Below are 144,179 nucleotides of genomic sequence, written 5' to 3'. Positions count from 1 at the left end.
TGACTATTTTTTGCTAATGATTTTGGGTAAGACATAAGATTTTTTGAAATAGGGACTTTTTGGTGTTTGTGATCTAAATAAGAGTCGGTTTGGTTGATACGGTAAAAAAATTTATTTATATATGTATATTGCTATTGTTGTGTTAGAATTTATTAATGAAGAAAGGTTATTTTTCAAGAGTCTGAAGTTTAAATAAGTTTCCTTCAATTTTCTTTATCATAGTGGTCAGAATAATGTTAGGGTCACTGAAAGTGGTCCTTCAACAATATATATTCTACATGTTCTATTCTTAGGACTCTAAGATGACATTTTTGTTTCATTTTGGATGATAAAATGGTCAATGTAACCAGAAATATTAACGTCCCTGGTTTAACTTTTGGTTACAGAACTACTAAAGATGATAAAATGTTCATGTATTTTGTATAACTGTCACCAGAGGCAGATAATAAATAAGATGTATGGATTTACTATGATTATTAGTGATAATTGTTATTCTATTCTGTACATATTTGTTATTAAACAGGCAGTTAATTGTTAAATGTTTTAAAATGTTGCTTTTAATATTCCTGTTCATTTTATAAATCATTTGCACCTTCATTTTTAAAATATATCACCGATGATTTTTGTTTATACAGAGTCAGAACAAGAGAAATTTCTGCAGTTTTAATGAACATGTCATTTGTGTGATGAAGATGTTTCAACCTAATATATAAATCAGTATATTTAACAATTAATGGTATCTTAATACATTTAAATGCCTTTTTTGTAAATGTGCCAAATCTTATGTAAATCAACATTCATTAACTCACTTTATAATTAAATTTCAGATCATGTTGTTTCAAGACCTGAATGGGAATTTCCAATTTGGGGAAGCAAATCATGGTTCTGCAAACCATTATCACAGACCTATGCCGTCTTTTTACGAGGGAAGGCACACTAACAATGTCCCTGACATTAACCTTGAATGTGATGAAACAATAGATAACTGGGATGAATTTGAATCTAGCATCTATAGCAAGGACAGAAATCAGAAGTTTCATGGGTATAATGAAAGGAGCAGTGAAGGTGACATCATTGATGAAAGCTTTGAGTTTTACAACGACTTTCCTCCACCTAACTCTCCTACTAAAGGGTTACAGGTTGAGCAGCCAGTGTTGCAGTTACATAGTCAGTATGTCAGCAGTCTGTTGCAAGCCTGGAGAGATTCTCAAACAACAAAAGAATCAAATAGAAGCAGTGACGGCTTTAGTTTACCATCTGATGATCCTGAAAGTTCCCAAGAAAGCTATGAATGTCAAGAAGAACACAGCCTTGGGTTTGACTATGAGATGGTGAGTGAAAATGAAGCAAATCAAGAAGCTCTAAATAGTAATTCAAATTTACAAGACAGGAATAGTAGTGATTTGAGTTCTTCAATTCAACTGGCACAGCAACCAGTATCACACAGCTCATCAAGGTCAAATTCACCGACTGTGATGGAAATGTTAACACATTTCAGACGAAATATCATAAACTTTCGCTCAATCTCTCCAGTGATCGTGCGTTCACCTTCACCAATTAGCTCACGCTCCTCATCACCAAGATTTGTACGTTCTCCATCTCCTCTGGAATTCCTAGAACACAGCCTTTCTAGCTTGCCACTGGATGATTCCACTGAGCTTGTGTTCTATGAAGATAGATATATAGTTAGAAGTTACAGCCCTGTATCTTCTAGCCAAAGAGATCATCAGGTACCAGATGTAAATATGGACTTCCAACAGACTGTATCAGATTCTGAAGAATTTCCATCTTTCCGTACTTACACCCGCAGAATACAGAACTCTTGTCTAGACCAAGTTGTACCAGATTACATAGAAGAGTAGATATAATTTTAATTGGATACTGGACATGTCAAATTGAAAAAAAGATATAATTCTATATGATAAAATTGTGCATCATATCTTTTTAATTAGAGATTCACATGGTGACAGTCACTGTAACACTCAGTGAAATTATAATCAAATTTAATAAAATAAAATTGAAAAGATTTTAAAATTAAACCAAATCAAATAACATTTATGATAAAATATTAAGGGTTATTTCTGCATAACAATTATCGTCTGCAGGGAAGTTACCTCTAACATATTTTCCTCTCGATGGATCATTCAGGAATGCTAATGTTTTACAGTTTCATTAGAATAGATTGGAAGTTATATATAGAAATGAAACTGATGAAATACACTTAAGATAGAATCTTGTTTCTTTTACATTATAGTTGTTATTTGTTTTTCTACAATCATGTTATTTGTTAACTCATACAAAATGTTATTGTTCAAGATTAGATTTTTTTTTAAAAATCATTATAAAACCCTTATTGGTGAGACTAGATGCCACTGTTTTGCTTGTCATTGTTACATGAAGATGTACAACAAAAAATATTTTTACAATATGTACAGTTGTTATTTGTCAAATTGATTTTGAAAATTCCTTCAAAATTTTTCTCTTATTTAATACATTCTACAAAATATAATGTTGATTTTCAGATGAAGTAGAAATCATTTAATGGTGATGATATTTAAACATTATCTAATGAATAGTATACATGTATTACAAAATCATCAATAAGATACATTAATTTAACTACATATACCCACTTAATTTAAAAAGAAACAAAAAAATAATGTTGTATCATGATCACCACCCTGAATTAATCGGGAAAAAAAGTGAATTTCAAGGCTTACTAGTTTACATTGATAAATTGTTATTGTTTTTTTTATATTTTACACTGTTTTCTCGTTAATCTGTTACATTTTCATCAACTCAGGTACATGCTTGTTATATGTTAATTTTGACAATTTTGCATTTTTTTTCTTGTTATTTCTACATCATGATTAGATTTTAACTTACATAGATTGTTCTGTTTTAGATTTGTTTCTTGGAACATTATTTGATGTTTTAATTGACTTGTGTGAAGTTTATACTCTGTATAGTTATGTAATTTAGAGTGTTTTTAATATATCATGTATGAATGTTAGTTTTCAGCTGCATACACTAATACTTGTATCAAGGCAGTTCCTGTGAAGAAAAAATATGAAACATAAGTTAACAAAAGTTTCTGTCAAAAAGTAGAAATAAGTGTTGACAAGTTTAATTTCACTCATCATGTCACAGAAACTAAACTTTCATTATTTTCCAAGACCACCTTTATTAGATACTTCTCAATTCTGGTTGACAAAAACTGCCTTGATACCAGTACATATATCAATAATTTGTGACCAAGACATTTCAGGCTTCACAATTTTTACTTTGTTTGATAAATTTCACAAAATTATGAAAACCAAATGATAAATATGCTTTGGCACCTTTTGCAGTGAGATAAGAACCTTCATACCTTCATTGTTTTGGCTATTGTTAAACCAAGTTAAGACTCATTTTGCATTTTTTCCCTTGCATGTTGATTAAAAGGTCTATGCATACATAGATTTTACTTTACTTGCAAAGATAATAATTCATATTACATAAACTTTAATAATTTAAAGCAGCATGCCTCCAGATTCATAGTAATTTTCATGATTTTTTTTTAAAAATGTATTGATATGAGTAAAATATTGTCAAGTGAACAAAGAAAGTAGTTTACACATTGCAAACAGCACTTAAAATTTTTGAAAATTACCAAAAATACTTCAAAGTATGCATTTAACATGTTCTAGAAAAACATGTTGATTAATACTGTAAGATCAGTCATTAATTGTATATACATGTAAACATGTAAATTATTAAAAGAAATTGTGAATATTTTTACTTTTCTTAAAATGATAGAACATTTTTTCTCAAGGTTTTCTTGAAATATCTGGAGGTACATGTATGCAGCTTTAATAAAGTTTTCATAGCTATAAGAAATGTAAAAAACAAACAAGAAAAAGCATTGCTTTCTGAATTGCAAATTAAGTAATAACTAATAATGCAATTACATGTAACATTTTGTGTCAAAAAGAAAAATCATTACCATTTTAACTATAAATTGCAATATACATTTCTCTGTTACGTTGTTAAATTTAGTCATCAAAATAAATATACTTTTTCCAAACTTTGTTCTTCATGTATTTCCTTTAATTAATTAGAAAAAATGACATTTGTTAAACATAAAAGTGATCAGACGTACATGAGCTGATCTTAGATTTTAAATCATTGTAAGAACACCACATTCTGATCTAGCACCAAGATAATATTTGTTTTGATGGACTTTTAAAAAGCTATTGTGCAGAGTGCATGATTGACCATTAAAATGCCTAGAACACTGCCAAAATATGAGTGAATATGTAACCAACAGGACCTGTGATAATGGCACAGTAAAATACAACTGATTTTCTGAAATTAGGAACATATATTATCCAAAGAATGCAACTGCAGTGTCTGATATGTGGGTTTACACATTTTTAAACTCAGAAAAATCATTTACCATAGTTTCATGGGTTCAAGCTAAAACAAAATTGCCAGTTTTAACTTTTTGCCTATAATCAGGCTTAGTGAAACATGGTTTCTGCAGATTGTCTCATATAAATATTTGACCAAGTACTCGGTATAGATAGTTCTTGATTTGTACAATATTTACACCTGATCGACTATTCTTTGTGCTTTATAATGAAACCATTCTACATATTGTAGTTCTAATTCAATTCAACCCCATACTCACCTGAAGACGAGAGAAAATGTTTTATGTGACTATATCAAAATAGATAAATATAGACTGGTCTTGTGTAAAACTTAAACAAGAACTTTTCTGACTTCCTAAAAGGGTATAACTAAGTCCCAGTCCATGTTAGAATTTATGAGTTTTAATCATAAGACAAAAGAGCTCTCAGCAGGATTCATGCTTAATTATTCTCAATGCTTAGAGATAAGTAAAGAGCCTGGAAAATGTTGAATTTTTTAAGTTCAAAAAAGGGTCATATATAATTCTGTCAAAATCCTTTTAAAAGTTATTGGTCTTTTACAGTGACCTCCATTGTGATTTAAAATTAGTGTCTGAAGTTTAAACCCATTCCCTTCAGTAGTTTTGGACCATCTTGCATCCAAACACTTACCCAAAGTGTGATGCAGATGCATGGGCAAGTAAAATACGTAGCACTCCCTAATCTTCTAATAATAGTAGTCAGGTAGATGAGCTTACAAGTATCATATATATATATATTTTCATGTTGGAAATCAACCTTGTATCAGGAATTTCTATGTTCAATAGTAAAATCCATGGTAGTCATTGATCTTATTAAGCCATAGTTTTGATCCCAGACGCTTATGAAGTTTCCAAGTGAATATCTTCCCTTGCTTTGGGTATTCATCTTGCATGTAAAACTTTTTTACGAGTTTTCAGTCACACCAGGTAATATGGTATCTTTCTAGGTGAAGAAGATCCAAGGTGTCCCTCTGCATTATTTCAGGCATGAGCGGGCACATGAATAGTACTGACTTTGCATAAGCTGGCTTGATAGCTTCATCACATGAAAGAATCTATTCATTGGTGGGATTTTACCCTACCATGGCAAAGTGGTTCATTCTGCAATCTCCATGCAAAATATGTTAATAAAGGATTTTAAAGTTAACAGTGCTATAATTAAGTCAAACTCATATAATGGTCTCAAAGACGTGTGAAGTTTCATAATTCTTTGGTAATTGATCGAAAAAGAATCTGCACTAGTGTTATGCTGCTGCCAATGCACACAGGAGTATAATCTGCCCACTGAATATTTAAGCTAATAAAATTGCTTGCATGAAGACAGGGAAATAATAATTTTCTCCCCAAAAGAAATCAAAACGTAATTTATGATGAAATAAATGGCCTGATAAAAGGTTCATCCAAGTTTGGTGGTTCATGAAATCTAACCAGGATAAGCAATGCTAGTAGCTCAATTTTTTATTTTAAAAAATCTCTTAAAATTTGAATGGATGGTTCTGAATTAACAAGAGGGCCATAATGGCCCTGAGGTCGCTCACCTGTATATAGGCCCCCCCAACCCCACCCCCCCCCCAAACGTTGCAGGGCCAATTTAACCAAAGGTCTTTTATTTGCACAAACTTAGTAGACACCCATAAGAAGATGTTTCATGCTAAACATCTAAGCTCTAGCTCATTGGGCTATTTAAAAGAAGATTTTTTTTAAGTTTTTACTATACACATATAGTTAAAAACAATGACACCCCTGGGGCCGGGCCAGTTATGACCCCAAGGTTTTTATTTGAACAAACTTTGTAGACACTTACTAGAATATGTTTCATGCTTAATATCTAAACTCTAGCTATTTGGGTTTTTTCAAAGAAGGTTTTAAGTTTTTGCTATACACATATAAGGAAAATCAATGACCCCCGGGGCGGGGCCAATTTTGACCCCAGGTCTTTTATTTGAACAAACTTTGTAGACACTCACTAAAAGATGTTTCATGATTAATATCTTAACTCTAGCTAATTGGGTTTTTTCAAAAAAGATTTTTTAAGTTTTTGCTATACACATATAAGGAAAATCAATGACCCCCGAGGCGGGGCCAATTTTGACCCCAGGGCTTTTATTTGAACAAACTTGGTAGACACCTATTAGAACATGTTTGATGCTAAATATCTTAACCATAGCTCTTTGAGTTCTTTAAAAGAAGATTTTTTACTATATGCATATATAGGGAAAATCAATGACCCCCCGGGGCGGGGTCAATTTTGACCCCAGGGCTTTTATTTGAACAAACTTGGTAGACACTCACTAGAAGATGTTTCATGCCAAATATCTAAGCTCTAGCTCTTATGTTTTTTTAAAAGAAGATATTTAAAGTTTTTTCTTTCGGTTGCCATGGCAACCAGAGTTCTGCATGGAATTAAATTCTTTGAACAATTTTTAAAGGTGACCACCAAAGGAACATTCCTTTGAAGTTTGGATGAAATTGGCCTTGTGGTTTATGAGGAGATGTCATTTAAAGTAAAAGTTTACGGACGACGGCCGGACGCCGGACGAAAAGCGATCACAAAAGCTCACCCTGTCACTTTGTGACAGGTGAGCTAAAAACTGGGCAAATTCATTGTACAAAGTCAGCAATAAATCTATGTATTGTGCATTAAGCCTAACTCAGTAACTTTTGTATTTTGAAATTGACAATAAACTTGTATGATTTGGCAAACATTTATTTCATATCTTAAGGGTAACATATTTCTTTAACATCACATATATCAATAACTTTTCAAAATTGCCTGCTAGTGAAAAGTCTCAATTATAAAAAGTACTCCTTTATTCCTGTATGAACAGTCAAAATTTTAATATCAAAAATAATCTAAAAATATAAAAGCATTACAGCATGAAACAAAATGATGTAATGCCATCAATAGTATATAGGTACACTGTTGAAACGTTGTAACTTCAGCCATTAGTTCTGTGTCAATTTGATTGGGAGAGGATTTTGTCAATCAAGCTTCCATTTATACGGTCCATAATAAATTCTAGAGATATTATATCAAAGATACAAATTTTAAATCAGTAAACATTATAAAGCACAGTCTTTGCTTTATACTGCAGTGTTAGGGCAGAACTATAATTCAAATATTCCAAAAAAACACTTCTCATACTTATCATAAATATAAGTTTGATTTATGAAAATAAAGATTGATGCCGTACAGCTTGAAAATGAGCAACAAAAAGTTTTTTGGTAGCCTACTGCATTCGTAATTAAATGGGGGTGAAAAACATGGTTCAATTTTTATGACCTGATATCCTAGGAAGTATTTCTATTATGTCTACAAAATTAAATATTCATATAATGCTTGTACAATCATATTTCTTATTGATACTGGAATTTCCCACATACCTAGTCTGAATAAAGTAAAGTTTTATGATTAAAAAAGTTTTTCAGTAAGATAAAGACAATATAATCAATAATTCACTGATTATTATACTTGTACTTGTTTCATCAAAACTTTAATCAAATACCAGCAGCAAAGAAATACCTATAGTAGCAACTAACAAATACAAAGTCCTTCTATCATAGCCATCCTTGTTTTATCCCTCACAAGTGACAGTCACATTTGTACAAATCAATTCCCTTAATCAGTGATACGATTTGTCTCCAACATGACACCACAATCTGACCACCTAACCTGGGAGGATCTTATATGAATATGAATAGATTTTAATGTTTTATTTTAAAACATATTCAAAATTCATACTACATGTATATTGACATGTACTAAAAGTTGACATGTAGTTTAAAAACACACATACAATTTAATACAAACAAAAACTCTGATTATTTGTTACAAGTTGATTCATGTCCATGTATATGTATTCCACATCGAAACAAATCTAATTTGTTTAGCATTTTTTATAATCATTTAATGTAAATAAATAACTTACAAAATTATAGACACAATTTTTCAACAAAATTCCACAATGGTTTGTAAACAAGTACAGAGTTGAATCTGTGGTATCAAGAAAAATAATAAAACACTAGAATATTTTTCTGTTTTTTTCTTTGAAAGACAATCTTTCAACATGTCTGTTCCTGCCCTGTTTTAAGCCACTTAAAGACCAACAGAGTTTCTCATGAAATTTTAGTTTTTCTATCACAGATTTTGTAACTCATTTCACTGTTTTTTCTTGTACTATGTTGATCACTAACTCTTATTTACAGCAATCTCTTACAGTAGCTTTTATGTAGACATTACCTACACTATATGTCAGCTGCTTTTGACGTCAGCTGTTTACGAGATCCTTTCTTTGCTGAAAAGCACTCATGACGATGATTAAAACATTTTCCCAATTAGCCCTAGTTGTTCTATCAGCTCTCATCTTTTATAAACTTGTAGGTTCTGGCTGATGGTGCAGTTAAAACTTTTTTCGATAATCGAACTGCCCCAGTTGTTGGGTCTCTGCCAAAATATTTTACAGAAATTTTCTGACCAACCTCAAGTCCAAGAGCACTAGGGTGAGAAACCTGAAGTTGTACATTAACATAAATATTTCAATATGAACTGACTTTCTTTACAATAAAATATCATAAATCCCCACTCCCTACCATACCCCAAAACATGTTAGTATATAAATCTTATAATTTACTTCACATAACACTAACATATTTGACTGCAATGCATTGTCTTTTAAATATCTATGATTATCAGACTGTTTTCAGGATCTAAATCATAAATATTTAAATATATTATAATCAATAAGGAAAATATGGGGTAGTTTAATTACATATCATTTGGGCTATGCACATATATGATTTTTTTCTCAAGAAAACCACCCTTTCTTAAACAACTTATTTCCTTTTTTAAAATTTTTAAACATTGGAATTTGTTTAAAAATGTTTTGGGAGGTTTAAATTTTTCAATTTTCTTTTAATTTGTAACAATTAATTCCAGTTGCAAATTATGTGTAAAACTTCTGATTAAGATTTTTTTTCAGTTGCAATATGAAGTTAAAGTTACATCCTTTTTTCATCTAAAAATAATAATTTTCTGTTATTTCTACAAAATTTGTACACAATTTTACCAGTACAAATGACAACTGACATTTTGCAAGGTTATAATTTCCTATTTATAAACAATATTTCAACAATTTCATTTTTGAGGTTATTTATTATTATTTAATGCATCTCTAAATAAAGGATTAAGAAGTGGCTTGACTTTCTAACTTTGCAAGCTACTTAGTATTTTTGGACAGAAACTTGAGTAGAACCAATGTCAGGTAAAATAAATGACCACATTGTGCAAGGTGGCCACAAGATTGTGGTACAAAGTCCATGCCCTTCATTATCTCGTGAAATAATTCTTCTGTGTGAACAAAGCTGTATACAGAATGAAAGACAAAAGTAATGCCATGTTCAATGCATTAAGTTGTCCCTCCTTTAAAGTGACATTATGCTCTTTTTTTTCTGTTCATTTACCAGTAATTGATAATGACAAAGTTTAGGAACAAATAAATAAAACTACCTAAAATATAAAAAAGACTGCCCAACTCCTTTTATAAATTGGAAACCATTGATAAATTCCGAAGGCTATTCATAGATATTTCAATGAATTAATTATTAATTTTGCATATCAAAATAAAAACTTGAAAACGATAATGGCAAATTGTAAAGTTATTTTCACGTTTATTTTTACACTCAAAATTTACACTTGGATGAGCATAGTATCACTTTAATCTGGACTGATAAAACTATAATTACCCGTCTATGATCTAACTGTGAATTATGTAATAATACTGGCTCCATTGCAGGATGTAATTGTACCATAACACCAAAGTCTCTGAAATCATAATAATGTTCAAAACCTTATTTCCACTAAATCAAGTCAAAAATTTATATTTCAATTCTAGGTAATGAAAAGTTTCATGAACTGAAAATGTACATTAAACAGGAGCCCCGCATGTCAAGTTAACAATCATCTTTTATATCAACACGTATAAATAATCAAGTTTTACAACTATTAAAGTTAACAAGAGCACCGCATGCAGTGTAAACACTCGTCTGTAAAGGGCATCCACTATCAATAACCAAATTAATAAATATTATAACTTTTAAAGGGGGCAAAACATCTAAAAGTATTACATTCAGGATAATGCCCCTTTTCATACAACTGTACCTTGTCATGATTTATAAGTATTACAAATTTCCAGTTAATAGCTTTGATAGTTTTGAAATAATTAAATATGACAAAAATGCTAAGTAAAAAAGTGGCATAATGCCAAAAATATAGCTTTCAGAATAATTCCCCTTGTCTTACAAGTGCCTCTTGTCAAGACTTGCAGGTATGACATGTTTTAAGTTGATACCTTTTCAAATGTTTTTACACCAGGACTACATCAACAAAGTTAACACGGCAATCATTAAAGCAAAAAATTTTCTTCGAAACTGACAAGCTAATAGTTATGACCAATACCATGTGGGTTAATTCTTTTGTCTGCTACAGGTGTCAAAAACAATTTTTATCATAAATATAAAGTCAAACAGACATATCTGATGCTAAACATTAATTTTCTTAAATTTTTTTATCATTTATTGCTATAAACATTTGTACAATGTTAATAAAAAAAAAATAAACATTTGTACAATGTTAATAAAAAAAATAAATTGTTTAATGTTTATAAAAGCTATTGTCATTGTCACATTAATTTTCTTAATACCTTTGACTGATAACTGACCTTTTTTAAATATAAAATCCATAAAATAGATTATTAAAAGAGTTAATAATTGTAATAATCATCAAGTTAAACATCCTTACTTTATCTCTGTAATTAATGCCTCATAAACAGCAGAAAATTCAAGTTCTGGTGCTTTCTGAAATTGAAAAAAACATACATTTTATTACTAATAATATAAAAGAAGCCTTGAATAAAGAAACTTTTCCTTTATATAGATTTGCTAATTTCTTCAATTTCCTTCAAAAAAAAATATAAATGAATTTTCATGCAATATTGTTGTTAATGAATATAAAGAACAAATTATATATGACAATGTTGCAACTGTATGAATATAAAACACAAATGAGGATGTTATCACTCATTTAACATAAAGAACAAATTTGGGCAATGTTGCAACTCCATGAACATGAAAACAAATCAGGACATTGATCCATCAACATTAAAGAGCCAGTTCAGACTGCACAGACATACAAGATAGCCTGGCTCTTTAATGTTGGCAAAGGCTAGTAACTCCCAGTTCCAGCAGGCACTCTTCACAAATTCAGTCAGTATATATTTTAAAATTGTTCCCTAAAAATAATGTATAGTTTTGTCCAGATTGTATGATGTACAAGTCTATTTAAAGTTTTTAGCAGGATGGTGATGTCCATTTAAAATATTAAGCATTGTAAGGGTTAAACCAGAGAATGATGTACATTATGAAGGAAATACTAAACAGACCTTGCTTTCAAGTATGTCATCAATCATTAGCATAGCCTCATCCATAGCATCTTTATTGGGTGCAAATATTTCATAGGTATTATCATCTACATTTTGGATTAATACACCTGAAAACAGAATTGAAATACTGTGTGATTAATTGAAACATACTAAAAAAAGTTTAAATATGCTTAAAATAAATTGTTTGTTTAACACACCACTTTAACGCATTACTGCACGAGCATTTTGTGAAAAATGGCTGTTTTCATTGAAAAGCCTCCTGTTACAAGTTGAAATTGCTATAAAACAAAAAATAAAAAATGCTTCAATACCGATCAAACTTTGCACAAATGTTGACTGGACCATAGCATTTCCTGTTACCATGGCAATGAGGGGACATCTCAAAATTGCCAAAAATCACTATTTTGCATTGATTTTTTTCCATCAAAACTGATTTCAAAGTGCTGCAACTTCTCGATGGATTGAGATAGAGTCAAAGGCTTTTCAGCATTGGTTACAATTTACCTCAAGACCGACCTTAGAGGCCAATTTTAGCCTCTCAAAAGTCCAAAATCTTCACAAACTACACCAAACACCTAGACATTCAGGTGGACGGCCACTCGAAAAGCAGTTTACCCCTCATAAAACTTTCATTGTGCGGAGGATATTAAAAACAATTTGTCTTACCTGTTTCTGACTGCAACCTCTTGAAATTAATTCCACCTACACCAGCAAATGAACGAGCCTGCGTTGGTGTAACAGTTAATTTTTCTGGAAATAAATTAAGTGTTTGTGAAAACACAAAAGCACAAAATTATCTTTTAAAATAAGAATAAAACTTGTAAAAGTGTCTTACATTTTCTATTTATACTCTAATTGAAATTTAAGATTTCATTTGAGGAAGGCTACCTGAAAAATTGGCTGAAATGCATGTAACAGCTTAGAGTGTCCTGATAAAACTGAATTATACACAAATCATCAAACGGCTATTTATTTCATATACATGTACTGTATACCTTTATACCCTAATAAAGTTTTTTGGAAACCAATAAAGGCTCAAATTTTTCTTTTCTGAACCAGAATACAAACAGGGCAATATTACCTTTCTACATGATAGCAGTATATATGCCTTTACTATGCTAACAGTTTAGATCCAGGCCAGCTTGTAATTTAATGCAATATGACCAGATCCTTAATAAACAACTGCTCAAGGGGAGTGGTGGCCTAGTGGTTAAGGTTGCCTCTCAACACAGGGATCGTGGGTTCGAGCCCTAATCAGGTCATGACCATGTTTCTTCATATGATACCAGTACTTGTTGGTTCCAGGAAGCGGACTCGAAAGTGATTAATATAAGTTGTAAGAATTTGTTTCGCAATCAAGCTTAAATAAATATGTTTAAACCAACAACTGCCCAGTTCTAGCATTAATGATTAATTAATCCAGGTCAGCTTGTTATTCAGTGCAGTATGATTAGATCCTACATTAACAACTGCCCTGTGGGTGAATTTAGGTTTGTTTTCCCTCAACAAATAAATGCCAAGCGTAACATTATGATTAAAGATTTATAGAAAGATTATATCTTACATAAATGACTGCCGAGTTCTAGAAAATTTAAACTAACCATGGTAAATTACAAGTTAAGAGCCCAAATAAAAGTAATGGTTTTCATTATTACCAGACTAAGTCCATAATAAAAGTAATGGTCTTTATTATTACCATCTTACCTATAACTGGTCTACATTTTTTCATGGTGTTTCTTGGGGCTTCAAGCTTGGACTGTTTTTTCATTATACTAATAATATGAGATATCTTTTCTGCAAAATAAAAAAATATAATTTTAACATTTTATTCTGTTATATGTAGGTCAATGTAACATGAATACCCAATATAAAGCTACTCCCCTAAGGCTTTTGTTCCAAACATAAAATATGTATTTTTTGTTTCAAATCATGAAATGTGAATTATGTATGTTAAGTTTTAAAAGAAATTATTTTACATTATGGTGGCTGCTGTTTTGAAACTATTCTGAATTATTTAACTAAAATATATATTTTTTCTTGGTTTATATAAACCATTTTTATTCTCTGTATATAATCCAAGCTTTTTGTTCACACCATTCAAAATTCTTTAGCTAGTTTTGTCTATGATTTTCTGCCATCTTGATTTTTCAGAATTGCTCATGGGAAATAGAGCAGCACCCACCAGTTATCATATCTTCACTATCTCATCTTCCAGAAAGAGATTTCTGAAGAGCACCAAGCTCCACTCTTTCTCAGTGCTTGATTGTAAACTGTATATTTTCTAAATAAGGTGATTATTTGAAATAAAGATCACATAGACCTTAACCTTTTTAATACAAAAATAGGTGCAGCAGACAGAACTCGTGAAGATGCATCAACAAATCATGTTACAAGTTTTTAGTCAATGCATTTCAATTTAAAGGCCAGTTTAATGTTTTGTTATTACAAATCCTTGTGACCTTAACCTTTGACCTTTTAGCTTGGAAATGGGTGTGACCAATAGAGCACATCAAGGTTCATATACATTAAATGTTTCAACTAACAAGGTCAAAAATAGGATAAAGTTTAATAATGTAAAATGTTTAAAATAACTTTTGAAACATTGTCAGTGTTTTTTTTCACCAAAATATTCGGCAAAATTCTCCCCATTCCCCCCTCAAAAAAGTATGTTTTTTTCCCCCCTCAAAGCTGAAATTTCCCCCTATAATATGGCAGCCCAAGTTTGCCTGCAATGAATATAACTAACTGCCGAAAAATGCTTTATTTTATGCCTGTAAGACTTACTGTTAAGCAAGGTTTTTCATATAGGTAAGGGGAGCTACTCCTGGTATCCCAACAAGTTTATCATGTGACACATCAATATTTTAGATCCATATAAAAATCCCCCTCCTATTGCATTTTCCCCCTCCAATGGGCACCGACCCCCTTCCCCCAAAAGTGAAAAAAAACACTGATTGTTTTATTTTAAACATTTTATGCCTTAACTAATATCATTTACAATGCCGACATGTTGGTAAGGACAATAGCTCTGAAAATCGAGCTAAAAACGTCATAAACTTTTTGAATGCTCAGGTAATGTTTCCACTGGACTACATTGCAGTCATCAGTATCTGACATAACCAAACAAGAGGGCCATGATGGCCCAAAGTCGCTCACCTGTATATAGGCCCCCGGAGCGGGGCCAGTTTAAACCCCAGGGCTTTTATTTGAACAAACTTGGTTGACACTCATTAGAAAATGTTTCATTCTAAACATCTAAGGTCTAGCTTATTGGGTTTTCTAAAAGAAGATTTTTTATGTCTATATATATATAAATATAAGATATATATATACAATAAAGATACATATATATATATATATATATATATATATATATATATATATATATATATATATATATGTATGTATATATATTATTTGTATATATCTAAAAAAAAAAGTCGAGGCTAATGAATGACCCCCGGGGCGGGGCCAATTTTGACCCCAGGGCTCTTATTTGAACGAACATGGTAAACATCCATTAGAACATGTTTCATGCTAAATATCTTAGCTCTAGCTCTTTGGTTCTTTCAAAGAAATTTTTTTAAGTTTTTACTATATGCATATAGGGAAAATCAATGACCCCCTGGGGCGGGGCCAATTTTGACCCCAGGGCTTTTATTTGAACAAACTTGGTAGACACCCATTAGAAGATGTTTTATGCTAAATATCTTAGCTCTAGCTCTTTGGGTTCTTTAAAAGAAGATTTTTTAAGTTTTTACTATATACATATAGGGAAAATCAATGACCCCCAGGGCGGGGCCGACTTTTATTCTAGGAAAAAAATTTGAACAACTTTGGTTTTGGATCTATAAATGATACCATAGACCAAATATCAAAGCTCTAGGCCATTTACTTTCAGACCATAAGATTTTTCAAGTTTTCACTATATGTATATAATGAAAATCAATGACCCCCAAGGGCGGGGCCAATTTTGACCCTAGGGCCATTATTTGAACAATCTTGGTAGAGGTCTACCACACAATGTTTCATGCCAAATATCTTACCTGTAGCCTTTGCCAATTCAGAGAAGAAGATTTTTTTATGTTTTACTATATACATATTTAGAAACCTATGACCCCCCGGGGCGGGGCCAATTTTGACACTAGGGACAAAATTTGTACAACTTTGGTACTGGACCTTCAGATGATACCATAGACCAAATATCAAAGCTCTAGGCCATTTACTTTCAGACCAGAAGATTTTTCAAGTTTTCACTATATGTATGTAATGAAAATCAATGAACCCTTGGGGCGGGACCAATTTTGACCCTAGGGCCATTATTTCAACAATCTTGATAGAGGTCTACTACACAATGTTTCATGCCAAATATCTAATCTGTAGCCTTTGCCAAATCAGAGAAGAAGATTTTTTTAGATTTACTATATACATATAAGGAAAAACCTATGACCCCCCGGGGCAGGGCCAATTTTTGACACTAGGGACAAATTTTGAACAACTTTGGTAGAGGACCCATAGATGATACCATATACCAAAAATCAAAGCTCTAGGCCATTTACTTTCAGACCAGAAGATTTTTCAAGTTTTCACTATATGTATGTAATGAAAATCAATGAACCCTTGGGGCGGGACCAATTTTGACCCTAGGGCCATTATTTCAACAATCTTGATAGAGGTCTACTACACAATGTTTCATGCCAAATATCTAATCTGTAGCCTTTGCCAAATCAGAGAAGAAGATTTTTTTAGATTTACCTATAGACATATAAGGAAAAACCTATGACCCCCCGGGGCGGGGCCAATTTTACAGTAGGGACAAAATTTGAACAACTTTGGTAGAGGACCCATAGATGATACCATAGACCAAAAATCAAAGCTCTGGCCCATGTACTTTCAGACAAAGAAGATTTTTTTTAATTTTGTGTTTTTTTGAAATCCTTTTCTGGCCCTGTGACCTACATATGCAACAGACCGGAACCATTTGAACAACTTTGAAAGGGGACCACCCAAGGATCATTTCTGCAAAGTTTGGTTGATGTGCAGTCATTGGTTTCTGAGGAGATGTTGTTTATGTGAAAAGTTGACGACGCACGACGACGGACACAGGGCGATCACAATAGCTCACCCTGAGCATTGCTCAGGTGAGCTAAAAACAGTAACTGTTGTGATAGGAAGCTTGTTAACCCTTAATCTACCCATTAAATTTTGTTTGATTTTACACTAGGGATGTCATTTGGAGCAGAAATCGCCATCTGGATATCCAGATCCTATCAGAGTGTTTTGATCATTGTTTTATTCTTAGCTGATATGACATACCTATTTTTTGCCACCATTTTCAAAGTAAAATGACATAAATTAACATCCTTTCTTAATTAAGTGTTTCTTATAAACATTTTCTCATTATTGATTACACCATTATACAAAAATATAATTATTTTAAAGTGTAAAGTAAACATAAAAAATGTTGAAATAAAAAATTAATCAGGACACTAAATTGTGATTTGAATGTTCAGAGATGAAATCCCTACTTTACATCTAACAAGGAGAGATCAAAATCTCAATAACATTTAATTTATTCTGGACAAGAAATTCTTACTTTTAGCAAGGTCCACTGCTTCACATACGGTATCAAGAGGAATCCCAGAGTTTTTAAGATCCATTTGTATGGCAGTCAAGCCTGATACTGTTCCTCCTATTTTCATATCCATCTCTCCATAAAAATCTTCAAAACCCTAAAAAGTAAAAGAATTTATTCATGATACAAGACTATGGGGTCACCGGTGTAATGAATTGATCAACTCATGATATGATACAAGCTCATGATACAGTATGTACCTCAGTATGTATCTGCAGATAGACAGACAGTGTGAATCATTTAATCTATTCTTTTTATCACAACACTTCCGTACAATAAATACTGAATGTTGCAGATAAATGGCACCTGAACAATGAAAATCACCTTTCAAAAGTAGTTCTGATATAAACTTATTGATACTTTATAATTTTATCTTAACTCTTAGCCTCCATGTGATAACAGATTCTACCATTGCTACTAGTATAGATCAAGATCAGGTAGTCTGATCAGGCTGTCTTTGCTCTGTTACCTATTTAATCAGTCATTACAGTTTTTGATACTTTTCCTGAAAGTGATGAATGGTTTTGCCAAGATTCAATATAATGGAAAATTGGGTGAAAGAATGATAAAAACTTGATAGCCACTCTGCCATATTACATGTCAATTATCTATTCTCAACACATAATGACATAAGACAAAGATATTTTAAATGTTTTCTCATTGTGTTAGTTTTTACAAAATGTAATATGAACAAGAGAAAATCTGGAAGGAAAACATTTAAACCATATCACCAAACAACAGTATAATTTATTTAAAAGTCGGAATGTTGATCCATTATAATAATCCCATGTGATAAAAGTACCGTGCGGGTTCAAGTAAAATGAAGAATAAAATTTCTACCAAACAGATTATGCTAAAACAGACGCCCTTTAAGAGTATGGGCCATAACTCTGACATACATGTATAGGATAGTATTTGGTCACTTCAAAATCAAAACTGGTTCAAGTTGTACAGTTAAACTTATTTCTTTAAAACTGAATCTAAAACAAGAGCTGTTGGTATGACTACATGCTCAACTATGTTCAGTGCTTGATAATAAAACAAGAGCCTGGATAAAGTAAAATTTTGTAAATTCAAAAAAACATAATTCTGTCAAAGTCAGGTTAAAATTATGGGCCTTGGATAGTGACCTATGAGTATGAGACCTCTTAAGTATGAGTGTGAAAATTCAACCCATACCCTGTAGTAGTTTTAGAGATACATGTACCAACTTGCATACAAAAACTTAACCAAATGTGACACAAATGCTCTCCCTATTCTTCAAATAGTCAAGCTAAAAAACCTGTTATCATGCAGACAAGATATATTGTTTACAGACAATGGACATCACAAAAGATCACCATGACAACAAAGCTAATATTTATTTTGTGAAAACATGAACATACAGAAATGTCTGCAAGAAGATGGTATTCTTTCGGGTCTGATTCTTCATTTGTTACCAGTCCTATGGCAATACCTGCTGCTGGTTCCTTTATATTGACCCCAGCATCCATCAGAGCTAAACTTCCTCCACATATAGATGCCATTGAGGATGATCCTGAAAATGGGTACCAGAAAATTATTACTTTATTATAGATCAAACAAAGAGTCACGAATATCCATATCATCACTCTGATATAGGATTTTATGTAGAACCACCTATAATCTTTGAAAGGTGAACTAAGTTTAAGAAAGTCCTACAAGGAGTATAGAATTTATAGAGTAAACACAAAACTGTCTGACAATGTTAAACTATTGTTTAAAGAAAAAAACAAAACAAAACCAAAACCTTTTAGTTTTTTTTATTGAAAAAAAATTAACAGTTCTAATGAAACAGCTGTCTTTTTACTTTAAAACCCTTTTCTTAAGTTTTAGTACCACCTGACGCAGTCATTTTCAAACAGTGCTTCTGATCAGAAGGAATAACAAAATTAGGAAAATTAGGAGTGTCACATTTGTCTGTTTAAACAGAATCTGTCAGTTTTTAGCCAAAAAACTGGTTAGAAAGTTCAATTACAGGTAACCAAGGTTAGTATTAAACTAATTGCAAAAGAAGTTAAAAAAATATTTTATATATTACCTTTGTTTTACTATGACAAGTTATGACATTCTGTTTTTAATTTAGTCATACAGACCTTTGTTTGTTTGTTTTGGGTTTAACGTCACATCGACACAGTATAGGTCATATCGCGACGTTCCAGCTTTACTGGTGGAGGAAGACCTCAGGTGCCCTTCCGTGCATTATTTCAGGCACGAACGGGCACCTGAGTAGAACCAACGACGTTCAGTAAGCTAGCTGAATAGCTTCCTCACATGAAAGAATCCAAAGGCCCTGTCGGGATTCGAACCCACAGCGGTGAGGGGCAAGTGGTTTGAAGTCAACGACCTTAACCACTCGGCCATGCACGCCCCTTCATACAGACCTGTGTTTTTCCTTTATAGCATGTTATCATATTGTATACCTGAGTGGAAAATAATTACTCTAATTGGATATCTTTTGTAATTTTTGTCAAGTACAAGGAAATACAAACTAAATGTCATATCTTGTCATAAAGTAACAAAGTGTTTGTTAAAATCTAGGAGTTCTTTTAGTACAGTCGGTTAAACGTTTAGCACAGTTGCTTTTTAAACACTAAAATAGGAATACTGTTCCTAATTTTTCCATATATGTATTAAAAGCAGACAAAGGGCAAACCTATAGGCTCTTAGGCCTGTGATACATGCATATAAAATCACAAAAACATATAAACAAAAATAGTAAAATACCATTTGATTCTAAGACTTCACAAGTAAGTCTTATACAGAATGGGAATTCTTCGGGAATTATTGCACGTAAGCCCTTCTCTGCCAATGCACCTAAAATATAAAAAATAACACACACTGCAAGTTTTTATAATATTAACAAGAACCTGTGTTTGATAAACACATATGTAAACACTTATGTCCTGGCCAAGATTCTTTTCAGTATCTAATTTGCCAAAAACAGTTTATAAATACCCATTTACTCGGTTACAAAAGGGGAGATAACTAAATACAAAATGATTAACATAATTACATTATACAAACCTAACAGAATCATTACCTTTGATCTTTCAGAAAAATTGTCAATTGGCAAGTTATTGCTATTTGATGAAGTTGAAAAATATTAAACATGAGAATAAAGGTTAATCAAGAATATGTAACGCGTAACACCTTGACATTGAACCCAGTGACCCTAAACTTCAACCAAAAAGAGAGAACTACCCAAGGTATCTACATACTAAATGTGAAAAACATGGATCAATAAATAAAGGCTGTATGAGCAAAAGTGTAAAAAATCTATTTTGAGAACTGGTGACCTTGACTTTGATCCCAAACTCAAACTAATGTTCCTACTAAACACCACCTAAGATATGTTCCTAACAAATATCAAAGTCAAGAAATCAGTCAATAAATAACTACGGCACGAAATACCCAAATACACCCAAATATAGCAATATTTATTTTTGTTTGTATAAAATATAGATTATAATGAGAAATAAATAAATATTTATAAAATAATATGACTTAGCCTGCTATAACTTTTATTCATTCCGTTGAAATGGACAGTTAAGATGTTTTAAGGAAATAAAGTTGTGACATTTGCTTATCTACAATATAGGTTCTTTATGAATGTACTTGCAATTTTAAATCAAGATACGGATATGGTATATGTTGTCTACACTAACATTTTTAAGGTGTACTTTTGTTGAATTTTTATATCATATACAAGTGTCCATGTTATTTAAAAAAAATTTAGCTTTAATGGAGTACATATACAGTATTTTGGTTGAAAACACAATATAACAAGAGCCACCGCCGGGCGGGGGCAACGCTCGACTTTTTACTTTTTCTAAACGCAAACATACAAAGGTTTGAACATATATTAACGTTTCCTTTTTATAAATTTAGTTGGTCTGTCTTGTCACATTAGTTTTCTTTATATATTTTGTATATATATGAATAGAAACATTAAGCATATTTCTAAAAATAGCAACAGTACGCAATTTCTTAAAATAGCAACATGACGCAATTTCTAAAAATAGAAAAAATGACGCAATTTCTAAAAATACAAAAAAATGACATAATTTCTAAAAATAAAAAAGTGACACAATTTCTAAAAATAGCAACAATGATGCAATTTCTAAAAATAGAAAAATTGACACAATTTCTAAAAATAGAAAAAAGACGCAATTTCTAAAAATAGCAACAATGACGCAATTTCTAAAAATAGAAAAAATGACGCAAATTCTAAAAATAGCAACAATGACGCAATTTCTAAAAATAGAAAAAAATGACGCAATTTCTAAAAATAGCAACATATTCTAAAAATAGCAACAATGACGCAATTTCTAAAAATAGAAAAAATGACGCAATTTCTAAAAATAGCAACAATGACGCAATTTCTAAAAATAGAAAAAATGACGCAATTTCTAAAAATAGAAAAAAATGATGCAATTTCTAAAAATAGCAACAATGACGCAATTTCTAAAAATAGAAAAAATGACGCAATTTCTAAAAATAGAAAAAAATGATGCAATTTCTAAAAATAGAAAAAAAAATGACGCAATTTCTAAAAATAAAAAAAATGACGCAATTTCTAAAAATAGCAACAAATTCTAAAAATAGCAACAATGACGCAATTTCTAAAAATAGAAAAAAAATGACGCAATTTCTAAAAATAGAAAAAATGACGTAAATTTCTAAAAAATAGCAACAATGACGCAATTTCTAAAAATAGAAAAAAATGACGCAATTTCTAAAAATAGAAAAAAATGAAGCTATTTCTAAAAATAGCAACAATGACGCAATTTCTAAAAATAGAAAAAATGACGCAATGTATATATATATATATATATATATATATATATATATCTGTGTGTGTGTATATATATATATATATATATATATATATATACATGCATATATATATATATGTATATATATATATATATATATATATACGCAATTTCTAAAAATAGAAAAAAATGACGCAATTTCTAAAAATAGAAAAAAATGATGCAATTTCTAAAAATAGAAAAAATGACGCAATTTATATATATATATATATATATATATATATATATATATATCTGTGTGTGTATATATATATATATATACATGCATATATATATATATGTATATATATATATATATATATATATATTTACATATATATATACACACACACATTTATATATATATATATAATACATATACTATACATACACACACACCAATAAATGCACAATCTGAGAAAATTCAGTAATATAACCTTCAAGGTTAAGGTCATTTAAGAGCCCAAGCAAATTTGGGTTTGATAAACAACAAGGTCTGGTCCTTAAGAATGTTCTGTTATAATATGAAGTTTATCCCTTCAAAAATAGCAAAGTTACAGTCAGTTACCGCCAAAACAATGAAAATTTCAATAATTTGACCTTTAAAGACAATGTCATTAATGAGTGAAGGTCAAGGTCTTTCTGTATATTTTTAACAGTTATCTTTGAAGATTATTATGTTCAAGTTTGAAGACAATCCATTCAAAAATAACAAAGTTACAGCCAATAATAGCCAAAAAAATGAAAATTTCAAAATAATTTGACCTTCAAAGTCAAGGTCATTGATGAGTGAATGTCAAGGTCTGACTGGTTATTTTTAAGGAATATCCTTGAAGATTATTATGTTCAAGTTTGAAGACAATCCATTCAAAAATAACAAAGTTACAGCCAATAACAGCATGAACAAGCAAAAATTGGACTTTTAACCTTGAAGGTCAAGGTCATTTATGGATGAAGGTCAAGGTTAGTGTGGTCTACTGAAAGGTCTTGTCCCAAGGGTTGTTGTGGCCAAGTATGAAGACAATACACCAAGAAATAAAAAAGTTATGATCCAGGTACAAGTTTTCGGACGGCAACGGCAACGGCAACGCCGACCTGACTATAACAATACCTCTACTTTTTTTAAAAAAAAAAAAAAAGTCGAGCTAAAAATGTATATTTGGGTATGTTTGATTATATCTTAGTGAAAGTGTTTATTGTATTCATGATTATAACAGCACTGTTTTAGTATAAACATTTATTTTTAGTATAAATTGGCAATATTTGGGTATATTTAGGCAATATTTTGGTATATTTTGGCAATATTTGGGTATATTTGGGTATTTCGTGCTACCCATAAATAAAGGCTGCATGAGCAAAAAGGTAAAAAAATATTTTTACCAAAAGTGACTCGGACTGAACCCAGTGACTCAAAGCTCCACCCAAGTTATATTCCTTCCAAATTAATTATGAATTAAGACATCAATTGTTACAGAATGAAGTCTTTTGTTCTATTTTCTTCTGTTTACAGTAAAACAGCCTTTCATTCAATTTGTTTAGCCGTGATAAACAACAGATGGGTGGATGCTGCAAAAAATGGGGTGGAGGGTGGGGAAAACATAATGAAAATGGTCTTACCATGTCCTAACTCTCGTCTGTTCTTACTTCCCCCTGCCTTCAATTCATTTACTGCATAGGATGGAAACTGTTGATGAGTATCAAAATATAAAATGTGTATGAAATAAATATTCAAATATAACATTTAGTAGACAGAATCCTATATGTAATTGGTTTATCCTAATATTAATTTGGAACAGTCCGTTGTAAATACAAGAGTTTTCAAGATACTAAAAATTATATTGCTTGTAACTGACCTTATTCTATATCTAAAATACAGGGCATGAACAGGTTTCAAAAGTTTTCAAGCAAGCAAAATAATGCCCATGCACACAGGGCCTTCATCACAAAACTGGTATCTTGAGCATGCCAAAAATTGCCTGAATGGATTGGCCAACATGATCACCTGACCTTAATCTAACAGCTTGTTTCCCCTTAGTCCAACCATTATCTGTTCACAAGCTCAGACAGTCTCTCATAGAGGTTTTGGATCAAATCCTGCACTATTAACTCAAAAGGCTTATCAGCAGCCTGTAGTGGCTATGTCAGGCTGTAGTTAATGCCCATGGCCATTATACATGCTATTAAAGTAGCTAAAAATCTGAAATGTTGGATATTTCATACATCCATAACTAAAGGATGTCTTCTTAAAATGTTGAATTTCATCACTCAAGTTATTTTTACCACAATTACTCCCTGAAATAATGCACAGAAGGGCACATGAGGTCTTCCTCCACCAGTAAAGCTGGAAAGCCGCCATATGACCTATACTGTGTCAGTGCAACGTAAAATCCAATCAAACAAACAAACAAACAAACCACAACAACACATCAATAAACACTTCTATGGTCAATTTTACAACAAATCAATAATACTAACATTTCTGGTACAAAAACCTTTTGTTTATGTACTATCCTTAGAACACAAAACATATAAGTTATAAAATGTGATCCTTAGCAAATTTTGAGTAGTGCATGTGAAATAGCATGCAGTACTTAAGACCTCATATCTTTATAGTGACCTCTTAATCAGTCCAAAACAATGAACAGATCTAAGCCTTCCGGCAGTAAAATATTTGCAAGTTCAACCTAAGTGCTGTGTAAATAATCTCTTTTAAAAAGAAATAATCAAATAGCTAAGGAAATTCTCCTTATGATGAACAGAAAGGGAAGAAAAAGCTTACCTCATAATGTAGCATAAAGTTCTTTTCTTTCGTATCTCTAAAAAAAAAAAGAGAGAGAAAAGATCAACTTAATATTACTTCTGAAAATGAAAAAATTTACAATGATGGTAGTAAAAAATAACTGATGGATGAAAAACTAATTAAAATTACATGCTTAGTTCAAAATAATGGAAAAGAATAATCAATATAATAACAGATATTCAGAAAGTACAAATATGTTAAGTATTTACCCTGTCAGTACTGATATAGGATCACTTTTGAAACCTCTGTACTTTGAATCAAAGGCTACAGTACTCAGGACCTGAGTTTGACCTCTCTGAAAGAGGGCGGAGCCATGAAGAGGAGGGTATAGGTCTACTTCACAGCTTATATTTCTCAAATTTTCTTTTAAACGTCCATCACATCTGCAAAAAAAAAAAGTAAAGTAATGTAACAGAAAGTGACTGGGAATAATTGGGGGGTGTCACAATAGTTAAGGACATTTTTGAGAGTTTTTATACAGACATATAGGCTTGTTTGTTTCATTTTACGCCTATTACAAACAGTATTTCAGTCATATAGGCAGGTAGTTTCCTAACCATCGTTCCTGGAGAGTTACACCAGTACTTGACTACCTTCCTCCGTGCTAAACTACCAAATCATCTCCCAGGGATCGAACCCACACCAAAAGAGGTTAAAAAGGGTTAGAAACATCGACTCTAACCCCTCTCCCCGGGGTGGTCAAAAAATTTAAAAATGTTTTATAAAAATTTCTTTTAAAATTTTGGCCCTGTTTTTTTAGAATAAAGATAACAGATCTTTCCCCTTTAATTTTAAAAATAAGTCCAATTCAAAGGCAGATAACTTGAAAATGAGAACGCTGACCCCAAATTTTTTTCCGTTTAAAATGTTCTTATAACATGCCAAGTTTAAAGAAATTCTACTGAAAACTTTTTATTTTGCCTATATGTCTATATGAAAACTCCTGAAAACGTCTTTAAATTATTAAATTTTCTAATATTGCTGGCATAGTATTGGTTTGCAAGCATATTATGAATCCTAACGAACAAGTATATTAACTTTGTTTGTTTGTTTTGGGTTGTACGTCACATTGATACAGTATAGGTCATATCGCGATGTTCCAGCTTTACTGGTGGAGGAAGACCTCAGGTGCCCTTCCATGCATTATTTCAGCTTCCTCACATGAAAGAATTCAAAGTCCCTGTCGGGATTCGAACCCACAACGGTGAGGGGCAAGTGATTTGAAGTCAACGACCTTAACCACTCGGCCATGGACGCCCCCACGTATATTAACTTAAGATATATCTAACTGCTAGTACAATCTGACAGACTGATGGTCAGACAAAACAGTTCCAGAACAATAAATCAAGGGGCCATTAAAACAGTATAGTCTAACTCACCTAACACCTTGAAATATAATCTGTTCTCTAATCAATTTTTTAACGACAGCATTGTAAACTAAATGCAATTCTTGAACCTCTTCTTTGCTCTGATACTTATCTGTAAAAACAAAACAAACATCGTTTTTGTATACATTGTGGAGTGCAGTATTTCCATTATTTAAATACAGGAAGTTATCAAAATTTTAATCCTGTACAAATCAAAACAAGAGGGCCATGATGGCCCTGAGGTCGCTCACCTGTATAAAGGCCCCCCCCCCCTTCCCCCTCCGGCAGGGCCAATTTTAACCCAAGGGCTTTTATTTGAACAAACTTGGTAGACCCCCATAAGAAGATGTTTCATGCTAAACATCTAAGCTCTAGCTCATTGGGTTTTTTAAAAGAAGATTTTTTAAAGTTTTTGCTATACACATATCGTAAAAAACAATGAGACCCCTATGGCGGGGCCAGTTTTGACCCTAGGGCTTTTATTTGAACAAACTTTGTAGACACTTACTAGAAGATGTTTCATGCTTAATATCTAAACTCTAGCTATTTGGTTTTTTTCAAAGAAGATTTTTAAGTTTTTGCTATTATAACAAATATAAGGAAAATCAATGACTCCCGGGGCAGGGCCAATTTTGACCCCAGGGCTTTTATTTGAACAAACTTTGTAGACACTCACTAGAAGATGTTTCATGCTTAATATTTAAACTCTAGCTATTTGGGTTTTTTCAAAGAAGATTTTTTTAAGTTTTTGCTATACACATATAAGGAAAATCAATGACCCCCGGGGCAGGGCCAATTTTAACCCAAGGGCTTTTATTTGAATAAACTTGGTAGACACCCATTAGAACATGTTTCATGCTAAATATCTTAGCTCTAGCTCTCTGAGTTCTTTAAAAGAAGGTGACCACCAAAGGAACATTCCTGTGAAGTTTGGATGAAATTGGCGGTTTATGAGGAGATGTCATTTAAAGTAAAGTTTACGGACGGACGCCCGGACGCCGGACGAAAAGCGATCACAAAAGCTCATCCTGTCACTAAGTGACAGGTGAGCTAAAAATATCAATGAAGTAGTAAATGAGTTTTATTTTGGAGCAAATGGACAGACAGCATAAACATTCTTTTTCTTAAAAGCTTTACTGTAACAACAACCAACAAATCTAATAAACCATTTTCAAGATATATATATTATTTCAAAAAAGGGAAATTACTACTTTCAGGATTATTTCTTAAACAATGCATTCCAATTTTGATAGTGTATAAGTATTCCAAATTTGAAGATATTCAAGAAATGGTGTTTAACACCACGGCAAAAAAATCTTAGTTGAAAAAGGGGAAAGTGGATATACCTGGTGTTAGGACATTTCTCCCCTCCCATTCTTTCTACCCAGTTTGCCAGAAATTTGAAAGATTAGTGATATAAATGTGATACGTACTTGATAGGTTTTCTATTACTTTAAATCTTGTATTTTGCAAGCTTCTATCCCTTGATATCTGAAATCACAAAAGAAGCATAATGATTACTGTACGTGCCTCACTTCATTGCAATTGTGATTTTTATCCAAAGTTTTAAAATCATAGTAAGTTGTGTTTACTAATTTGGAAAACTTAAGGCCATTGGTCTATTAGATTATCCAAGTTTTGCATACAAAAAACAGGGTAAAAAAAGTGGTGTCAACTGTCAGCCTTGCTGGTTATTTAGTAAGTATTGGGCTATGTGAGGTACAAAACCAACAACACAAATATGCAAATTTGGACAAAGTTATCTTTTGAACTTAGGGAAAAATTTGAAACTTTCAGTTTCGGCACTCATACTTTTGTGGAAATATATGTAGTCATTATCTCGGCTACAAATATGCAATATTCAATTAGGTTAACACTGAAAAGTTTTATGGTTTGTGTTAACATTGAATAGTTTAAGGGCTTTAAACTTAGACTGTAAAAAATAGTTTGTGCAAACAAATTTGAATTTAAATATTGTTATAACATTTGAAATTTTGGCTGCATGCGGAGGAATCTGTGGTGTGACGACACATTTCTAGTTTATCTTATGTCCTTATAAGTTTAATTAATCAAAATATCAGCTTCAGATTTATACTGATTTGTATGGTTCAGACTGTTTATGCATCAAAATCCTTACAGCAGACAATATATTGAGCCAGTTAACATTTTTAATATCATGATTGAGACAATGCATATTTTAAAAGGTACATTATGCCTCAGATGTGGTCTTTTATATTTCTCAAAACCTTATTATTTTTGTCCTCTTGTTAGTTTCCGAAAGGTTACTCTTTGACCAATTATCCAAACTATCTATTGCTCCTGTTGCATTTCAGCAAATAGAACATTTAGTCAAAAATACTACTTTGTTAACATTGATAAATTTTGCTACTTTTTATGACAAATAATTTCATATAGGGTGCTACTTTCTTCATGTGATATGCTGCTTACATGTTCTTAATCAATTCAATAAACATAATAAAACTCATATTTTCCCTTCCTTAAGAAAACGATATTCATTTGTTTCTGAGGCATAATGTGTCTTTAACAGCACATCACTTACAATAAAGGAAAGTCATTCAAATAAATTTTGATTTTTTTTCATCAAAATCATTTTATGCCTATCTGTTGTGTATTTTCTGTCTTAAAAATAGACCCTTTTGAATCTAATTTTCACCATAATTTGGCATAAAAGATGACAGGAATTAATGGCAATAATGAAAAATAATACTTACTTTATCATGGCTAGCTGTATTTAAAATTTCATTAATACTTTCAGATGCTTTCCTGGAATTATAAATAAAGTTATTAAAAAAGTAAGATAGTCAAGATGGCCCCAAGTCGCTCACAATTTTGAAGTTTTCTACAAATCTAACTCAAACTAACAATTGGCCAACTGGGTGGGTGATTATGTGAGCACTGCTTACGGTAATATTGGGGCACTGCAAATGGTCACGCCCATGATTTAAAATATATTTTCTATTAATTCCTTATATTTTTCTTTAATACTGAATAATAAACAAATACCATGTTCTAGGCAAATATTTTCTGATTCCAATGGTTCATTTCCTGATATGCTTGCAGGAATTGTGACAAAATGTTACCACAATGTTACACAAAAAAAAATTCTTTAAGCATAATGGAAATAGTAACAAAGGTTCAAAAGAACATTATGTAACATAAGAATCGGAAACATAAATTATGTTTAATCTATCACTCAAATATTGACAGATAATGAAAAATTAGCAAATACCTTTTCAGTCATGGGCATGACCAGAATTGGTGACCTAATGTTCTGTAAACAAATATGGTGGTTAACCAATGTTCCGTAAACAAATGTCATGGGGCAAACAGACAAAAGTTTCTCTGCTATCAAAATTATTATTTTGTTTCAGTTAGGTGTTAAGACATCTAAATATAGTAAAGACATATGCAAAAGCTCCAATTCAACCTATCTGTCACTTAAAGTGACACATTATGCTCATATTTTCATTGACTGACAGTTGATATTGAAAAATGTTAGGATAGAATACAAATCTCTCTGAAATATAAAAAGATTGCCCCACTCTTTTTTATAAATCGAATGTTACAGGTAAATCTGATGGGTATTAACAGAAATTTTATTGGCCATGTAATAAATTAATTTATCGTTCATGTGAGAAATGCAAACTTCTTTTGACTTTCACCTGTTTACTCACTATATACCCTTGAATGGGCACGTAACAAATCTGGCATATGCCAACTTCACTTAAATATTTCTACAGCATTACACTAAGGCAAATACTTAATTCATATTTAACTAGAAAAAATTTGAAAAAGATAGAAACAAACAGAAAAAATCCTTACAATTCAATATCTTTAAACATTTCCTCTGGCAATTGACTTGGTTGAAAATATTTTCTCTTATATACATTTCCATTTAGAAACTTCTGAAATTGTTTTGCAATATGTGTTGCATGTTGTGCACCATAATGGACAGCATCTGTAAATTCCCGATATGGTATATTGTTTGCTTCCCCTTCTAACATTACTGAAATATCACAATAAAAAACAACATCAAAACATTATTATTATATACAATGAACTGCAATAGTGAAAATTCAGCCCCACAAATCTAAGTGATAACATTGCTATACCTTTTACTATGGGAAGTACTTTGTTAATACAGGTATATGTATCACTGTATATTAATAATGTTGCGATAAAGGTAAAACTAGAACTGCCATTGTCCTGGATAAGACACCCCAACAAGCCACTCTGTCAGGGTAAAAGGTCCACTCAACCTTTAGCTAACTCAGCATGAATCAACTCAACCCACTACCAAGCTGTCAATATGTAGATTCTGACTGTATTTTTGTGATGCGAGTAGTATTTACAGTCGAACTTGTACTAAAGATCACCCATTTTCAGCGGTCACCTGGCCAGATTGGCCAATAACCCATAATTGCTGTATAGAGGGGAGAAATTGTAGTTTTTTGTCTAAAGATGCATTATCACAGTCATGCTAAAACAAATCCTTAACCTAAGTTTAAGGAAATCCATTTTGTAATGTAGGATGTGTCACATTCATAAGATTTCAAGTGCATGTTGCTTGGAAGTGGTCACGGGTTATATTGCAAACAATGGTTACAACCGTTTATATACGGCCATATAACCGTCAGAAATATTTAAAACCAATTTGTAATAATACAGCAAGCATCTTTTTTTAGAGAAAATAATGAGATTTCTTCATAAAAGAACAAAACAAACATTCATCTTGTTAGAGCAACTTACCTACATTGTCGTCTACATCTGTTGCAATAACTAAATTAAGATCACTTTCACTTTGTTCCTTCCGTGAAGGATTAATGACAAAACGACCATTACCAAGTTTTCCCTTTAAAAGACCAACCCTTACTGCTCCCACTGGTCCATTCCAAGGTATATCAGAAATACAAAGTGCTGCAGAAGCTGTAAATAACACAATTAGATAGTGACAGGAATCATAACAAAACTGGATTTTCTGACAAAAATGAATCATAAAAATAACCTACAATTATGTCCCTAATGTTCAATGAAAGTTTGGTTGAAATCTCTTATATAAAGAGTTGTAGAATCAGAGAAGTATTTCTCTAAAAAATCACATATGTAAAAAAAAACAAAAAAAAAAAAAAAAAAGTGCCATGATTCTGCAAAAATTTTCAAATCACCAAACTGTGAAAATATCTGACAAGGTACTTAGAAATCCCTTTAGAGATGTAAGAGGAATTGCCCACAGAGAAAAACTAATGCCCAAACAGTAGCAATAATTTCTTTGAAAGACAAAAAAAAAAGCTTTTTTGAAAAGATATTAATTAAAAACTGAATAAAATGAACAAAAATAAAACTCATCTCTTAAAACAATATATATACTATTACGGCTAAAACACTTACCAGCATTAATACTTGCGATATCTGGGTCATTGACCCCATCAATTGATAACATGTTACAAGTGATCTGAAAAATATTGCATAATATATTTGTGAAATAAATAATACTTGATACAACACCAATACTAATAAACCTCACATTCTTTCTTTCATTGAATAAGATTTAGGTCACAAGGTCACTGACTCAATGTACAAGACTAACAGAAAAGTTCAATCTTTCAAATATTGCAGGCTGGTGCTGCAGGCCCTTAAGTACATCATTATTGATATAAAATGAAACCAAAGTTAAAACACATACTTAACACTATTTAGTTTCCTCACATAATACATGAATATTTCTGACAGAGATTGATGCCCCTTTTAGTTGCTTAAATGCTCCTCATAAACATTGAATAATTATGAGGTAAAGAAAATAATTATATGTTAATCTTTAGTTATATAGACCATTTTAGAATCTTGACCAAACAAGGGTTATGTCAAATACCTACACACTAACTAACTAGGATATTAGTTAACAAGAGCTGTACTAAGACATTGTGCTTGACTATTCTCAGTTCTTGACAGGGAGAAAAGAGACATAACTCTGTAAAAACGTAACTGAGAGCTACGAAGCCTGTGCCTTTTATGTTAGAGAGTTAAGAAGCCTGTGCCCATCATATTAGATAATGATAATCGCAGAGAACAATTGTCCATTCCCTTCAGTAGTTAAACAGTCACTCACAAAACTTGCAAAATCTTAAAACCAAAGTGTAACGGCAACGAGGATTGAGATCAACAGCTCTCCCTGTTTTTGGAATTGCCAAGCTAATAAAAGCTCTATGGAAAAAATCAGAAATTTCAGTTTCAGTCTCTGATGTTAATCAATTACCTGAGTCTCAAAAAAATAATCACTAGGAAAGCGTGTCCTTAAAGATCTATCTGAAACAGACGAAAAAAACAACTTTTATTAGTTTCATCACAATCAAGCTAAAACAAATATGTAACAGACTAATTACAGATTTATCCCTTATTTAGATCATGACCATATTTCACAGGAGGAACAAAGTAATTTCTTTCATCTAAACAATAGCTGGTCGTAAAATAGTGTGCTTGCCAGAAAGTGAGGTTGACGGTCACTAATAGGTACTTAAACTTTCAAAGCATTATCTCAAAGGGTATAGGATGATAAGTAGGTTTTAGTCGAAAAAAAGGGCATAATTTCAAAATATTTTTCTCTCACTCAAAAAAGACTAAAATATTTGTATATTTTCAAGATTTTAAACAAAGCAAGTTTCTTCAATTTATTAAGCTGTTTTAACTAGACATTTTTAAGGGTTTCTTATCCAGTAATGAAGAGCAAATTTATTTCTTTTATCTTAAAAAGGATTTGAACTGCTTGATTGAAAAGTAAGAAAACATACAATATACCATCTCACACCTACAAACCACCTCACAAGAATTTCTTTATCCCCAACATTACTGATATTAACTTGAAGACACCAAGCAACAAACAAAAACAAACAAAAGTTTTACCTATTACTCTGCTTGTCAATATTTCTTTGTCCGACGGCCCTAGTTCACGTCGTAAATGGTTAGTGGGTATACGTCCAGCAGCTGCATATTTCTGCCTGTAATCTACCTAAAGTACGAAATAGAACTGTCCTTAATAACTGTTTAGGCCTTGTTTAGTGTCAAATTAAAATACAATAGTCATGTATCTGGAATTTTATACTGGCAAAGTGCCTTCAAGAGCCTCATATTAAGAGTTGCATGTATATGAAAAGCGTGAATTTAAAATTGAGCAATGTTCCTACAGATGAATGAAATTGTAAAGCGTATCTAATGCATAAATAACAGTGTAATTGCTGTTTTACACATAACTGATTATACTTTATGGAGCTCTGACTCTACACCAAGGATTATATTTATATAACATATGAATACTGTCCTGCTACAAATCTGAAACGTTCATTAACAGTTACAGGGATGACGGACTACTTTCAGAGTGCAGTGAGTCAACCTGGATTTCAGTGCCCACTAGAATGACACTATGTTGATGACAAAGGATTTAATAAAATACCCACTGTTAGAGGTAAAAACTGTGCACTGGAATTGGTGTCTGATTTGCTGGTTACAGCCACAAGTACAGCAGTATCACCACACTGAAAAAATTGCATTAATACAGAATTTGATATACTGTCTATTAAAACTTGTAATCTTAATAACTATAGCGTAACATATCAAATAAGTCTATCAGGGATATTTTATTTTCCTACTCAATAAGGCCCCCACGGTTACACGTTTAAACGGATTCGTTTCGATTTTCAGTCGTAAATGTTTATGATTTTTTTACCGTTTAATCAAAATGACCATATCGTCTTACAAAACATCTTAATCATTGCCTGTAATCATAAATTCTATAAATTGTAATTGATTTATTCCAAAGTAAAATACGGAAAATAGGTACTTACAACCCTCCACACAGCATTACCGTGCAATAATCGCTCGTGACATTTTTGGTCAAGTTGATTTTCCTTTGATCTTTCAAAAGAGCGAAATGAGAATACAATGCAAAAAATATGTGCCGACTTAATCGTGATGAGCCCTGAACATTATTATTTGTACTTGTGTTAAAAATAAAAGTAAGTCATCATTTGGCGACTTGAATACATGGTGTAGTATAGCACATAGAAGTACCACCGTTTAAACGGTATCGTTTCGGTTCTTAGCAATCGTGTAAACGTTTACATAAAATCGTAAACGTGGGAGCCTTACTACTCAAGCAAATTAGCAATCTTTATTACTTTATGTTATTAAAATTTTGTTGTTATTGTAATTAATGTAAGTAATTAACTCTGAAATGTGAAATAAGTTGTCATGATTTAGAGACAGTGACAACATATTGAAAACTGGCATTTATACTTCTAGGTAAAATATGTTCTTCAAAAAGAATCTGTACAATCATATACTTAGGCCTTATATAAAATACTGTTTGTTTGCTTCTTTCAATTAGCCAGCCTAAAATCGCTCAAGTCCATACAAGTAAAATGTTATATCAAGCTTTAAGATAATGTTAATAGGTAAAATGTATCAATTACCTTAGCTACAACGGAGCCATCTGCAAATCTTGCCATGCTCCCAATTTCAATAAGCATCCTAAAAATGAACAAGACATGTAAAAAGACACATTTATCTGGCTTTACATTTAGTCAGAATAAGCAACCATTATAAAGTACATTGTACACAGAGCAAGTTTCAGGTCTGTACAAAAAAATAACTGAATGAGCTATTATGTACACGACGTCAAATTTATATGGCGGCCATCTTGAAAATTTTTGGGCCCACTTCACTTTTTGAATCTGCATGGTCTAAAGATGATTTTTTGAAAGTTTCCCTGAAAGTTTCATGCTTGTATCACCAATTGCACTATTTTCACAGCAGAGACCATCTTTCACACCCCACTATTATAGAATGTCAAAAACTTCAGCATTTGCTGCTGAAATTAATATTGTATATCATCAGGCCTTGATGACTTTTTCTAGTGTCACTCGACATGCAGGGCGATTTATCCCCTGCAGGGCAAGTGACCATACAAATTTCCTTGCCCTTAATAAAATGTACTTGTCCTGCATTTTGACAGAAAAAAATTGTTTAAATCAAAAAGACTAAAATTTACTATTTACCGGTCTATATCGGTATAATCGGCTACAATAACATATTGTTTATAATACTTTTCATTCTTTTAATATATGATTTTCGACATAGCCCGATTACTTATTTCATTCAAATTTTAATACACTCTGCTAATAAATCAACCACATGGCTCAGTATAAAACATTACCAAACGCGTATGTATAAAACATTGTCAAATGCTGCTGTCATCAAATCGATTCATCTTACACGTTCGATAAAGTTTTATACTTAGTCATAAGGTCAATTTCCAGTTTTCGTTTGACAGTTTTACGATTGAAATGATGTCTGCAGTTTGATGCTTTTACCGAATAACTTGATTTATTAATGTTTAAAGAAACATCATTTGGATCGGAAGAACCTTTCTCTCCCTGCCAGGAGAGTTTCATCAACCTTTTTCTTACCCGACCCAAACTTTCACTAGCAAATGCTAGAAGGCAAGTTGATTTGTCGAGGCCTGATCATGCTAAAAAGATTAAAACACCCCATCTTTTATCTTGATTAAATCAACGTCAAGAGAAGAACCTAGCTGTACTGTCTCATATATTGATATCGCTAGCTTTAAAATTAAGAAATCTGCATGTAAAAATGTTCAAAAAGTGTCCAGATGATTGTCCCCAACCAGTATAAGTTCACAACATTCTTAGCCAAGGGTATTGCCCAATAAGTTTTCTTTGCAATGTGCCTTCTGAAATTCTTGGCTAGAATCCCAGGAATCCTGAACACCTAAATCAAAGTTTCACCACAGGCAGGCCTGTTTCTGGTTTTAACATAGAAGCAAGATTCTGACCCGAGGGATAAATATCCCACTGGCCAAAGGGATATTAAAATATCAAAGAATCCATCTTTGGAATTTCAAAATCCGGTCAAATATCTTAACCATGTGAGTAGGTCCCTAGACCTAGTCTAAGCATAAAATTTTCAGGATAACAATTTAGCGTTAAATTTTTCAAGTTTATCAAGGAAAAGTAACAAAGGGCAATAACTCTGTAATTAGTCAAGATTGAGTTATGGTTCTTGTGCACTGCACTTTCTCTCAATGTGCTTGATCATTGTATGAAGTTGAACTGAATTCCAACTATTAGTCTTCAAGTTATGCTACGGACAAAAAAAGCAATGGAAAAGTAACAAAGGGCAATAACTCTGTAATTAATTTAGATAGAGTTATGGTTTTTGTACATTGCACTTCCCCTTATTGTGCTTGACAATTGTATGAAGTTGTTTTGAATTCCAACCAGTAGTTTTCAAGTTATGCTCCAGACAAGGAAAAGTAACAAAGGGCAATAACTCAATTAATTAGTCAAGATGGAGTTATAATTAAAGAGTTCCAGATTTTTGTTGTTGTTGTTTTATATATAATACTAGTAAACATATTGAATTTAATATTATATTCTATCACATACTTGAATTACGGTAATTACAGTCCGTGATTTTATAATAATTTTGGCATAGTTTTCACATGAATTGTTGAATTTCAAATTAAAGACAAGCATTATTTAAAGCAGCACGCCTCCAGATTCATGTTAATTTTCATGAACATTTTGGAAATGTATTTAAAAGTAAAATATTGTGAGGTGAACAAATAAAGTAATTAACATATTGCAATCGGCACTTACAATCCACGAAAATTAACAAAAAGTGGTCAAGATATGCAAAAACAGCCCTTACTGCGTTAGTAACGCAGTAGAAATATGGTGATAAAATACTGCAAAATCAGTCTTAAACCGCACATAACATGTAAAATATAACTTGGATCTTGAATGTTTTTATCTTTCTTAAAAGTTTAGTGCATTTTTCTCAATATTGATTTTCTTGAAATATTTTGGCTCATCTGGAGGCATGCAGCTTTAAGTATAAAGTATAAAGATATGTTCTGTTTTAAACAATAAATGCTATTGACATGTGATCAAGTTTTTTGTATGCAAGTTGATAAAATAACCAAGTTGTCAGATAATGCATATGATTATGATTGCGAAAAGATAAACCTCAACTTAAACCATATTACTTGTAATATAGGTATCTATGTAGCACACGAAAAGGTAAAAATGTATCCCAGTGTCAATTTCAATAATTCTCTTGCAAGGATTTCTAAAGATATCCTCGGGTGGTCATGATTCGTTACCCTAAGCATTTTACAGTGCTAGTTTGATACACTATATTTCCTTATGATCTAAGCGTTCTATGATAAAGAAATTTTGCAGATACATTAAATTTACTTTAATGTATAAAAATATATAACTGTTTTCTTTATTATTACTGACATTTGCTGAGACTTTCTGACATTACACAGTAAGGGTGTTGACTCTAGGACAGGGCAAATTTAGGACACCCGATGATATATCTTAAACTCTCTGATAATGTATCAAATATTAATACGTGGAAGTCAAAGACGGGCCTACAAATCGGGCCTGGGCTTTGGCTTGCCAGGCTATAGAATACACCTGTATATTTAAAAGAAAATGAAATAAAAAACAATTAAAAAATATATAGAATTCTATACCTATCAATGATATTTTCAGTGTCAGTTTTAGTTGGCCGCCAACATTTACAATGTAACTCAATGATAATAGACAGGGTATTCCGATAACAGAACAAATCTCAACTTTTCAGATTATTACGGGGAAGTCAAAGACCTCCCGGGTCCGGGCTTTGGCTTGCCCGGCTATAGACTACATGTGTATATTTAAAAGAAAATCAAATAAAAAACAATTAAAAAATATATAGAATTCTATACCTATCAATGAAATTTTCAGTGTCAGTTTCTAGTCGGGCGCCGCCATTTACAATGTAACTCAATGATAATAGGCGGGGTATTCCGATAAGGGAACAAATCTCAACTTTTCTGATAAATAATAATCGTCGAGTGTTCCGATTGAAAACAGAAGCGGTGCATGTTATACCCAATGACACCTTTAAAACGGAAAGAATGAAAGGAATTTTTAACGACTTCCCCGTTCATAGGCTTTGCCTAATTTCATATTAATAATCGTCGAGTGTTCATGACACCTTAAGTCTTAGAACAGAAAAATGAAAGAAACATTTTTTACGATTTTCCCGTTCAAAGGCTTTGCCTAATACCATTTAAATAAAAATAGGGGACGAGATAGGGGACGAATTGACCATGGAACGCGGTGACCACGGGACAAGTTGACCAAAAAGACGGGACGAGTTGACCACGGGACGAGTTCACTAAATCGCGAAAACATGTTACAAAACAAATATGTCTAATACTTACTTGTTTTGGGGGCTGATATCAATTTCGATTGATCGACGAGTTCGGGTGTTCAAATATCTTCTGTAAATATGACATTTTGATCGATGTCTAGTTGAAGATAAGAAAAAGAAGAAGCGTCTTTGCCAATAACCCATGCAGGCTGCCATCTTTAAAACTTAATCACCTCACCATACTGTAAATATCCGACAGGTTTCAAAGTACTAAATAGACCTTCTGAAGAGTGCATCTCATACATGTATGTCACATAATTATTAATACATACATTTGAAAGACCTTCTATATAATTCATTTAGTTATACTAATATCAAAATCTGAATACGAGAGATGTAGATAACAGACATAAACAGCTCCCCTATAATATACTGTTACACCACTGAAATATCACACACGCCTAACAAAAAGTGAACAATTTGTCATGTTCTAGCAATAGATTTGATCCTTTATTGTATACACCATTTGAAGCATACAAATTATCTATTGCTGCGTGTTAAAATATTGGTAAATTTATAAATTCATATGACTTTTGTTTAAAATAACGTACTCTGAGCCAGTTTATGGTCATATGCATAGTTACCTAACAAAAGTTAACAAGTAGTTCTCTTAAAAAATAATGTTTTCATTTGAATAGTAACTGTAAATGTTATAAACTACGGCCATAGACAAATGTATAAGCTTTCAGAAAATGTATTATTTTACTGCATTTTGATAACTGGTTAATAAGTTTTACTTGCTACAACTTAATTGTAAGTTTAGCAAACACATGCGATAACTTAACTTGCTAGGAAGTTGCCTATCTCTATTATTTATGCCTCTGGAATATCCAATAAAAAGCTTGTTAAAATTCAAAAGAGGATTGTCATCATTATAATGATGGGATAATTTTCAGTTTCAGGAATAGAAAGGAACTTTACTTAACCCCTTAACCTTCCAAATAACAAGTTCATAGTGATTGCTAAGTTGGACAGGAGACTTGTCATGAAACGCACGTCAGACAACATATTTTCTAAAAAATTAGATACGTGAACTGTAATCGAAAAGGAAAAGCGATGTTCACTGGCCTGAGCCTCCAACAAAATCTGACACAATAGAGAGAAATAAAGAATCCCTAAATAACAGTCAAAACGACAATCCTTTCTTATGCCTCATTTTCCAATGTGTAAAAGCATTTAAATTATTTATTTACACCTTATTTTGCTGTTTTCTTTCATCGCCGTTTTATCAGAATGGATACATTTTGTGTTTTAAGAGGAACTTTTAGTGTATATTTTCATATCTATGTAAAATACCTGAGACATTAAATGGATGATACCTCAGAAGCAATATGAACAAAAATATTATAAGAAAAATGCAGACTAGATATGATCGACTCTGTTTATGAGATACTATGTAAAAGTGCAACATCTCTCAAATCCCTATCACAAGCTTAGGCGGTATTCAATGAATAAGAGATTAATACACGGCAGAGTAGGGCCGGAAGGTGATAATCGGCCCGCAAAATGAACAATGGCCCCGAGGGCATTATTCATTTCAGGACCGATTATTACTATCCGGCCCGTCTATGACGTGTATGAATGTCTTTTACACATGATAATTTTGATTTATCTTTCGTTGCAATTCCTATCTCTGTAGATTTCCACGGTACAGTAACTTCTAAAGAGTTGTTTCCCTTCTATGTGTATAATCAAGAAAAACGTTTTATTTTATCAAAATGAAATATGTCGTATTTTTATCGTTCCAATTGCAATAAAACTGTGTTTGTACAAATTAAGCTTAGGGTTCTCATAATCAAATCAAGCGATTCGTGCTTAAAACCTACTTTCACTTTTAAAGCTAGCTGTTTTGATGACGTAAAATATGACGTAAATTTTTTTCTTTTGGGGTCCCGTGTCGTGTTTATTTGGGCCAAATAAATGATTATCATTTCTGGGCCACGGGGGGCCCAAACTAAATAATCGGTTCGTGAATTTTAAATAATAGTTAAAATCTGGGAATTTTTTTTTAACTATATATACATCTCCCTTTCCGAAAAAAGTATTTTTCCCCAGGAAAGCAAAACAATTAAAACTCTAAATTTTTTTGAATCCCTTTAAAGGGGAAAATAAAAAAGGGATACGTATGGGTAATTTAAAAGAAAGAAACTTATTTTTAACAGTTTGGGAAAATTAATGTCTCATACTGTCCTAACGTTTTGCTATTTGCAATACATATATGCACATGTGTTAACTTATTGTTATATATACATGATGTAGGTATCTGATGAAAAACATGTTAACCGTGCTAATTTATAAATAGACAATAATATGTTTACTGTAGAATGACCCATTCATTCTTTTTTATCGTTTAACAATTTAGAAAGTTCTGTTTATAGTTTTTATAACTGACATGTGTCTCCCCTATTTGATTGTGTTTTTTTTCCATTTAACACAGCTCAACAAGGATATGCGACATTCACAATAGGTAGCCCCCATTAAAAGCCAGCAACACAGGACCATCGGCAAGGAGCACAGTAGGACACCAATCAAAAACGAGTTTACCTTATTTGTACATGTAGTCACTCTTGAACATACTTCGAATGTTTGAACTATCATATCTTATAAAATTATTTCTTGCTTAAATATTAATAAACGAGAGAATAATTCAATGGGATTAATAAAATGAAATTTTGAAAAGGGGGTTACAGGTCTTGAAGACGTCAAAAGACAAAAACAAGCAACAAATCCTTAGTGTGATATATTCAATGGTGAATAAAGGAAGATCAAGGAAAAAGATCAAATGGGAGAAACAAATACTAGTACAAGAAACAAAACAATGATGTCGTGCTGAACACTCGGATCGGAAATATATCACTAACTGAGCCCCCACACGCATAAAGTTGCTTTTGTTTTGAATTAAAGTGTCCTTCATATTAAAAGAAAGATAAATTATAATTCAAGTTAAATTAACCTGCTTTGTGTTTTTTGTTAATGATATGGTAATTTGACCATGGAAGTTGTATAAAGATATATGTTCACCATTTTGGCAAATATTCCTGTTATGACATTGGTGGTACACGTATATTTTAAGGCTTATTTTGATGTCGAAGGCTTATTTACACTTTTGTGTCATTTAGGAACATATTGGGGCTAAGAGTGAGGCTTGGTGCGCCCAAAACCGGTTTAAACTCCCCGGTGATTTAACTACTACCGACCGTTCCAAGGCGGTACCCGTCTGTGTTCCTTCACGCGTTTTTCATGTCTGTATTGTTACTTGTTTTGAATGTTTGCATGTTTTGTGATGTCTGCCTTGTTGGATTACCGTTGACAGTAGGTATTTTCTCACCCACCCCTCCCATTTTTTTTGGCCCGCAGATAAAGGCAGATAATTCAAAATTAAAACTACAAACAGTTTTCCTCACACATTCAAATAAATGACCCTGAAAAATACTCGAGTAAAATAGATCATTTTATATGAATTTAACTGGAAAAATGAAAGTGTATGCTCAAAATACATTGTTTTTAATACATGTATCAGTCTAAAATTCAATATTTGAAAGTGTGAGATAATTTTCAAATTGCTGTTTTTCAACTGACGTTCTTGAAGTATATGTATTTATTAATATTTTACATACCCGACTTGACTAAAAAAATCATAAACATGAAAATAATGTCAGCTTCAGATTGTTTAATTTGTAAATGTTTTAGGAACATTTTAATCTGCCAACACTAACTATAATTTGCACATTTGTTTGGCTTGCCGTGTGGACTTTCAAAAAGTCTGGATACAAAGTGATCCCTCGCATTGAACTCGCATTGAATGTACATGTACTTAGTTTCTGCTTCATTTGGAGGATAATACTGCAAAAGTAATGTCTAAACTGTCATAATTATAATTTAATGTATTAAAAAGACACAAAAGATACTTTTGGAATATTTAACTTTCATGAATGGGACATTGAAATATTGAATGAAAATAATCCCGAATCTAGATGTAAATGTTAGCAGACATGAATGATGACATGTCCGGGTCCGTACTCTGAGTGCTTGAAAGGTCGGATGGATCCTCATTAAGCCCAGAATACATACACAGGTACTGAAGGGAAACTTAGAACATACTCTTTGTTTAAGCAAAGGTTTTGTAGAGAAGTGTACTTTAGACATATTAAGGACAAAGATATAAGAACTTTCTTCACCAAGTTTAGAGTAAGTGCACACAGATTGAATATAAAAACAGGCAGATATAAAAAGATCCCAGTAAATCAAAGGTATTGTAACTGTTGCTCTTCCAATCTTGTAGAAGATGAAATTCATTTTTCCATGTGTTGTACAAAATTTGATAGTAATAGAGAACTACTATTTAGACAAATTGAAATATCAAATAAGAACTTTTGTATGTTGAATAATAAGCAGAAATTTGTTTGGTTAATGTCCTCGGAAGACCCTAGAGTCTTGAATGTCTTTTCTAAATACCTACTCGAAATTTATAATAAAAGAAATCTTATGTTAGGTAGTACTATTAGTAATAAAAATTTGTCAGACCATTGAATGTATATTATTGTACTTGAATATCGAATGAGTAATTAGTGGTTTTTTTTTTTTTTTTTTTTTTAATACTGTTTTATTTATTTACTTCTTATTTTAACATTACTATGCCTGTGTTATTTGTTTTTCCAATAATACGAATTAAGCTTTAGTTACTTTATTGTCTTCATTTCTACCATACAATACACAATTTGTTGGTTGATATATTTTGTTTCATGCCTTATGTTTTATGCTTGTGATTATATATGTCATATAGTATGACCCTTGATTGGTGAAATAAAATTATTCTATTCTATTCTATTCTACACATATAGAACACAAATATTGATTGGAGTATTCAAACCTACAGGAAGTGTTTTACATGGAACATTTCTTTTACAACAAACTGTTAATAGTTTTATTGATAGAAATATATCATATTTTAAGTATACACAGACGACATATGACGGGAGTTAAATGTAAATGTTTTAGTACTGCGAAACCTAAGCAACCGTATTTCTCCGGCCTTTTCCGTCGAACTCCAAATAATTTTCGGATTCCTTCGGATTTGACAGAGGACGCGGGAGTTTTAATTGAAATCCAGAAGGTAAATCTGTAATTAAAATCGTATATTATTGATATGTACTAGCTGACAATGTCTTTATAAAGGCTTTATAAGTCCTGGTTTTCTCTATTTATTGGGAAGTGGGCGTAGCCTCTTCATTTTGGGAAAAATTATCGCTGTAAGTATTGATGACGATTCGCCCCACTGGCGATTCGTCCCATAAATTATGACTGGCCCCGCTTTAGTGACGTTTCGCTCCAGAGTAGGGACGATTTGCCGCACTTTGAAAATAATCATTAAAACGTCCTTTAGGTTATCAAAATTAGGACATGATAAGATTCAGGCCAATTAAATATTTTAAGTATTTTCAAAAATAAAATGTTCTCTGGTCTTTAATACACGGATTGACAGTTCCCGAACTAGCAGACGACAGGCTTTTCTTATCAGTTGAATTGCGAGTAAAGATAACCGATTGTGTATCTCACTGTATAAAACGTATGTAAAATGGTCGGACTTGTGGTAGGATTAACCGTAAATTTAAATACCTTCAATGTCAAACAATGTGTTGAAATATATACTGAGACAAAGCTAAGAGCACAAGCTTATCATTGGTATAATAAATTTTAAAATCGAACATTGAATAGCCCCAAACTAGCGGTTTAAAAACGGCTAAATTTGCATTGTTTTGCATTAGAGATATCGATTTTACTCGAAGCTAAGGCCTAAAAAAAAAAAATTGTTTTGTTCGGGTAACATGCTCTCAAGGAATAGGTATGGTAGGTCGGATTTTTTTTTTTTTTTTTATTATTCACCAGTACTTTACTTTACTGGAGTTGAGGTCGCAAGACGTCAGCATCGTCTTCTATAACCCCCCCATGGCTTTGTACCCAGTTCTGATCCGGTATGGTGGTATACTGTGTTATATTGAAATGTAGATATGAAAATTTCTGACATCCCTCCCGGGTGGCACAAATACATCCCTTCTATGTTTTCAAAAGATATTTTAGGTGTAACAATCTTAAAGTCTCGGCGTTCTGCCGTTTGGTGAATATCACATGCCGTTTTACAAATATTGACGATGTGATCCGCCATTTTGTAACTAAGAGCGGCGATAAAACCTGTACCGTACCGTACCTCAATAATACGGTAATTTTCATCGATTTTTTTTTTTTTTTTTTTTTTTTTTTGACACGAAAAAAACGGTAGGGTCGGCGTATATTATTAGGTAGACCCGAACAAAACAGTATTTTTTTTAGGCCTAAGGGAAACAACTCGTGTTTTTTCACTCTATTTACCTTGGTTATTTATGTAGTTCATATAGAGACTGTCAATGGGTGTATTTATCCTGGAATAGATGGGGATTCCTAAACTAGGGGTATATACATGTATATTGTTCATTCCATTTTATTAAGTACATTATATTCAAATTTTACTTCTGAAATATACATAGGGGTATAATCCAGGAGATTGCCATTCCCTGTATCTAAGAACAGAAATTTATCATTTTAACTGTTTACAGTTATCCCTATTTCCTGTATTCTCGGGGTTTCTCATATTCTCAGGATTGAGTAAAACGAATAGAATCCACGCTCTTGACCAACTTTGATACCCTAAAATGCATTCAACTTTCTGGCGCTTATTGTTATTCATTAATTAAAGAAGAAAATGAGGCAGAAGCAAGTAAAACCGATAAAGATATCATGATTTTTGTTGAAATATCACCAAAAAACATTAAATTTTATGCTATAGAAAACAAAATAAACGTTGTTTTGCCTTTTGAATTCTTACTGCTCAGTGCTGCAATAGGAAACTGATTTGTAATGTCAGACGCTGTAAATGGATTTATCAATTTAAAGTACAACAATCTGTATGTGCTTATCCGCCATACAGGTTAATGATTGAACCCAAATTTTTGAATGTAAAAATATATTCCTACACACTGACAATGCGTGGTAAAATATTTTTTTATGCCCCCGCCATGTAATGGCCGGGGCATATAGTGTTACCCTGTTCCGTCCTTCCGTCATTCCGTCCTTCCGTCATTCCGTCATTCCGTCATTCCGTCATTCTGTCATTCCGTCATCATCAGTTTCCGTTCATTATCTTAGTAACGGTTGCACATATTCAACTCAAATTTGATATGGATATGTCATGAGAAAATACAGGTCAAGTTCGAATTTGGTCATGGTTCGATGATTTTTGGCAGAGTTATGCCCCTTTTACTTTGAAAATAATACGAAATTTTCAGTTTCTGTTCATTATCTCCCCAACAGTACAACACATTCAACTCAAATTTGACATATGAATATGTCATGAGAAAATACAGTTCAAGGTCGAATTTGGTTATGGTTCGATGATTTTTGGCAGAGTTATGCACCTTTTACTTTGAAAATAATATGAAATTTTCAGTTACCGTTCATTATCTCCCCAACGGTACAACACATTCGACTTAAACTTAATATATGGATATGTCATGACGAAATACAAGTCAAGTTCGAATTTGGTCATGGTTCGATGATTTTTGGCAGAGTTATGCACCTTTTACTTTGAAAATAATATGAAATTTTCAGTTTCCGTTCATTATCTCCCCAACGGTACAACACATTCGACTTAAACTTAATATATGGATATGTCATGACGAAATACAAGTCAAGTTCGAATTTGGTCATGGTTCAATGATTTTTGGCAGAGTTATGCCCCTTTTACTTTGAAAATAATATGAAATTTTCAGTTTCCGTTCATTATCTCCCCAACGGTACAACACATTCAACTCAAACTTGACATATGGATATGTCATGAGAAAATACAGGTCAAGTTTGAATTTGGTCATGGTTCGATGATTTTTGGCAGAGTAATGCCCCTTTCACTTTGAAAATAATATGAAATTTTCAGTTTCCGTTCATTATCTCCCCAACGGTACAACACATTCAACATGGATATGTTTTTGGAATGCCCAGGCAAAGTTCGAATTTGGTCATGGCTCAATGACTTTTGGCAGAGTAATGCCCCTTTCACTTTGAAAATAATATGAAATTTACAGTTTCTGTTCATTATCTACCCAACAGTGTTACATATTCAACTCAAATTTGACATATGGATGTGTCAAAGGAATGGGCAGGTCAAGTTGGAATTTGGTCATGGTCCGATGATTTTTTGTCAGAGTTATGTCCCTTTCACTTTGAAAATAATATAGATACATCTTAGGAATAAGCAGTTTAAGTTTGAATTTGGTCATGGTTCAATGATTTTGGACAAACTTATCTTTCTTGAATATTGGAAAAAATTTGAACTTTCAGTTTCAGCACTCATACTTTTGTGGAAATGTATGTAGCCATTATTTTGGCTACAAATATGAAATATGCTATTTTCAAAAGGTTAAGACTGAATAATTTCAGTGCCTTGAACATTGTATGAAAATGGTTTGTGTAAACGTTGAAAAGTTTTAAGGGCTTTGAACTTAAAATGAAAACAATAATTTGTGCAAACAAATTTGGAACTAAATATTATAACATCTGAAATTTTGGCTGCATGCGGGGGCATCCGTGGCATGATGACACATTTCTAGTTTCAAAATTATATTGTTTAAGACTTTTGCCTTATTTAAAGTTAAATGCTTGCATTCAGTTTAATGTAGCCATTCAGATTTCGCTCACTGTGCGACAGCCATTTGTTTATCGGCTGTATAAGAAATTTAATTAAATAAAAGGATTTAAACTTGATTTTTCGTATGGGACAGTTTCGCTATTTTATTAAAAGGTATTTCAGTTTTACTTTTGTTCATGTACAGCTCAAAATTAATGTATTTATATGCTGACTTCTGTGGTTTAATGGGTTTATGAGCATTTCTAATATGACTGCTTTGCCAAGAAGTGAAAAATACAGTACTGGACACGCGAAACCCGCAAAAGTCGCGTTATGCCGCGAGTGTAGTCTATGTCGCGACGGGACACTTCGCGGTAAAACATCGCCGCGTGCAAGTTCGCCGAATTTCGTGGCGGGTCACGAAAAATCGCCGCGATGTATCGCCGTAATTTACGGCGAATCTTCAGCAATAATTGTATTAATAAATAATTTGTAAACAATAAAACGAGATTGAAATTACAAAAGGTAATTGGTACTACATCAAAGAACGCACGATAACAAATTGTCCAATTGTTATTTTGATAATAATACAAATGTAATTAAAATCCATTGTTTACTTTCGCACATATTCTATTTTTAGAACAATGCAAAGCGACATTTAGCACCGATTCACAGGTGTAACTAATTATTACGTCTAATACGCTAATTATGATTGTTGAAAATTGTAAAAGTTTTATCACTTAAATTGACATTCTTTACCTTCAATTTCACGAGTAAAAAATGCCAGGTGCATGAGTAGGTGATGAGTAGCAAGATGCAAAACAGATTTTTTTTTATTCCCGCCAAATCAGCCAGGGCATTTGACCCAAAAAATTCCCTCGAAAACAAAAATAAAATCGGAGTTAAATCATACATTTAATATGTAAAGTAACGAGTGATCATTCATGAGGGCATTCTGTGCATAAAATTAGGGTGTTACTATTTAAAGTATTTACATAAATAGCGACCAACCAGGGAAGGATAATAACCTTACGTCACGCAGTACTGCATGCGCGCGGCAATTAAGTTGAATTAACTAATAATAGCACGTATCAAATTAAGGTGTGGAAATGGGATTAAAAATTTTTTTTCAAATTAATGAATATTTGTAAAGCATTTATATGGTCACTAGTTTACCATGTGGTAATTTTAATGTGCTTTGGGGTACATGTTCGTTTGTTTATGACTGACGACACTGATTAAATACTATAAGCCCATGCAATAAAACATTTCTGGTAGAAGCGTGGTCATAAAATTGACCGAAAAAAATATCCTTTCATATGCATTATTGTTTTGATAGCAGACACAAGTATTGCACAATATCTTCAAGATCATTAAAATGTAAATAAAATATCACAATCAAAATGCACTTACGATTAATAATATGTCAATAATTGACACAATCAATATCCAACATTTTTTTTACTTGAGCAATAATTAAACATGTGTAATCATTCCTTGACAAAAAGAAATGACAGTTTTTTCTGATATATAAAAAAGAGGTGGAAGTCAATCGAGTGTCGGCATTTCTTTGATGATTCGGCAACAACTACAGGTGTGTAAACATCAAAGATTCACGGATTCTTCAGAAGAGCCGACCAGTCATTTGTCAGAGGTCATTTCGTGTGTAAATTTTGTATTTATTATTTAACAATGGAAACATTATATTCCTTTTATTTATGGATGCTTCTTTTTGCGCGAGTGTTTTTGTGTCTTTTAGCGCTATGGAATTTCAACAATCGGCGATAATTTTCGGTAACTAACAATTAAATATTTTAACATTTTTAAAACAGGGGTGCAAATATCCGCCATTCAGAAATTATAGCAGACAAATCTTGCGTGTATTATTTTTTATAAATTGAGTAATGATCACCCGAGAGAACGAAATGTCCCGGTGATCCACTACATTTAGAAATGAACAAGTTAATGTCGGATCAATTATGTATCTTTTTATGTAACTAAATATCTTTTTACACATATATTATATTTATATCTCTACTTTAAACTCAATATGTACCCCCCCCCCCCCTAAAAATAGTTTTACACGTGTACATTCACACTATTTACCTGCAGATGGAGCCGCATACTTGTACTGCGTCGCATTTATACATTGAGGTCATGATTCCGCCATTCACGGAAAGTTTTTAACGGTGTTATTTGATTTCGCCGTGGTTATTTATATTTGCTGTTGGCATCAAAGATAAATAGAGAAAGGGCATTTTAGCAAATTACAAGATTTTCTTGATACAACTTCATGTAGATCTACTAATTAATTTTCGTACTTGTACATGTATATCTGGTTTCAAGTTCACAGACTACACTTATAAATAGATCTACATTTATTATACAAATGAACATGTATTATTCCCCGCGAATCGCGGCAAATGTTCACGGCAAAATCGCCGCGAGTTGAATTCGCGGCGATTGTCTCACGTTGCCGCGAATTCGCTCGCGTTATAAAGCATGAGAGTTCGCCGCGAATACGCGAATTGTGCGGGTTTCGCGTGTCCAGTACTGTACCTCAAAACAGCGTCGTATTTAAAGGACTAATCCCTCGGAAGCATTAATCAATTAAAATAACATGAAAACTGCAGACTTGGTTTGATTGAGTCCGTACAGAAGCGATAACAAAAAATGCAACATCCTTCATACCCCTTAGCACCGCTTTGAGCGGTTCTCAATTTCCAGCACTTAAAACCTGGTGTATTATTAAAATATTCACTGATATAATGCCCAGCCGACGAGTAACTTTGTGGTTTTCCTTCTGGTTTTATTTTTTTCAAGATTTTTTTTTCTCAAAAAGGGGAAAAACTATATTATTTTAGGATAGGAATTTGGCCAATATTCAGCCAAAAAATAAAATCGTCCAAATGAGTGCCCTGTGACATAATATTTTTTTTTTTTTAAGAAATGTGGGATATAATTGAAACAGACTTTGGTGGAGATGAGACAGCTAATTTTGGTCCGAGAAAGGAAACGGGGACAGCACTTTATCAGGTTGATACTGTAGCAACTGTGTCTTGCCAAAATCAGGTAAGTCGATGATGGCGTTCTATAAATAGCATAGGTGAATATAAGACATGAGAGTGAATTAAATGCTTTTGAGTCATGCTCTTGTTACAAGTGTGACGGAGCTTTAAACAGAACATACATATTCCATCCATTTATATCTATAAAAATAAATTAGCCAAAAAAAATCTGTATTGTGCAGGCCTAAACAAAAATTTTGAAATTATTAATTTACAATTAAGTCAAGGTAGTTAATTAGGCTAATTAGTGGTTATCTTGTAGCCAAAATAATGTTGTACATTATCTTTAAAACACTTAAAGAAATTAATATGAATCGATAATTAACATGAATAGATAAAGATAAAATAAACATGTATATGAATAGATAAAGTACATTGTATATGTTTTTTTAGGACAACACAAGTCTGCCTGTTAATGCAGCATGTGTGTTTGGAGATTTAACAAGTCTGGCGGTGGAGAAAACTCTAATTCTTCAAGCCTCATCTACGCTTAGCTTCGGTAAGACAAATTGATTTATAAGCTGCATGCATTTATTTGATAACATTCTTTTCAATTAAATTGCTGGTGTAAAAAAATTGTGATTAGCATAAAACATTTGAGATATTGCAGTTGAAATCCTTATAACTTAGCAATAGGTTGTTTATATTCCAGAACATTAGTCCAACTCACAAATTTAGTTTGAATAAAGGTTAAGTCCTGTAAAGTTGATTACTTGAATATTATTAGACAGTGATATAGAAGAGATGGAATGGAGTCCGGATGGAAGTTTATTGGTGATGGGACTGACAGGGGGAATGCTGTTCATTCTTGATGCGGAATCCACAGAAATCGTCTTCTCTTTAGTAAGATTTTCTATTTTCATTAACAACTTTTAATCTTTACAATAAAATTGAAATGTCTATATATTTTTAGAGTCAGTCTTGTATTCTTTTTTAATCCCTATTATTTTTTCATTTATCTTTTTTATTTTTTTTTGTATTTTTGTGTTCCAGATATGAGACATATACAAGGCTTATCCTTGTGTAAATTTGTAGGCTGTAGGCAGTAGTAACTTCTCCCTCAAGAAAAATTTGGGAGACCATTTTGTGACAGCCTTATTTTATTCAATACACAGTTACTGTTTGGCATGTAATATTATTTACATGAACTAGCAAAATCTGTATAAACAACAACTCATAGTTTTTACCCGAAATACCCTGCTGGATGAATCTGATGATCGAGGTCATTTAATGGTAAACAGAAGAAAGGTAAACAGTAAAACTGTACTTTGTTGAAAATGAATAAGTGTATGATATGTAAGAATTTTGATTTTGTTGATAAATTTTCTATTAAGTGACATGTCTTTGAACAATGATAAAATGATAAATGAAAGTGATGAACAAGTTTGTATGATTTCAGACTCTTGTCCCTGAAGAAAGACAAGTAAATGGCAGATCATTTAAAAGAATTTTATTCTCAGGTAAGAACCATATAAACTGAAAAAAAGACAAATGATGCTACTTATTTAAATACAGAGAACAAGATTTATTATATACCTATACATATTGCATGTATTACATGCACAAACACTACCTAAGCAGAATAGAACTAAGTATCACACTTAGGTGTGATCTGGTATGATGTTGCTGGCGTTATGCTTACTATATGTATGGTTGAAACATAATTTAAAATTTAACAAGGTATATAGTAAAATGGTTATTATTGGAGTATCTTGATCTGTAACTTGTCTTTGGTTCTCTGTTGCAAGTATGGATCACACTCAAGCCCTAATGTGCCTTGTCAGATACTATGTTATAGCTTACTAAATTCTACTTGAGTCAAATACAAGTTCCATATCAAGATACTCTTGTAATAACTATAATACTTTATAAGGTACAATGAGAATAGATTGTGCAGTACATGTACCTGACACGAGAAATCTGCGCTTTTTGCATGGTCACCACAGTTGCCTTAACCATACTGTGAAATTTCGCAAAGGCCGATGGTCTTAGAGATAGCCTTGGTCGCTGTATACTGCCAAATTTGTGGGTTTTGCCTGGCCAGTACTTTATATAAAACTGTATACTTAAATTAAATTAATAAATTAATTAAGTTAAATTTGCAAGTGCTAATTAAATAAAAGTCAATCGTAACATGTCTCGTCTATATATTTGTTGTTGAAAATGTCTATATTTCCATTATGAATCTTTATATTATTAATATCACATTTTTACTACTATGAAACTTTCTACTTTATACAAACTACATGTTACTGTATTTCATGTATATCTACTTGCGAAAAAAAGGTAGATTTCTATTGTTGATATTTACTTTTATGGCAAGTATTATGTTATTTTGTTTGGAATGTTTTTGACTGTTCATGTGATATGATGGTTGAATAAAAAAATTAGTGTTTGTTTACTCAGATCCATATATGGATAATGAAGGTAAGTTTAATATGTATACAGATATATAACAGCTTCTCATGAGTAAATAATGCTGGCATGAAGTATGTGGAAGTGCATCATATCTATGCTAAATAATATACAACTGTTTCCGTCTCTTTCTTTGAGTGGAATCCTTTATTTATTATTTAAGCATTTGTACATGTATTTCATTACTCTAATTTACTGGTGGACTGGTTTTGTATATCTGAGTAGCCAATATAATCATTTACATTGATATATATATAGCAAACATTTGTATATTAGTCACATCACTAACCACCAAACACTAGTTTTGTGCAGGCTAGGGTTGTGTTGTAGAGGTATATACATTATACTGACATCTCATCAATTTTTAACTAGATGAAGGTCCATGGGTGGCTAGGCATTTACAATATCCTCAATGTTCAATGCATATATTTCTCAAGGGATTTAAACCAATTTTTAACAGTGTGATTGACATGTACCATGCCACATATTAGCAGATTTTGTTAATTATTAACACATATTGCCAAGATTTATGATTTGATAATTTTTAGCAGAATTATAGATTTTTTTTAAAACTTTATGATTATATTGATGTACATGGTTGGCAACAGCTTGAATTCACAGAAACTCATCTACCTGAGACAAGGAATTATTGGTAATTTATTATTTGTTGCCTGACTTAATTTTATTTTATTATCAAATACATGTATAATCATAATTCAAATATTAAATGCATTTACATAAAAGTATTTATGCTTTGAGTAATTAAGTTTTATTTTGTAGGGACTGCTGAACTGATTATACTGACTGTTGATGGACAACTTATTGTTTTCCCCGATGTCCAGATATTTAAACAAGGTCAGATATTTTGAACTGAATTTACAAAGACTTTTAGCTCCTCTTTACTGACCCATCAATATAAATTAGACCAGCGTTCAACTTTGTGTGCAAATTTCAAAACTGACTGATTGATTGATTTGATTTTCTTTAGACCGGACGGTAAAGGATAGCCTACGAAAGTGCTAGCACTTATTTCCTCACCTCAGCAGACACTAGAGACAGCTATGAGATACAAGGGAATCTGGGAACCAGTCCCTAGCTCTTATTGAATAGATCCTTTGGTTCTTTTACATGACCAGTGTATAGCACTGATACATGCCAGGATTACCTGGGTTTCGTACCAGTATACCTCTAGGTAGGTGGGAAACACTGATAGTGTTTCTTAAAATCCCAAGGGTGATACCCAGGATCAAACCCGGAACCTCAGGAGTGACAGTCAGTGGTCTAACTAACTGAGCTATAGCGTCACACAGCTGTGTAATTTTTAGCTCACCTGTCACAAAGTGACAGGGTGAGCTTTTGTGATCGCTTTTCGTCCGGCGTCCGTCCGTCGTCCGTAAACTTTTACTTTAAATGACATCTCCTCATAAACCACTTGGCCAATTTCATCCAAACTTCACACAAATGTTCCTTTGGTGGTCACCTTTAAAAATTGTTCAAAGAATTTAATTCCATGCAGAACTCTGGTTGCCATGGCAACCGAAAGAAAAAAACTTTAAATATCTTCTTTTAAAAAACCCTAAGAGCTAGAGCTTAGATATTTGGCATGAAACATCTTCTAGTGAGTGTCTACCAAGTTTGTTCAAATGAAAGCACTGGGGTCAAAATTGGCCCCGCCCCAGGGGGTCATTGATTTTCCCTATATGCATATAGTAAAACCTTAAAAAAATCTTCTTTTAAAGAACCCAAAGAGCTAGAGCTAAGATATTTAGCATGAAACATGTTCTAACGAGAGTCTACCAAGTTTGTTCAAATAAAAGCCCTGGGGTCAAAATTGGCCCCGCCCCAGGGGGTCATTGATTTTCCCTATATGCATATAGTAAAAACTTAAAAAATCTTCTTTTAAAGAACTCAAAGAGCTAGAGCTAAAATATTTAGCATCAAACATGTTCTAATAGGTGTCTACCAAGTTTGTTCAAATAAAAGCCCTGGGGTCAAAATTGGCCCCGCCCCGGGGGTCATTGATTTTCCTTATATGTGTATAGCAAAAAGTTAAAAAATCTTCTTTGAAAAAACCCAAATAGCTAGAGATTAGATATTAAGCATGAAACATCTTCTAGTGATTGTCTACAAAGTTTGTTCAAATAAAAGCCCTGGGGTCAAAACTGGCCCCGCCCCAGGGGTGTCATTGTTTTTAACTATATGTGTATAGTAAAAACTTAAAAAAATCTTCTTTTAAAAAGCCCAATGAGCTAGAGCTTAGATGTTTAGCATGAAACATCTTCTTATGGGTGTCTACCAAGTTTGTTCAAATAAAAGCCCTGGGGTCAAAATTGGCCCTGCCCCAGGGGGTAATTGATTTTCCCTATATACATATAGCAAAAACTTAAAATCTTCTTTGTAAAAAACCCAAATAGCTAGAGTTTAGATATTAAGCATGAATTATCTTCTAGTAAGGGTCTACAAAGTTTGTTCAAATAAAAGCCCTGGGGTCAAAACTGGCCCCGCCCCAGGGGTGTCATTGTTTTTAACTACATTGTATATGTGTATAGTAAAAAAATTAAAAAAATTTCTTTTAAAAAGCCCAATGAGCTAGAGCTTAGATGTTTAGCATGAAACATCTTCTTATGGGTGTCTACCAAGTTTGTTCAAATAAAAGCCCTGGGGTCAAAATTGGCCCCGCCCCAGGGGGTCATTGATTTTCCCTATATGCATATAGTAAAAACTTAAAAAATCTTCTTTTAAAGAACTCAAAGAGCTAGAGCTAAAATATTTAGCATCAAACATGTTCTAATGAGTGTCTACCAAGTTTGTTCAAATAAAAGCCCTGGGGTCAAAATTGGCCCCGCCCCGGGGGTCATTGATTTTCCTTATATGTGTATAGCAAAAAGTTAAAAAATCTTCTTTGAAAAAACCCAAATAGCTAGAGATTAGATATTAAGCATGAAACATCTTCTAGTGATTGTCTACAAAGCTTGTTCAAATAAAAGCCCTGGGTTCAAAACTGGCCCCGCCCCAGGGGTGTCATTGTTTTTAACTATATGTGTATAGTAAAAACTTAAAAAAATCTTCTTTTAAAAAGCCCAATGAGCTAGAGCTTAGATGTTTAGCATGAAACATCTTCTTATGGGTGTCTACCAAGTTTGTTCAAATAAAAGCCCTGGGGTCAAAATTGGCCCCGCCCCAGGGGGTCATTGATTTTCCCTATATGCATATAGCAAAAACTTAAAATCTTCTTTGTAAAAAAACCCAAATAGCTAGAGTTTAGATATTAAGCATGAATTATCTTCTAGTAAGTGTCTACAAAGTTTGTTCAAATAAAAGCCCTGGGGTCAAAACTGGCCCCGCCCCAGGGGTGTCATTGTTTTTAACTATATGTGTATAGTAAAAAAATTTAAAAAATTTTTTTTAAAAAGCCCAATGAGCTAGAGCTTAGATGTTTAGCATGAAACATCTTCTTATGGGTGTCTACCAAGTTTGTTCAAATAAAAGCCCTGGGGTCAAAATTGGCCCCGCCCCAGGGGGTCATTGATTTTCCCTATATGCATATAGTAAAAACTTAAAAAATCTTCTTTTAAAGAACTCAAAGAGCTAGAGCTAAGATATTTAGCATCAAACATGTTCTAATAGGTGTCTACCAAGTTTGTTCAAATAAAAGCCCTGGGGTCAAAATTGGCCCCACCCCGGGGGTCATTGATTTTCCTTATATGTGTATAGCAAAAACTTAAAATCTTTGAGAAAACCCAAATAGCTAGAGATTAGATATTAAGCATAAAACATCTTCTAGTGAGTGGCTACAAAGTTTGTTCAGATAAAAGCCCTGGGGTCAACATTGGCCCCACCCCGGGGGTCATTGATTTTCCTAATATGTCTATAGCAAAAACTTAAAATCTTCTTTGAAAAAACCTAAATAGCTAGAGTTTAGATATAAAGCATGAAACATCTTCTAGTAAGTGTCTACAAAGTTTGTTCAAATAAAAGCCCTGGGGGCAAAACTGGCCCTGCCCCAGGGGTGTCATTGTTTTTAACTATATGTGTATAGTTAAAACTTAAAAAAATCTTCTTTTAAAAAGCCCAATGAGCTAGAGCTTAGATGTTTAGCATGAAACATCTTCTTATGGGTGTGTGTGTGGGGGGGGGGGCTATATATAGAGGTGAGCGACCTCAGGGCCATCATGGCCCTCTTGTTTTGTAGCATTTTAATATTGGCATCACTTTGTTCAACAATAAATTATTCCAAACTCAAAGTACTGCGTGTCTATTACACAAATGGAGGGTAAAAGTTAAGTATCATGTTGAAAACATTTTTCTATTTTTCAGGGTTAGAGAATATAGGTGACACAGTAGCAAACAGTGTAAAAATGGCCAGTACCAAATCTCATCATTCATCTGTTAATGATGCCATTGTCATGGGAGACTACATATTTACATTGGTATGTTTATATATGAGTGTAGAAATTAGTTTTTAGGTCAGTATTTACAATGCATAGATTCCTGACCTGTCCAATTCTAATTATCAGATTAGTGGATACAATAAGAATTTCACCACAACGAGGGCTGCCGATTTTCCACGGATTCGCGGAAATCCGCGGATTTCATGAGCTCCTGGGTCATTTTTGAGATCGATGTAAATTCGACAAAGACAATAAGTTCATTCGTCATATTTTATACAGTACCCAAAAACCGGCACGCTTCGGCTTTTATCGTTACGCTAGCCGCCTATAGTACGTCTGTAAGCGCTTTTCTCATTGGTCAAATTGAGTCTTTTCCGGCATTCTATTTTAAAATAACCAATCAAATTACAGTTTACATTGTCGCTCTTGTCAAAATGCGTCAAAATGTCGGATATTTGTTTTGAGGGCTGATGAAAACCCTTGAGGGCTGCCGATTTTCCGCGGATTCGCGAAAATCCGCGGATTTCGTGAGCTTCTGGGTCATTTTTGAGATCCATGTAAATTCGACAAAGACAATAAATTCATTCGTCATATTTTATACAGTACCCAAAAACCGGCACGCTTCGGCTTTTATCGTTACCCTAGCCGCCTATGGTACGTCTGTAAGCGCTTTTCTCATTGGTCAAATCGAGTCTTTTCCGGCATTCTATTTTAGAATAACCAATCAAATTACAGTTTACATTGTAGCTCTTGTCTGTTGTCAAAATGCGTCAAAATGTTGGATATTTGTTTTGAGGGCTGATGAAAACCTGAAGTCCAACTAAAGTGTCTCTGAATGGCTTTAAAGGCAACCAAGGAAGTCAAATTTAGAGTCCAGGAAATTGATTTTAGGGCATACCAAATCATCAGAATCCAGGAGCTTACGGGAGCCCTGGATCCGCAAAGGGAGCTTGCGCAGCCCCCTTGACCCCCGGCGTATTTTCCTCTGATTTTGCAATTTGCTGTTGGCAGCCCTGACAACATATTTGTTAACAAAAGAGCACATGTTAATGTTTGTGGTTGAATCTATTGTTATTCAAATAAAAGGTCAGAATAGGGATCTATCAATTAATTGCATGTTACTAAAGCTGAAATTACTTGATGATACTTTATGGCCAGGTTGAGTACAGGTGTGTCTTACTTTGCATGACCTTTATATTAAGAGTAACTGATTCTGCTTGAATTAAGACTCATTAAAAGCTTTAATATACTTACATGGATGCTGACATCTCCATCCATACCAGTGTAATATCTCTGTTAAGCATGTTTTCACATTATTAACTTGGAAATCAATGAAGTCTGTCTATAAGGTATAATAGTGTTGTTGATATAAGGCATTATAGTAGCGATTTTTGGATGTGTCAAAACATTTTCATCACAGTCAATATGTAGTTTTAGTATCATAGAAGTGAGGTATAATTAATACACATGAATTATTTTACAGGGGAGTGGTGATAGTATTTTATGTAAGTGGAGTTACAGACAAGGCAGTATTGACCTGCAAGATGAAGCTGATAGCCCTTTTAATGAAGGTATTTATCTTAAATTTGTTGAACTTCCTGAATATTAGCTATGATAATAACTTAGTTTAAACATATTTTATTGCATTAAATACATGTTTACAAACATATCATACAAATAATGAGTATTTATCAAAATGCAAATGGGTTGGGCAACAAGTTCTTACAATAATAACTTATCCATGCCACAAGTATGAAGTGTGTACTACATAGTATGATCAGACTATTCTGTTGACTGCCCAATTAGACCTTTCTGATATTGTAACATTACAATTGACATTTCTAGATACAAGAACATGCCAAGTTCGTGATACAAATTGAGCCGGATGAGGAATACCTAATGAGGATTATTTCTGTTTCTACAGGTTATAAGGGTCCATTACATTAGTTTAACAATAACAAAAGATGCCCATATCAAATTGAGGCTATACTGATAAAGTTTAATAGATGGAGTTATTTCTATAAACATGTTTCAAAACATCAAATTGGGTAATACTTTCATCTTTATAAAAATAAAGTAACTTTTATTATAACCCTTAGCATGCCGACAGAAACTTCCCATGCAGCCAGTGCACACTATGATTATTTGGCACAGATGTATTTACTATTGAAATTTTTGCTAAAAATGAAGAATGGTTTTATCGAGGTTGAAAGATGGTCATATGCATTTAAGAAATACGCAGAGTAAAGGTTGGATTACAGCCAATGAAGTAATTAGATTAAGCTTTATTTCATTATTTTATAGATTGATGATAATTGTATATTTTTTCATTAAAACAGAAGTGGCTTTACTTGCTGGAAAGGGTACTTCCGATGGTCATTACATCTTTATACTGGATACTAAAGTAAGTTTTATTTTATTTTGAACCATTTATCCAAAACCACTGGAGTGATATCTGTTTTGAATGCTACTTAGGTAGTATATACTGTATATTGAAGGGCTGTGGTTCTACAAATTGCCCATGTATGTGTATGGTCACTTTTGTTATTCTATGACAGTTAGTTAAGAGAGTTGCCACATAAACTTATTAGAGGTTTGGTTTCTTTGTAGATGTGTAAAAAGGACTACTGTTTTCCAATAAATTATAACATTAAGCTCAATTCTATATGTTGTAGCAATGCCTGAGTATCTGGGATGCTAAGATGATGATTTGTGTGAAAACATTTAATGATGTAAAAGTCGCTGACCTCTGCCTGCTGGAGACCAACACTTCACAGAACAACAGGTAATACTTTGCTCAATATTCAACTCTGATTTCTGAAAAAAATGGTTACCTTCTGAATATTAGCAGCATTACTCTTCATGGCAGTCCCCATCTATATGCACATTTATTTTACTAGTATACATTTTGCTGTTGGATTTTGTAGAATTATTTTATTAAAATTTCAGAAACTGATATCAGGACAAGTACATGTGTCACATTTGAGAGCGCACATACTTTGCTTACTATAAATAGATTCAACCTGTGATGGTTTTGTCACAGATTTGATTTTTTGACTTAAATGTTTTAGCATGACAATGTTTAATAGAAATACCAATTGATTGTTTCAGTATGAGAGATATGAAGTTAGTTATAGTGACTGAGGCAGAGAATGGAGAATGTTTCCTGAAGGTTCAAACCTTACCAGACTGGGAGACTGTCTATAATTTACAGTTATCTGCCCCTAGTAAGCTTGCCAAGTGTAACACATTTCAAGATGCTTTGTACATTTCGGAATTCTGCTCAAATAATAAGTAAGTGAAGTTACTAAAATATGTAATATTAACTCTTATTGTTTGAGTGGTGGTAGATTCAAAAATACATTTACATTTGTAATTGATATAATTTGAAAACTTTTATTCTCAATTGAGCTTAAATGAATTTGTTTATAGTTAAAGTATGACTGGTCCATTATTCAGCAAGATTTAGGCAAGATTTGGTAAAGATTTAGCCAGCCTCAATCAGTGTCTGTATCAACACTAACATAATTATATAGTCTTGATATAATATTATTTAACAATAAAATATGTTAACATTTTTCAGCGAGCCAGGTACATTCACTACTTTAAGATTCCGATGTTTGAATGAAACAGATCCTAAAACAAGGTATTGTTCTTGTCTGTCTTCTGTAACTTAATAATTACACATAAATAAGCTTCAAAGTTAGAGATAGGCTTTTACATGTATTATTCAGCAACCATAAAAATCATAAGATTTCTGAGCTTTTAAATCTTATATGGACTTTTTGTTCTTTGAAATATTTCTTATTTACAGCAAACTATTATAAATAGTGCCAGCAAGATGCCTTGGAGGTATGCCACCTGTATTGTCCTTTTAAACTTTCCATTTAGAGATACAATTATGAATATTTACTTATATCAGATTTTCATCTTAACGGTTACTGATTTATTTTGAAATTATTTGTTTTAGATTGTACAGAATTTTACAGAAAAACAAGTTTGAAGAGGCTGAAAAGTTTGCCAATCTATTCCAGTTGAACATTGAGGTAATGTAAACATTGCTCATAGATATCTGATTTATAATGAACTAACCTAAGCAGAAATGTTTGGGTAAAATTATTCCATTTTTTAGGGTTCAGTGCAAAACTGTTAAAAAAGCTTTAACAGCATTTCTTAAATTTGATTTTCTATTGGCAATGGTGTATTTAACACTTAGATCTTATATCTGAATGATAGAAGCACATCTTTTACAAATTATGTTGCTCACTGCAATATGGGACCAAATCCCAAATTATATTTAAATAATTTAATAAAATTATGAAATAGAAAAATATGTACACCTTGTTGAGAAATGGAATTTAAGTAGTTGAGTGTTTGGATACTTATTATTATAAGATAGTTTTTTTCTTCTTGTTTAGAGACTGTGACAAGACTTTATATGGTGTTATTGATTGATTTAAGAATTTTGGCATTCAAATCTTTTAAATGATTGATGAAAAAAGTTTTGAAAAGCTAAACAAGACAGGTCAATGACATGACAGGATGAAGTTTGATTAACAGGATTGTTTTGTGTTACAGCTAGTTCACAAAGTGAAGGCTAATTACCTGATAGATCAGTTGTCTCCCTGGAATTGCAGCAAATATGAACCTGATCAAGTGAAGGATATGATCAATCAGCTATGGAGCTGTCTGGATACAATTGTTGTATGTTGTTTATGATCATCATCTCTATAGCATGGCTTTCTATTTTTGTTAATATGGAGAGAAAAATGCGGGGAAAAGTATTAATTCCAAGCAAGGCCATCCATAAAAAATTGTTTGTTTGTAGTGCTCCGACCGACCCATGAAAATGGCCCCGACTCTAAAAAATTTTTACACCTTCGAGGATTTTTTTTTTTTTTTTTAGATCATCATTATGTACCCATTCTGTTAAAAAAAACTTTCTCCAATAACTTTTCAGAAAAATTTTGAACTGAGAAGTAGAAGAGTAAAAGAATTTTATTCTAAAACCAAAATAAACGCACGCTTTTCATCGATATTTTGCCAAACTTCGACCCCGAACATCGGCGATTTCACATTCGCCAGAAATCTTAAAATTTCGCAAAGGGCATAAAAAATCTCAGTTTCTAAGCCAAACATGTGAATGAATTGTTCTTTTGTTAATTATTTAACATTAAATCTTATAAAAGTCGATTCCCTTTCGAAGATATTAGCTAAAATAAATGCCGATCGGATGAATCTCTTACACACTGTGTCAAGCTGTACTCGATTTTTCCTATTCATTCCACTACTGTAAAATACTGCATATATATACGTACACGGTAATGATGCCCTATTAAACCAGACTAAAATTCGATTTATTTTTGGTATAAAAGTGAAAAAAAAACGATTGCAACTTTGTTATGTGAAAGTGGACAGAAATGGTACCCTCATGAAAGTTTTTTTACATGAGTTGACATATCTAACTTGAATACAATTTGATTTTTTTGGGGTATAAAAGTGAAAAAAAAAGATTGCAACCTTTCTTCAAAGTTAATATACATACATCAATGAATGTTAAAATGGATTACCCTCCGTAACCATAGGCCACCACTGTATACATATTTTTTTACACAAAATAATACTAGAAGAACTTTATAGTTGACATAAATTAATTTAAATCATTTAGCCATTCAGAATTGTCAAAAAATGAGGTTACACTAAAACATGTTGAAAAAACAAGTTGATTGATAAAATTTTCGCGGGAAAATCGCTGGAAATTTATGGGTCTTTTCCCGATACTTTTCTTTATAAGAATGATAATTATTCATTAATTTTACCTTTTCCTAAATTGTAATTTAATAGCCATATTTTTTAATCTTTGATGCAAACAATTTTACAAATCATGCACTTTTTATTTTTTTCTTTTGTTTTTGTTCCTTTTTTCTCCTTTGTAATTGTCCGTACTATATTCCCTTTTAAACACCCAAATGGGTTTATTAATTGTTGCTCACTTTAATCCAACTTTCAAAACAAACTCCAGGCTCCAGGACCTGTTGATTACACACTATACATGTTTACAGCAGGTGATTTTTCTACATGCAACACTGCCATATATGGTAAGTACACACAACTGTGTGACAGGTGTAACATACATTATGATCTATTATTATGCTGGCTAGTGAATGGAGTTAATTAACTGGGTTAATACAGTATGGTGGCAAGGTAATCTAAATTTTCAAGTGTACCCCTAAAATTTTACAAAAAACAAACAAACAAAAAAGAAAAAAACAAACAAACAAAAACAAACAATAACAAAAAAATCAAAGCTAAAAAATTCTGCTGTTAGTCATTTAATTTCAAATATTTATATTCTAACCAGATTAATATTATTTGCAGGATAATTCCTTTTATTCAATAGTAAAACGAAATGGATTTGCTACACCCCTCCCTTCTTTGTGCATTTAGAATCTGACAAGTCAGGACCAGTAAATGAAATCTTAGGTGGTCATCAAAGCAGGTGGTAATCATTGATTTTACAAACAAAACACCTATACTTGCAGTGTAAATTGCATTTTCAAATATCACTGAAATACTGGTATTGAGACTAATTCCGTTCTATTTTCTCAAAGGGCTAAATCTGTCAAGTAATCATATTATATATATTTTTCTCAGACCACTTGTTTTATTACAGGTATTGTCACCTTTTTCCAGACATTGTTAATTTCAGTAAATAAGGAACAAGTTCAATAGTTCAATTATTTTGTTTAAAGATGAAATAAATGTAAAATAAACAACAACAAAAGTGTTACATTGTATGTCTGTTATTATTTGAAATATTAAACAAAGAAAATATCATGCACAGTATATCATGGGGGACTATATACTGTGTATTGCTATACTCAGTTTGCTCCAACTTTGTAACAATTTAAAAAAAAAAAAAAAAAATCCCCTACCTACCTTCCCACCTCACGAACTTAGGGTCGGAGCACTACAAACAAACAATTTTTTAAGGATGGCCCAGGGGATGTGGGGAATGTAGCAGAATTTCTGCAAATATTTTGACCAAATAAGGATTTGAAATGCTTTACCAATGTATGGTGAAAATTTCAGTAAATTTTCAACAACCAGGATTTTATTTTAATTTGTTACACATTAATTTCATGATATAGCTATAAATACTTTGTTTACTTTACTTAATAAAATATTCTTAACAATGGTTTTATTCAGAACAAAATAATTTGATTTTTGTGTACATTTGTATTTGAAATGTCTGACCTAACTGTGTAACATAAGTGAGGAGTTTGACTTATACCTATATAATTGATATTTTCATTGCTAGGTCATTATTTCTGTATAATTTTGTATCTATGTCATATACCGTTATATAGACTTAAAAGAATGTATAATATATATTATAAAATATCGTAATGATTATAGGATGACCTTCATACAGCTGAGAATTGTATGAGAGCAGCTTTACCCACGTATAATGACACAGAGAAACTACTGTCTTACTGTAAAGATAGGGTATGATTTCTCATTTAATAATTTCTATGTCTTCAATATGAACATGTTAAAAACAGCACCACCTGTCTGTCTGCACAACTTGATTATGCTCAGAAAACAGTGGGGCCTTGTGGTTATGTTCATTGATTTTTTATCGCATGTCCTCTATCTGTTGTTGGCTTGAATTATTTACATACTTGGATTTTATCATGTGAGGAAGTTATCAAAGTGGCTTACTTTAGTAAACCTTCAAAGCATGACAATGACTTCAAAAGAGTAAATATTGGAGTAAGCTTGAATTGTTTGTATGCAAATTATAGTAAAATTATTATTAAGTTTAGAGTGAAAAACGAAATAAAGCAAAATATTATTATCATTTTTTATCATCATATATATATGTATTATCTTACAGCTTGTAAAAGCTTTATCCAGCAAAGATCCTATTGTAAGAGAGAAACAGGGAACATTGTGTAGTAAGGTAACCTTATGTTTAACACATAGAATAATCTCAAGTGAAGGTCATTAAATACACTATTTCTTTTTTTTAGATCTAAATGCTTGTGGTTATAATGACTTAACTTTGCCAACTTTTGAATAAAGTCTGACCAGTCTATTCTGTTTTGGCGTTTTGAAACCAATTGAAATAATACAACGAAGTTTCAAATTTTACAGCTTAGCAAATGGTACAAGTCCATTTAACAGATCATTGTACAAAGAGCTTACAAAATAAATTTATAAAGTAAATCATATTTCTATTTGATTAGAGATGAAAATGCATAATCCATTTCGCCACACTTTGTCTTCATGTAATTGAAGCTATTGAAGGAGGGAGTTCATAGTTTCTGATACTATTTTTATAACAGTCTGTAAGATATTTTTAAGGTTATATCTATGAAGTTTTGCTTGTGTGTAGCTGAAATACTAAAAAGAATGAGCTAGACAAATGATACAGAGATTTCTTTCTCATTAATCTTGTTTTAGTGGTTCTAAGTTTTGTTGTAATGATAAAAATGTTCTGTTCTTTAACCCTGAATTTTGAAATTTTGTATTGTTTAATTACAGTTACTGGAGATTCAGCATAGGTTGGTAACATTTAAACTGGCATATGGAGAAGAAGCATTCAGGTAATAAAATACAGTCAGTAATGTATTAGTAACATGCATGTGTATCACCAAATTTTTAAAAGATTTCTAAATACAGCATCTTTGCAAACATTTTATTTTCAGTGATAAATGAATTATAGGAAGACTGGTTAATTTCTACCATGAAAGTAAATTATTTTAAATTAATGATTAAAGTTGCAAGGGCTGCTCAACATAGGCAAACTCTGGTAGAAAACTCCGTTAATAAGGAAATATTTGTTTGAATATTAAAATTGACACATGTACATGTATATTACTTTCTTAAGAGATTTTCAGCAGCTTATAATAACCATTTAAACACTAGCATTGAGTTTTGTGATATGGCATTTTTCAAGGAAAAGAAAAGGTTATATTTTTAGCTTGTCTGTTTCGGGGAAAAAAAGCCAAACTATTATGATCGTTGTCATTGTTCAACAACTTAAATGTAATCTATTTTTCAATCATTTTAAAAGTTATCAGCATGAAACTTGAAATACTTGCTTTTCTTGACAAGATGCTCTTGTTAGACAAGGGGCATAACTCTGAAAGCAATATTTTGGAGTAATGCCCCCTTTTTAACTCAAAATTTCTAACAGAAGAGCGTTGACATCACATGCAGTACTCTTGTTAGATAAAATGCTTATATTATTTGAAATCTTATTTAAGAAATACAGAAGTTTGTTAGTTGAATGATATTTTGTAGTGGTGAGAAATGGGGACAATTTATATGTGCTGACCTACTACATGAATCTCTCAAATGGCTGGACAGAGGTCATCTTGATACTGGATTCATTATCTGGACAAGACACCAGGTTAACTACCAGCTTTTAAAATCATTTCTATATGTGAAACATACAATTTAAGTTTATTGGTTTTATATTTTAGAATACTTACATATCAGATGGTGAGATGTAGGAAGTGTTAGTGAGTGCATTTTGATTTTGAAATATGTCGATTAATGTTTTCACTGTATATAAACATATCGTAAGCAAGATAGTTAAAGTGGAAAAAAAATCAACTTTTTCGCTTCCAAGAATCGTCGTAATGTGTATTTTTGTAACAAAATGTATGTAAGTTGACAAAAGTACAACAACAGCTGTGAACCGTAACAACAATTTTATTCAATTGAAATCATTTGTTTACAGGTTATACATTTTTTGCAGCAAAATACATTAACATACAGATGTTTTAAAAATTTGATTTAGAAAAACTTGGTAATGCTGGAATACATCTTTGGTAAAATTGCATATTATGACACTTTTCATTACAGTCAAGCTGGAAGAGTGAAGCATTGAGTAGAGACTTGATTCAGAAGATATTGTCTACATTCCCGTACCATACCCAACCCAAAAATCTACTGGGCTACATTAGCACTGGGCTTATACCATGTGTTGTGAGCGAAGTTCCAGATGCCCTGGTTAGTTTTAAAAAGTTTCTGTCATTTCATAATTTACCATAAGTATTAAGAAAAAAAAAGGTTACAGCTGGAGTGATTAACATAACAAACTTTGACTTGCTTTACCTCTCTGTTGTTAGATCTTATTCCATTGACAGTTAACAGCCTTTGCCACCTGTATTGGGCTGGTTAGTGTTGATTTGGCTTAAACCAATGAAAGGAAAGATAGATTTAAAATAAGTGAAGATTTTGACTTTAAATTTTGAATTTAATTTTTCATTTGATGTAATTGTTTTTATCAGCTGTATACAGTGTAACTTCCGAATTCCGGAACTTCTGAAATCCGGAAACTTCTAAAAACTGAACAATTTTTTCGGTCCCGATTTTTTCCCTTCTATTTTCTATTAATATAATACTTCTGAATTCCGGAACTTCTAAATTCTGAATTCCGGACGATATTTTCGTAAAATTAGAGTCAAATCAATGCAATTTTACCTCCAAAAACCGGAAATATCCAAAGGTGTGAAATACATTGTAAACCCTGCAGGAAGATTTAATCTCCCTATCGATTGTTTACTAATTAGCGGTGATCGTGTAATTTGACACGCGTTAAAATCACAAACTGTGAAATGGTATGTTTGAAGTGATGCGGTTAATCAAAGTAATTTACGGCGGTCAGTTAATTTGAAGTGTTTATTAGCGGATTAAATGACAATTAATTGGACAATGTATGCATCAAAAGTCTTTAGGGATTTTATTGCATTTGATGTAATAATTAATTAACTAGCATCGGACGATATGTAAGTTTATGCAATTAACAACATTTCTACAAACTGATAGAAATTCAAAAGCATTTGCAAGTAAATCTTGATTAAAAGACTATTACATATGATATTACAGTAAAGGCCACTTCTTCCTTGACATTTAGTGATATTAAGTGGCTTAGTCTTGTCCGCATTATCATAAACCTCTGAATTCCGGAAACCTCTGAAATCTGAACTTTTTGACAAGTCCCATGGGTGTTCGGTTTTCGGAAGTTACACTGTAATTAGGTTCATAGTGGTATTTCGTTCTGATGTGTATTTTATGATGAAATTCTAATTGAAAGTTTGGTTACAGGTAGACCTTGTTGACTTTGTGATTGAGAAAACAAAAAACATGGAGTCAATGGATAAGGTAAGAGAAATTGATTTAATTACATGAAAAATTACTACTTATTATTGTCAGGCACATGTTTTTTTTTTAGTTCTGTATGTCTGGTACAATATCATTATTATGTGATTATATGCCTGTAAAGGCCCATCATTGGAAATAAAATTTATTCTGTTCTATTCATATATATATATTTAAGTAATGTACTACTGCAGCATGGAACAGGTTAATATAGAAAATATGTGATCTCTATTGTCATTTGAATTTATTTTTGGTTTGGTTTTATGTCACACCGATACTGTAATGGCAACTTTCCAGCTTTATTGGTGGAGGTCCGAGGAAGACCGGAGTTTCCCCTTCATGCATCATTTGAATAATAGAAGATGTTATGTATGTTTCTTTTTATGTGAATTTGCTATTATTCTTAGACTTGTGTTTCAGTAAATGGACAATTTTGTACAGTTTTGATTTTATTTAAGTCTTTAGGGAAATGGAAGAAACATGATTGTAGAGCGCAATAATTTTGTACTACTGTATGTCTTTCAGACAAACTGGCCAAAGAATGGTATAGAGTTTGCAGAGTATATGCACAGACGTTTACATGAGTCCTCAGCCGTAGTTATAGATGATGAAACTTGTATGGCAAATGACAATGCTGACAAGGTATGCCAATTCTACATAACACCTCAATGCCAATGATGATAAGTCCTTTAGATTCTTTAAATTCTTACCACACCAAAATGGACCTGTTCATCTTTCAATCTGGACAAAACCATTTATCATTTTAGGTGAGGATTTCAAAATAAATACTGACTGATTAGGGATCAGTGCAGGCTATGATCAAATGTGCCCATTCTTGATCTTGGTCTGCACTGAAGTGACCTTCAAATTGTGAAGGGGCCTTTATAAGACCCCTGTTTTGAAATGAAAAAGCCCTGTCTTAACTGTTTTAATTCCAATTGATATTTCTTTTGTCAATTGTAGTTTCTTGAAGATTATTTCTTCGGGAAGTATTAACCTTCTACATTGTGTACTGTCTTAATTGTATTCAAGTTTGAAACATGTTTATAGTAAATGTCTTTTTATGCAAGGTGATAAAGCTCTCAACTTAATGTATTCACATGCAACCGCAATGTGTAATTGAGCATTGATATATTTATTGTAGACACAACTACGAAGTGAGGTGACTCTAAAACCATTGATGACATTGCTGATCAAACTGAGACAACTGGATGATGTCTTACATAAATACAAGTGTAGATTGTCACTTGCTCAATTCCTCAAGGTATAGTAATAACATTAAATAGTGATATGATAATGAAAATGAAAGATAGGAATAAAATTAGTTGTCATGTGCAATGTTTAAAATAAAAAGGTCAGGGTCAGGTGATATTAATTCTCTTTTCATTGCTCTTTGAACTCTCTTGTAAAAAGCATACAGGTATTTACAAAAAAGGAAGACATTGACAATTGCATCATTTTCTGTTACTTCAACATTTTATTTTTTTTTAAGAAAATGATATACATAACATTTAGGGAAGCTTTACTATAGATTAAGTGGTAACTTTCTTACTAAGTTAAAAAATGCTTACTGTTTCATCGTACAAGTTAAAGTTTGTTAATGAAATTGTTTTTGTGCCCCCAGGTTAGTGGCGGGCATTTAGATTTACCCTTGTCCGTCCGTCCGTCCTTCCGTCCGTCCGTCCGTTCACTTTTGTGTCGCACGTAACTCAAAAAGTATTTGACCTAGAGTCATGAAACTTTACAGGAATGTTGATCAGCATGTGTAGTTTTGCACCTGGGTATTTTCGTCTGGATATTTTTAGTATTTTCAGAGTTATTGCCCTTGACTTAGTAAAATTTTGCAATTTTTAACTTGTGTCGCACGTAACTCAAAAAGTATTTAACCTAGAGTCATGAAACTTAACAGGAATGTTGATCAGCATGTGTAGTTGTGCACCTGGGTATTTTCATGTGGATATTTTTAGTATTTTTGGAGTTATTGCCCTTGACTTAGTAAAATTTTGCAATTTTCAACATGTGTCGCACGTAACTCAAAAAGTATTTGACCTAGAGTCATGTAACTTTACAGGAATATTGATCAGCATGTGCAGTTGTGCACCAGGTATTTTCGTCTGGATTTATTTAGTATTTTTAGAGTTATTGCCCTTCACTTAGAAAATTTTTGCAATTTTCAACTTGTGTCGCAAGTTACTCAAAAAGGATTTGACATAGTCATTAAACCTTATGGGCAGGTTGCTCAGCATATTTAGATTTGCACCTGGGGTTTCGCTTGTGGATTAGTATTTGTAGAGTTATTTCCCTTGACTTAGTAAAAAGATTGACAGAACAGTGGCGCGGTGGGGGCACCCGTGTCCTATGGACACATTTCTAGTTAAAATCTATATTTGCTGCTTAAAACAATTGTAGTTCTGTCTACTATTGTTAATTATGGTAAACATTGATTTTCAGGAAACCAAGGAGACAATAACATTCAGGATGTTGGACAAAGTTGTTGCTCTTGATTTAATTAGTCAGACCTTAGAGAGACAGATACGTCCGTATATGAAGGAGCATGGTCTTAATCAAGATGAAATATTTTCGAAATATATCAAGGTAAGACTTCAATGTATACGCAGTCTTTGCCAGTCAACTATGTATTAGTTTTTATTTCAGAACTGGTGTTTAACCTATGAAACAAGCATACAAAATGGAATGATCCTTATAGGCCACTGTCAATAATTTCACGTCTTATGATTAAATTAAAAACAAATTGATAAATGTAAATTTTATTTTAACCAACTGTCTACTGTCTGTAATTTTCAGATGCATGAATCGTTTAATATGTTCATGACTCATATAAGTTGTATAACTTAGTATATTAACAACATAATTTATGCAAGACATGTGAGAATCATAAACTTGCTACAAAAACTTTATCCTGCTGATGCATGTTCTCTGTTAAACAAATTTTCATATTAAATCAAGCTGATCATTACAAAACATGTTAAACAATACTGTTAATTCATTGTGATGTTATTACATTAGGTGGTAAAATATGTATGTTGAGGTTGAAAAGAACTTACCCTGATACACCAAAATACTGATACAAATGATATCAATATTGTAAGATCATAATATATGGAGCTGTTTGCATTATATTATAATGGAAGCTAGTCACCCAGGCAGACAGATGCATTGCTATAACCAATCAAACAAGCAATAAAGGCAGTATCTAATATTGATACAAGTGGTGGTAACTGTGTATGTAGTTAAACATGGCAGTTCTGTTCTCTACTAGGATTTACTGGAGAGGTATGGTCAGGTGAGAAGTTTCCGAGGAGAAACAACGTGGGAGGCTAAAGCATCAGCTGTTATAGACTGTATCACAGATGTTGAGGTAAATATAAATATCTTCTAGAACAATTCAGGGAACAATTCAGGGCACTTTTTGATTTGATTATATTGGCTAATGTTGACTTCATTTAGATTTATGGCTTTTAACTGGCATAATTCTCTATTCCACCACTGTCTTGTTTGTTGTATAGTGATTTGGCCAGACCTTTAATTCTTTCATGTCAGAACAATATCCACTAAGGTTATTGAAGAATAAAATTTTCCTTCTCAGAAGCCTGCTTGTTCCTGGAATATTGTCTAAAGATCTTGATGCACATCTGTGTACATCCAAAACAACAAAGTTATAATTATGTTCACCAAGAGAATTAGATAAAAAAAATGTTTAAATTTATAAAGTTGCTTTATCATTGTCATTGCATATTTATAAAAAGTCAAATGCAGAGTGAGAATTGATAATGTATTTTTTTCCCTATTTATCATATCTTTTATTTGGTTCTTCAATATTTCAGCAAAAGATAGTTGGTATTCTTGAAGTAATGGAATGGGCACCAGTACCATGGACCGCTGGTGTAGAACAACTTGTACAGATGGGACTCAAACTCAAACATGCTAAGTATGCCTTTCATATACTCCCTTATGATTTACAAAAGACAAAAGACGTTTTATTGAAGTGCATTGCATTTATTTATGTGAAGATCAAATTGAATTGTAAATTTTTAATTATGTAGATTTTTTCAAAATTGCTGAAGAATTTTGACCTTGTTTTCTAAATAGAATCTTGAAGGTATTAAGCATATGATATTAAAGTGTGGTAGAATATTTTTTTAGGGGCGTCCGTGGCCGAGTGGTTAAGGTCGTTGACTTCAAACCACTTGCCCCCTCACCGCTGTGGGTTTGAATCCCGACAGGGACTGGATTCTTTCATATGAGGAAGCTATCCAGCTAGCTTACGGAACGTCGGTGGTTCTACTCAGGTACCCATTTGTACCTGAAATAATGCACTGAAGGGCACCTGAGGTCTTCCTCCACCAGTAAAGCTGGAACGTCGCTATATGACCTATACTGTGTCGATGTGACGTAAAACCCAAAACAAACAAAAAAAAAAACCAATATTTTTTATGTTATTCAGTTATTGTTATGTTTAACATTTGTATTATCTGTTTTTTCAATTCTTGGAATTTGTCTAGAAACAATCCTATTGCTTTTCAACATCAAGTAACATATATCTTTGATGATTTTAGAGTAAGCAAGATAAAAGAGCAGTGTGAGAGAGCTCGAGTTAGAAAGTTAATGATGAAATATGGTCTAAAACATGTTGAAGTTCCTCATGGTCCAGAAGCTGAGGTAAGTTCTGGTACTTTTACTTTCTTAAACATGTTGAGTTGTTGCATAAGCATCTTTAGCAAGTTTCTTTTGAAGTTATATTGAAAAAAATCATCATATGCTTTTCAAGCATATAAATATTATATAAAAATATGTAGAAATAATTATTTGGACATAAGGTGAATATGTAATAGAAAGAGCATCGAAACACGAGTCTATCTGATTTGTACGAGAGGGTGTAACTATTGCCTGCACTCCAGTTAACACTGCATGTATATGTATATGATTTAAATCTGATACATTTCAACAGAAAGGTCCCCAAACAATGATACAATATATTGTTAATCTTCCTTCAAAAGGTAGAAAATCTCTGAATATCTATACCAATGTTAAAATTCTTGAGATGATGATTTATTGTAACAATATTGTTAATCCTGGAATCTTTCAACCTTGAAAAACATGTATGTATGTTATGAAAACACCTGTAATTGTTAAAACAAATACTGGAGTTTGAAAAAAAGTGTAACAAAATTGTTTTTAAAAACTTAAACTATATCCCATGTTATCAATTTGTGTTGTTGCTTTTTTGGAAGATATAGAAATAAATTTACCTTTTGCTGTGAGTTTGAAATCCTACAGGGATAAGATTTGTTAATTGTGTGGAAACTATCTAGGTACCTTACAGTAGATAGGTGTTTATGCCTAGGTTGATGACTGCAATATTGGTTTGCTTGACCATTAAATGCATGAAAGCCATTTTAAGAGTGCCATTGCCACTTTAAGCACAACCCAAAAAGTAACTGAAAAGCTTTATTTGTATATTTCAGAGGCTGATGTATTTCATGTTAACTCAGGACAAGGAAGGTTGTATGGAAGATGCATTGGAAGTTATGAAATCATGTGGGGTTAATCTAAAGGTCAACTTGTATGCCTTCAGACTGAGGCAACTCATTACAGCTGATCGGGTAATGACAGTTTACAATTAACCAGTACAGATTTGTGAGATTTCAGTTAAACACTTTCACTTCTTATAACAGTAGTTTAGTGTCAAGTAATTTTTAATTTTGTTGTATTTTCTCTGTGGCATTGAAAATACTGTTTTTGTATAAGAAATTAAGTTAATAGATGAAATATTTAGAGTATTTTCATTTTTACATAGCTTGAAGACTGTAAGGAGTTGTTGAAGAGTTTACCAGCAGATCTAGGTATCAATATAGGAAATGACATTGTGACCTTGACCTTGGTCATGCTAAATCATACTGTCATATTGACACCTATAGAAAATGAGGTAACTTGCTGTTTTTATACATCCAGTTTTCTACATTTTGTTGAATGAATTTTCAAGTTTTCAAAAGGAATTCTATATAATGCTTAAATAATAATTATAGATGTTAGATTTTATGGTATACATAATTTTTCTTAAGAGGTATAATTTCATTGGTTCCACATTTTGATGAAAACAGAACAAGTTGGATTAAGGTTATAGCAAACCTAAGTAGCTGAAGATAAATTTTTTATATTTTTTTATGGTTTTCAGATCAAGAAACAGAAGAGAGCATTCACTGAGGCTTCTTTATTAATCATTAAATACCTATTGACCAAAACACATGGTACTTAGTTCTTTTCTTAATACTTTGTCTTGTAATTATGAAATAATTTCTTGTACCATTTCTTATTTAATGTCTTTAATATCTTGTTTAGAATCTACTTGTATTTGAACATCCATGAAAATGAGATTCTTTATCTCTAGAGCATAGCTTATAAAATGTGTCAATGTATGAAATTAACATCCTTTGACAATAATTGTATTTCTTGCATATTCTTATTTTTCTCACATAAAATAAAGTGTAGTCTAGCTTCAAGGTAAATTCAATTTTCAATATTGATTGATTAACCAATTATATATTTGAATTTACTCTTATTGTAATTATCTTTTGCAGATCTGATAGAGCTTGAAGACTTGAAGAAGCAGGAAAAAGTTCTGAGAAATATATTAGCATTGCAGGTTGTTCTTATTACTAATTGTTCAAAATAAAATATATAATACTTGTTATTAGTCCCCTACCATTTTAACCAGAGGGGACTTTAGGTTTACCCTCCGTCCGTCTGTTTGTCTGTCCATCTGTCCGTCCATAAAACTGGATCCCAAGATAACGCAAAAAGTACTGCTGGGATTCTAACCCGTTGGGGACTTATGGATTGCTTGCAATACTATGATCATTGCTTGTTTATTCAATCTTTTTATATCCCAGTATAATTCTATGTACTACTTTCTTTCGAAAAGTGTAAGGCCCTTTCAGTATTGTGGTCTATATAATTTATAGATGTTATAGATGTTATTTTAATGGTTATATTTTAAAGACGTATTTGGTTTTTTTAATGCAGACTTGCTTGAACTAATATATTGCAATGAATTTTTAATTTATAGGTAGAGTTTGATAAATATGTGACAATGGAGGAATATGACAGTGAGCAGTTTAGAATGAAAGTTATATATGACTTCATGAAAGACTTCTTTGCTAAGGATCAGTTACAGGTATTGATATTTATATTTACTGCTCTGATTTCTGCTGATGAAGGTTGTTACACAACAAAAAACTAGTAAAATAAACACATTGATTATCATTTATTGTACCTTACAGAACTTAGATATTAGGTTAAAGTTGTACAGAAAACCAATGTTTTCTTTCAAGAACAACAAAGACTTAACTTTTCTTAAGTTAAGCAAAATTATATCACATTGTTGATTGCAGTCATATGATTTGTCAAGTTTTAGATTAGACTATGTGTGTATGAAGTTAACATTAATATGTATTTCAGTTTATGTTGGAAATTTGTATGAAAAATGAGAAAATATGTTATACATGTACCTTGAACAAATTTTTATTTTTCAGGGTTCTGACTATGCCAAGGTTTATAGGTAAAACATAGCAGATTTATTTTTAGACATGTTTTAATAAATGCATGGTCATCAGTCAGAATAGGGCAATAAATTATATGGATGGTTCAGCCTTGTATATATATTATTTGTTTAGTTTTATACATAATTTATAGCTATAAGCTACCAGAAACACTCTCAAGTCCATCCCTGGAGTCAACAAGTACTAAGCAATGAGTGTAAAGTTTCTTTCTCAAGAAAACAATGGTTTGCCTCTGGTGGGGTTTGAACTTACACAGCCAGCAATCATAAGATAATTAGTCTGACGTATTAACCACTTGGCGCCATGCTGTTGCATTCTTTGAATGTTATGCTATTTTGATAAAGATTTGCTTCATTGTAATTTCTTTATCCTAAAGAATGATGTTATGATCAAACATCTGAACCTTTTATGTAATCTGTAGATTGATCAAGTCATCGTTTTACATCTTAAAAATCTTTTGGAAAAGAAGTTGGTTGATAAAAAAAAACTTTGTTCCTCTATTCATGAATGCATACTTAACACATGAAAATGATCATTTTATCTGCTTTGTTTGTGAATTCATCAAAAGTGTTTAACATTAATGTGTTTCCAGATTGGCAAGAATATTACAGATCTCTCATACTACTATACAAGGTCAGCTTGCTATAAAATATGCCAACGCTGGAAACATACATACTGCTGTACAAATATGTGGGTATGTAATACAAGCTTATGTTATGTTTCTTCACTGACTTGCTGCATAATTAATGGCAATAGAAAAGCCCTGTTTATATGAATTTCATTGTTTATATCTCATTATCAGACATCTTTAATTGAATTTAAATGTAGAAAATTTATGTCTTCTACTGAAGCTTATCTACATTTTTCAGTATGTACTGATTAACATCTTTGTTTTCTGCTGTTTTTTGGAAAGAGAAAAGAAAAAGAGCAGTGATTATGACCACATGTTTGCATTGGTTAATCTTTTAGTCCCATTTCTCTAAAATATTGAATATTAACTTCAACTTGAATACTTGTCCACTACTTAAAAGGAAGCGTGTGTCAAAATGGCAGATAACCTTGAAATATGTTTTATTTATTTATTTATCTTCCTTTGTTGGTTAAGATCCATTTCAAAATAATGCACTAAAAACATTTTAACTTGTTCAATATCAGAAATGAATGGTACATCATATACATGTATTATAGTGAGTTATTTGAGTCCAGTCCTACACAGGAGACAGCAGAGACATTGTTTGAAGTGGTTCAAGCCTTCCTTGACCTTCAAGCTGAAGTTGATACAGATGATGAAGATATTGATACAGGAAAGCTACGTCTACTACCAGAAGTCTGTCACAGACTAGCTACACAGGCTCTCTGTATCTGTAGTCAAGGTGAAAATTGATGGAATCTAGAATATATATGTACCACACATATTGTGTTTACTACAGATTTTGCTTTGAGCTTATTTTATCTATTAGTAAAATAAAACAAACTAACCGGCAATCCTTTATTGATTGGTACCTCCTTCTACTGTGCCATAAAATCACATTCACATATTGCTTTTGAAATTCCGTTAAAACAATATTGCACAGCCATGCATATATTTTGATGTATCATTATTTGTGCATCATCTTTTTTGAGACAGTTTGTTCAGAATTTTGAAGTGTAATTTTGGTTTTAATACTTTTATCAACAAAGTTTTTGGCCTATCACCGCCTCCTGATGGCAATTCTGTTTATGTTGTACAAAATAGCATAAATTTACACTAAATGTTAGATTATAATAATAACTGTGCCAATGAAGTTTGCTTTTGATATTATTCTATAGCTAACAGAAATTTGGTAGACTACAAACATACTACTATAGATTTTCCCAAGAATGCATTCAAACTTAATAATTCGTTAAAAAAATCTAATTCTGCTATAGGAATGTACATTTTCTTTACTTTTTTTATGATCATGATACATATATTTATATTACAGAGAAGTTATGTCAGTACCTAGAATTGTGTAAGATATGTTCCTTGTTGTTATCTGTAAGTCAACAATGTGAATCAGGGGACAGTACTCTATCTGCTCAGGTAATTGTTATTGTTCTCATAAATGTTTGTATCTGAAATCTGTAAATATATCCTTATATAATGCAATATCAGCTAGTGCAAGATGTCAACCTATTCTAATACAGGCAAGTGTAGATTACAAACTTAAAAGAGATTGATTGATTGATTGATTGAAGTTGTATGAAATTGTTTTGCAACTGATCTTTACTACATGTATAATTGTAACTGCCTTAAAAGATATATTTAATAATTTGTATTTTGTTAATAGCAGACAAAGTTGATGGTCAGTCTCTTGTCTTGTAGATGTTAGGATTAATCAAGACATGACTTACAAATCTTTATATTAAGATGCAAGTAGTATTTTATGCTTCATTACAAGAAAAAGTGTAACATACAATTCAGGACTTTTCCTTTTTACAGTATTCTATTTTTTTTGTGAAATAGATAATAATAATTTGTTTGAGTACATTATTACAGTGGGGAGAAGTGACAGAGTTCCGTGTAGACAAGGAGTTATTTACAGACCTCACACTAGATGTGTTCCAGGAAGATGCTTTGTTAATGAGCTCAACTGTTGCTTTACCACTTGTCTCTAAATACACAGTTCTCAATCCACTATTTAGATCCTTGAAACGTATGTTGGCGCTATATAAGAATTATACAAATATATATTTTGTTTTTTTAGTCACTTTTTCACTTGATGCTTTATTAATTACAGAAAGGAATTCAGTTGATGCTATTGATGAATTAATTAAAGTTATTCTGATACATAACTGTTTCAATTAAATAAAAAGAGACTAGTGGGTAGCATAGTAGAAGATGAATAATGGGTCCAGACCCTGTTCTGGTTTAAGCCATGTTTCCTCATCTTGTATCTGTACTGATAATTTCCAGGAAACAGTCTTAACTGTGATAACTGTTGATTGAAAGATAATGTTTTATAATAGAAAATTACAAGTATATTAAACTAATATGTTATTTAATGTGATTGCTATATATACATCTGTTTGACAGGTGCTGTAAAGACAGATGTAGAGGAAAGTTCTCCAGTACAGTTATTATGTAACAGTGTATTACCTGTGGTACAACATCTTAGAGAAAACAGTCATATACAACTTTCCTTTACTTTCTCTCTCCACATGCTGCTGACACTGTTACAATATATGCAACAACAGGACATGGGTCTGCCCTTCACATCAGAGGTATTGTTCTTATTTTATCTCTGTTAACAATTAATGTGTAGAAGCTTTGCGTAATTGCTGCACCTTAATGGTTTTAAAAAATCAGTGGCTGCTCTCATATTTACAAAATGTCAAAATACATAATATCATCTTTAACTCCACTTTGTGAAGAAACGAAGTGGAACTATTGTCATGATCCTCTCATCGGCGATAGTTAATCCATTTTTCAAATTGACTTGAAAGAAGGCCATTTCAAAGGGCAGATAATCATAAGATATTTTTTTGCAAAGTTATGCCCCTTTTTCTGTTGCTTTTGTTTAACTACCTGACACTGAGAAAAGTGGGGTGTGCTGTCTGTGGACAGTGACTCTGTGTATATATGACTTTTAATATACTATACTTTTATTAGGATTTTTCATGGGAAACTTTTTTTAAGTAAATTCATCCATACATATTTCAACATAACTTGACAATATAAAGATTAAAACTGTTAATAGCATTAAAAAGTCTGAAATTTACATTGAAGAAATTTATAATTAACAGAAATCCTGTTACTTATGTTTGTATTTTACTTCAATAAATGTAATGAAAGTATATGTTTTTATATAGGCTCAAAGGGAGAAGATTGTACAGGGCTGGAAATGTGTGCAGGATTTAGAGAAGACAAGCAAGGCTATGATGAAAGATCTTGTCTTTACTCTTGTCATGAAGGTAAGATCACTTATAAGAAAACTTATTACTTGTCTTTTTAAAAAAAAATTAGAAAATTTATGTTTTAAAAAAAATGGAAAATTATAACAGTTTCAAGCATATAGCAAAAAAAAAAGTCTATTGATAAGTAAAACATTTTTCTAAGATCATGCCTACACTGTCCTTAAATGATCGAGTTAGATACAACATTGTACAATTTATTTCAAAAATTAATCTTTGGTAATAGCTTCAGATTTGAGGCAGGAAAGAAAAATTCACTTCTATGTTTGGTAGGGTCATATAGGTTTGTTCTTCCATCAATCACACTGTCCGTCTTAAGTCCGACAAAACAGTGGAATGTGAGTCTAGATTTTAGCTCAGCTATTTGAAGATTAGGGAGAGCTATTGATTTCACACAAAGATAGCATCACACTTTGTTTTAGTTTTTTGTTTCTGTAAGAATTTCTGAAATTTCCTATTGAAAGTGTCCTTTTAAAACTCAGAACATAAGTCATTTATTTTTTTGACTGATTTAAAATTTCAGATATTTAACAGTAGTCGGGTAGATGATCATTTAGCATTCACATACTTGTGTAACCGACCTAAACGTGAAGTGATGGAACTGATGATGAGGTTAACTAAATCAGCAGGACAACAGTATAAAAAACTAAAGGTATGAAGTTTATCTAATCTTTATTTTTTTAAGGGAAAGTGTTCTATGATTATTATTTTTTGACATGCTTTCTTTATATGAAATAAAGTTGATGGGTTAAGATTTTTAATAGCTCGAACTATTTATATTGTAGTTTCATTGTTATGAAATAAATGTAATATGATATGTTTGTATTGTTATATATTTACCATCAGTGCTCTGTCTAGATTATTTGATGATAAAAACATCTTATGCTATTCAGTTTTGCTCATATTTTGGTGTATCCCATTATGTTAAGTGTAAAATCATGTTCCTTTAGTTCTGCTGATCACACCAATATTTCAAAATCATGCAAATTTTTACCAATTTTAAGACTTCAAACTCTGAAATATATATCAAATTTTGTCAACTTAAGACCAAAGTCTGAAATATATAGTAAATATTGTCAACTTTAGCCCACCAAATATATTATTAGTTATAAAGAATGTTGACAGGTTATATGGCCTTATATAAAAGGCTGTTTGTAAATATAACCCAAGCCGCTAGGCCAGAGTTATATTGCAAACAGCCTTTTATATACGGCCATATATCCTGTTAACAATCTTTATAACGAATTTATAATACAGCACGCATTATATTTTAGAGAAAAAAGTAAGATTTCTTAATGAATCGACAGTAGCTGTGTATATAAAACTTTATAAACGTCACGATTATCCAATGAAAAGCGACGTTACAAACGTGCAGTATTATAAAAGGTCTTATAAGCGGAGCTGTATTTCATATGTAATAAGTAAAATGTTTGTATATTACAGGCTATAAGGGGGGGGGGGGGGCCCAGGGTTTTGGGTATAGCTCTAGGGGACAAATTTCTTCAAAAGGAGCCCAAAGTAATGACAGCAGCTGTAACTGCCTAGAGACCCCAATGCTTTCCTGGGGATATAGGAAATTAGTTAAATGAAGGTTTAATTTCTAATTTTTGGATGTTTCCCTTTGGTAACACAGGTGTCTTTAAATAGGAATGCTAAAAGGTTTAGAGAGATTTTTTTGCTAAATTAATGCTCAAAACATTATGGCACAAAGTTATTTTTTTGTTGAAGTGGAGATTTAACAATTACTACAACATGCATTTTGGGGTTACACCATCTTTAAAAATAATTTTGTAATCCCACATCCTAGTATAGACATTGGCTAGAAATTGGTAAAACGGGTAAATAAGTGATGAAATCATGTTTGTTAAAAATAAATGTAAGTAAAAATTCATTTATTTTCTTTAAATTGTTGTTTGCCTCATGCAAACTTTCATATCTCCCATTATTCAAACATTCTTTAAGTTATCAAATGAAACAAGGGCAGCGTAGTTGGACTAGGGAGTTATGCCCTTTTTTTGATATAAATTTTTTTTAACAGATGAGCATTTAACATGGCATACAGTGCTCTTGTTATAAGCAGACTTGCTTAAATAAGTAAGATTTTTGATTCAATTGTTAAATATAGATAAATGGGTTAAAACTGACATAAAATGTTACAATATCTGTTTGTTCAAATTGGCTCAAAACTTGCATAAAAATTAACAATTCATTAAACAATTCATTGCAGATTTCCTTCAAGGATGCTATTTTAGGACCAAACAGTGAGAAGACAAAGTTACTACCAACTATTGCACAAAATGAGGCTGCAGATACCACATTAGTGAAGGAATTTTGTCAGTAAGTCATTCAGTAACACTGGAATCTGAACACAGAGCAGTAAAAGAAGTAAAAAAAAAATATAATTGAATAAATAGGAGTTAAAAGACATGTATGTTTACATGTATTGGCTGTTCATGTGACAATGCATGATTTACATGTATATAAAGCATGTTTTAATTTATGATTTTTATCATAAGATTTCTATCCTGTACTTAACAGAGAAAGGGCTTTTCTTGTACATTTGTAAAACAATATTTTCTGTTACTTATAAAGACTTACTTGAGTTCCTTTCATATACCCTCAACAACTAATTTACTTGTTTGAACACATGCTGTATTAAAAAAATTGGAGGTTTGATGGTAAAAATATTTGAAGTATTGGAATGGTTTTCTTGCATGTCTTGAGAATCATTTATATGCCAATTAGGCAATTACTATTATACTTTCATACAAATAATGTATGTAATTCAATCTTACAGGTCGTTTGAGCTGGATGTGGATGAGGGATTGTTACTATATTTAGATCACTTGTTTGTACAGCCAGATGATACTTCATTTGAAACGGAGAACAACAAGGCCTCAGTGATATCTCGTGCATGGGAGGCCGTCTCTATGATCAAAAATGAAGATGAACTGATGCGATGTATAAAGAAAATTTATTACAGGTAACCATGACAATGTATTTAAATTTTGCGTTATAAAGGGGTTGTCTTTTGTTATTTATAGTAGAATGAAAACAACGTAATGGAATTTATTTAATCTTTGCATGATCTAAGAATATGATAACAGAATCAGTTAAAGTGAAAAGAAATAGAGGTCACCAACCCTTTTTCGAGTAATCTTCCCTAAATTTGATTTGTTTTTTGAGATTTGACCTTTTTAAATACCTCTTTAATAACGTAGATGTACATGTAAACTGGACAGATGGAGTTCATTTCTTACACTCTTGAATAAAGTTTGTGTTAAGAGAATTAAATATGTTAGATGTAACCCATCGTCTTGTTTATTGTTTTCTCTTGCTTAAATAAGGTATTAAGGCCCAAATAAAAAATTTCACTAGGAACATTGACAGATTTATCTAAGTGCAAGGAATGAGCAGAAATATATGATAAATTTATTTTCAGGACAAGTGGTTATGATTATGAGACTTTAGAGTTTGCACTAGAGGTGATGGCCAAGTCCAGTGATGTTGGAGACATACCTGTAGATAAGGTACTACACAATTTTTTACGTCATGTCTCATATATTTCTCATTGCAAATTTTCTGAGCTCTGTTGTAAAATTTTGTATTTAGATCTTCATAATTTTGATATTAGTGATTGTAGGTCAAACTGAGGTAAATGATGGTGCATCATCATATTTTCTTTATACATTTGCAGTAATTTTGTACATATACTTAACCCTTTAAATGCCAGCAGGAACAATAACATGCCTATGTTACCAATATATATGTGCAACCAGGAATGTCTACATGTCCATAGTCTTACCACACTGTCCACTGTTAGGGATGTTGGTTGTGTGACTAGCATTTTGATAATAAAATCCCTCACATTAACATTGGGTAGTTCCAAATTAAAAGCTTGACATCAGACAAATTTAGCAATTTAATTATTTTGGTGTGAACTTTCTTCAGGGATTAAAGTTGCTGGAATATCTGAAGGTCTACACACGCCATGCACCTCCAGCTGAATATGAGATTGAATTTAAAATTGGTGGTGAGAAAAAGGAGGCAAGTATACAATCAGATATCAATTAACTTTTTAATTTGTTGAAATGAATAAATCTAGTTTTAGACAGATAATTGAATATTTGATAATTGATTTTGAAAATGACTGCATTTTACTATTGTCAGATTAGAAAAGATTAGTGATTGACATTTATAGTTTTTTTTTCTTTGATGTATAAATTGCTTGATTTCCTTAACAAGAATACCTTTTATAGAAAGTATATACAGTGGAGCCTTGCTAATCCGAACCCTTCTAATCCGGAATCCTTTCTTATCCGAACGAAGTGTCCGGTCCCAATTTTATTCGTTCTATTTTCAATAGTAAAAAACCTTTCGGATCCGGAACCTGTCTACTCCGAATTCCGGATGATTTTTTTCAATTTTTGTTCTTATTTTTCTCTAAAATTTACCTTTCGGATCCGAACAGATTTTGCCAAATGTCACACTTTAATTCAAAATAACAAATAATCGCACATCTTGCAGGTGTAAACATACACGAAAATGATGTGTTATTTCACTTGATTAATAATGGGTGAAACGTATGATCTGCGAAGGTGTGAAAATTACACTTAGCTTGCCTTCATATCTTCTATAATTGCTTAATTGATCGTTTTTTGTCACCTTCAATAAATATTTTGATATAATGCAATAAAAATATCTTTTAATCCTTTGTAATGGATTCAGTGATACGTGATTAAGCAATGAAAATTAATAGAAACTGTCAGTGAATTCGGATAGTCGCTAAATCGGATAAGAGTAAACAACAATTGACAAATGCTGGTACGAATATTTAATTATGTCTCCGCCTCCTGTTTTACATCGTAGGTTAACTTACCCTTGAGGACATAATATTTTTGCTTATTTATTTATTTTCATTTCTGTATGTTTGTATTCACATGTATTAGAATGAACGATAAGAGACTGCAAAAATAAAATATCTAAATTGCAATTTCAAATGCATTCCCGTTTTCTTTCCTTAAACTATTTTGCAAATACATTTAACATGAAAAAACATGTAAAAGAACCTTCTAATTCGGAAACCTTTCTAATCCGGAAACCTTTCTAATCCGAACTTTTATTCTGGTCCGGACGAGTTCGGATTAGGCAGGCTCCACTGTACATGTATATTAATATGTGGTAAGCTATACTGTGCCATAAACGGACATTTTATCATTTTAAGGACATATAAAAATGTTAAGCCCTATGTGTTTATTACAGTCTCAGATATTTATGGCATCTTTACCACCAGAGAGTAAGACCAGACTACCTGTGCACCCTTTACTGCATAAAGATCCCTGGAAAGTGATCAGTAAGCAAACTAACCAATAGACTAATATATCCTGATAATCTTAATAGTGAAAACATAATCATGTAAGAATGAAATTTTTGTGTGCCTTTAGTACTAATATCATGTAGAAAATGCCGATGAGAAGGGCTGGAACCAGTAATTCCTGGAGGCAATCTAATTTACTAAGAGAACACCAGTTTAAATTAGTCTATGATATAAGAAAATGTTAATATATTCAAGTAACAAGGTAAATTTGAGAAATAAAAACTGAAATGTACCCATAACTTTAAAAAAAAAGAATATAATTTATTTATTATGTTACCTGGCAGCAGATAAAACTAGTTCTTGTATAATTCTTTCAGTCAATCAGTCACTTATATACATATATGTGTTGAATGGAACTACATATCTTTTGGTATACTGTGTTTTGTATCTTTTGTAGCTCCAGAGTTGAATAGAGAGACAGTTGCTACATGGCTTCTGATGGCGAAACTGCTCAGTGTAAGGATATCTTTAAATTTGTCATATGATATAAATTTAACTCTTTGTTTTTTCAATTAAAATTCTAATCCTGAACTTTAACACTATGTTGGTATTTCATTATCTCATAAGTGTAATTATTAGCCTTATCCTAACAGTTATTATGATTGTGTGTCCTTTCGGAAATACTTATTTTAAAGCTTTTTGATATAGGTGAATTTTTCTAACATCTAAGTTTATTTGTTTAAGTTGATGGGACAGTATCTTATATGCCAAACTTTAGTTGTCTGTTTTATTCTCCTGTACTAATATTCATGAAGCAATGGGAATTTTCTTAAGGTAAAGTAATGAGACTATATATCCTGCTCCAAATGCAAAGATAAAAAAAAATGTCTTGCACCCTGAGGACTGTTGTACACTTCAGTGTGTAACTTTCTTAGTCAGAATTTATAATTGAATGACTTTTTTTTATGAAAACATATATTTGATACTATTTCATTAGGCATATTAGACTTACTGTAGATGTTAGGACTTCTAATTGTATATACATGTACATGTACATAAACCCCAAACGACCTTGTTTGGAACATTGTCATTATAGACAACCTCTGATAGTTCCCAGATCCCACAAAAGAATGTACAAGTACATATAACGGTATTTTAAGGAATGAAACGTATTGCCTTCCCAAGTACCAGTTCATTTAAGGAAATAACCTTATATGTGGGGACGTATTATTGTATACATATTTCAGTTATCACCAGACCAGATATGTCTAACAGCAGTACAGAACATGGTTAGAGTGTATACAGAAACATTTACAAGCCCTGATGGAGGATCAGACATGAGTCATTGGAACTGGAGACCCGAACAGGCCAACCAAATCCTACTACAGGTATACTTATACTATATCTATCTTTGTTTGGTCACATGTAATGTAAAAAGTAAATATTACTTTGTTTCTAATCTACTCATTAATGTACTGTAGAATAACTTTGTAACACCATTATCTTTATTAAATTAGTATTCCTTATAAAGGAAGAAGTCTAGATTTTATCTTTATCTTAAATATTAGAATTTAGTCTTGTATTAATTCAATGGAATGATAACATTTGAAATATTTTGTGATGAAACAATAGGAACATTAATATCTTCATGTTATTCATATTGATATGATAATGCTTTATTTTTTTTTTAAATATTTTCTATGTATTAATTAACACATGTGATCCTTTGATTTATAAATATTTATTTCTTATTACCCCAGGATGCTGTACAAGTGTTACAGAGCATTAAGAATTGTGAGAGCTCTCTTGCATGTGCTAAATGGATGGTCACCAAACTACCCTTGGGTATCTCCTTTATTTTCATTTTTAAATTCTAAGAAAGGTTTGAATTTTTTTTTAGATATAATAAGAAAGTTATTACATTTGAAAAAAATTTTTTTGTAAAAGATTGATTTTTATAATAGGGTAAATCAGCAGGGGCATTAAAGTGAATTTAAAAGCAATAAACATAAATATTATTTAGGTTCGAGAAAGTTGGTCCTGAAACACGTGAAAAATTAGAGGTTTTTGGCACTTGAAAAATTATTGAAGATTTTTTATGTATCAACTTTTTGGGGTTAGGGGGTTTTTTTTAAATTTTTTTGGTGAATTTTTTCTTTTCTGATGAAAATATTCTTGTTTACTTCAAAACAATGCTCTATGGATATTGTATAGTGTTGCTGCATTACCTTGTTGAACCATTAATGCATGATATTAAAGTTTTAGTTAAATTATGCTCCAGCAATGATACTTCCTAATGTCCATGAAATGTACTGAAATTAAAATTTGGTATCTTAGACTACCAACTTGACAAAAATACCATTTATTTGGTTAATATATCCTATGTTCACTCCAGTTAAATATCACAATTGACTTGTATTTTACAAAGTGTGGAAAGAAAGAGAAAGCAAAGGCAGCCTACCTGAAATTTCTCAGTCACTGGCAGAAGATGGCATCAGCACAAGCCCTGTGTTTGAATGGTCTTGGTGAAGCAGAGTTGTTACAAAGCACAGACAAACCATCATTACTGTTACAGAAATTATATGAACATCCTAGTATCACACAGCTTGAATGGGAAGCTGGATCAATCAAACCTGGTTAGTATTTGTCATAGATAAATAAATTAAAAAAGACATGCATGGCTGAGTTGTTAAGGTCATTGATGAGAACAGTCACTTGTCATTCACTGCCATTGCGCTGTATTCTTGTGTTAAATTGTTTGGTGATGAACTTCTCTGGTTACCTTATTGGATGAAAGGGTGGCTGTAAACAGATAATGTTTCAGCTCAAAACTCAAACTATAGTAAAGAGACTTTTATTTTCAGATTCGACTTTGGAGAGACATATAATTGTCAATAGGATAAATTGCATTAGTCCTCAACCGCTGTTTTATGTGACCTATATTGAAAGGTTGGCAGTAAGAAATGCAAGTAGTAATGGTACAGAATCGGATTCTGTGTCATAGTAAAATGAACGTCTTCAGTTTCATTGAGAATTTTCCCTGACCCCGGGGTTCCCGTGTCATTTGATTTATTGTAAAATTTACAATTGATTACAGACGTTTTTGGGTTTTTCTATTTTTTTTAAAAGTCAACAGCAGACAACATGACTACAAAACTAAAAAAATTCTTTTGTATGGGGTTTATTTTGAGATTTTTGTTTTCAGAATAAGCTGCTGCAGGAAATTGCTGATATCAACAATATTTATAAAGGGGACTAATACCTTTATCATGAAAGGTTTCAGTCTGGAAAAAGACACAACAAATTTGACCTGTAATCAACTGCAAATACCATTCTATGCGTTTAATCCTTTAATTTTAATGCTTTTACCACTACAACTGTTTTAAAGGGGTACTGAATAGGGCCAAATTTTTTTGGGGCAATACTTTTGATGGATTAAATAGATTTGTAACTGCACTTAAATTGATAATTGACTTGAATTAATTTAATTTTGTGATTCAGAAGTAAAAACTTTTGTAAGTAAAACAACATTTGTATTAGCACACAGTGGAGACTTGACTGACACATGTTGTATGTGAAATGTCTAACATATGACTTGCCTAATCAATCTATAGCTGGTACATGTATACATAAATACAATCGAAATTAAGTTACATCATTGCCTTCAGCTTAAAACAAAGAAAATGAAATTATAAGAGAATCTCAAGAATTAGATTAGATAATGCAACAGTTTTTTTATTTCAGACAATGACATTTAGCTTGGAGAATATCAAACTAAGTGAAACACTTCGAGAAATTGATGATGATGATGAGGAAATCAATTTCAAAAGGTGAGAAGTTGAAATATTATTTTTTTCTAAGGATGTTCTGTCACATGATTTGCCATAATTTAAAAAAAAAGTAAAGGCATTGTTCTTTGCAGGGGTAATTTGTCTTTCAGATGAAATTATCCTTTGTATTGTAGTATCTGAAACTGGCTAACAATTTTTCCTCACCTAGTCATGTATATTACAATATCTTTGTTGTAATAACTTAGATCAGTATTGTCAAGAAACATTATTTGTATTGAGAATCCAACAGAGTTTAATAAATGGTTGGTTAAATGTTCTTTCATTCACATTTAATCTGTAAATAGTGATATCATTTGTAGTAAAAATGTACTGTATTTCAGAATTGTTCACCTTGTTGAGAAAGAAAACAATGAAAAGAATATCATGAGATTGTTTGAGTATGCCCTAAAGGTAATTGTGTATTTTTCAGATATTAGTTTTTGATTTGTTGAACTTCTTGCTCTTTATTACTGGTATAGTTTGTAATATATTGATAGGATATCATGTAGCATCCTTTATAAAGATTCCATGAAATTTGCTGAAGTTTTAATGAATAGGCTACAGACATTATAATTTGGCTACAAAGTTCTCATCCATGTTGTAATGCTAGTATGATAATATTTTGTTGGAAATCAGAAAATCACACTGATTTGATTGAAAAGAATTTTTCCTCACGCCCTTGTCGCGGATAATATTATTTTCTAAACTCTTTTTCAGCTTGAAATGTCAGTTTTTTAGATAATCTTTGTTATGAATATTAGAAAAGTTCAAAATATAGAAGTGTATATAGAAAAAACTGGTCATGGAATAGTTAATTTATTAAGTACTACTAATATTTCTGAAAACCAGTTGACTTCTATTTATTACAATAATTGTAAATAAACACTATTGAGGATATTTCAGCCACATGAAGGTCGTGAGACAGTATGCTGTATCAGGGCATTAAGATGTTTACTTCACCTATGTGATGATGCTACCATGCAGAAAGAATGTAACAAGTCACTTGAGGATATAAGGTAAGTAAATCATATAAAAAATAGAGTCATCTTTGACTACTGCTAAATGTCTGTCATGTCAGCACATCCATGCAGCTGACAACACTGTTGACAGCTTTGCTGTTTTATGTTGAAATCCATAATGGTAAAAATGGAAATTTCCTAATTCAAAGCATTGTCTATGTTCATGAGGTTATGTATTCATGTATTTGAGGGTAACCTTAGGTGAAATATCTTCTGTGTTGGAGAAAATTTATAAAATGATATATAATATGTATGTTATTGAATATTTACAGGAATCTTCTACATGTGATGATTTATCTGTCAAGTCTGGAGAAACTTCACATTCGACATACTGTAGAAACATTTATCTCCTGTCATAAAGAAGGATTGGTGAAAGGAATCTGGAAAAATCATAGTCATGAAAAAACTGTGAGTTTTCCTTTTCATACTGAATGTTCTTTGATTGTGATTTTGGTCTTAGTTTTTGAATATCCTCATGATTTTTACATACCCTTTATAAATTGAAAGTTCTGCAGTATTTTAACTGTAAAAACAGGGTATTTGTTTAGTTTAAACTTAATTTATTCAAGCTGTGTTGTGAAGAAAGCTTGTAGCTTATTTGAACCACTAGGTTCCGGTACCTGGAACTAACCAGAACCGGTCCATATCAGGAAAACAGTTGTAACTCAAGTCAGACTTGAACCTGGAATCACTGAGTTGTGAAGCAGACATATGTACCACTAAGCCCCCACTCTTCAAAAATAGTTTTGTTATTGATAGACAGAACCGTTGATACTTAATGTAAGAAATAATAAAATTATAATGAAACTTGAACTACTTGAATATATTTTCACAGGCTGTGACATTGGTGTCATGTTTGTGCCTAGATTTTGAGATCTATGACTTCCAGTTATGGACAAGCATTCTGCAGAGGCTTCATTCATTTGGACTGGTGAGTTTATCTGTAAATTTTGTTGCATTATGAATAGCTGTATTTTACTTGATATTCAAAATCAGTAAATATGTGCGTGGAGCTAGTCTTAGAAGTGAAGCAATGTCACTGCTCTATGTCTAACATATATGATGTTATCCTGTCCATTGCATCACACACTGTTATGTTTGAGTAGGAATAACAGAGCAAATGAATAGAAGTCATGGAGGAAATGGTTAAGCATCAAGTTAACGGTGACTTTAGTTATGGTAACTTATTTTACTACAATGCCCTTTACTGCTGTATGTTTCGAAAATAACTGGGACTTTCAATGTGGTAATTCATATAAAGTTGGTGATCTTTGTACATGAAGTAATGAATGAATGGGCACATACTGACTTCCCCCACCAGTAAAGCTGGAATTTGGCCAGATGACATTACCTGGTAAATTATATTTAATTATTTTTTTATCACATATTTCATTTGTAGTTGTATATTTTTGATTGATAGAGATTCTGAAAGTTTGATAATTCAGTGAGATGATATCTTCAGGTGACCCAGCTAGAATATGTGTTGTTGCGCCTCAACAATGTGCCAGAACTATGGCAGATTGCAGCTTTCCCTAAAATGTGGTATACTGTTGTATCCATGCCTCTACTCAAAGGTGAGAACCAAGTTAAAATTCTAGTTTTGAGAAATTTTATTTCCTCATACTCAATTTTTGCGGAGACATGAAGTTTTTGCACCGTCTGTCCATCCCCCTGGTTCATAACATTATCATTTATTAATGGATTTTGAAAATAACAGTATCATTTATTAATGGATTTTGAAATAATTTTGCATAAATGTGAAGCAGATTAAGACACCAGACCCATGTTCATCAAAGTGCTCTTATGATTGTGTCTGGTCATAAATTCTGTCATTCTTAGGTGGATTTGAAATATCTATGCGTAAATGTGTTCGCCATTGAGGTGTTATGTACAAAAATGGGGTCTCTGGCTCAAAAGTCAAGGTCACACTTGTACGTCCAAATTTACAATTTGCCTGTTTCAAACTGTATGTTTTGAAAAACATACATGTAAGTCATCAGAGAACTGTCACATGGTTTGTGACATTTCTATGATTCACTTTTTTATTTATTAAAGATTTTTTTGTAAATCTGTTACTCCTGAAAGATATTTCACAAAGAGACAGTTGCATCAAAATATTATACGGAAACATCTTTAACAGTAATATAAAACAGTATTAAATATGTTTATCTTTCTTTCAGTATGTTCACCTTTGAGTAAAGAACAGACAGACACATGTGTACATTACTTCAATGTCTTGTTAAGGTAAGTTTGATTTACATGATGTGAGAAAACATAAACAGAAAGATAAAAGTTGAAAAAAAAATCCAAAGAATAAAAAAAATGAAAATAAGAATTACAGGATTCAAACTTGTGCTCAATAAGTCTAATACAATGTTTTTGTCATGTTTTCAGATGTCCTGTATTGAGGGATCTGGATGGTGACATGTTATCTAAACTATACCACAAGTTAGAGATGCCGGCTTGCTCTCTGGGATGTCTCATCATCTGTAAATCATCGTCTGACTCCATGTTTCAGGTAGCTATAACTCTGTTTCACTCTCAGTTAAATGAGACTACTGTAGCAGTTGAAAGCTAAACATGACTCTGCTGGTTTTTTAATTAAAAACTTCAGACACAAAATCATTTTGCTGTAAATAAATCTAATTGAAGTTCTGTGCTTTAGTGTAATGGACTTGATTTGTTTTTTGGGGCTGTCTCTTATAACTAACAGTGATTTTAATATGTAAATTCTAATTTTTAGAGAAAAGACAAACTGCATACATTTGTAGACTGGCTTAGCTCTTTAATGTTTACAAAATTCTGATTATCTTTGAAAGAATATTGGACTGAAAATTCTATTGTTTACCAAATACCTCAATTTAGTTAAATTGTGTCTTAAAAAAATTAACCTATTGACTGGGTCAAAAGTTACTGTGAAGATTTAGTAAATTAATTTCTTGAATATTATCTTATATTTTCAGTTTACTTAATTAGACATGTACTTTGTATAATATGTTTTTTGATAAAACACTTTTCTTGTTTTTGTATAGAATAAAGTGAGTGAGGAAGGCAGACAAATCCTGGATAACATTGACTATATGCTCCAATGTGGTCTTAGTCATGGAATCAGTACTAAGGTAATTAAAATTTGAAAGCTAGTTTAGTTTAAAGATAATTTCATATTTAAGCATGATTGTGAAAGAAATTCTTGCAATGTATATTAAGCACTTTCGACTATCCAGTACTGGTGTCGTATGAGGAGACAAAGTCATGACAAAAGTAGAGCGAGAACCCATGATCCCTGGGTTGAGAGGCAGACACCTTATTTACTATGAAACCCTTCCCCTTTTACTAGGAAATCAGTCCCATTTTCAAAACTAATGGATGATTATGTACAATTTTCAGCAGGATGGCTCATGTGTTTAAAGCAAACAAGCATTTGTTTGTTGTAGTGAAGAAGTAAACTTAATTTCTTAGGCATAAAAAGCAAAAGCATGGTTTAGAATACATTTTAAAATATCTGCAATTTATACTTTAATTATCAAACAAGATATCATTGGTAGGGTTAATTTTACTTCAAGCCTAATGATTACATGATTAAATCTCAATGTTGTTTTATGTATTATCAGATACAAGAGAGTGTATATAAAGATATGTTGGTATGTGAGAGGTTTGAACAGATTCTAGATACACCATACCAACAACAGTTTGTAGAGTATTGTGTCAAGATGAAACAAATAGATGACCTGTTACTGTTTGCTATAAAACATCAAAGGTAAGAGCTATAAGGGGGCAGATTAATATTGAATGAAAATAATAGACATGTGAACTCTCCCACTTTTAGCATTTGCAGCTATATTTTCAATGATTTTTCTTAAAATAAGGGGTATTTTTACAAATTAAAGAAATCTCCCTCTTTTTGATGTCAGAACTTTCTTCTTTGTTTATTGCAAATTTTAAAGTCTCCCTCTTTTTTGAAGAAAAATCTCCCACTTGATCATCAAAAAAAGTAAACATGTATGAATAGAGTAATCCTAATACAAATAGAAATTAAGTTTTGAAGGTTAAGATAATAAAATATCATAAGGTGTGTAGAAATACATGGGTGCAAGTTAAAAATTTTGAAAAACCTGAACTGTTTGTTGGGGGCCAGGGGGCGCAAGGGCCCCCGTAGGGTCCAGGGCAACGCCCGGCCATGGGTCCATGGGGCCGGAGGCCCCCAGAAGCTCCTGCATAATAGCACATTTGAAGGCCTAAAATGCAATTCCCTGAATATCAGAAGTAGATCTATATAAGTTTTTTCTTAAAGTACAATTTTATTTCATATCTTGTAAAAAAAAAATGAAATTAAATAAATAAAATACAACTTAGTAAAGGATGAAGAATATACTTAAAAAATAGGCCAAGTGACTACATGTATTATCTACCAATAAAAATATTTAGGCTTAACCATCAAAGTCATTTCAAAACTAAAGACATATACTTTTTACAAAGAAAGCATGCACACAAAATCAAACATAGTGACATTTGATAATGTATATGAATATAACAACACAATCAATTTTAAGTCTACAATGGCAACTAAATAATAATGGTTTGGATCGTCTGTGTGTGTTTTAATTCTTTTATCCATACTTGATGGTTTTTCTACATAGAAAGCTACGCCGGGAACGTCTGGCTTTTTCAGCCAGTTTCCGTAGTCATCCCACGTTTCGATCACATTCAGACAACCATTCCAATCTCCATTTATTTTTTGTAGTCTTCTCATAATCCTTCGTTTTGACTATCTCTTTCTGTTAACATATTACTCTATAGCCGAATCGAGAATGAAGCTGCTTTTTCATTGAATGGTTATAATTAGCGCGCCAATCTAAATCGTTGTAATAAATTTACGGATAAAATTGCATGCCGGGATTAAAAATATATGTTTTCGTTAACATTTCGTATATCTTCGGAAACTATCGGCAGTTTCCGCGAAAGTTTACTATTGACACTTCGAGAACAACCGTGAGCGTCCCTAGTGTTCTCGATTATGAACTTCTGATCGGTGGTACTTCTCAGTTTGAAAGAGTAGACCCGCACCATACCCCTCAAAATATCTCAACGGATTTAAGTGATTTGCAAAAATGATTCCTCCAGGACGTGAAAAACCGGAACTTCCGGCACATGCCGGAAAACTTGCACCCATGTGTGTAGAAATAGCTTGTATTAGTCTTTTTCCTAAAGAAAAGGAAATACTTTGTCAAAATTGCCAATTAGTCATATTTGTATTGATTACAAGTTAAAGATATATTCTTTACTCATTATATCACTTAAAAGATCGTTAGAGCAGAAGTATTTTCAGTTTTAGTGAAACATGTAGGTTCATTACAAATTGTATCAAGTTGCTATAATCTTATAAATCAGTTTATTAATGTAGTTATCTAACTTACATATATCAATGATTACAGGTTATCAGAAGCTCGTACATTGGTGATGGTATATACAAATGCCCACACGGATGTTTGTATGAAGGTAGCACAGTATATAGATGAGGAGGAAGAGGAAGAAGACAGTTCTACAGCACTGCTTAAGGTTAACAAAACTTCAATTCATATTCTTATTATACCCCCACAAACGAAGTTTAGGGGGGGTATATAGGAGTCAGCTTGTCGGTCGGTCGGTCGGTCCACATCATGGTTTCCGGACGATAACTAGAGTTTGGAATGAGGTATTGTAATCAAACTTGGTATATAGCAACCTTATGTGGAAACTCCGGTTGGTATTGCATTTGGACCCCCTAGGGTCAAGGCCACTGTTACTAAAAAAAGAAAAATGGTTTCCGGACAATAACTAGAGTAAGGAATAAAATATTGTAATCAAATTTAATGTACAGCAAGCTTATAAGAAGTCCCTGGTTGGTTATGCATTTGGACCCCTTGGGGTCAAGGTCACCATTTCTAAAAATAGCAAAATGCTTTTCCGGATAATAACTAGAGTTAGGAATGAGATATTGTTATCAAAACTTGGGTTGGTATTGCATTTGGACCCACTGGGGTCAAGGTCACCGTTACTAAAAATAGAAAAATGGTTTCCGGACAATAACTAGAATTAGGAATGAGATATTGTTATCAAACTTGGGGTATAGCAAGCTTACATGAAGACCTGGGTTGATATTGCATTTGGACCCCCTTGGGTCAAGGTCACCGTTACTAAATATAGAAAAATGGTTTCTGGACAATAACTACAGTTAGGAATGAGATATTGTTACAAACTTGGTGTTTTTGCTTGGATCCCCTGGGGTCAAGGTCACTGTTACTAAAAATAGAAAAATGGTTTTCGGGCAATAACTTGAGTTAGGAATGAGATATTACAATCAAATTTGGTGTATAGAAGACCTGGGTTGGTATTGCATTTGGACCCCCTAGGGTCAAGGTCACCGTAACAGTGTTACTAAAAATGGTTTCCGGACCATAACTAGAGTTAGGAATGAGATATTGTAATCAAACTTTGTGAAAAGCAAGCTTATTTGGAGACCCAAGTTGGGATTACAATTAATTGAAATACTTCCTTGTACACATTTGATAGTTTGTGTTCAAATTTTTTTCTACTTATTTTTCAAAAAATCAAAGTTGCTGGTGGGGGTATTAATCACCTTCAGTGATAAGTCTAGTTTTGACTATTTATGAATATATTAAAATTTCCTGTTGCAACACAAATAGGTGACAGAACAGGTGACAATTTTTCTCTTTGGTTGTAAGAAATCAATCATCATGTAAAGCAAGTTCTCAGGGTGATTTCATAACATTTGATCCCTTGTACATTTTGCCTCATTATTTTGCAGTCCTTCCAAAGCAACAATTGTCGGGGGTGGGGCAAGCGTAGGTTTTCCATTTAAGTTATAAAGACTTTTATATATGGCCTTTAAATTCTTGTGTTAAGCCTAATATCTTCCCAAGTATAAGGTAAAGAGGATATAACTGTCTTGAACTTTGTCATAATTATGCCCTGTTTTTGTTTCTGAGGACCTGCTTTTATTTCACTATATTGTAGTTAGAATAGTTGATTGTGCTATATATCCAACAGCTCCTGTTGCGAGATAGTATGAGGCTTCCAAAGAAAACGGCTTAAAAATTTCTGCTAATAGATATCAAAAGTTCTGTTTTTAGCTCGACTTTTCTATGAAAAGGGGAGCTATCCTACTCGCCCCGGCGTCGGCGTCGGCGTTGGCGTCACACCTTGGTTAAGTTTTTCGTACCACCCCACTTTATTTCAGAAGTATTACAAGTATGGCTTTGAAACTTACCATACTTGTTCACCATCATAACCTCCATCTACAGACAAGAGTACATAACTCTGTCAAGGTTTTTGACAGAATTATGGCCCTTTTTTGACTTAGAAAGTGTATTGAGCTTGGTTAAGTTTTTTGTACCACCTCACTTTATTTCAAAACCATTGGAGGTATTGCTTTGAAACTGACCATACTTGTTAACCATCACGACCTTCATCAACAGACAAGAGGACATAACTCTGTCAAGGTTTTTGACAGAATTATGCCCCTTTTTGACTTAGAAAATACATTGAATATGGGTAAAATCCACTTATTGCCTTAACCCTTTGAAGATATTGCTTTGAAACTTTTAATGCTATTTCACATCATTACCCCCATCTGTACGCAAGAGAAGGTAACTCTGTCAAGGATTTGTTTTAAAAATTAAGGCCTTTTATCGACTTAGAATCTTGGTTAAGTTTTTAGTACCAGTCCACTTTTTGACTGAACTGTTTGAGATATTAATTTGAAAGTTGGAATACTTGTTTACAATCATGATTCCCAAACATGTCCAGGAGAAGGTAATTCTGTCAAAGATTTTATTTGAATTATGGCCCTTAACTGTCAATGTTTTGTATTATAGGCAAGCACTAAAAAACTTAAAAAATCTAAAAAAATTCATTCCTATCCACTTGTTCACTTTACCATAAATTATGTCATATAAACATTGCTGTAATATTCAAGGGTATCAAACAACTAGTTCACTTTAAAAATACAGAGATTCTTGTATTGCCTTTTACTGCAAAAACTTTTTTTATTGGCAAGCAATAAAAAAGTCGAGCGCGCTGTCTTACGGACAGCTCTTGTTTTAACTGTAGTGTACAAATATATTCTTTTTATTTCAGGGCTATTTGAAGATGCAGAATCTACAAGAATATTCTGCTATGATGTAGAGTTATTGCTGTAATAAATTTTCAACTGTGCTGACAGGAATCATAAAAAAGAACTAACACTGCTTACAAATATATTATTCATTATATTATCTGTATATATTGTTTTCAATTAAGCAGAGCTAACATTGAAAGTAATTGAATTTATCTAGCATACAGGATTGCTAAAAAAGATATTTAAGGTTAATGTGGGTAAACAAATAGAAAAGCTGCACAGTGTGATTAACTACATGAGAATGGAAATGCACATTAATTGTAGAATGTTATGAAATATTGTTTTGTTGACAATTTGTTTGAATGGTATCATTTTCTTTATTATATATGTTACAATGACAAAGTTAATTTTCAATATGTATATTGAATAACTTACTGAATTAACTTGTATGAAATAACTTATATGAAATAAATTTAAACTAAACAGAAACATAGTTTCAGAGTGATTAAATATTCTACAAGCTTCATTAAGCTGATGTTCAATGATCTGATAAATTAAATTGATATATTTGCAATAGCAGTTTGTATTCTGATCTTATATTGTTACTTTGTTACATATTGTTTTATATGTTAACATAATAATTGTTAACTTGAAATCTATTAAAACCTGTATACACTGCTTAAATTTTTTTTTGTTAATTAACATTAATCGTCGAGAAGAAAAACCTTGTGAAAAATGGGTGCTTGTTAATGTAGACGTCAAGTTTGTATTTTTATCTCATTTTTCCAAAAACACTATTTCTAAGTCCAACCTACCCTTTTAAGTACAGCAAAATTATAACCACCAGTCTACAAGTAAAACTTATGGTTTGTTTTAAAACTTCCATGGTGGACCTCAAGATTATGATATTTAACAAATATCTGAGCAGTGCAGTTTCTAAGATTTTCAAACTTCATTCCTATAACAAGCCAATGATTATTACTAGACTAATAGGTACATTACTAATTCTTACCATCATAAATTTCTGTCATTTCACAGGTTTTTAGATGCTCACACTACAAAAACGCAATAGAATCTTAAACACCAAATGCTGTGTATATTTACCACATTTTTTTTTACAAAGGGGAATCACTCATGAATTATATGAACTATAAATCAAAGGTGGGCAACTCTTGGATATATGAAGACTAGCATCATGTAAATAACTAAGAACAATTATCATTTCTCGTGGAATTAAGCATACACCATGTCCAGCATTACATTAAACAATTTAACAGTTCTCCGTGCGAAGTTATGTTTATTCACATATTTCTGGCTATGCTTTGACATCACGTGACATGTTGTTGGCACTTAGAATTTCAATCCAATATCCATCAGGATCTTGAATAAATGCCAACCCTTTCATCTTCCCTGAAAGAGAAGAGAAAAAGATTTGATTTGTCAATGAAAAGATAATTTCCTTATTACTTGTCATTCTTTACTCATTGCAAACAAAAATGTTCCTGATTTGGGCTTTATTGATATTTTTTAAAGCTAATTACAGGGATACCATCTCCTAAATCATGATTTTGACTCATATAAATAAGAAATCTAAGTAAATTCTTGCCCAACACCACTGTAGGTTTGAATTCTGCCAGGGACTTTGATTCTTTCATGTGAGGAAGCTATCCAGTTAGCTTACGGAACGTAAGTGGTTCTACTCAGATGCCCGCTTGAGCTTGAAATAATGCACAGAGGGGCACCTAAGGTCTTCCTAAGCCAGTAAAGATTCTTTCATAAAACAAGTAAAAATATTAAGCTTGTTTAAAACTGTTTTTTTTTTATAAACTACCATGATTCAACATTACCAAAATATGAACTATCTTTACATGTACCTGTAAAACAAGGGCAAAATTGTCGCAAAATCACCCATCACAAAAGCTTTTGACAGAGATTTGGACATTATAGATATGCATATTGGAGATACACTCTGGGCAATATCTGAACAATATCTTGATATTTGACCATCTATAGTGACCTTGACCTTGCAAATATTAACCTAAATAACGTGTCATACTTGTAGTCATGATAAATATCATTTGTGTTACAGTTCATCAATAAATGATGACTAAATGGTCCCTGGACACAAACTGACCTTGGAAGAGGATTATGTGCGCAATAAGCCTCACAATGGTGAACATTTGTGCCAAATTACATTAAAATCTCCCAATGAATGTAGAAGTTTGGCTCCAAACCAGCATTTTTCAATGACTTTAACCTAGAGAACTGGTTCATGCATGTGGCAAAGCTTCTCATAGTTGTGAATATTTCTATTTAGTTTCCTTAAAATCCCACCTTGCATGTAGGGAATATGGTCCAGACAAAATTTTATCATCTTTCGTGACCTTGCATATATTATTATATTATATATACTAGATAACATGTTTCACACCAGTAGTCGTGATAATTGCCATTTGTGTTTCAATCCCTCAATATATGATTACTAAATGGTCCGATTACATATTTTCATACATGTGTAACCTTGACCACTGCCTCAGGGACCTAAATTTTGCACTCAACACTATGCATCACAATGGTAAACATTTGTGCCAAGTTATATTAAAATCCCTCTATGCATGTAGAAGGTTTGCTCTGGACAAGCATTTTTCAATGACCTCTTACTGTGACCTTTGACTTGGTTTTTATGCGCGGCACAGCTTCTCATTGGGGTGGTGAATATTTCAATGAAGTTACATTAAAATTACTACATGGGTGTAGGTGATATGCTCCGAACAAAATTAGACGCCGCCAGACTGCCCGCCCACTCAGGAAAGGGGACTATAATACGACCAAATGGGTGTATAAAAATAGAAGGGTGCTTGGCAAGACAAATTTTACATAAAATTGTGTAATGGGACTCTACTGAATTTTTTTTGACATAACAACATTGTGTAGAGAATCCATTTAGAATTTAGAAATAATAAATATGTGATCTAATGCAAAACCACAGTAGATTGGCTGAATGGGATGGGTGTTTTGAAAGAAACAAGAGGGCCATGATGGCCCTGAGGTCGCTCACCTGTATATAGGCCCCCCCCAACACCCCCCCCCCCAACGTTGCAGGGCCAATTTAACCAAAGGGCTTTTATTTGTACAAACTTGGTAGACACCCATAAGAAGATGTTTCATGCTAAACATCTAAGCTCTAGATCATTGGGCTATTTAAAAGAAGATTTTTTTAAAGTTTTTACTATACACATTTAGTTAAAAACAATGACACCCCTGGGGCCGGGCCAGTTATGACCCCAGGGTTTTTATTTGAACAAACTTTGTAGACACTTACTAGAATATGTTTCATGCTTAATATCTAAACTCTAGCTATTTGGGTTTTTTCAAAGAAGATTTTAAGTTTTTGCTATACACATATAAGGAAAATCAATGACCCCGGGGCGGGGCCAATTTTAAACCCAGGACGGACGGACGACGGACGGCGGACGAAAAGCGATCACAAAAGCTCACCCTGTCACTTTGTGACAGGTGAGCTAAAAACAACAGCATAAAACAAACCTCCATCAGGTGTTTTAATAAACTTGACACCCATTTTCTCAAATCTCTCGCATGCCTTGTAAACATCAGGTACACTTAATCCAATATGGCCTGAAGAGAAGAAATGATAGAAAATCATTACTTCACCAATCTGACTATACCCTATATGACTCACATTAAATCTTCATATGATATATTTTATATCATTAATAACGTACAGTTTTAAAAACAGAAGCACACAATTCATACAAGAATGAGACAAATTTATCAGCTTAATATTAACATGTAAGAAATGTGAATTTAAAAATGTTAAACCAGTGTGGTTAGTTTATCTATGAACTAAGATTTAGAAAAACTTTAGATTTAACCATAAACTTTTCAACAAGTCCCAGCAGGGGAATGGCAGGGCTTCCATTAAGTTCCAAAATTTGGTAGTCAGAGACTGCAAAATCTCTGATATTGGAAGTCACTTTATAATGGTAAAGAAGGAAAAGTATTAGATTTTGAAAGTCACAAGCCAAAATCACCCAAACTTCCATTAACGGTAGCCCTGGCCATTATTTAGGAACTTTTTTATTTGCTTATTTATTTGTGTAAAAAATTGACATGTTTTGAACTGTTTAAGATGTCTTTCTATCATACCAAATCCTCTAGGATCCGAGTTGCCATTATGATAAGGCTCCCCTTCTTCTTTCTCTGTTCCCCAGTTACTAAAATACAAGAATATACTGTCTAGTTAACAAAGAAAAGTGTCTAGCTCTCGATTGTAAAAACATGTTCTCAAAATACCAAATAAAATTGCTTTGTAGTAGATATAAGCAATAGAATACTAATGTTCAATTTACTTTCCTATGGTTTATATTTCACTGTCTTCCTCAATAATGTGAAGTTATTCTGTACCTTTCAGTAATTATTGTATGCAACATTTTGAAACAAGTTTCAAGTACGAAGTATTTCTTTTCAAGTAGTAAATTTAAAAAAAAATCAGATTTGGATGAATCTCACTAATAAGAGGCTTCAGTTAATTTTGAAGATATATTTATGATATATTTTATAGATGTAGTTCAAATAGAATAAAGTTATTTGCAAAGATCAGTGGAGAAAAGCATACTAAAAATAAACAATAATACATGTGACCCACAGAACTTTCTAATAAGGACATTTCTACCAATATTGTTCCAAATGCATTAGTAATGTTCAAATTTAAAATAAACCTTACTATTATCATGGGCTGACTGTTCTACTTGCTTCATTATTTCATATTTTATGCTTAACCTTTTTAGCTCGACTATTCGATTAGAATAAGTAGAGCTATTGCAGTCACCCGAGCGTCGGCGTCCGCGTCGGCGTAACCACTTATGTAAAATTTTTTGTAATAGTTCAAATATTTTCAAAGTCCATAATTATATGGCTTTGAAACTTTGCACACTAGTTCACCATCATGACCCCAACCTGTAGACAGGAGGAGGTAACTCTATCAAGCATTTTGACAGAATTATGCCCCTTTTTCGACTTAGAATTTACGTTAAAGTTTTTGTAATAGTTCAAATATTTTCAAAGTCCATTGACATATGGCTTTGAAACTTTGCACACTTGTTCACCATCATGACCCCAACCTGTAGACAAGAGGAGGTAACTCTATCAAGCATTTTGACAGAATTATGCCCCTTTTTCGACTTAGAATTTACATTAAAGTTTTTGTAATAGTTCAAATATTTTCAAAGTCCATTGACATATGGCTTTGAAACTTTGCACACTTGTTCAACATCATGACCCCAACCTGTCAACAGGAGAAGGTAACTCTATCAAGCATTTTGACAGAATTATGCCCCTTTTTCGACTTAGAATTTACGTTAAAGTTTTTGTAATAGTTCAAATATTTTCAAAGTCCATTGACATATGGCTTTGAAACTTTGCACACTTGTTCACCATCATGACCCAAACCTGTAAACAGGAGGAGGTAACTGTATCAAGCATTTTTTTTACTATCAAGCAATAAGAATAGTAGAGCGTTGCTGTCCTACCGACAGCTCTTGTTTTCAGTATAAATTATTAGTATTATAATTTTCAGTAATAATGAATTTCTTGAAATATATTACTAATTCAATTCAACTTGACAACAATTTTTTTTTAGCATTATGTCACTTAAACACACTGAACATGACTGTAGCAACAAACTTACAACACATGTACAGTTTTTTATCAATATAAAAAAGCTTATGGGCACACTATGCCTCAGAAATATAACATACTTAAGTGAAGATTTCTTTATTTTGCTTTTATGTATAGGTTTATTAGTATGTATTTACAAAATTAAATTGGTCAGGCGCAACACAGCCGCGCAACTTATTTAATTTTGTAAATATGTACTAATAAATTTTAACCAACTTAGTGTTCTAAATTATTTTTATAAACAGTCGATTTACCAGACTGATTAACAGTTGGCTAATTTACCAAAGTAATTGTGTTACGATTTATTTGAAATACTGCAATCCTATTGGACAAAAAATAATTTCTATCAATAAACAACCTTAAATTCTTTTTTGTTAGATTTTATTTATCAACAAAATTTGTTTCATGCTCTAAAATGCAAAAGTGAAGAGCACTAAATACATTTAAAAAACAAAGTACATACTGGGTAAGTTCAATCGTAGCAGGTCTGGTAAATGTCCACTTCACTCTTTCCTGGCCATCAGATGGGATATCCTCTGCCTTTTCATAACCCATGAAATACAGTGAGAATTTCATTGCAGGGAAGTCAAAACGCTGGAGCAACCTAATTGGGATATAGGCAAAAAGTAGTCTTTGAATATTTGTATATGGCAAGAAATTAACGCTCAAATATTTGTTTAAAAAAGGTTATATCTGAAGAGAAAAATTGACAAAAGAACACATTAAGTTATATGAATAATGATGTCCATTATTTTTGAAGCATTTAGTCTCTACCAAAAACTTCAAGCATTCCTTGACTGAATATTTAAACAGGGTTTGAAAACAAAGTTTCCATGTGGTTTTAATTATTGTACTTTTATTGGTTTATAAAAATATTTTTGTATTTTCCCACTCTAAATCCCGCCTCTACTAACACAGAAATCTTTCTTTGGAAAATTTTGTCCTTTACACTGACACTATATAATATCTACTTTAATAGTGGCTTGACCAAACCTCAGTTGATATATTGTTAACGTGTTTTCCTTGCTAGTTCTCTCTATCAACTTGAATATCATCATCAACATGGTATCATTTAAAATCATTCAGTCATCAACATTTTTTTCATTTGCACAACCATGTTATATTGCCTTATTTTAAGTTACAACATGTATATACTCTACCCTACACACAATGCACCATTCCCCCCATACAGCTGGCTTGCTAAAAGCTGAATTAACATGAATGATTCATACCTCATGCCCAGAACATTTGTGTAGAACTCCAAAGATCTTTTAGGGTCTTTAATTCTGTACATTGTCTGTTGCATAATGAATTCCTGCAAGTATATTAATATAACTGATTAAGTCTTAAGACATTTATTTTATGAAGCAACATGATTCTTTTAAAATACTATTCAAATGCCGTTTTTATTTGTTTGTAGACATCATTTGTAAACCTCTCTGTACTGTAATAAATCTATGTATAGAACATGGAAAATTCCCAATGCTGCATCTTCTATCCTGCCAAAAAAGAGAGACGTGTTGTCTAGAAGAAATATCCTTCAAACGAAAACAAACCTTGCTAAAGAAGCAGATATCATCATAATACAGGCAGGCATAAACAATATCTCAAATGCTGACACAAAATGAAATGAAAACTCTACGAAAAGAACTAAAAGATGAAAATGCTGAGGCCCACATGGAAGATCGGGAAATCGAATGTGTAAGCCTCGTTAAATAAAGTTGTTACTTACTTACTTACTTACTGTAGTATCAGCCAAACAGAATAATTATACATAGTGAAAACTTTGAGAAAGAATATTAATTATCAAGAACTGTCAGAGGACAGTAGCGCTTGACTTATTATTCGAAAAAGTTGTCACAAGGGTGTTTTGAGTATAATAATGTTTACCTATATGAATGCATAAAATTGTCCGAAAAGGCACAAAGGCTTGTTATTATTATAAATGCATAAAATTGTCCCAAAAAAGGCATTAACCCTTCAGTAGTTATGGAGATATCAGCTTACAAGCAAAAACTTTCTAAGTCAAAAAAGGGGCATAATTATGCAAAAAAGCAAATCAGAGTTATGTGACTTGTGTCAATCATGTTAGATAATCACAGAGAACAAGTGTGTAAAGTTTCAATCCATTCCCTTCAGTAGTTATGGAGATACTTTCTTACACGCAAAAACTTTACCACAGGGATGCTGACGCCGACAAATGGGTGACTGCTTTCGCTTGATTATTCTGCGAATAGGCGAGCAAAAAACTAATATACAACTACCGTATAAGCTGAATAAAATAACTTGCATCATAGTTTGGTGACTTTACTGTTGAAAACGTGTCAGAGTTAAATCGTGTATCAATACATGCACAGTGCGTTAACTGGAGTGCAGGTATTAGTTACCTGCACTCACTGTCTGTCTGGAGCATGATCGTTGATTGGCCCATTTTTTCTATGGCTTATTTATTGCGGTGACAGGGAAAGAGATAAAGATAGAAAAGTCATATTCAGATGCTGGTGCAATTGGTTACTTTTTTTCTGGGGTTTAATATTGTGACGACAGAGAACGTGTTTTTATTTTTGCCTATGATATAAAAGAGAAAGAACATTAAAACACTTGGCAATCTGATTTGTACGAGGGGTTAAGACATAATGACCAAAAGACAGTCTTTTTGTGTTAATATTTTCTAGAAATATCTTATTTTCAAGAAGCTTTTAGAATGAAAATATTTTGCAAAGAAAATCCACAACATTACTGCGAATGAGTGTGAATTTTATGCATCTCAACATTTTGGCATTGATAATGTCTCCAATAAACAGTAGTATCTAAATAATATAAAAAGGTCCTGAGTGCAGATGCAATTAGTGAGGGTTTTTTTTTAAAGGCAAACAAGCCATAATGGGTGATTTTTTCAGACGAAGGGGTATTTTTTTCACAAGCGTGTAAAGTCTGATATATTGGACTAGTGGGGAAGAAGCCATTAGCTGGCTACATTTCTATAGCAAAAAGAAAAAATGAAAATATAATAATTTCTAGCAATTGACTTAGGCATTAGACCCTGAACAAAATGTAGTCCTAGTAAAATATTTCTGGTCGAAATCTAGGACTTAAACTAGATCAACTGTTTAATAGAAAACTATCTTCTGTCTTGGAAATAAGCTGTATCAAAAAAAATAAATATTGGCTGCTCTCTCTTAAAAATGAAATTAAAGTATTTCCTGTGATAAAAATAATAAATCTTTGTAATTATCTAAAGAATAATTCTGATCCATTGAACAAATAAATAAACAAAAATATTCCACCAGTGAGTTAAGAGAAATAATCATTGTCACATTGTGTCACTCAAAGTAGTTTCTGTAAATAATTGTCTGATGATAGTAAGAAATGAATGATACAATCCACTCTATGACCATGCCTTTTATAGTAGCATAATTATTCATATAATAATGTCATATATCCGAATAAATCATATCCGAAATAAATAACAATTAGGAAATATTTTTCGGGTTTCTGCAACTAGATGTTACAATATATAATACAGGTCAAATACATAAAGACTTAAAGTGATTGGCTAACCTTCGTTGAGTCATCTGGCTCATGACAAGCCTTAGCAAGCTCTTCTTCGGTCAAAGACATTTTTTCAGATGCTGATAACACAATTTTCACGAGTAGAGTTACTTACGTATCACCGGCTGTCAGCTGACCAAACAAACGTCAAACGCTTATATATAGTCATTTTGTAAGTTTCCTCGTCATAATTTTTTAGTTTTGCCAGTGTAATGACAAAAGTTTAGTGGGACATTCATTTCTACTGACTAGGACCATCAGACATTCGAAGCTGTTCAGGAAATTTTAAGTGTAATGTGTTTCCGCGTTTTTTTTATATATTTTTATCCGTTTGGCATAATTTGATAATCAGATAAGTTAGGATTTTATTTGATAAATATGTTTCTTCATAATACAATTTATTTTACTTTGGTTATTTTAGCAATTGTATATAATATTTATTGAGTGACATTCAGTTTGATGAGTGTATTTGTTGGAAAGATTTTCAGTTTTTTTTTCAAAGTTACACACTAGTTATTTATAATTCCAAAGTAAAAAGCTGTTCTTTTAAAATGGTTTACCATTATTTTCCTGGCTACATAACTAAATCATTTCATTTGATTTATCTCTTTTATAAAGAAACATTTATAGCTATTGTTTGAAACAGACATGACTTTTGTTTGATTAAGTTCTTCTATCTACTTTCACTTTTGTTTTCCTACCAACAAAACATGTTGTTTCCATTAATCTGCTAACGATTCTATTATCCTTTATCTAATATATCTGTTATACTTTTTTCTTATTTATTTTTGAATATAACCATCTGATAGTGTGAATGTTTTATGTTCATCACCATTATCATTATGGAGATGTTAAGGATACTTATGTTGTACATTGTATGTTTATCTTCATTAAAAGGGTTTGCAGGACATCATTTACATGTATGTGCCTCGCTATAAGGTCAATGTCACTAGCTAGATTAAGGTCAAAGTTTGGGCCATTTTGTATCTCTTGAGCAGCCTGAAAAATATTTAAGTAAAGAAATTTGTATCTAAAAATAAGCACATACACTTTTCTTACTGTCACATTTTACAAGTTGACCAGGCTGAACTTGACCTTCACTCATATATTTACCCTACATATAACTATTCTAAATTTGACTAATTTATGCAGATAAAAACTATTAATTCACTTGCTGTTTCATATCTACCTAATGCTACTTTAAATGTACATTGCATGCACTCCATGCAGATTGCAGAACTTTTAAACTTTGGTTATTAAACCTTGATTACATTGTATACTTAACAATTCATTATACAGTCTTAGAAATAAATTGCTTTGAGACAAAAAAAACTTGTATTCTCTGCAGCAATATAGCATATGGCTAATTAAGTAATGTATTTAAAAAAAAATGTTTATTTTTGGCCAATTTATTTAAGAGCTTATCAAAATATAAGTGCATAAAAACTTCACTAAAGTAATTATAATGAAAGGAATTCTAACAAAACATTCACAGACAATTCAGATATGAGTGTCAGAGACAAATACATATGTCATTAATTTTTACCAGACACATTCCTAGGATTTTCATTATTATATCATAATTTTATAACTTGATTTCTATAGACTTATAGAAAAAGTAGGTGCGGCTGTGTTTGAAAATAATTTTACATCTAGTATGAGGTTACCAGATAATGCATCAATTTTTACTGCTGAAGCAAAAGCTATCGATTTAGCATTATCATACATAGCACAGCATACCCACTATAAATTTGTGATATTTTCTGACTCGCTTTCTGTTTTAATATCCATTAAAAATAAAAAATCTGACAATATCATGGTAAAGAAACTTCTTTTACGATTTCATGTTATACTAAAAACAAACTATGTTAAATTATATTGGATTCCAAGTCATGTAGGAATACGAGGAAATGAAAAAGTAGATGCTTTAGCTAAACAATCATTAAATTTTCAAAAAACTGACTTATTGTTACCTGCTTGTGATTTTAGATCGGCTATAAATAAACTCGTATCATCTGAATGGAAAGCAAACTGGGACAATGCCGTTTTTAATAAACTTCACGATATAAACCCATCTCTTGATGTGTCACCATCTCTATCTCTGTCGAACCGCCGTGATCAAACAGTTCTTCTTCGATGCCGAATTGGACACACTAAAATTACCCACTCTTATCTCCTTACAAATGACAATGCCCCTTTCTGTGTAGGTTGTAAATTTTACTGTCAAGCATTTTCTTCTTGAATGTCATGATTTTTCACAGGCCCGTAATAGATTTTATTCTGTAAATTCACTCAAAGAACTTTTTAATACAATTCCATCAAAAAACATAATTGATTATTTGAAAAAGATAAACTTGTATTCTAGGATCTAATTGGTTCATTTCTATTGTCATTAACAAAGTTTTACATAACATTTTAAGCCTTTAATAGCATTCGGCACGATATGGCCAGTGATGTGTTGAAGTGCCGTAAAAATCCAAACAAACAAACAAACAAACTATAGACTTATAGGCTGTATGAAATTGGATTTATTGTTTTGCCCCAGGTGATCAGTTTAAAAATCAAAGTATATGTAGATGGGTTACTCAGTAGATTCTAGAACACTGCTGTGGATACAAAACACATATTAAGTTTTTAATATTTTCTTTCAAGATTTGAAGGATCAAACATCAAATTTTCTAAGAGACTTACACAGTTTTCAATGTAATAACAGGATGAGAATAAAATTGTTTGAAAATAAATTAAATTAAAATTATCTAATCCATTAAGGTCAAGATAATTGTAACATAAAGGCTCCAAATATTAAGTTCTTTGAGAAATGACTGTAGTGGGTTTTGTTAAAATACCAAATAAGCTTGATATGGAAACTAGTGGGAGTATGTAGATGCACCTTTATCACACACATTTTCAGGTTAAAAGGTCAAGGTCACTTGGACATGTAATAACAAAACAAAACAAACAAAAACTGGCCATTAAATGTGCATTGACCTAGGAACTTCAAACTTTGCATTTATATGTTACCAGTCACACTCATTTACAATTCAAAAATGAGATGGTCAATGTCAAAGGGAACTGATATAATAATAATAAAAAAAAACAACACTGGCCATTAAATTAAAGTGCATTGACCTAGGAAGCATGAAACTTTTTTTCTAGATGTACCTTTTATGTGCTCTACCTGCAACAATCATTTTCAAGTCAAAAGGATAAAGGTTAAGGTCACTGGCAACTATAATAAAAAACATTAAACTGCCTATTTAATAAAAGAGAAATGATTGGGAAACGTTAATGTTTGGAGATGCACTTTGTTCCGTTGTACCTACTATTCCCTTTTAAGTCTAAACTCAAAGGTCAAGGTCAAATGACCTTTGTTAACTTTTTGAATTAAGTTTCTGTTTATGGTCAATAAATTAAGACTTTGAAATTTGATTTGTAGAAGCAGCTTAATGAGTTATGCCTGCCACACCCATTTGGGATCAAAAGGTCAAGCAGTGATTTTTTCTCTCTTAATTGGGGAGAGGCCTAAGCCTCTTGATTTTGGGAAAAATTATCGCTAATTTGCTGATTTGGAATGTAAAAAAGCTGGTTTAAGTTCAGATTTTTGGGATAAAGAAAATTTCAATTGGGAAGAGGCCTTTTTTTGGAGTCTGTATAAGAAGAAAAATCACTGTCAAGGTATATGTTAGATTTACATCAAATTATCTCTTCATTTTTAAAATGTGCAGTTTACTTGCTATCCTGCATTTAGAAAATTTGGGCAAGCTGCTTCTTGGAAAGCTCTTGTTTTTTTAAAAAGTCTTTGTTTTTAATACCATATATTTCATTTTGTCTTCCTTCTGCATTTGGTTACAAACTTTAATTCATCTTTATAGATACTGATTACAATACACATTTGAGGAATTTTCAGTGGAGTTGACTACTTGTTCTATTGTATTTTCTTTATAAATCTTTAATATTATTTTTTTCTTTCCAAAGTGGAAAATGTTTATATTAAATGTTATTGAGTAACGTTTAAATATTAAAGGGTAAGTAGTAAATCTTCTTAAAGTATAACTTAAATAAGATACATTTATAGCATGAAAACTACTTTACTTTGAATACTGTGCTTAATCATTAAAAGAAACATGCATAAGTTTACTCATTAAATATAACAGCATCTAAACAATTATTAATTTCCAGAATCAAGATAAGGGAAATTTATGTCTGTTACATGGTATATTTGTTAAAAAGCAACACACTTTTTAAAAAACTGTTTGCCTCTATGTCATATTTCTCCACCATACATAAATATAAGTATATAGAATTATGACAATACTTGGTTGAGTCAACTAGTTGAAAACGTGAACATCTTCTATCATATGATATCTTTATAAGTGCTATTTTGCTAAAATATGTATGTTTTCAAAATTGAAAGTTTGAACAGTATATTTGAATGTAAGACTGTGATTGTTAACATTTTGAATTAAGTTTCTGTTTATGGTCAATAAATTAAGACTTTGAAATTTGATATGTTGAAGCATCTTAATGAGTTATGCCTGCCACACAAAATTTGGGATCAAAGGTCAAGGTATATGTTAAATTTACATCAAATTATCTCTTCATTAAAATGTGCAGTTTACTATCCTGCACTAAGAAAAGTTGAGCTAGCTGCTCCTTGGACAGCTCTTGTTTTTCAAGTTTTGTTTTAGATACCAATTATGTTTCATTTTTTCCTTCCTTGTCAAAAGTTGTGCATTTTGTTAAAAACTTTAAGTCATCTTCATATTTTTCTATTTAAAGTTAACAATACAAATCTGAGGAATATTCAGTGGAGGCATGTTAATTTTTAACTTAATTTATTTTCTTTATAAATCTTCAATAATGATTTTTTCTTTTCTTTCCAAAGTGGAAAATGTTTATGTTAAAGTGTTATTGAGTAACGTTTAAATATTAAAGGGTAAGTTGGAAATCTTCTTAAAGTATAATTAAAATAGATACATAATATATAACTACTTTAAATGCTGTGCTTATTCATTAAAAGAAACATGCATAAGTTTTACTCATTAGATATAACAGCATCTAAACAATTAATATTTTCCAGACTCAAGATAAGGGAAATTTGAAATGTCTGTTACATGGTATATGATTTTTTATGCTCCCCGAAAAATTTCAGGGGAGCATATAGTCGGCGCCTTGTCCGTCTGTCCGTCCGTCTGTCCGTCCGTTGTCTTGTCCAAAGCATAACTTGAAAACCCTTGGAGATCATTTGTTTAAACTTCATACAGTGGTAGAGGGCATTGAGGGGGAGTGCAGTGTTAAAGAACCATAACTCTATTTTGCCCTGTTTTTGAATTATTTCCCCTTATAGAAAAATCTTGTCCGGGACATAACTCTAAAAGTATAAGAGATATCAACATGAAACTTTGTAGGTGAATAGATCTCAATGGGTAGATGTGCAGTGCATAAGAACAATAACTCTTTTTGTCCTAATTTTGGAGTTATTGCCCTTTGTTAATTTTAACACTTTGAACTTTGTCCGGAACATAACTCTAAAACTATAAGAGATATCAAGATGAAACATTGTAGGTAGATAGATCTCATTGAGTAGAAGTGCAGTGCAAAAGAACCATAACTCTGTTAAGCCTCATTTTTGAATTATCTCCCCTTTTAGAAAAATCTTGTCCAGTCAGTTTTTTTTCACCAAAATATTCGGCGAAATTCGGCCCCATTCCCCCCTCAAAATGGTATGTTTTACCCCCCTCAAAGCTGAAATTTCCACTTATAATATGGGAGCCCAAATTTGCCAGCTATGAATATTAATTTTTTTGCAACTAACTGCCGAAAAATGCTTTATTTTATGTCTGTAAGACTTACTGTTAAGCAAGGTTGTTTACAAATCGTTCTCATATAAGTAAGGGGAGCTACTCCTGGTGTCCCAGCAAGTTTATCATGTGACACATCAATATTTTAGATCTGTATAAAAATCCCCCTCCTATTGCATTTTTTCCCCTCCAAACGGCACCGACCCCCTTCCCCCAAAAGTGAAAAATAACACTGCCAGTACATAGCTGTAAAACTATAAGAGATATCAACATGAAACTTTGTAGGTAGATAGATATCAATGGGTAGATGTGCAGTGCACAAGAATCATAACTCTGCCATGCCTAATTCTTGAGTTATTGCCCTTTGTTTATTTTTACTTTTTGAAGTTGTCCGGGACATAACTCGGAAACAATAAGAGATATCAACAAGAAACTTTGTAGATTGATAGATCACATTGATTAGAAGTGCAGTGTAAAGAACGGTAACTCTGCCTTGCCTTATTTTGGAATTATTGCACTTTGAACTTTTTCCAGGGACATAACTCTGAAACTACAAGAGGTGTACTTTCCTGTGTCCAAAACCTATTCGTGGAGCATCACCCGGCTCGAACCGGGCTCTTGTTTTATAGTCAATAAGCATTGCCTTGATTTAAAAAATGGGAAAACCTGCTTGAATGTTATCAGAACTTTAAAATGTTTATATTTATATGTACATTGTAAATAATGATTAGACTCACGCGGCAACACTTATAATCCAAAAGCAAAACAGATATTGATTTAGATAAGTGTAAAAAGATATTTAAGGTGTATGCTTAGGTTACATGTACACAATATATGTGAAATTACATAATAGAATTTATTTGAATTTTAAATGAACTTAGATTTTGATAACTTTTGATATGTTTTTTATTGTAACTGGTAGACTGCTGGTAGCAGGTGATTATATTAATGCCATAAGTGCATACCCATCTGTGCCATCTGACTTTATGTTAATGTCAGGTCTGCTCTGTATGCTATTTAGTCAGTATATATTTAAGATTTTACTTTAAAATGATCAACGGTTTTGTTCAGATTGCAAGGTGGTCAAATGAAGATATTTAGGGTGAATTTGTGATTGATAAAAACTTGAAGCTTATTTGGGTCAATTTTGTATCCATTTCCTGGAACTAACTAAATGTTATGACCTCATTAGGGCTCGAACCCAGATCACTAGGTTAAGAGATGGACACTTTAAAACAAATTTTAATAGATAAACATCATATACGTTGTTTATTTCATTTATGGTTTACAAGTGGGGTGTCCATGGCCGAGTGATTAAGGTTGTTGACTTCAAACCACTTGCCTATTACTGCTATGGGTTCGAATCCTGACAGGGACTTTGGATTATTTCATGTGAGGTCTTCCTCCACCAGTAAAGCTGGAACATTGCCATATTACCTATACTGAGTTGGTGTGACGTAAATCCCAATAAAAAAAATATGGGTTAAGTTAAGTGGGTACCTGAGATTGATTTGTGGTGTTAACATAGACTGCCATAAGGGAAGTGAATAGCTCCCCAGAGAGATCTTTAGTTAATATATAGTAGACCAATGGACCTTTACGGTGTTTACAGTTTTATGTAAATTGGCTAACTTGTTATCCAATCGCTACACTGAGATAATACATAGTCACTGGTTGACCTGGTTTTCACAAAAGAGCACGTGCTTATGTTTGTGATACTGTTTGTGAGCAGTTGACCTAGTTATGAATGGAAAAGGTGTGGCTAAATGTTTCGCTACGAAAAATCGGAAAGGTCCATTGACAAGTGTAAATGCTGAAGTCAGTGAGCATGTCCATGGTGTGACACTGTGAAATGTTTTATGTAAAATATATTGATAAACTGTGATTGAATGCTTATGAAATATTTGTTGAAAATCATCACAACTTTTTAAAGACTTTTTACCTCTAAAATTATCATATTTCTCCAGTATATATGAATATAGTGTATGAAATTATGACAATACTTGGTTGAGTCAACTGGTTGAAAAAGTGAACATCTTCTATCATATGATATCTTTAAAAGTGCTGTTTTGCTAAAATATATATGTATTCAAACTTTCAAGTTTGAACAGTATATTTGAATGAAAAAATACATGTAAGACTGTGTCTCATAGAATCCTACGAGTTTCCTAAGTCCTAGAACACAATACTTATTTAAGAAGTCACTCAAGACTGTTTAAATAAACATTGTTATTTAAGTCAAAAATGTCATTAGATTTTTTCTTGTGAAAAAAGTTAAGAAATACAATTACTCACTCTTAACACCAGCAATATGTTTATTTGTAATGCTATTGAGAAATTGAAGGAGTCATAACATAGGAGTCCTTTACTAGGACATCTTGTTTGAAATGCAAAATTGTTTATTTAAAAGGAATCCACTGCAGTTTTTGGACATGTCGGACGGGACTGGATTTTTTTAGTTGAGATTAATGTTCAATTTGATGTAGGTGTAGACCAATTATGTGTGTGCAAAATTTCACATCTTCCGCTCACTCTGTTTTTCTAGAATAATTATTCTAATTGTAAAAAAGATCAAAAATTGAAAAGTGTTGCAATGCCTTTCACTACACAACAACACAAAAATATGATTTTCAAATTATTTCTGAGTATATTTTGCATGTCTTTCTGTTTTAAGTGCCCCAGCTAGTCTTTGTAAGAAATTCAGATCTTATGTTTTAGGCCTTTGGACCTGAGTGGAGTTCCTTTAAGACTGATTTTCTATGAAATGTAAATAAAATTGGACTTTGACTGATAAATGAACTTGACCTTGAAGGTCAAGTAAATGAATTTTGCTTGATTTGTGCTTAAATGGTTATAACTTTGTAATTAATGAATTGGTTGTCCCTATACTTATGCTGAACAGTTCATGGGGCTGGACCTTTAGTTGACCTCCTGCGTAGTGGTCACATGTTTTCACTGTCGTTCACTTTCTTACAGAAGTTTGAAGTAATGGTAGTGTATTCATTAGCTGCTGAGGGAGTGTGTACTTTAGAAAGATCAAACTGATTTTCACTTTGACTCACACACATTGTTGACTTTTAAAGTGAAAATATATTGAATTTTGCTAAAAATTGGTCACTTATGACAACATGTACATTGTACATGTTGAATTATTATATTTAAATGACCTGCACTTTCAAGGTCAAATTATTGAATTTTGCTTGAATTGTCAAAGCAGTATTATTTCTGTGGTTGGACTGAACAACTTTACAACAAAACCAACATGTTGAATAATTTACATATGACCTTGTCCTTAAAATAACCTTGATCAAAAAGTGAAATGATGAAATTTTGCTAAAATTGAATTAACTTTTGTCATATATTTATGAATTTGATTCAAAATTGGAGGACAAAACTGACAGGTTGAATTTTCATGTAATTAGCCATAACTTTGTTATCAATTGGATGTTTTTTGTTACATATTAAATCAAAACAATACTTATTGTGTTTTTTCTTAGGAAAAATGTCATAGCTCCGCTTCTGTTGTACTTTATTTATCTGCTTTAAAAAATTAACATTTCTATGTTTTACTGATTTTATATCAGCATGTAATTACAAAATTTAAAAATATCAATTACATGTATCTTGTTTTATCAAAATTCATTTTTATTTCTGAACACAACTTTGTTTACATTTCAATACATGTATTTACAGGTACATGTATTTACAGGTTGAATGTCTTTTTATGACTTGACTTGATGGAGATGTCAGCTGATAACGTGGTAAGAGATAACGAGACTAGCAGAGGTGAACAGCCTGCCAGGTCACAGTCTCCACAGCAACAATGTTTACGAGAACATGAACCCCTGACAGATATCTTGTCATTGATCCCTCATAAGGTAATTAAATTACCACACAATATCCTGTTTTAAAACAGAAAATTCAAATATTCTCACTAGATTAAATTTTTCCTCAACTATTGAAAGAACAGGGAGAGTTATTGCGCTCACCCAGGTGTTGGCTTTAGACTTTGGTTAAGTTTTTATGAGCAAGTTGGTATCTCTTAAGTTACTGAAGGAAATGCCAGTTCAAATTTCACACACTTATTTGAAAGCATAATAGGAGGTCACTGACCAAGGTCCATAACTCTAACATGCATTTTGACAGAATTACAGCCATCTTTAAACTTTGAACTTTTGAAAATTCTTCATTTTCCAGCTCTTGTTTTACTATCAAGCTGCATGCTGTCCTACCGACATCTCTTTAAAAAAAATATTTTTTTTTGTAATTGTAATCGGTTTTTGAATGCACATAAATGTATATGTGTTGTACAGACAAATGATCTTGTTTATATTTTATTCAGGTACAGAGGGGTATGAAGATGCAGTATGAGATATTAGAGCTGACAGCTCTTGATGCCAATCAGTATTTTATTGCTTTAGGATCTAACATTGGCACTGTATTCTTGTATGATAGAGCAAAACACAAAATTGAAAGGCTACGATCAGAGGTATTCTATTAATTTGTATTTTAGTCTTTAAGCTATAGAGAGAGTATCTGTTGATGATTGTCTTGCTAAGTTAAATGGCCATGATGATTGTCTTATAATATATATGTTATTTTGTATATGAAAATAGTTCTTAATGCCATGTCTTAAATGGACTGTCATTATTAATGAGATCTGTTATAATTATGTATCTGTTACATGTTTTACATGTACATTTGATAATGTTTATGTCTCTATAGGTGAAATTTATTATATTATTATACAAAGCTAAACAGTTGATGGTTCTTCTAACATGCTGGCTAAATATGCTTGATAAAATGAATTATTTAAGGAGTACATAAAAATCTATGCAATGTGGAGCACAGGCATTTGTCCGCCCCACATGTCCCCCCACTAAAATTTCTTCCCATTACCCCCACTCCTTGACGTCTGTCTCTTCATCTGTTTTAGATTTGTCGGTGGGGGGAGGAGAGGTGGGGGCAATTTCCTAGAATCATACAATGTCTGTGTCATAAACAGAACAATTTAAATAGATGTATTCCATGTTTAGGAGATGGTTATACAGTATCATGGTTATAATTTTCATGAAGAGATAGTTCATCTACAATTGCAAGTTACATGACATTGTGTAGCATGTAAAATTGTAATTAAGATCTAAATACAAGGCAGTGGTTGATTCACAATATGAGAGTGAAACTGTCTACTGTTTCGTGTTTAATTGTTATAATGTTTCATAAAGATGTAACATAACTATAGTCTGTAGTTTATACCAGGCAAATTCTTGAAACTTAACAATAGTTCATTGAGGAAATATATTCAATATTCTGTTTCTTGTCTTAATCTTGTAAAATAACATTTATTTGTATTAAATTGCCTTATTACATTAATACTGTAAACAAATAACCATGCATAAACACAAGGATATAAAATGTTCATGGCTTAATTTTCTCAGAACTGTTAAAGCATGTAGTTCACATTTCAACACAGAACGTGAAATAGAATAAAGCAGGAAAAAAACTACATGCATATTCATACCAAGGAGGGAAGTTATTTGACTGGAAAAAGATTTACAATCGTAGAGAGATTGACAGAAATAAAGATGTTAACTTCTTAGTCATTCTAATTAAAAGGTTAATATGATAAATTGTTATGACACTTGTGTGTGTGTTTATACATACATGTTAATGTAATTACACCTACAGAAAACAAATATTCATTTAACTAAGCTCCTAAAAATATGTACTGATTTTTTTTTTTTTAAAAGATGTACTTGTTCAATTAAGCATGTATGAACTCTACAAATTTATAATTTTTATTCTACAAAATAAAAAATGAAAACACAATATTCAGATGAGCTGGCTGAGCTTATACTTACTATTTTCTTACATTATTGATATGTTTATGTTAGATAAGATTTTTTATGCCCCCCTTTGAAGAAGAGGGGGTATATTGTTTTGCTTAATGTTGGTCCATCTGTCTGTCTGTCGGTATGTCCGTCGGTAGACCACATGGTTTTAGCTCATTCTCTTGAAAACTATTTATCACAAAGTCTTCATTATTTTTCTTTTTTCCATAACTGAACACTTCCATGTACCCATTTATGGCAAGTTTCTATAACAAAATAACCAATAATGTGAGTCAAAGACTAGAAAGGGGGGCATATATATCTTTTGACATTTCTTGTTCTTTTGTCTGTTTAAACCATCAAAATTTTAGAAAATTTCAAAATATGTGCAAACTGAATAGTGAGCAGTGCAGACCATGATCGTGGTCTGCACTGCTCACATAAACAGATTAAATTTCAGCTTGCTGGCTAAAGGTTGATGTTAACACATTTTAAATGTAAATATTTCACCTTAAATCATTGTATAATTACAGAATACAACAGATATTGTGACTTGTGTTTGTCTACATCATGGTTTAGACGACCTTGTGGCTGTAGGTCATTCCTCCGGCACTATTTATATCTTCCAGCTTCCTAGCATTCTGATTGGTCACAGTAAACAGGTAAATATTCCCTTGTCAAGTTATGTTATTATAACAAGTAATGAAAACATATTAATCCCCCATGCCAGTCTGCATAGCTCAATTGATCAGAGAGCAAGACGTGACATTGGGGTCTGATTCCTGTGCTGGCCAACTAGAATTACTAAAACAGTCTGTCAAATGAGACTTTAAATGGATGTCCTGTGTATGAGTGCATAAAAACTTGGCAAGTTTAAGAACAAGATGAAGCTTTATCACTATCCTCCAAAATCTTAAGCAACTAATACTCTTCTGGAGGATTTGCCCGTATGTGAAACCGATGGCGAGTATAAATAAACTTGTGGCGAGTATAAATAAACTCAAATACACACAAAATGTTGAACTACATTAAGTGATGTTGTAGCAGTTGAACTTGCATCAATGAATCACTTACAGTTGATTTGCCTGTACATCAATTAATTCTTTTAGCAAAGTAACACATCTGAGTTATAATAACAGTATATTTACAAAAGGGATTCAATTTATTTTAATTTGAAGATTGCTTTTAACCATTGTTCATTTAACATGCATAAATTATGCCTAGCTGTGCAGTATAATTCTTGATTTGAAGCTTGAATAGTATGAAGCCTAAAAAGAAGACATTTTAATTGTCAATTATCCAAAATATTTTATTGTGACATTTGAATCTAATAATTGTTCCTAGATTTTGTACTGATGACTTGTCACAGTTAAACATCTTCTTTTACTTAACACTCTTAGAAATGTTATAGGTGAAGCCTGGACTTAAAATTTACAGATTTATTGATTAGTTTAAAGATGATATACAATTTTCTTATATTAACAATATATATTTCAGCTTGAAAGATTTATTGTTAGTGATGTTCACCAGATGGCCTTGACCTGTTTAACATGGAGCACTAATGGTATGAAATTATTCAGTGGGGATAAACAGGGTTGTGTTGGCTGCACAGAGGTTGACTTTATTGAGGTTTGTGTCTTTGATAATCTTTAAAAGTCAATAAATTCTAGTGCAGAAGGCCAATATAATAAGTGCAAGGGAGCACTGGACCAGTTGTTAAGGTGTCTGCCTCTTAACCCAGAGAATGTGGGTTCAAGCCCTACTCATGCCATAACCATGTTTCCTGCTGTGTTAATTTAATGAAATGGGCTTGAAAGTGTTCAATGTTACAAGAGCTTATTTCACCATCGAACTTAAACAAATATGCTTAAACTAAACTAAGGTTGGCATGCCATTCACCTTTGAACAGATGTGATCTCTGTGAAACAATTTGTCTAACAATTTTACTGGATAAACACTGACTTCTTTCTTCAAAGCATCTTATTATTCTTTTATGATGTATAAAAATTTTATGAAGTGATAGAGACTAGTAAGAGGCAGTGTACTGTTTAGAAACTGTTATTCCATTTTGTTTAAGTTATGAATTATCTCCCTTAATGTTGCTTTAGAAGTTTTAGAAATGCTTGTTCAGAGTATATCTTCTAAACTTGTCAATTATAATGAAACTTTATACAAATATAAAACCAATGAAAGCAAATGCAATGTAACATAACCATAACTATTACTCACTTTTCATGCTATGTTCCTAATAAAAAAGGATATGACCACACTGTGATGGGGATAATATAAATATTTCAGGGAAAATGCCAGTCAAGTGTGCTACTGATAGAGGGAAATACAGAAATCATACAGTTAAATCATGGTCATAAGCGCTTGTTGGTCTCTACTAAACAGAGATGTGTTGTTTGTAGGACAGATGCTGTAGAAAAAATTACACAAGTTGGATCTAAGGAAAGAAAAGTGTAAGTACATGTATAAGGTTAACAAGTTCAGCAGCTGTACATATTTCTTATATTTTTTAAGTTATCATAATTTAAGTAAAATTTATTGTGAATTGTCAAAAAAGACATGTGCTGGGTTCGCCATTAAGGACATACATGATAGTACAGCTTCAGTTGTTATTGTAGTCATTCATCTTTAATTGTATAAGTGATATAAAAAGTTGTTGTAGGAGGTATTGATTACGAACATTGATATGTTTAAGTTGATGGAACTTGTTAAAATTGAATTGCCAAGTAATGAGATAAAATTTATCAAATTTTTGAACAAAAGTAGTATCACGCTTCTAATTGTTTCAGTGCCGGAGATTTTGGGGCATGTTTTATTCCAGCCATGTGTAAACCTGAAAATGCTCAACTTTACGCTTCACGTCCAGGTTTTCGTATATGGAAAGCTTCTGTTAGTGGATCGGTCCTTCACACTTACATGTTTAAAGAGCTTCTAAACCAGTCACATTACACGATACCTATAATAGACTTTAAAGTGACAAATATCATAAAATCTCAAAATCCAAACCAGTTTTGTCAAATGTTATTGTTTCGAGACAAAGAACTTGTGACATGGAATGATTCCTGCGTGTATTTGATAGACCCTGAGAATTCTAGTGTTATAGGATCCCAGAAACATATAGGACTTGTGAAAAATGTTGCAGTTACAGATTGTGAAATATTTGTGTTAAGGGCGGGAACTGATCGGAATTTAATCAGGATTTCAGACAGACCAATCACAAGACCTACTAGCCTCTGTAAGTTTTTATTTTGCAAAAGTTTTCTTAATTTCTATAAATTTGTATAAAACTTCTTTGCAGTTTTAAGTCTGCAATTCCTATTTCAAAATTAGTTTGAAATTTTGTACAGTTTCAAGGTAGCAGTTATTCCAGTATTCATACAAGCTTTTAAATGGTATTTAAAAGATTAATTGCTTTTATGAGATTAAAAAAAAACAGGCATATTTAGTGTGATCTATATGTTTTGGAGATTAAAATACAGTAATCTTTATAAAAAATTATCATTTGTCATCCTTGCCACTGCATGTGTACTTGTAAAATGTAGTCTTAGAATTTAGTGATAATGCAAATCATTTTTCCAGTATTAAAGCAGCTTGAAATAGAGAGGCAGCAAAAGGGACAGCATCCAGTTGTTAAGAGTAAAGATGAAACAATTGAAAAGAAACCAGAACATGTTGAAAAGTCTCCTTTTAAAGTATTCCAGGGAAATATATTTGAGAAAGTAAAACAGATAGCTAATCCAGTTGTTTTAGTTGACAAAGTTCAAGAAAAGTTACATATTGAGAAGAAGGCGGAACATTTTGGTACAGCAGGAGTGAATTGTCAAACTTCAGAAAGCAATTCAGCAAAGGATGAAGATCTACCCCCTGTGGTACAGCTGAACTCCCCAGACCTTATGACCATTGAAGTAGGACAAATGGCACTAGCAGATAGTTCTCCTGAAAGGTTAGATGGTGCAATAGGAAACAGTTTCGATACACAACCTGGGAGACAATCAGAAAAACAGAGGACTGGTTCCGGCGCATTTTCTGCTCTTGCAAGGCTGCAGGAGGATCATCAAGCTGAGGAAAACAGTGACCCAGTCTACAGAATTGCCAACCACTCTGAAGAAACTGCAAGTATTAGAATATCAGGAGAAGTCGAACCTGAAGGAGATGGCATTGTGTTTAAAAGAAAAGTTAAAAAGAAGAAGAAAAAGGGTAAGCTGTAGACACGGTGTTTTTAAATCTTTGGGAAGAATTACTTTGAGAACGCACATGATTTAAAGGTATTAATTACATTAATATTTACATTGCTATACCATGTCTATGAGGTAGAAAAGTTAAAGAAAAAATATCTTTGATAGAAAATATCTTAAATTTGTTTCTTTTATTTCTACCTTAATTAAGACTGGTCTGTACTGAAGCTAATGTTATTGATGAAAGCTAAGTAGTCCATTTTTCAGATATAAAATTAATGTCTCAAAGTAATTATCAAATTATCCTGTTGTGTCCTTAGTTTGTTTGTATCAGACATTTAGCAGTTTTATCCCTGAAATATTTCTACTGTGATTGTGAATTTTTTATTAAGAAGTTTTTACTTTTGTACTATTTCATTTGTAAGATAAGTATATTTTGTGCACTTTTCATTTTCTATTTTAGGTTCAAAAGAAAAGTCTCCTCTGAAACTTAGTACAAAAGTAACAGATTCAGATTCTGTGTCAGTCAATAGCAACACAAGTATAGCCAGCGATGGCAGTGAAACTTCTTCAGTCAAACCTTCCACCAATGAAGATTCTGGAAGATTTTCTGCAGCATCCCAACAGGATTTCATACAGCAGTCTGTTGAAGAGGAACCAGGGAAACATGTTCCTATGGAAACACGAGAAGATAATCAGGAGAAAAAGCCTACTTTTGTAGAAGATGTTGACAAAAACAATGAAAATGTGTCTAATAAAGAATCAATTCAAATGATAAGTGATAAAACAGATGATGTTGAAATAGATGTTGAAACAGATAATAAGGATAAGACTATAGCAGATAGTATTTCAGTTAGCTCAGATTCTGTGAAAACTGTGGATCAAATTTTACAATCAAAAGAAGATCAAAAGAAATCATTGGTTACTGATTTTGCATTGCCAGTTGAGAGGAGGGATGAAATAAATACGCTTGACAATATTGCACCCAAAGTTAATGCTGAATTCGGATTGCCAGTGGAAAACAGTAAAAGTGATAAGATTTCAAATTTGGATAGAGAAATGGCTAGACTAGACTCATACTTGAGTGAGACAACTGACACGTACACTGGGCAGGGGAATAGTACATCTCCAATTGAATTCAAATCTGAGGCTGACCAACTCACATACAGAACTATCATGGGGAGGAGTGATAGTGTCAGAGAAAGGGAGATATTAGATTCTATGGAAGTTAAGGATTCTAAATACATTCCAAGTAGTTTAGAGAAGGAATTAAATGAGCTAGAACAATCAGCACAAGGAGGTAGTAATAAAACCATGGACATGACAGAAGATAATTTAGCTTCATCAATATTTACTTCTTTGTCACAAAATAGCATAGATCCAAATTCTAAACCATCATTTTATACTATATTCAATAAACCAGGGGCTACTGCAGAAGACTTTTATTCACAATATGAACCCACTTCCCCCAAAGTCATCAAAAGACCCTTAAAAATCAAAACAGGAAAAAAATTTTTTGGGATAGGGTTTTTAGATTTGTTTGCAGAAAATGGGTAAATTCTTAGATCAGTGAATAATGGACTGAATAGCCTCAAGGGAAAAATTCCAAAAGTTTTTTCCCGTTTTTTAAAAACACAAAGTGTGGATCAAAAGATAAAAGCTGTAAAAATATACCCTAGTGGGCTTTTCTGGCCCTGGAGTTTGCATTTGGGGAAAAAAGGGGCCCCTGGTGCTTTCTAGTCAGATATCAGTTTCCCCTGATGGTAATATTGTGTGGGCTTTGAATAAATATACAGTTTATGCAGGCACCAAAATTACCCCTAGACGACCTGAGGGAATGAAATGGGTGGAGGCAGTAAGAGATGTTTCCTTTATCTGCGTGGATAATAACTGTGCATGGTAAATATCATGAAATTTGAATGTTTGGCTCTAGTTTCTTCATTTTTATTTGTTTGGGTCGTCAGACCAAACAAATAATGGTAGCGAAATTTCAGACTCTAACGCTGTTAATTGCAAGTGACGAAAGTAGTCCGCCTTTTTTGAAGCGGTTACTTCCCTTTATATGTAACACTTAGGCCGAAAAAATTAGGGGAGATCACTGTGTAAATATGGTCACATGACAGGCGGATTAATTTTCAAGCAAAATAATTCCCGAATGGTCGAAGATTTCTTATATTGTTTAATTCTTTATAAATAAACATGCTTATAGTAAGCGCCATGGTTATTTACACTAGTGTTAAACAACAGTTAGCGTCGTTACAAACCCTAAATAGAATAATAAGGTTTTCTTCAGGCCGTTGAAATATAAATTCACCGTGGCCGAGGGGTTTTCGCGCTCGCTTAGGAAGCGAGAGGTATGGGGTCAAATCCCAATTACGGCAACTCATTTTTTTTCAAATTGTTTAAGTCAATTATACATTGGATCGAATATCAGTGTTGAAATTAGTCTTATAGCCAATCTACTACAATTAAAATGCTGGAAAGCATTGGTGGCACTATACAAAAACAAATTGTTTTATAATCTCAGAACCTTCACCTTTCTGACATTCTGAGACCCAAACAAATTCAGCGCCATCTGTGCTTTGATTACAACTTGTTACTTTTTTGATTCTAATTGTAGTAATAAAAAATGTTCTGTAATTTAAGAATTATGATGTCATGTGAACTATTATTTAAGTTTTAAACATGTTTGTGTGAAATTGTGTCACACTAGGTTGAGAAAATGTGCAGTGCTACTTGGACTCAAACCTGAGGCTCTCAGATTACCATTCTGCAGCTCTACCAACTGATGAACTCTACTCCCCTTATATTTTACCGCTTGCAGTGATAACTTGTGTAAAGTATTTTTATGATTATTGATAGCGCTAATTTTATTTGTTTTCACCATACATATGATATCCCTTGGGAATCCAAAAACATCCTGATTTATGCCCCAAAATACAGCAGAAAATCTAGTTTTGACCCATTTCAGTTATCACATGTATGGACTTTTGTATAAGTTTGTAATTTGATTTGAATCTCTTATATTGTTTGTATATGATGCAGGTATATGAAGACCAATCATCAAGTAATGATACAGAAAGGCTTGTGTAAAGATCGACCTTGTTATACCGGTGTTGAGGTGACATGTAAACACAGGCTGAAACAGATAGTGTGTCTATCTGGGGTAGTTTGGGCTCTAACAGAGAATTGTCACTGGTTATACAGGGCAGGGATCACAGCTGACTGTCCCGAGGGAACAGAGTGGAAATCTGGGGATAGGTTAGTTTTTAAAGTTAACTTTTTATTTCATTATTGCCTAAATTTGGTTAAACATTTGTTAAGATTTTGTTGAATAATGTTACCTTTAAGAAACTCAACTGAGGTCTTATATCTTAATTTCATAAAATTTGAAATTCTGTCTTAAATCAACTAGTGCATTTAAAATAGAAACATTTGCAATACATAATAATTATTTAAATACATGTATATTTGGTACTGAATTGATACTCATTTTTTAGGCAGTATTTGAGTGAAAAGTGTTGCATGGCAGCTAATGCTTTTCATTTTTGGGGTCAATTTGTGCAATAACATTGATTATCCCTGGGAAGTGAAGTGAGCAAATGATCTGAAATTTAAACATGGATTATTGGTCCAGACCTACATAGTGTAAAACAAAAATCTTGAGAAAAATATTTCTGTCCCTTTTGGTCAAAAAACATCAGAAGAGTCCCTTTAAACATGTTCAAGTTGTTTCTGTCTACCAGTTAGATATCTTTGGTCACTTTGAAACTGGTAACTTCCCCTATAAATACAAAAGAATGGTAGAATTATTAGTGATAGGATTTAAGTGTAAGAGTTGTATAAGAGAAGATACACTTAATATTGAGCCACTTTTGTTCTTGGTATATGTGGATATGTTCAAACTATAAAGTAAAAGTAAATGATGTTCAAATATCAGAAATTTATAACCTGTTACTCATGTACTGTTATCCTGGGGCAGTTATGTCCTTATTTGTCTTACTCAGAAATCAACTTGTTTATTGTTTGAGCAACTTGTTCAGTATCACATCATTTGTTATAGAATATAATTGTGGAAAACAAGATGTAGATGTTCATTTCAATTATTTTTGGAGATTCTACATTTGACAAATATTTGTTAAAAAAAAAACACAACATTTTTAAGTGTTGAAAAGTATCTGTAACTTTGCCAACATAAGTCTTATTTTCGGCACACTGTTGTTATAGATAGGTGAATATAAAGCTTGCATGTTAATGGCAATAAGGAAGATTAAAATTATTTAGATTTAAAACAAAGAGTAGGAAAATAAGTATATTTTGAATTATTTCAGCATGTTTAATGGGTTATTAAAACAGTGAGTCCATTAAATCTTTAAGATGCATGGAAACAAAAATGCATGGCTTGCTTTCTAAATAATATTATCCTTATATTTACAAACTATGCCAATTTATAAACTTGTATATGTATACTGAAATAAGTATCTCATACATGAATCAGTGGTATACACAGGGCTCAGATTTACACCATCCCAGCTGATACTGTAGAATGAATTTGTTTTAATGTATATCTACAGAGTGTATCTGACAATACTATGTCCTGCATCAAACATTAGAATATTATTGCTTTATTTATATATTCTATATATGTAAACCATTAAACTTTACCATTATGTCTTGACATAACTTGTTCTTGGGACACTAAGAATATTTTACATATACTATATTTAGGTTAAATTTTATTATACTAGCCTTATGATCTTATATGCCTATGAAGTATGTTTTGTTTTCAGTATATTTTAACTCACCAAAATTCGTCATTGAAGCATATACATGTAGTTGCCAGTTTGTCCTTCAGACACTCCTGTAATTCATCGGTCACACTTGTTTCTTATTATTATTCTTTATTTATTGACTGATAATTTAGATATTTGATGTGTTGGTATCTTTTATGTACCAGTATTTTTGAGGCAGGTCTCAGGTCAATCTGGCTACCATCATTGATAATAAAATTAGATTGTACATCTGTTCCTAGTAGTAAGGCTGCCATGTTGTTAACTTTGTCAAAGCATCTAGCAGTGTAACTGTATTCTTGTTGATTACCAAAGAAACTTTAGTTTTATATCTATTAAAACTTACCAGTACAATTATAAGAACTAATCAGTGAAAATCATTTACATGCTGTGTAACTTTTGGCTTTGTGGTAACTTTGGTTTTAATGAAAATTGAAGGATGTGTAATGTATGATTAAACAACTTTAACTTTTATATTAGAAGAACTAACTTGTATATTATCTGCAAATTACAGTGGCTCAGAAAACAGATTGTTCAGTCAGTTATGTCTTGGAGAAGATAATATTGGTTGGGCTGTTGACATTCTAGGTCAATGTTGGTTCCTACCTGGAGTTACCATGAAAACACCAAGGGGAGAGAACCATTGGTGGCAGGTATGAAAGTTTTCAATATAAGATAATGAAATATCTTAAAAGCCTGCTGCATTTATATAATGGTTTTGCTCACCAGCCCATTTCAAAGTTTATGGGATTTTAATATCAAAATACAGAACTTGAACTACCAACAGTAAAGAGCCAGGTCAGACTGCGTGGAAATGTGTTAAGGTATTAGCACCCTAATGCATTACCTCCGCGTTAAAGAGTATTCAAATAGGCTAGAATTACTGTTAACTACATTGAAAAAGAGGGCCATGGGTTCAATCCCCAGAAGGGTCAACTTTTTTTTCTTTCTTTTTTTCTTTTAACATTATTTATGTATCTCTCATGTCCCATATGGAAAGAAAAAAGTGTTTAATTTTGAATTTTTAATTTATATTGGTATTTATTGGCTAAATTATGCTAAATCTGGTAATTAATATGGTACCTGATATTTTCAAAGTGTAATATAATCAAAACTAGACGGTAAAAGTATTTCATATTTTACAAGATCAACCAATATACTTTTTAAAAAAGTTTAGGGAAACTTTGAAAACAGGCACTCATTTGGGTAAATTTTAAGAATTTTTTTAATTAGGCTCCCTTAATAGAAAAATGGTCAGACATGTGGTAAAAATGGGTGGGGTAGGGTAACATTTTTATACAGATGTCATAAATTTTAAGTAGAAACCATAATTTTGCTTATGTGGATTGTTAGCTGAATGGTACTATTTGTTTCTTACCAAAAATTCATGGGAAAACATTTTTCATTAGAATGTTATTGCAGATTATTTAAAGGTTCCTCATTTCTAAAAAAGGGCCCTCATAACATCCTAGCTGGAGTTCAGAAAAGTGGCCATAACTTGATTTCCGTGCGGTAAACTTTGTTTAAATTTTGCAAACAGGCGTATTTTAAGGTATACATCTGACCTATGATGTCATTTCTTTAGTTCCTGATAGTGCCCATTAGGGTCCTAATACCTTAATTTAGAAGCTGAATTTATCTATGATGGTAAAAGTAACAAGTATGTACATTTGTATAAATAATAAGTGAAAATAAGTAAAATACGGTGCCAAGTTAATGAGGTAAATAGTCTTAGTGAGTAAAGTCATTATATATTATGAACAATGGTTTTTCTTAAGGAATTCAATAATCATTTTTTTATCCAAGATGTTGATCACTCTAAGTGATTACAGTTTGTATGGTTAAACTCAAAAAGGCATAGAAATATTGAAATGATGGAAGTAAAATTGTACTATAATATAAATTGTCTCACTGTGTTTTAGGTCCCTCTAAGTGGGGAATATGTCGTAAAAGATATGACAGCTCTAGACATGTTGAAGTCTTTCTCCAAGAAGTTTGATCCTCAGAAATTAACATTACTGCTCAGTGCCCAAAGTGGAGGCCTGATAGCAGCTCATGGTGGAGTGTGGGTGTGTCCAGAATATAAACATATTTTACAAGTGTGTAGAGGCAATGTTGAAGGTATGTACATTACCTATAAATAAAACATTGACATTTCAGTTATTTCCTTTACCCATATAATTTTCAGTTCAGGTGACAAGTTGGTCTAATTTTGTATTCTAACAAGTCAAAACCAAATTCCTATTCAGAAAACATTTGCTGCAGATGTGGAATTGAAATGGAAAGTTGTTTTAATTGTTTTCAGTGTAGAATAATGATTTTCAGTCAATGATGGTATTTTTTTTACAGGTCAACTTTGGAGAGATGCCCATCCAGAGAGTTTGGCATCCACATCCTGTTGGAAAACTGTTGTGGCCAGTACAGCTAATCAGAAAAATGGTGTGTTAATGTTTCATTCTATTTCTTATTGTTGACTTGTACAGTGTTGGTGGGACTTTAAATCTAACAAACACAGTTTAATATTTTATGGAGTTTAGAGCATTATCTAGCAACTTAAGATGAAGAAAGAGTGACAATAACATTGTCAGTCCATCAAGATCTTGTTTTATAGTGCTGAAATGAATATGAATAGAGTTCTTGTCACTTATGAAATTATTAAAGTTACACAGTTTGAAATTACAATAGTATTAGAAAGCTTTCTTACTCATTGAAGTTTGTCAAAATGATTATCACATGGAAGCTCAAGAAGAATTTTTTGTTGCCATGCAGCCACAATTCTTTTATAGTAAATATGTTAGGAGCTTATTTTTTACATCAGTTAAGATCAACAATAATAATTGGTCAAATAAGGGCTGTTTCCTAAACACTATATAGAATATTTGATTTAACTTCTTAATGAATAAAGGCTGTCAAATCAGTTGAACTTATCCATATAAATGATCTGTTATAAATTTAGTATTGAAATGATAGTACATGTTATACCATTGATGTGAAATTGTTGTTGTGTTTGCAGGTGTAATATGGGCACAACAACCTAGTGGTGATATATTTGCTTTCTCTCCTGATCGTAAAACTTGCTGTGCTATACCAGGACCAAGTAAACTTGCAGGCTCTATATTGTTTGTCTGTCTGTCTGTATGTACTGATGCATTATGGGCTCTGTCTGGTGATGGTGAGGTGTATATAAGAACTGGAATGAGTGAATTGGAATGTAAAGGGACGGGCTGGTCACAGCTAGATCTCTCACAACTAGGTACACTGTAATGAAATTAAAATTATCAAAGATTTACTTGTATTGGCTACTGATTTTAAAATATTTAATGCATTTGATAATATAAAACAGCCACAATGGACCTGAAAAAAGACAGTATATGTATAACTGTGGTAGTGCATGTATAACTAATTATCTGTTTGAAATAGGAATTAATAGTGGACATGGTCTTTAATTAATACCTCTACAGCCCAAGATTAAGACTGCTATTTGGCTTATAAAACTGACACCATAGTATTCTTAAGATTATTATAAATCACTGAGTAGAACCAGAGAGTAATTCAGATTTAGTTTTGAACAAATGGTCATATAAATTAATTTATAAAATTTTCCTTTTTCTGAATTTCTGAATGTATTATTGGTTTTTTATCAACAGAGGACAAACAGCTAGTAAATATGTCATGTGCTGATATGACAGTGTGGTCTGTGGATAGTGATGGTATGGTATGGCATCGTATTGGGGTGAAGGCGCCCTCTGATCTCAGTCTCAATGCTGCCTGGTTACCTGTAGATAATGGAGGCACTGTTTTCACACATGTGGTGTCCTGTCAGCAAGATTGGAAGGTGTGTGTCTATATCAGACTATAGTATAATAATAATAATAGAGTTTATATCTAAATCTGCTTAATGTCTAAAATTCATTTGTCCAGCTTCCTTTTTAGCTCACCTGAGCTACCTCAGGGTGAGCTTTTAGGATCGTTGAATGTCCAGGGTACATCGTTCATCGTCTCTCTCTCTCTCTCACTCTCTTTAGTGGCTAATGTTGTTATCCAGATATTATCCTGGAAATTGATCTGCAAGTTTGTTTTGATGATTTCTAGGTCAAGTTCGAATACGGGTCACCTTGGGTCAAAAACTAGGTCACAATCTTGTTAACATTCTTGTGGTCGCATTTTTGACTCAATTGTTATCAAACTTGGTCAGGATGCTTGTCTAAATAATTGTTCAGATGAGTTCGATTGGTCAGGTGAGCAATCGAGGGCCATCTTGACCCTCTTGTTTTTTTAAATGTCCAATGTTGACTTGAGGGGTGTCAAGGTCAAAATTAAAGTTACTTTTCCAAAAGTATAGAGCCTGGTCAGACTGCATGGATGACCTAACTTTATACTGGTGGCAAAGGCTTGTCACTTTTGTTTCAGCGGTCAAAGGTTAAGACATGCCTAGTAACTTTTACAGTATAAAGATACAGGCTGACTTTTGACATATAATTGTATTTTGTATCACTCAATTTGTATGAAACTGTTATGAAAATCATTGCTTTTAATCATCATTAATGACAGATGAGATGTTTTTAAGAAATGCGCAATAGGATAAATTTTTACACTAACTGCAATATCATTTATGTGCATGTTAATTTCAATGTGTGGACTTATTTGTTAGACTAATTTATTAAACTGAATCATGGCATACAATGTCATGTACAGTATATATTGTTTAAATGGACCCCGCTGAGGTTTTTTGACATGACGGAACTGGAAATAATTTTTATGCCCCCACAATGTGGGAGCATATAGCGTTGCACTTGTCCGTCCGTCCGCACTACCGAATAAAGATAGGGGGCCATCGAACTGTAAACAGAACAAAAGAGAACAATAGAGTTCATTCCATAACAATAGAGTAAGGGGCCATTGGCCCTCTATTAAACAATAGAAAATAACAAAAGAAATGGCCCCTTATTCTATTTCGGCCTCCGTCAGTCCGTCCGTACGTCCCGAAATCTTGTGAACGCAACTCCTCTTAAACCGGATGGCAGATTTTGCTTAAACTTACAGGGATGAAGAACCTTAATGTGTAGATGGTAGTAAAGGAAGGAATTTTTGCTGCGACCAAATTTAACAAAATTATGGCCCTTTGTTGATTTTTTCACTAGATACTAAGTAGAAATTTTGTGAACACAACTCCTCTTAAACCGGATGGCAGATTTTGCTTAAACTTACAGGGATGAACAACCTTAATGTGTAGATGGTAGTAAAGGAAGGAATTTTTGCTGCGACCAAATTTTAGAGAATTATGGCCCTTTGTTGATTTTTTCACTATATACTATGTAGAAATTTTGTGAATGCAACTCCTCTTAAACCGGATCGCAGATTTTGCTTAAACTTCCAGGGATTAACAACCTTAATGTGTAGATAGTAGTAAAGGAAGGAATTTTTGCTGCGACCAAATTTAACAGAATTATGGCCCTTTGTTGATTTTTAGTTTTCAACTTGTGGCACATGTAGTCCAAAAAATATTTGACATTGACAGAACAGTGGCGTGTGGGGGCATCCGTGTCCTATGGACACATTTCTAGTTTGAGATTATTGTACCATTTGATGTGGTTCTAGAACAATAACTCTAGCATTTTTATTGAATAGTTCCATTTTGTATTTTGGAATATTATCTAAGTTCTTCTTTCATTGTTAAGCACCGAGAATAGTTGGGCCTTCTGTTTCACTGGTAGGTCTTGTTCATCATTTGTTCTTAAAAAAATTCTGGTCTACATAAAAAGAAGTTCATGGTAAAAAAAGTACCACCACTGAACAAAAAGTAAATATGTAAACAAAGGTAGCATTATTTTACAGGTATGGGCAATAGATAACAGAAGGCAGGTATATGTTAGAGATGGCATCACACAAGAGATGCCAATAGGTCGCAAATGGATACATGTATCAGGTAAACATCTTTCATTACTTAAATGATTATATATCTAATTAGACCTCTTTCTGCTTTTAAAATTTTAGGGATTTCATTATCAAAATTCAAAAATTGACCAGTTTTAGTTAGTTGACAGATAAATGAGAACAATCTTGCTTAGTAATTCAAAACACTAATACTCGTGATGATTAAAAAAATATTGAAGATATTCAGTGTGAATATTAACTTGTAAATTAGGTTGTAATACAGTTATCTTATTTGGTCATCATATATTGTGTTTGTATTTAAGGATCCCCGGCAATGCAGCTCACATTATCAAACAATTTTGTGTTTGCCTTGAACCATGCTGGAGAACTTCTGTGTCGTCACGGTGTAGCACCTGATCATGTGACTGGTGACTACTGGAAGAAATTGCCAGGGGAGTTAACTCATATTTCAGGTAAAGTAGTGTTAGTAGTATATTCAAGTGTACTGCATGCATTAAAAGTGTAAGAGGGTCTCAGAAGCAGATATGTTTATTATCCCCCGCCGATGGAATCGGGAGGGGGATATAGTTTTGGCGTTGTCCGTCTGTCCGTCCGTCCGAGCAAACATTTGATATCCAGAGCTTCATTCCGTAGTTAAATAAAGAACAAAAGCTCATAAAATTCAAATTAGGAGCTATTTTTTTTATTTTATGAGCTGATTTTGCTTGTTGACTTTGGTCCAGGTGTAGTTTATGAGCTGATTTACCTCTTAAATATCAAAAGTTGGTACTTCCGTCTGTCCATCCGAATTTCGTTTCCGGAGTAGTTCTCTGCAACTACTGGCTGGAATTCAACGAAACTTTATGGGAACCTTTAATATCAAGAGGAGATGCGCATATCGTCAGCTTGTTCCGGTCAGACCCTTTAACTCAGAGTTATGGCCCTTGATTAGTTATGTAGTATGCATATAGAGTAAAAATCGTTTCCGCACTACTTCTCTGCAACTACTGCCTAGAATTCAAAGAAACTTTATGGGAACCTTCAATACAAAGAGGAGATGCCCATATCGTCGGCTTGTTCCGGTCAGACACTTAACCTCAGAGTTTTGGCCCATGATTAGTTATGCGGTATGCATATGGAGTAAAAAATCGTTTCCCCGCTACTTCTCTGCAACTACTTGATGGAATTCAATGAAACTTTATGGGAACCTTCAATACCAAGAGGACATGCGCATATCATCAGATTGTTCCGGTCAGACACTTTAACTCAGAGTTATGGCCCTTGATTAGTTATGCAGTATGCATGTAGAGTAAAAATCGTTTCCGCGCTACTTCTCTGCAACTACTGGCTGGAATTCAATGAAACTTTATGGGAACTTTCAATACCAAGAGGAGATGCGCATATCGTTGCCTTGTTCCGGTCAGACACTTTAACTCAGAGTTATGGCCCTTGATTAGTTATGCAGTATGCATATAGAGAAAAAATTGTTTCTGCGCTACTTCTCTGCAACTCATGGCTGGAATTCAACGAAACTTTATGGGAACCTTCAATATCAAGAGGAGATGCGCATATCGTCGCCTTGTTCCGGTCAGACACTTAAACTCAGAGTTATGGCCCTTGATTAGTTATGCAGTATGCATATAGAGCAAATATCGTTACCGCGCTACTTCTCTGCAACTACTGGCTGGAATTCAATGAAACTTTATGAGAACCTTCAATACCAACAGAAGATGCGCATATCATTGCCTTGTTGAGGTCAGACACTTTAACACAGAGTTATGGCCCTTGATTAGTTATGCAGTATCCATATAGAAAAATATTTGTTTCCTCACTACTTCTCTGCAACTACTGGCTGGAATTCAATGAAACTTTATTGGAACCTTCAATACCAAGAGGAGATGCGCATATTGTCGCCTTGTTCGGGTCAGACATTTTAACTTAGAGTTATGACTCTTGATAACTTAGGCAGTACATAACCAGAGCAATAATCGTTTCCGTGCTACTTCTCTGTAATTCAATGAAACTTTATGGGATACTAAAAGATGAGATGTGCATATAGTCGCCTTGTTCCGGTCAGATACTTATAACTCAGATTTATGGCATCTTTATTAGTTATGTAGTATGCATACATCTCATTGGCATTTCCAGATATTACTATTTAACACAAAGTTATGGCTCTGTTATTGCCCTGAATATTTATCAAGTTCAAAGAATATTACTGTTTATGCCATGATTAAAATAGAAATAAAGCCTTATGTCTTCAGTTGTTGTGTTAATAATAACCAGTACTCGGCGGGGGAAATAAATTCAACGAATTTGCTTGTTATATATAGGATACTTGAATCTTATTTCTTGAGTTTAAATCTAGCTATTGACCTTTAAATAATTCATCTAAATTAAAAAATGTTCTTACCTCTACTCCAGTTCTCTCTGGTATTAAAATGAAATACACTCGAGTTCCTCTTTAACAGGAATTGAAAAGTTGTTTTATGGACTTCATGGACAGTGGTTATGTGACTTGAAATTCAAGTATAATGTAAATACAACAAATTAAAGTTTAAATCATTTACATCTTTAAGTGTTGACTTAATACATGTATTTTAATGAATGCAGCCATTTGTACTTGGTATTTATTGGATAGACTACAGTACAAGTGATGCTACATTTTAATGCCACAGTTTCGTAGAGTTGGGAAATAGATTTGCCCTTGTCTGTCCTGCTGTCCGTCCATATACTGAAAAAACATATGGGAAAATCTGACAGATGTCCTATGGACACATTTCTTGTTTCTTTCCTTGTTATTAGAATATTTGATTATTCATCATTTTGTGCAATTTTTTTTTATGAAATTCAATTTATTTACTTACCCATATTATGTGTTATCTATTTTTAGCAACACCTAACAATATTCTTTGGGGCATCAATAAGGATGGCCAGCTTGTTCGAAGGTTTACCAAATATATTGTGAGGTCTGCCAATGATCCGGGAACATCAGGGGCTTCCAGGCACCCTAGGGAACATAGTGTTTCTAGTGAGGATGGAGAATGGGAGTTTGTTTAATGTGTGTTGTTGAAACTGATTCTGATAAACCATGAAGGAAACAAGTTCATCGATATTTATACACAAAAACATAAATAAGTTAGGAAATGACAGCTCCCTTTATACAATCTAGAAATAAACTACATTTATAAAACCACCAAGGATATAACTACATGCACTTATTTACAGAGTTAGATTCACTTGCACAAAAATAACTGCAATTTTATAAAGTAGCTGCAAGGATGTATCAGCACATTTTATTTATGTCACAGGAAATAATTTCAATTGAATCTGGGTGTAATTGCGTCATTGAATTTGTAATATATTTAAACAGAATGCTTGTTTTTGAGATACTTTTAGGTGCAATAACAATTGATATAGTTCTTTCATATTAGATTTTATGTTCCTCTTTGTTTATAGATTTGTAGACAAATTATTTTTGTTCTTTCGTTCTCTGTGAATAACATTAACCATGGCTAAACCTCATTGTTATATAAGCTAAAGCCTTGCTTGGACACAGGCAGAAAATATCCTTTAGACTTGAGCCTCAATGTTTGTTTGTTTGGTTGGTTTTACCGCATACCAACACAATTTAGGGGATATAGCGCCGAAACAGGAAAGATGATTTTGGCTAACCTTGGGTGTTACAAACTTAATGCAACACCAGGGATGTTTTTTTTATGACACCAAACAAACAGTTCTTGATAGGCTTCTAGTGTATCTTAGCAAGGGAAGTAAATGATATAAAACAGAATAACTAAATCCCTGCAACTGGTATATGCATAAAAGTTGTTTAATGTCAGTGGCCGAAATGTGATGTTACCATGTGACATTACTGATAGCTACCTACTGACATCACATAGGGCTATATATAACAGTTAATAAATCATGTGAGGCACAATAGTTTGAAATATGACCTTGACATTCAAATAACCTAGTTTTTCAAGGTCAAATTTTTAAACTTAAGAAAATTAAACGAAACTGTTATTTGTTATTATAAATGCACCATGTTACTAGTCTATACAAACTTATTTTACTGTTTTACACTTCTGTGCTATTTTTGTTGTAACCCCATTTTGTGCCAAAATAATATAAATGGTCCAAATATGTATCAGCAATGAGTATTCTTTGCTTGCCAATTTTTACGTACTTATAGTAAATCACAGCCTTTTAGTAGTTTATTTACTTTATGGAGATAGTAAATTGTTACTTTCTACAAGTTTTCAATATTTATAGTGATGAAATTATTTAAAAATACTTTTTATTGATTTGTAACATTAATTTATAATAGACATACACCAGAGTTAAGAATATTTTGGGTTTTTCCCAGCTAATCCAGGAGTACAAACAAACTTTTACAGTTATAGCTTAAAAAAATTAGTCCAACAGGTTGACTGTTGTGACCGGTAGTGCACAGTGAAGCTATAACGGTAAGTTTGTTTGTACAGGGGGATTAACTTGGAAAGGCCCGCATTTGCTGAGTTCTAGATAATGTCTTGATAGATCCCTGCTCTGACCTTTTAGGCTTTCATTTGAATAACCATTGATCTAACCACAAACATGGACTTTTCCGGTTTTTCGTAGCGGAACATTTAGCCACACCTTTTCCATTCATTGCTAGATCAACTGCTCACAAACAGTATCACAAACATAAGCACGTGTTCTTTTGTGCAAACCAGTTCAACCAGTGACTATGTATTATCTCAGTGTAGCGATTGGATAACAAGTTAGCCAATTTACATTAAACTGTAAACACCGGAACGGTCCATTGACATGTGCTCTTTTGTTAAAAAGTATGTTCTGATGAAATTTGATAATTAGAATTAGACAGGTCAGGGATCTATGCATTGCTGAAGGAATCCAATACATTGTTGCACATGACTCATGTGATGGGTGCAAGTCACTTTACATGCTTTATGCCTATTTAATGAAAAAAAAATGTGTCTCATTATGGATTTGCTCCTGGCTGGTTGGAGGGCAGTGTTAAATTTTGTCCAGAGCATCACTTTACACATTTTAAGTATTGATACTTATGTTCACCATCTTGAGGCATAGTGCTGCACACTTGCAATCTTAAAACAAAGGTCAAGGTCACTCTAAGAAAGAGGTCAGATGAAAGCACATGTCCATAGTGCAATTTATACATGCACTTAGGGATTGTTATATTACTTGGCATAAATGCTCGGCAATGAGGGCAATAGTGTTGGACTTAAATTTAGGTCTCTTTGGAATGCAGACGTTAACGGTTAGATGAGAATGTGAGTATTGACCATAAAGTCAAAATGAATTGAGGGATTTTAACATTGATGTGCAAATGGTCACCATCTTGAGACTGAGTCTTTGTGACAGGCATATATAGTGACAATAGCTTTATTGTTTATATTTAAAAACACCAATAAACAGGATCTTTATATGAAGTGTAGTAGCAGGTGATTTCAACCCCATGATAGTCTTTAGATGTAATATACAGTAAACTCCGCTTATAACGAACTCATTGGGACATTCAAATTCTGTTCCTTATATCCGGAGTTCCTTGTAAGCATATAGCGAATTAGTTCCTTGTATCAGGAGTTTTTATAGCGAACAGATTTACATATAACGAACTGATTGTTAAACATCGTCCGCCATTTTTAAGAGCATTTGATTAAGAATAATTAATCATTTATTTCTTTTTTAGACACAATACCCGAGAGCGTACATTTTGGAATTTGAAAATCCTTTGCTATTTCAGTTTTAGTTTTACTCCCTTTCTCAATTCTTCATAAAACATCATATTTTGTTTCTTAACTCACTGCACTGTGCTTTTCGTTTTCTTTCAATGAATAAGAATAAACAAAATTTTCCATTTTTCTTCCTTTTATATTGAATATCTTCTATTATATTTTAAGGGTGACTTTAACTAATAATATATAGATTTCTTTTCATTTCAATCAAGCATACTTTGTAGTTTTCTATGGATTATGTTTGCAAGCATGCGTGATTATGTTGAAAACCGATAATTATTTTACTCGAGCAAACTATTAAAGAAAAGAAATTATAGAATAAAAGGAATTACCGTTTTATCTTTGTGACAAGAACTCAAGCAAAAACAATTCTAAATAGAAAACTATTACATACTTTTTACAAATTCATTTTCATATATTGAATTACATACAACAATAAACGGTACATTCCGCGAGTTTTATTCCGTGCCAATGAAAACGAAAGTTGAAAATGCGGGATATATTTACGAATAGACGATATTTGGAGTTCGTTATAAAAGTGTAATTTTATGCACTTTTAACTAAATTGGGACTAAGAAATGAGTTCCTTATAAGCGATAATTCCTTATAACCGTGTTCGCTATAACCGTATATTTTTATATGAAATAAAGAAGGGCAAAATTCGGGCCAAAATAAATTGTTCCTTATAACCGGAAGTTCGCTATAACCGTGTTCGCTATAAGTGAAGTTTACTGTAACATAAATTCAGAATGGGATGCCATTTAATTCTTGTGATTTTGTGTGACATTTTGAAATTGAAACCTTTTCAGTGCACAAATTGTTGTATTTTTTTCTATTAATTAAATGTACAATTCATCAAATATGTGCTTTATGAAATTGCATTTTTTGTAGAAATCATGAAATTTTGTGATCTTGAAATTGCCTGAATACAAGTTGTAATGTTGACTAGTATATGTTACTTGTATAAAACCAAGCCAGTATGTATGTCATTTCTCATTTCCACTGTTTTGATTTTGTAATAAATGAAAGTAATAATCCGAGAGAGAGAAAAATACATATATGTTTTTTCACCAATTTTAGGGGGTAAAAGTTTTTAAAAACATTCAAGGTTAAAACATGTTGAAATCACAAATGCTGTCTCTCTAGTGATAATCTGCGAAGATAATCTGCGAACATTTTCATGGCATATTGATTATGGTACTAGTTCTGACTGAAAATGGTTCACTAAATTGTTACTTGATCGGAAATAACTCTTACCTACTAGGTATTTAGTTTGTGATTAGAGGCCCTGGGCACATATCTGGTATACAATATGGAAGAAACAATATCCTGTGAGATTGTCAATAGGATTTCTAGTACATGTACTGTTACGCTTGAGAAAATATTAACTAATTAAATATTATCTTAACATTCTTTTTGTAAACAATGTATTTTCTATTACCTGATAAGTATCATATTGTATTTTGTGTTAATATCATGATCATGTGACACAATAATTGTTTTATTTATCTATTTTCATGGCAATGTACTATGTAAAACGTATGTTCTGTTCTGTTCATTATCCATAACTGTTTTAAGTTTGAGATGAAGACATTGATAGCTAAAGCTTTCTTTAATATACTATACGTGTGTCAGAATTTAGCATTAGCATTAACCATTAAATATTACAAGTGTTATTTCGTTTTGGTAACAAATATGTGTCTATAATACTCCTTTACATTTTACATACATGTGTATTTTTCATAATTATATGGTTAAATATAAACAGCACTTGGTGTACTAGGAATGATTATTTTGAGATGTTTTTGGCATATATATATACTGGTATTAAAGTGAATGATATCAATTTTGTTGATGCATCCCTAGTAGTGAAACAACAAAGATGAAACTACTTTAATAATTAGTTTGCAGTGCTAGAAGTAACTGTATCCATTCATGTTAACCAGCTGTCAGAATAGCAGAGCCAGTCCACACATTCATACAAATTGACCAGGCTGTATACTGTTGGCTATTACAGTAGGTTTTAGTTCTTTAGTATTGTGATCTCTTAACATAAGAATGCACTGTTAGAAAGCTTGTTTACTGTATTGTTAGTATTTGTTGAATGCTTTGAATGTTATATGTTTTATTTGTTAAAGGATTTTTGTATGCTAATGTTAGCTGGAACAAAGCTATTTCCTGTATCATTCCAAATTGTAACTGTGGTGATTTTGAAAACAATTTTGGCTGCTAAATTAGAACTTTACTTTCTGTGATTTAGTTGATTTGGTTTATTAAATTTTATCAATTTATATCCTCTAAAAATTAAAAACCCCCAAAATTTAAAATTTAAACCTTTTGGGGGTTGTTTTTCCCCAAACTAAAATTGAAAAATGTTTTTTAAAAGTTGGCCCCTTTTCAAATGGACCAAAGAATATTGGGGAAATTTTTGAAAAATTTTTTTGAATTTTTAAAACCCCGTTCTTCTGCTTCCAGGGAAAATTTCCCAATTTTTAGGGGTTTAGAGTTTAAATAATTTCCTCTTTTTGAATTTTTTTAAGTTTTTACCCTTTAATTGGGTTATGTTTTTTTTTGGGATTATATAAAATTTGAAATTTAATGTAAACTTTTAAGCATAAAATTTTATTTTTTGGGGAAAGACCCTTAAAAAAATTTTGAAAAAACTTTAAATTTATTTTTTGAAAAATTTTGGAAAAGAAAGGGCCCCGAAAAGGCAAAATTTTGGGGATTTTAACCCCGAAAAATTTTTTGGGGGAAATTTATTTTTTAAATAATTTATTTTTAAATTAATAATTTAAAATTTTGGAAGACTTTTTTTTAAAAAACAAGTCACCCCGTACCTGCCTGGGTTTCCCCCCCAAAATTTTTAATGAAAGCCCTCAAAATTAAATAACAATTTAAAAATATGATAAAAGATAAATTTTAAAATAATAAAAATTTTATTTCAAACTTTAACAAAAAACAAAAAATGGGGGGAAAAATAATTTTAAAAAAAATTTTATAAAATTTTTAAACCCCTTTTAAAATTTTTCCCATTGGAAGGTAAATTTCATTTATAAAACCAAAATAATCCCCAACTTTTTCCTTGAATTTTTTTTTGGGAATTTTCCCTTTTTGGTTTTGGTTTTGGAATTTTTTTTTAATTTTTCCAAACAACTTCAATCTAAAAGGGGGGTTTTTACGGGGAAAATTAACAAAAAGCCCTGGGTTTTTGAAAAACTAAAAAGTAGTTTTTTAAAATTTGGGACCTTTCCCCAAAATTAAAATTTCTAAAAATAAACATCAAAAAGGATTTTTTTTAAAGTTTTTCCCCAATTTTAATTCTTGTTTTAAGTAGGGCCGGGAATTATATTCAAATATTCGAATATTCGAAACACTACCGAATATTCGAACATTGAAAAACGAATACGAATATTCGAAAAAAAAGTGTTTTTTTTGTAATTACTTTCAAATTTCAATTAAGATAGCAAATTAAACCATTGACCTTTACTTGGCCAGTTGTTCACACGTTTGTATGACACGTGTCAACGATTATCGCCAATTAACTGTGAAAACTTTTGGGTCTATAGTTGATCAAAAGGGCACCCGTTTCACAGTTTGCAATTTACCTGTTGAACAGAATATAATGTAATTTTCCGATTTTAATTATCTTATTTATTGTTTTCTGTGCAATAATCTGTCCGATTAATCAGTCATTGTCTTAAATTTTGTGAAGACGAAAAAATCGACACGTATTAATCGGTGCTTTATGTAATCATGGTCAGTGTCTATATTCCGTCAAAATATATTTATTCCGTAGAAACTAAGACTCCGTGTGATATTTACTGCTTTATAGCTGGTGTACGGACATAATCCCCTTCGGACAAAATCCCCTTCATGTATTTTTGTATATCCGGACATAATCCCCTTCATGGGTGGACATAATCCCCTACATGTGTGAAATGTTGAAGTGGACAAAATCCCCTTCATAAAATTGCTACCTAGGACAAAATCCCCCTCAGTGGAATTTTCGGTTTTTTAAGTGGGTATGAGAGCCACATACTGCATTATGCTGTGTAATAAATATCTTAATGTATAAATGAGTAGAAAATATTTCAGCAGAAAAGCACATTCAATTAGCAACATTCAAATCACATTAAAATTAATTTGTTAAAGCATTCATATCAATCAATCAAGTAGTGCAGTGATCTTGGTTTGATTAAAATATCATTCTTTCATCAATAGAAATTGTAACAATGGATAGTATATATCAATTAGAATTATCAACTTATACAATCAATGAAACAATTATTGGCTAATAAAAATGTTTTTCATACTAATCAGTTTAAAAGTATTAAAGAAATTGCCTAATCAAATATGTGTTATGCAGTTGATAATTTACCA

At 32.2% G+C, this 144,179-nt stretch overlaps 5 protein-coding genes across 6 annotated transcripts in view; 3 read left to right on the top strand and 2 right to left on the bottom strand.

Moving 5' to 3' along the window:
* LOC132738329 (uncharacterized) overlaps positions 1-2,327 on the top strand; it is a 3,760-nt gene extending 1,433 nt beyond the window's left edge. For both annotated transcript variants that reach the window (XM_060725810.1, XM_060725811.1), the window contains exon 2: positions 828-2,327. In XM_060725810.1, the coding sequence (XP_060581793.1) occupies positions 831-1,862 (1,032 nt within the window). In that variant the 5' untranslated portion in view covers positions 828-830 and the 3' untranslated portion in view covers positions 1,863-2,327. The remainder of the gene's footprint in view (positions 1-827) is intronic.
* Positions 2,328-7,421: 5,094 nt separating this feature from the next.
* On the bottom strand, positions 7,422-38,987 carry LOC132738328 (polyribonucleotide nucleotidyltransferase 1, mitochondrial-like). Its single transcript, XM_060725809.1, has 23 exons — positions 38,816-38,987; positions 34,989-35,046; positions 33,975-34,052; positions 33,424-33,529; positions 32,780-32,829; positions 31,915-31,978; positions 31,276-31,452; positions 30,349-30,532; positions 29,238-29,289; positions 27,939-27,996; positions 26,518-26,617; positions 25,348-25,521; positions 25,118-25,154; positions 23,956-24,022; positions 20,249-20,338; positions 18,889-19,040; positions 17,465-17,600; positions 13,573-13,662; positions 12,535-12,618; positions 11,869-11,975; positions 11,229-11,284; positions 10,175-10,253; positions 7,422-8,941 (listed from the first exon to the last, which is right to left on the bottom strand). The coding sequence occupies exons 1-23, from the start codon at positions 38,959-38,961 to the stop codon at positions 8,786-8,788; spliced, it is 2,301 nt and encodes a 766-aa protein (XP_060581792.1). The 5' UTR covers positions 38,962-38,987; the 3' UTR covers positions 7,422-8,785.
* Positions 38,988-43,835: 4,848 nt separating this feature from the next.
* Positions 43,836-98,789, top strand: LOC132738333 (kinetochore-associated protein 1-like). The gene is made up of 62 exons (XM_060725819.1): positions 43,836-43,918; positions 50,406-50,530; positions 50,920-51,025; positions 51,254-51,369; positions 51,926-51,986; positions 52,933-52,953; positions 53,722-53,796; positions 57,259-57,371; positions 58,816-58,903; positions 59,672-59,736; positions 60,008-60,117; positions 60,444-60,626; positions 60,916-60,978; positions 61,303-61,378; positions 61,911-62,036; positions 64,752-64,841; positions 65,233-65,298; positions 65,883-65,944; positions 66,645-66,753; positions 67,212-67,358; positions 68,457-68,513; positions 69,036-69,152; positions 69,655-69,774; positions 70,962-71,105; positions 71,791-71,889; positions 72,356-72,459; positions 73,088-73,190; positions 73,997-74,134; positions 74,329-74,457; positions 74,707-74,779; positions 75,110-75,174; positions 75,598-75,705; positions 76,064-76,089; positions 76,683-76,784; positions 77,279-77,463; positions 78,055-78,152; positions 78,609-78,765; positions 79,146-79,333; positions 79,922-80,023; positions 80,547-80,675; positions 82,251-82,360; positions 82,821-83,006; positions 83,466-83,553; positions 83,975-84,070; positions 85,286-85,376; positions 85,798-85,856; positions 86,588-86,728; positions 87,101-87,185; positions 87,364-87,389; positions 87,736-87,976; positions 89,059-89,170; positions 89,512-89,581; positions 90,074-90,186; positions 90,462-90,597; positions 91,025-91,120; positions 91,652-91,763; positions 92,370-92,433; positions 92,584-92,707; positions 93,222-93,308; positions 93,801-93,946; positions 95,622-95,745; positions 98,326-98,789. Exons 2-62 carry the CDS (start codon positions 50,408-50,410, stop codon positions 98,371-98,373), a joined length of 6,399 nt encoding a protein of 2,132 aa, XP_060581802.1. The 5' UTR covers positions 43,836-43,918; positions 50,406-50,407; the 3' UTR covers positions 98,374-98,789.
* A 285-nt stretch (positions 98,790-99,074) lies between these two features.
* LOC132738326 (lactoylglutathione lyase-like) lies at positions 99,075-107,714 on the bottom strand. The gene is made up of 6 exons (XM_060725808.1): positions 107,564-107,714; positions 105,235-105,317; positions 104,466-104,606; positions 102,473-102,540; positions 101,852-101,941; positions 99,075-99,715 (listed from the first exon to the last, which is right to left on the bottom strand). The coding sequence occupies exons 1-6, from the start codon at positions 107,621-107,623 to the stop codon at positions 99,621-99,623; spliced, it is 537 nt and encodes a 178-aa protein (XP_060581791.1). The 5' UTR covers positions 107,624-107,714; the 3' UTR covers positions 99,075-99,620.
* On the top strand, positions 107,708-138,409 carry LOC132738332 (tectonin beta-propeller repeat-containing protein 2-like). Its single transcript, XM_060725818.1, has 20 exons — positions 107,708-107,845; positions 117,065-117,233; positions 117,698-117,844; positions 119,720-119,848; positions 120,684-120,815; positions 121,485-121,648; positions 121,985-122,430; positions 122,775-123,392; positions 123,834-124,923; positions 125,111-125,269; positions 126,416-126,631; positions 127,702-127,725; positions 128,675-128,813; positions 130,083-130,281; positions 130,510-130,599; positions 131,174-131,413; positions 131,808-131,995; positions 133,996-134,086; positions 134,358-134,507; positions 136,928-138,409. The coding sequence occupies exons 2-20, from the start codon at positions 117,093-117,095 to the stop codon at positions 137,092-137,094; spliced, it is 4,530 nt and encodes a 1,509-aa protein (XP_060581801.1). The 5' UTR covers positions 107,708-107,845; positions 117,065-117,092; the 3' UTR covers positions 137,095-138,409.
* Positions 138,410-144,179: the final 5,770 nt, after the last annotated feature.

The sequence above is a fragment of the Ruditapes philippinarum genome, unplaced genomic scaffold (genome assembly GCF_026571515.1).
Source record: "Ruditapes philippinarum isolate M1 unplaced genomic scaffold, ASM2657151v2 ctg195_1_1_1_1, whole genome shotgun sequence".
Lineage (NCBI taxonomy): Eukaryota > Metazoa > Mollusca > Bivalvia > Venerida > Veneridae > Ruditapes > Ruditapes philippinarum.
The sequence above is the reverse complement of the archived record's forward strand: the minus strand, read 5'-3'. Positions and strand labels throughout refer to the sequence as shown.

Coding starts and splice junctions, on each gene's coding strand:
- LOC132738328 (XM_060725809.1), bottom strand. CDS start 38,961: ATGGCAGCCTGCATGGGTTATTGGCAAAGACGCTTCTTCTTTTTCTTA. Junction 13,663..17,464: donor AGCAGTGGACCTTGCTAAAA/GTAAGAATTTCT, acceptor TTTATTTTGCAG/AAAAGATATCTCATATTATT. Junction 8,942..10,174: donor CACAGTTAGATCATAGACGG/GTAATTATAGTT, acceptor GTACAACTTCAG/GTTTCTCACCCTAGTGCTCT.
- LOC132738333 (XM_060725819.1), top strand. CDS start 50,408: ATGTGGGATATAATTGAAACAGACTTTGGTGGAGATGAGACAGCTAAT. Junction 75,706..76,063: donor TTGCTAAGGATCAGTTACAG/GTATTGATATTT, acceptor TTTATTTTTCAG/GGTTCTGACTATGCCAAGGT. Junction 80,024..80,546: donor TCTTTACTCTTGTCATGAAG/GTAAGATCACTT, acceptor TTAAAATTTCAG/ATATTTAACAGTAGTCGGGT.
- LOC132738326 (XM_060725808.1), bottom strand. CDS start 107,623: ATGTCTTTGACCGAAGAAGAGCTTGCTAAGGCTTGTCATGAGCCAGAT. Junction 105,318..107,563: donor AGCCAGATGACTCAACGAAG/GTTAGCCAATCA, acceptor ATATACTTGCAG/GAATTCATTATGCAACAGAC. Junction 104,607..105,234: donor ACAAATGTTCTGGGCATGAG/GTATGAATCATT, acceptor TATCCCAATTAG/GTTGCTCCAGCGTTTTGACT.
- LOC132738332 (XM_060725818.1), top strand. CDS start 117,093: ATGGAGATGTCAGCTGATAACGTGGTAAGAGATAACGAGACTAGCAGA. Junction 119,849..120,683: donor TGATTGGTCACAGTAAACAG/GTAAATATTCCC, acceptor TATATATTTCAG/CTTGAAAGATTTATTGTTAG. Junction 127,726..128,674: donor TTTAATGGGTTATTAAAACA/GTGAGTCCATTA, acceptor TGCAAATTACAG/TGGCTCAGAAAACAGATTGT.